The sequence below is a fragment of the Hyperolius riggenbachi genome, chromosome 7 (assembly GCF_040937935.1).
Source record: "Hyperolius riggenbachi isolate aHypRig1 chromosome 7, aHypRig1.pri, whole genome shotgun sequence".
In the NCBI taxonomy this organism is placed as follows: domain Eukaryota; kingdom Metazoa; phylum Chordata; class Amphibia; order Anura; family Hyperoliidae; genus Hyperolius; species Hyperolius riggenbachi.
Window position 1 is genome coordinate 165,082,844 of NC_090652.1, and position 144,179 is coordinate 165,227,022.

A 144,179-nucleotide genomic window follows, 5' to 3' on the forward strand; every position below is an offset into this window, starting at 1 on the left:
GCCCTAGCTCATATTTTGAGCATGCTTGAAATATAAGCCATCCCCCTAAAATAAGACCTAACAGCAGAGAGAAGAGGCGGGGACACAGCGGTGCAGTAGGAAGAGGCAGCTAGGAAGCAGTGATTGGATTCATTCCTGCTCAATGTCAACCTCGGATGCCTCCGTCTCTTCAATCCACCAGTACGGGTATGTCACTGATACGTTGCCAATTAACCTATTTTTCAACATTTTCAATTCTTTTGTTGTCTGTCTCTTTTAATTTTTCATACTTTTTTAATTTCAAATGTTTCAATTGTGCAAGGAAAATGTTTTTGTTTTTTTTTAAGTTGACTACCAAAAAGCTTATATTTACAAGCAGGGGACTTATATAAATACTGTATTAATTTTAGTGCAAAAAAAAGTAAAACAACAGCAACTATAGGTCTAACTGACAAATTATCATATTATAACTACTATGAAGAGATAGTTTCTTGCTCTATTACTTGAATGCTAATTAGGTTGTACTTTATGCTTAGGAACATGTCTTAAAGTGATCCTTAAGTCTAACAAAAAAAATGATATTCACTCACCTGGGGCTTCCCTCAGCCCCCTGCAGCCGATCAGTGCCCTCGCAGCCCCGCTCAGATGCTCCTGCACCCGCCGGCGAACACTTCCGGTTTGGCCGTCACCGGCCGACAGGCATGGGAACGCAAGTGATTCTCCGCGTTCCCAGCCATAATATCGCCCCCTATGCTGCTATTGCGGTACCCACATGAATGTTGCTACCCACAGAGATCAGGACATGATGTTGCTGTGGAAACGGTCACGCTGTTGCTATGGAGAGGGGAGGGTTGATGACAGTGCAGCACATGATGGAGCAGCTCACAATGGGAGTGGTAAAGAGCGAAACAATGCACTCAGCCAACATGATCTTGGCACACTGAATGTCTTGGTGACACATTGGGTCAGCTGTATGCATGCTAGAGTCTCAGCACAGGCTCCCAACTGCCCTTAAAGGGAACCCGAGGTGAGAATAATATTGATGCTGCCATATTTATCTCCTTTTAAGCAATACCAGTTGCCTGGCTGTCATGCTGGTCTTCTGCCTCTAATTCTTTCAACCATAGACCCTGAACAAGCATGCAGCAGGTCAGAGGTTTCTGACAATATTGTCAGAACTGACAAGATTAGCTGCATTCTTGTTTCTGGTGTAATTTAGTCACTACTGCAGCCAAATAGATCAGCAGGGCTGTCAGGCAACTAGTATTGTTTAAAAGGAAATAAATATGGCAGCCTCCATATCACTCTCACCTCGGGTAAGTGCATTGTTCTGCTCCTCCCATCACCTCCAATTAGTCTCTGTGTTGTTTCATCTATCCTCCCCCGTCAAATCAACAAATGAAATGCTATCCATGAGGCTGTACAGCACTTGGGCCCAAATTGTTGCATGAGCTATGCTATGGGTGACCGTGAGGGCTCGTTCACATCTAGGGCGTTTTCAGCATTTTTTCATGCACAGGTGATTTTCAAAATCGCCCTAAAAAAGCTTGTGCAATGACTCCCTATAAGAGAGTTCACATCTGAGCCGTTAGTTTCCAAACCGCTCAGATGTGACATTTTGCACTAGAGGACAGCAGATGGGGGTCCGATGCATTTGTCAGTAATCACGATATCAATAATGTGATTAAACACTCAAGTGTTTTTACCGCCGTACTTGCAATCAAGCACTTTTGACTAAGATCTTTCCAGCATGTCTGATTGACCTATCTGACCGATTTATCCTCGAAATTATCCATTGGGTATGCTTGTTGTGGAACCAATTTTCATATGATAGGGTGGTTGATGAGGCCTCAAAATCTTTAGATGTATGGGCACCTTTATTAAAATGTAGTGAGGGTTGATGAATAGTCAGTAAATTTGCACTTGCCATGATTTCATCTGCTATGCAAGTCTGCGGGGATTCTGGCAGTTCAGCAAGTCAGTGTGAGAGTTTTATTGCATCCCCGGCACCCCTGTAGAGTTAGAGTTTGACAATCTCTCCGAGCAAGCTCTGCAAGATGGAGGTTCCTGCAGACATGCGGGAATCTGTTAATGCGGTCCGCTCTAGGAGGCGGACACGTGTGATAACTCGTTCCTCCTATGCAATACGTCGCAGACGCTGATTGCATTAGCTCATTATTATGCATGAGTGATCTGCAGGGTGTGGTTTCTGATCATTGCTGGGAGGTGTGGTCTGTTGTTGTATATAAGCCTGCTCAGATGATTGTACCTTTGCCTGTGATAGCGTTAGCTGTAGCTAGCTGCTGTGTGCTCTTACCTGTTCATCTTGTGATTACCTGACCTTGCTTGTTACCGACCTCTGTTGTCTACTGCCTGAACTGACCTCTGCATTTTATTGGACCTTCCCTTGATTGCTGCCTGGACTGGCCGTTGGATTGCCATGTGACCTGAGTTTGCCTTGTCCCTTTGTACCTCGATATATCGGATTGCCTGTGTATGACCTGGACTGTCTCTGGACTGCTTCTGTCTGTTCTGTTTGGCTCTTGTAGGTTATTTGTCTGCTGTACGATCAGCTTCTATCTTGCACCTAAAAGGCCTGGGTGTAACCAAAGTCGGGCAGGTGTTGTTTCCTCACCTCCCGTTCAAGCAGGGCCGTGCCACAGAAGCTGAAGAAGGTGGTGATAGATTGGGACATAGGAGCTGATCAGTGGGTAAATAGCCTGTCAAGCCTTTCAGCACTTACATGACAGCAGTATCATACAGGTGACCTTAAGAAATCCAGGCTGTACTAGATATAGAAAAATATTGCTTACATACACTTATTTACCAAGAATAAGAAAACTTCCTGTTAAGATTGTAAACATCCATTGATCATTAGCCTATTGTAACAGAGAGTACCATTTGGTGTTGGTAGTGGAAACTGTTATTTCGGAAACGGCAGTAGATAAAATAATACACATTATCAAATATAATAATGCTTAAAATACTGGAGATATCTGGTTGCAGATGATGCTCATATTTTAAAAACATATTTTTTGGTCAATGTCTTAGTACAAAACATGATTATATAGCATAGAGATCTTACCAGCTTTTCAAACTTCTATTAAAATATTGCATTTTCTGTGACGGGCATCATTTCAGTGAGTGTGATAGCTTTTCAAATTACAATGTAAATAATTCAGCTTTTATTTTGTTTGTGTATAATTCTTTATTATGTCATTACTTTTTTCAAAGTATTCCATATGAGAAAAAAAGTTACAAAATAAAGTACAAAGAAAAAGGTTTTGTAGATGCAGATTCTTTAGAAAATAATATATCAAATAACATATATTATTTTTATATGATATAGCTTGTATAGAAAAATATCTGAGTACATATTATTAAGTGGTAAAGTGAAAGGTATCTGAGCAAAATACAGACTTGTATAAAATTAAACCACACAAAAATACTTTGGCAAAATGACAGAAATGGTATTGTGATAGTGTTAGATTGGATCAATTATCCAATGCAAGTTTTACACCAATCAAGCTTTATCAAAGATTTCAACACTTCTTAAGTAACAGCATTTGTGACAGCAAAAGATTTTATGATTGAAATAAATATTTTTTATTAATTAAACTCTAATAAATGTTTGCTTGAAATCATCAAATCTCAGGAGGCAAAGAGCTATTGAATGCCTCTGGATGTAAGCATATACTGTGAGAGGTACTTGATAAACTGTAAGCGAAATAAGCCACCGCTGACCCCAGCATTAGTCCAGTCATGTAAGAAACTGTCATTGTGTTTCCTGCAGAACATAAGAGAAAAGAATAAGTCACATCAATTGTGCATTTCTGCAGTACACTTAAAGGAAACCAGAGATGCTATAACATAAACGTTTTATACATACCTGGGGCTTCCTCCAGCCCCATGCGCACAGATCGTTCCCATGCCGTCGTCCTCCGCCTTCTCCTCAGAAGGCTGAGGACGTCAATGTGGGAGAGATCTGTGCACATAAGGCTGGAGGAAGCCCCAGGTATGTATTAAACATTTATGTTATATCGTCTCTAGTACACTTTAAATACTAAGCAAAGCTACAAGGCTCGATACACAAATTAAATTCAGTATACAGTTTGTGAAATGTTTCACTTGCTAAATCTTTAGTCTGTGTGCAGATTTCCTGTTTTTCCTACCTCTCTTGCCTTCTTCCCCCTCCCCACCTCTAGCTCAGTGTACCTCAGGATATTTGAGATAAGTTATGACCAAGATCTGGTGTTCCAGGTTTCTGTTTTCCTTTGAATTAGACCGTTAGTGTCCTTTAAGTGGAGGTAAGTCTACCGCTACCTTTTTTTAAAACTTGTTTTAGTATTGTAGGGGTCATCGGGGCTGGGTATTAGATGGGAGGTACATTTCCCTGGTATTTGGACTGTGGTCCCTTTAAAACCTTGTGTGGTCCTAGGAAAGGAGTCCGGATTTTGGTGGCAGCAAGCAGTTGCTGCTTGTGTTTTTTTCTTTTCAGGGCCGGACTCCTGGGATGGGAGGGAAGGAAGGGCGGGCCTTCCCATCCCACCTAGGTACACACCTGGTTGTCAGTGGGGCTGAGAGCCTCACTAATGTGGTGTTGATCAGATGCTAATTTATGCATAAAAAGTAGCCTCACAGGCAGTCTAGAGAGAGGTGTTGGAGCAGTAGCATGTCTGCTAAAGAATCTCCTGACAAGGAATATTGGAGATCATTTGATGGAAGTCAAACCATACGCTGGCCGGTTGTTAGTATGGAATTGGCTTAATGGAAAAATGAACTTTGTTTAAACATGCTGGACTTTATACTACAAAGCTGAAGTAAGCTGACTGTTTATTTTCCACTTTTTACTGCTGAACTGAAGCTGTTTATCTTCTGCTGCACAATAAACTGACTTTATTTTATACATCTGTGTACTGCGTGCTGGCTGCGACCCCTCTAAACGTCACAACTGGTGCTCGGATGCGGGCAGCGCAGCACTGCAGGAAAAAGTTCCGTTTAAAAAGTGATATTTAAAGGGCCATTCTCCTTGTTGGCATGATGGAGGAATTGGTGAAACAAATCGCCTTAGCAACTGTGCAGCTGCAGCAGAGCATGGTGTCTCAGCAGGCGAGTATGGTGACTCAACAGCAAGCCACGGAAGCCCTGCGAGAGGCCTCAGAAGCACAAGCCAAAATACTGCTTGAGGCGGGGCAGAAGCTGGCCCAGGGGAGAGAGACAGCAGGAGTTGCCCCTAGCAACCAGGCGATGGTGAGAGCCAGTCACTTTCTGCAGAAACTGACACCCACAGATGATGTGGAAGCCTTACTAAAAACGTTTGAAAGGACAGCAGAGCGGGAAGGATGGCCGAAAGACAAATGGGCTGGTATCCTTGCACCGTTCCTGACGGGAGAACCCCAGAAGGCCTACTACGATCTCAACCCTGCAGACGCCCTCAACTATCATCGGCTAAAGGCAGAGATCCTGGCCCGACTAGGTGTAACCACAGCGGTCCGGGCACAGAGGGTGTACAGCTGGCAATACCTGATGGATCGCCCAGCCAGATCGCAGATGCATGACCTCATCCAACTGGTGACAAAGTGGCTGCAACCAGAGGTACTCACCGGGCCCGAGATGGTGGAGCGATTCGTGCTGGCTCATTTTCTGCGTGCCCTGCCTGTGGGACTACAGCGGTGGGTCAGTCATGCAGACCCCAAAACAGCAGAGCAGCTGGTGGAGATGGTGGAGAGATATACCGCAGTGGAAGATCTACTCTCTCCAAAGTGCCAGGCGGGCCCCACCTTATCCCGTGTTGCAAGGTTCCCTTACTCTGGAAAGGGTGCTTCACGGAACCCCGCAACCAGCATCACCAGCAATAGGGAAGTATTCCCAACAGCCGCTCAGGGGTTGCCACCTGCTATTGCTACACCTCGGAAGGGAGGTGCTATACAGTGTTGGAGATGTTCTGCCTGGGGCCATACCAGAGCCCAGTGTCCACTGCAGGAGGAACCCATGCAGTGTGACGTGCTACGGAGGGTTTTCTTTTTTGCCCAGGAGGTATGCCTGCCAGAGTGCCAGGAGAGCTTTGTGTGCACCGTTAGTGTGAACCAGGTACCTGCTAAAGCCTTGCTGGACTCAGGCAGTATGGTAACCATGGTGCATGTTGATCTGATAGGAACAATTGACACTGTGCTAAAGCCGCTTAAGGTGGTGTGTATTCATGGAGACACAAAGACTTATCCTGTGGTGCCAGTGTCGATTACAACTGACTGTGGGACAATTACTCACGCCGTCGGAGTGGTAAGAAACCTAATGTGTCAAGTAATATTGGGTCGAGACTTTCCACTGTTTTGGGAACTATGGGAGAATGTAAAAGGGAAGTTATTTAAGGTTACTGATAATAGCTTAGCCCCTACTCCCTCTAGCAGAGAACTTGATGCACCAAGTCTGGACAAAGATGTCGCAGAAAATGTATTGCAAAATGATAATGTATTATTGCAAAATGATTATGTATTATCACAAAATGATGATGTATTGTTGCAAATGGATGAAAATGTGACTGACCATCCTTGTCGGGATCCTGAGCAGGTTACTTAGAGGGGGGATGATTTCCCATTACAGGTTATGTTGGGCAAGGATGATGAGGAATCTCCCCCCCCCCTCCCCCAATCTATGCTCCCTGACCTGGATGTGTCAAAAGGGACTTTCATCACTGCGCAGATGCGGGATCCAACGTTATCCCATGCTAGAGAACAGTTATCTATTGTAATGGAGTTTCCCATGAACCTGGGGCAGAGGAGAGATTCCCTCATTTTGAAGTTAATGGAGATCTGTTATATCGGATTGCAAAGGTCAGAGAGGAGGTGGTTGAGCAGCTGCTAGTGCCTCAAGAATTTCGGAAGATTGGTACTAGACTTGGCTCACAATGAAGCATTGGGAGGTCACCTGGGTGCCGAGAAAACGGAGGCGCGCATAACTGACAGGTTTTACTGGCCTGGGTTAAAGGCCGAAGTAAAGAATTATTGCGCTTCTTGCCCCACCTGTCAGTTAACCGCGGCAGTGTCCCATTTTCGAAACCCTTTGGTGCCCTTACCAATAATCGAGGTGCCATTTGAGCGCATTGCCATGGATATAGTGGGACCATTGGTAAAGTCTGCCAGGGGGCACCAATATATCCTTGTCATACTCGACTATGCTACTGGCTACCCGGAAGCTTTTCCTTTAAGAAAACCTACGTCCAAAGCTATCGCCCGAGAATTATTTAATATGTTCACTCGGACGGATTTTCCCAAGGAAATCCTTACGGACCAAAGAACCCCGTTTATGTCTAAAGTTATGGCTGATGTGTGTAAACTGTTCCAGATTAAGCAGATGAGAACCTCTGTTTATCACCCTCAGACAGATGGGCTGGTTGAACGGTTTAATAAGACCTTAAAAATGATGTTAAAAAGAGTTGTTCAAAGGGACGGAAAGGATTGGGATTGTTTATTGCCTGCAGTGATGTTTGTTGTTCGGGAGGTACCTCAAGCCTCCACAGGTTTTTCACCATTTGAACTGGTATATGGGCGCAGACCTCGAGGGTTGCTTGACTTGGTAAAAGAAACCTGGGAAAGTGAGTCCAGTCCCCACAAAAGTGTGGTGGAACATGTTTCCCAGTTGCTAGAACGCATTGCCAAGGTGATGCCCCTTGTCAAGGAGCACTTACTGGCAGCCCAAGAAGCGCAGAGTCGAGTATATAACCGCTCCGCCAAAATCAGGCAGTTTCAGGTGGGGGATAGAGTGGCAGTATTGATCCCAACTGTGGAGAGTAAATTTTATACTGTTTGGGGGCTCTGTATTATCAATTGTTCCTTCAAAACCGAGAGACTTGGAGCAGTTGGCAAAGGAAGAGTGGTCATAAATTCCAGTAGAGAGATATAAAAGACTCAATGAGCCTAATCCAATTCACACACAAAAATAAGACATCCTAGATTTGAATCAATGAAATATTCTTATTAAATACTTTGTTCTTTACATAGTTGAATGTGCTGACAACAAAATCACACAAAAATGATTAATGGAAATCAAATTTATCAACCCATGGAGGTCTGGATTTGGAGTCGCACTTAAAATTAAAGTTGAAAAAAAACACTACAGGCTGATCCAACTTTGATGTAATGTCTTTAAATCTGAAGCGAGTATAAAACTCGCTTCTTCTCTTATATTCAGCAGGGGCATGTGTACCCCTGCTAAACCGCCGCTATCGCGACGCACAACGGGGGTCCCTTACCCCCCAAATCCCCTCCGTCCTCGCCGGGGATCTCTTCCGCATTGAGGCAGGGCTAACCGCTATAGCCCTGCCTCACGCGCGTCTGTCAGCGCGTATCTCCGCCTCTCCCCCGCCCCTCTGTCTTCCTTCACTGAGAGGGGCGGGGGAGAGGCGGCGATGCGCCGCTGATAGACGCGCTGTGAGGCAGGGCTGCAGCCATTAGCCCTGCCTCTAGGAGCAGCAAAATCTACGACCAATTTGGTCATTGATTTTGCAGGGGGGGAATTGGTGGGTAAGGGACCCCCGTTGTGCGGCGGTTTAGCAGGGGCACACATGCCCCTGCTGAATATAAGAGAAGAAGAGAGTTTTTTACTCGCTTCAGTGTCTCTTTAAAGCGAACCTGAACTCAGAATTTCCTCTCTGCTCTAAAAGATAAGCAACAGCATAATAGCATTTAAAGAAAAACATTTCTTTGTTACAGCTGATACAAATCCTACATTAATCTGCAGTGTTTCTACTTCCTGCTTTCATGGAAGATGACATATTGTAAACATCATGTGCTTTCAAATTAGCATAACTGGCATGGCAGTCAGCTGACACAAGGGAGAGATCAAATTAAAACTTGTGATTAGACACAGATGAGGGGGATTAGACAGGCTGAATTCTCTAAATACATATAGGGTACATGTGTCTATGTTTTCCTTCTGTCCTGTGCAAGAGCTCAGGTCCGATTTAAAACAAGACAACATAAGACTCAGTAGGGTGTGTGGCCTCCATAGCCGGCCTTTGACCTGAGCGACCGGAGCGCTCGCTCAGAGCGCCGGCTTTCAAGGGGGCGCCTATAGCTGGTTGCCTTTACTGAGGGGACCTACACCTGATTTCCTATTATGGAGGCACCAACACCTGGATACCTATACTGGAGGCACCTACACCTGGCTACCTATACTGGAGGCATCTACGCCTGCCTACCTATGGGGGGAGGGATGGAGACCTTTAACTGACTTCCTATACTGGGGGCACCTATGCTTGGCAACCTATATTGAGGGCACCTACACATGTTATCCTATACTGAGGCACCTATACCTGGCTACCTACCTATACTGAGTCTGGGGGCGCTTTTTTTTGGGGGGGGGATGCTTTTTGGGGGTGCACTGCAGCTATAACACGTGGTGCAAATTGTCAGTGCTGTGCTATCATTCTAAATGGGGGGGGGGGGGTAACTGTCCCACTGATTGTTTTTATTAATATTCCTGAAAGGTTCTAGCCTTCATTTTTAAGTGTATTCAGGATAATGCACTCTTTCCATCCATTCGTGGTTATTAATAGTATTTTTTCTATTATACATATGTGACGGGTCACGGAGATCTGAGCATTTGTGTCACAACGTCAAAAAGGTTGGGAACCACTGTCCAAGGTGATATCTCAGGAGAAAAGGTGAATTGCATATGGGCCTGTGTGTGTGTGTGTGTATGTGTGTGTATATATGTGCGTGCAAGCGGGAAGAGGATGAAGGGGGGGGGGGGCACAAAAATCAGATTTCGCTCAGGGCGCTGTGAAACCTAAGGCTGGCCCTATCGGCCTCCACGTGTCTGTATGATGTGCTCAATTGGATTCAGGTATAGGGAACAGGCAGGTCAGTCCATAGCATCAATGCCTTTGTCTTGCAGGAACTGCTGACACACTCCAGCCACATGAGGTCTAGCATTACCTTGCATTGGGAGGAACCCAGGGCCTACCACATCAGTATATGGTTTTACAGAGGGTTTGAGGATCTCATCTCTGTACCTGATGGCCGTCAGACTACCTCTGGTAAGCGCATGGAGGGCTTTGCGACCCCTAAAGATATGCTGCCTAACACCATTACTGACCAATTGCCAAACCGGTCATACTGGAGGTTGTTGCAGTCAGCAGAACATTCTCCATGGTGTCTCCAGACTCTGTCACATCTGTCACGTGCTCAGTGTGAACCTGCTTTCATCTGTGAAGAGCACAGAGCACTATAGTACTGTCACTATGCCTAACACCAGCCTCATTTCGGCTACACGTAACACCAACCTCACTGTCACTATGCCTATCACTAACCTAAACTGGATGCTATCCCTAACACCAGCCTCGCTGCTTTTACATGTAAAGGTGGCTATTACCAATACAATTCTCTGGACGATCGATCATCTGATTTGATCGTAATAGCTGCAATGCAATTGAATCAGATTAATGGAATCAGTCAATTTTTCCGATCAATTACATTAATCTGATTGAATTCCATAGCAGCTTTCTTTCCATTAGTGGGCCTGAACAATTGTTTCTGATTGATATTACGTTCAAATCGGATGGCCCATTGTCCAAAGAATTGTATAGTTAATGGCCAACTTATCACTAACTGCCGCTACGTGAAAAGTAACCTCACTGCTGCTACACTAAACAGTAACCTCACTGCCACTATGTCTAACACTAACTTCACTGCTGCTACACCTAAAACTAGCCTCACTGCTACTACAACTTTACTGCCATTGTGCTATCACTGACCTCACTGCTACTATGCCTAAGGGCCGGTTCACACGGCCGCTCGGCGGCGTCTACCGTCAAGCGTTCGGGACCCATCGGCTAAACTCTCCCATTCAAGTGAATAGGAGCGTTTAGCATTGCGCGGTTACCGTCGATTACCGTCGATTGCATAAACGCGGCGTTCTGATCCCGATTTAACGCATCCTTTCGGCCGTCCCTAGAAGCCGCATGCAACGTCCAGGGACGGCTAGCCGGCGCGGCTTCATGTCCCCCTGCGGGGACGAGAAACGCAGATCGCGACGATCTCTGTACCGCCGCCACCGAACAGGACGTCACAGGACGACGCGACTTCCTGGCCGCCCCAACGCCGCCTGCCGTCCGTGTGAACCGGCCCTAACACTAACCTCACTGCAGTTAAGCCTTCCACTAACCTCATTGCTCCTACGCTAACTATCCTAAACTAACTGCCACTATGCCTTACAGTAACCTCACTGCCCCTACACTACCACTAACCCCACTGTCTAAGTTACACCACTGCTAAGTTAATGTACATTTGGCCCCACTCCCTCCCTTGCTGCATGGCCACTCCCATCTTTTGCAAGTTTGCTTGTGCCTAGTGCCCAGGGGCGCCCCAAATCTCAGAAGATCCTAGCAATGCCCCTGGGAAGACCATGTATGTATGAATTATTTTTTTTAATTGTGTCTCTGGTACACTTTAAGCCACCAGCAAGCAAGAAAATACTGTTTTAATAATTCCGTCAGTACTTTTTTAACCTACTTTTTAGTACTTTTTTTCAACTGCAGAGTGCAAAAATTACTTTAAACAAAAGATGGGAAATTATCTTAACTCAGTATAAAAAGGTGAAATGGATCGGGCCAATTGATTGTTGAAGTTGAGGGTGCTAATCATTGAGCCCATGCAATATTTGTTGATGTTTGTGAAATGCTTCAGATTTGATGCTTTTTGTGTTCCTACTGTGCCAACAAAAATAAATGAACACTACAAAAGTATTTGTAATTACAACAATTTTCTAGAAGGGGTGGATTTTCCTGACATAAATGAAAGGGTGCCAACATTTTTGATCAAGGCTGTAAATAAACTTTCTAAATGTTTTAGTGTTAATCAGTAACATTAATGTAAGTTAATTACCATCTTTATAACACATGCAAGCTTGAAGATTTCAGAGTTTGGAAATGCATATTGCAGTTTTTCTATTAGGATTTTTGCATGTAGTCTTTGCACAGTTACTTTGAGATGTATAGTTTCACTACAATGTTGATATTCAAGTTATAATTGCTGGGAGGATTACTTTTATTGGTAAAGATTTTTTTATTTCTTAAAAAAAAAAAAAAAAAACTTTTTAAAACTCATGACAGTGTAAGGCTAGGTTCACAGTGGTGTGTTACATTGAGGAATATTGGCCACTTTGTAATGCGATTTGCCGCGCTGCAATGCACCATTTAGGTGACGTTAACACTGCAGCAGGTGCATTGTGGTATAACAGCATGCGGCATCGCCGGCATCCCAACGCACTGCAAGCAGGGCAATCACACAAAATGAGCGGATTCACCGTAACAGTGAAGCATACTTTTCATTGACTGCATGACACACAACGAGTGGTTAACGTGTGGCGCCTATTTCCCGGTCCAATGCATTGCGTTCCTGCTGTTACAGGGAATGTAATGACCACTGTGAACCTAACCTTACTATAAACTTGGTAAACTTGTCAAACTTGAACAATATTTTTTTTTATGTAGTGGTAATGAGTATATTTGTTGTTGTTACTCTTTTTCTAATAAAACTACTGAAACAGAGTAAAGCCCCTCTGTCAGCATCTGTTTGTATTGTACATGTTGGCAGCTCTCCCCTACTACTAGCAAGATTTCATTGTTCAGCTGACAGTACTGTGCAATGTAGGTTTCCCAGGGTGAGAAGTGAATTGCAGGAAGCTGTTATGTAGACATAAATGGGTTCTTAACATGTTGCATTAAAGTGGCTCTAATTATATCTTTTTTTTTAAAATATTTCTTTTAGCTTTAAATATATATATATTTATTATTTGTAGAATATATGTTTGCTGAGCAGTGGGGGGAGAGGAAAATGTAAACACTGGCCAGTGGCCACAGTACACCTTTGGATGGGAAGATACACTCTCAGACCTGTAGTGGTGATCTAGTATACCCCAGTATAACCCAAAACGTTGTTTTGGAGGGCATTCTGGGAGCAAACAAATCTCGGTTTGGACTAGTGTACAGTATATACAGTATGCCAAATGCCTCATAGAGCCATTTTATCCAATCTCAATAACAGGCGAAGCTGTCCGCTGTGTTAAATTTTCTTGGCCAATGGCTACAGTATTCCCCTGTGGCAATAAAACCCTATGCTCCCCTCTCCCTTTGTAGTATGTTACTTGAAAGAGAGGAGTACATGTCTGTACTGGAATTGCTGTGCAAACCAGGGTGGTAGTTGTGCAGTAGAGTTTCGGTTATCCAGCACCAACAGCAATCGGCTGATGCTGGGTAAGTGTGCTTTCTATTTGCTTGAGGCTCAATGTTATTAATAGGCCAAGCTAATACAGTTCTATGCCCAACTCTATACACATACCATGTACTCTGTATTAAGTGTTAAAATACTGTAATTGATTAAAGGTTATCAAAAAAGGTTATTATAATTCATTTCTCTGATCTGGAATGCTACACACTAGCAAATACTTACCTTTCTTTTTGCAAATATGTGTTATCTCTCTGCATATTACTTGTTGAGTATTACAAATATGCAACTTACTACCAGTTTAATAGGTCTGTTGTACTGTTAAACATGAATGCTGTACCCATGCTTTCAAACAATGTGTATTTTATTACAAGTTGTATACCTCTTTTTCTGAAAATTTCAATAAAAATTATTGAAAACAAAATGTTGTAATTGAAAGTATATTAACCTTGAGGAAGCCATGAAACCCAGTCTTTAACCACAGTAGAGCCCATAAACAGCATAAGAACAGCCTAAGAAATTAACCTTCACCACTGTGAATACTGCCGGTGATTTGTGCTGGTTGGTTAAGACTGCTGATTAGTTTGGATAAACGGGGCTCTACTGTATTGTGCTTTGCACAACCTGATTATTATTTTAATTTTGTACACAATGCACATAATAAGAGTCAACAGTACATATATCAAGAGTCAACTGCAGAAAACATTATAAGGTACTATAGCCAAACAGCAGGACTCCGTGAAGCTGCCTCCCCTACAATCAGCACAAATAAAAATTCCACCATGCTTGGTTAGTGCTATGTTTGTGCCCATTTGTGCTGAAAAAATTTAGATTTGTGCTGTTTTCATTTTCAAGAACAGCACTTATTATTTCCAAAACAATACCATCACGCAGCTCCTGCACAACAACCTACATACATGAAACTGGTATGGGTGGGTAGTGCTGTGCATGTGACCACTTTGTGCTGCAATAAAATCATCTTTCTATCTTTTATAGTTTTTGAGATAGTCACGTTTTTTAAAAAGGTCAAAAGTTCACTCGTTTAGCCTTTGTGATGTTGTAGGGGGGCTGAGTGAACTTTTGACCTTTATAAAAATGTGGATATCTCATAAACTATAAAAGATAGAAATGATTTTTGCAGCACAAATGATTACATGCACAGCACTACCGCCTACACCAGTTTCATGTCTGTAGGTTGTTGTACGGGGGCTGGGTGATAGAATTGTTTTGGAAATAATAAGTGCAATTATCTTCAAAATGAAAGCAGCACACATATTATTTTTTGCAGCACAAATAGGCACAAATATAGCCAAGGGCGTAGGGCCCGTGGTCGCAGCGGTCGCCTTGGCGACCGGGCCCGGCTCCTGAGGAGGCGGGGGAGGGGCCCGGGGGGCCCATCTCCGTTTGGAGGGCCATGCGCCCGTTCGCGCTGGTAGGAGGGAGCCGCAGCCGCGGGGAGGGCAGCCCGACCTCTTCCTCCCTTCCTCTCCCCGGGGCCCCCCCTCAGATGCAGAGTAAGCGGCTAACGGAAGCGCTATAGGCAGAACTCACCTCCCTGCGTTCCACTCGCCGCTGATCTCCTCTCTGGCTGGCTCTGCATAGATGTTGTTACACACGCAGCTTCCGGCTAAACAGGAAGCTGCGTGTGTAAGCATCTATGCAGAGCCAGCCAGAGAGGAGATCAGCGGCGATTGGAACCAGGGACGGAGGTGAGTTCTGCCTATAGCGCTTCCGTTAGCCGCTTACTCTGCATCTGAGGGGGGGCCCCGGGGAGAGGAAGGGAGGGAGAGGTCGGGCTGCCCTCCCCGCGGCTGCGCCCCCCCCCCTCCATTATGGGGACGGGCAGCTACCTAATCTATCCTGGGGGGCAGCTACCTAATCTATCCTGGGGGGCACCTACCTAATCTAACCTATACTGGGGGGCAGCTACCTAATCTATCCTGGGGGCAGCTACCTAATCTATCCTGGGGGGCACCTACCTAATCTAACCTAATCCTGGGGGGCAGCTACCTAATCTAACCTATACTGGGGGGCACCTACCTAATCTATCCTGGGGGCAGCTACCTAATCTATCCTGGGGGGCACCTACCTAATCTAACCTAATCCTGGGGGGCAGCTACCTAATCTAACCTATACTGGGGGGCACCTACCTAATCTATCCTGGGGGGCAGCTACCTAATCTATTCTGGGGGGCAGCTACCTAATCTAACCTATACTGGGGGGCAGCTACCTAATCTAACCTATACTAGGGGGCACCGACCTAATCTAATTTATACTGGGGGCACCTACCTATCTAACCTATACTGGGGGCACTTACTTATCTAACCTGTATTGGGGGCACCTAGCTAGCCTATACAGGTGGCAACTATACTGGCTACCTATATTGGAGGCACCTACCTAACTAACCTGTACTGGGGGCACCTACCTATCTAACCTACGCTGGGGGCAACTATTCTGGCTACCTATATTAGAGGCACCCACCTAGCTAACCTGTACTGGGGGCACCTATCTATCTAACTTATACCGGCGGCGCCTGCCTATCTCACCTATACCGGGGGCAACTATACTGGCTTACCTATGCCTGACTACCTATACTGGGGGTACCTATAGCTGGCTATAGGGATTTTGATATGTGTGTGCATCCGTCGGGTGTTGTCGGGGGAGGGGGGGCTGTTGTTGCCGGGGGGGGGCCACATCCAGATTCCGCATCGGGGCCCAGAGGTTTGTAGCTACGCCACTGAATATAGCACTAACCAAGCATGATGGATTTTTTTTTTTGTATATTCAAACGCTTTATTCAAATCCAAAACATTACATTGCCAATAATAATAGTCAGTTACAAACATTCAAAGTAGAATAAAAAATTCAGCAATTGAGAGAACATAGGGGTTGCATAGCAACAATAAGGAGATAAACATCAAATCGAGTACATTCAGCAATCCTAAAATATATATCTCAAGGGGCAGTCAGAGAAACAGAAGATGATGAGGCTAGCTGTAAACCATCACGATAGGTAGTCCAGGGATCCCAAATAGCATTAAATCTGTCCAAGTTATCAATAGAAGCATAAAATAATCTATCAGAGAGCCTAATATTATTCATCCTATCAGTAATCATAGAGATAAAGGGACTGGTCAATTTCCATTTTGAAGCAATTTCCATTTTGATAGCAAAAGATATCTATACAATTTATGAAACTTGCCCGGAATTATAGGGTTAGGAGAAAACAACAGAGCTTGCTTCTTAGTGATATGAATGGGGTGAAAAAAAATCAGCGAGGCTAGATTATCCCAATTGGGCCAAAAATCTTGGGCTATAGGGCAATCCTCAAAAATATGGGACAATGTACCCTCGCTGTTACAATTGCGAAAACAGAGAGAGGAAACTGAAGGAAACATTCTGTACAATTTCACCGGGGTATACTACCACCTACGCATACGTTTAATAGCAGTGCCCTTCAGGACATTAGGAGAAGAAGTTGAAGCAGCTTTAGCCCAAATCTTGGACCAAATAGTAAGATCAAGCTTCTCACCAATATCCTGTTCTCATTGTAACATATAAGGTAATTTATCATCGGTGCCCGCACCGACCAGCAGCTGATATATCCTTGAAATAGAACCTCTACTTCGACCTTGGGTATAATACATGATCTCAAAGGGCCGAAGAGGGGTTTGTGGGACAGGATTATGCTATGGCGTCAATTCACCAGAGAGGATTTACTAAGAGAAAAAAGGTAGGTAGTTTATCTCATGAGGTATTTTAACACTCTGGAGTCAATTCACCAGTGTGAGAGGACAGAGAGAAAAGTGTTCGATAGCAGGGGATAATGGAGAGATATGCACGAGGAAAGTGTGAGAAAGCAGAGAGTTAGGTAATCGGTATTAATGATTTACATGGGATACTTTTCCTCTCTGTAAGCTTGAAAGTGAAGCATTGTGGGTAGGAGGCGGAGTTTTACCACTACGTGACCAGAGTATTCCCGCCTTTTACTGCCGAATCATATCATAAATCATATCACGAGTGAGTCTGAACTTCTTCACCACCTCTGTCTCAGTAAAATTATCAAGAACTGTTCTCTCACGAAAAATACGAGGGGCGATTAAACAGACCCTCCTCCTGCGCCTTCGTCTCCTCATAATAGAAGCAAGCTCTAAGGCCTAGTGCACACCAGAGCGGTTTGGCTGCGTTTTGCGATCCGCTTGCGGCTGCGGATACGCTTGGGTAATATATTTCAATGGGCTGGTGCATACCAGAGCGGGAGGCGTTTTGCAGAAACGCATACTCCCGGGCTGCTGCAGATTTTGGATTGCGGAGGCTTTTCTGCCTCGATGTTAAGTATAGGAAAAACGCAAACCGCTCTGAAAAACGGCACTTCAGAGCGGTTTGCCAGGCGGTTTTTGTAACAGTAGCTGTTCAGTAACAGCTTTACTGTAACAATACATGAAATCTACTACACCAAAAACGCTTCACAAAACCGCAAAATGCTAGCTGAAACGCTACAGAAAAATAAGAAAAAGCGTTTCAAAATCTGCTAGCATTTTGCAGATCTGCTAGCGGTTTTTGGCGTGCACCAGGCCTAACAGAGTAAGCTCAAAAGGCTCCATCTTCCACAGCAGCAGCTGCTGTGTGAAAACCACGATATCTCCAGGTTCATTAAGGGGATAAAGAGATAAAAAAATAACGAATGGCCACACCCCCTTTCTTCCCTGGTGAATTGTGATTTGGAGAAAAACTAACTACTAACTATCACTTATTTATCTCATACTTATCTCACATTTATCTCTTGCATTTCTCTCTGTCGATATTTTCCCCTATACTTCTGGAGAATTGCTATTTGGAGATATCACAGGAGGTAAATTACCTCCCAAGAGATAAATGGGTTGGTAGCCTCTGGTGAATTGACGCCAATATGATAATACATGATTGAAAATAATGTTTAATCTGACAATCAGGGCCGGATTTGTAGTTCTTACCGCCCAAGGCCGACTATTACCAGCCGCCCCAACCGACCAAACCGAAACCGTATCCTACCACCTCTCTCCACACACACAGACACCCAAAAAATGTTGGGCCGATGGTGTCCACTATTGCGGCTAGTGCTGAGGTCTTCATGGCAACGTGAAGTGAATCAATCACGTCACACGGGGGAACTGGTCAATCAAGCGATCTACAGGTGATGGGCGTGGTGGGAGCCATCCACCACACACACATAGTCAAAAGTGGCTCACAATTGGACAATGGGTGGGGTCAGAAACACGTAAAAGTGAGGCCTGTACCCACTGCTGTCTCCAGGGTAACAGCGCTGGCCAATCAATAATTAAGAAATGGGTACTGTGAGAGGCTGCCTTCTGTATTCTGTAATATTTGCTGGTGCGGCCCCTGGTCCTTTCATCCCCCACATCAAGTACGTGAGAACCGGCCTACTGTAACTGCCTGCAGCTGCTGCTATGTCATTGGACAAGGTCTGGCTTTTTGCTAGTCACACACTGTTCACAAACGTTTGGTTAACGGACTGCAGCTGCCTGTAGCACAGCACAGGCAGATACCAGCTGGTACTAATAGTGCAGTTATCCTGACCACTTTCATTTGTTTGGACACTTGTAAATAATGCCCACTGTCTGCAGGCCGCCCCTTGTTTATCTGGTGCCCTAGGCCATGGCCTATGTGGCCTTCCCAGAAATCCGGCCATGCTGACAATAGCGAAACATTTCTTCATAAAGGATCGATCTAGTAATCGAATCGAAAATGAAAAAAGGAGGAAAACTTATTAGAAATCCATAAATTTGTTGGCAGTGATAAGTCCCTGATTTATCCACCAAGTAAATGATTGAGGGTTATCTAGGGCAGGAGGAAAATTAGGGTTCCCTAAAAAGGAAACCCGAGTAGAAGGGATAGGAGCTAAATGAAAACAAGATTGAGTAGAGAACCACAATTTAAGAGAATGAGCAACAATCTTATTAAGAGGGAGATGTTTGGAAATTATTATTTTATTAGGGGAGGAGATTAAGGTGGGCAAATTGAAAGGTTCAATCGAGTCAGACTCAAACTGACACCAAAGAGACGAGTCCGAGACCTGACTTCAATCCAAGAGCTGAGAGGTGCGGGCAGCCAAATAATAAAGCCATAAGTTAGCCATACCAATACCACCAAAAGATCTATATTAATATAAAATCTTAGAGTGAATTCTAGGTGGCTTATTATCCCAAATGAATTTATTAAATTGGGTTTGAAGCTGGACTGTAACGATTGCGGAATCGTCTCCGTGGTCAGCGCACCAGACGTGCGCTGACGCGGCGGATTTCCTCCACAAGCGTATAATTGAGGACACCCAGGCTAGGTGCTATGCACCCGCAGAGGGCAATTCCCACCGGCAGATGGCGCTGTGGAGTGCAGGCGAACACAGCCGCTGCACAGCCACAGATGCCAAATGGGAATTGTACAGATACAGGACAAGGTACAATCAGGCAGGGCTGGATAGCCCACAGGGAACAGAGCAAAGGGACAGAACCAATGTGTGCCCACCAAACTAGTCGCCACCCAGCAACGGCGAACACACAACGGAGTAGGAAACGCAATCGCAAGAATGGCGATTGCCAATAGCGACACAAGACTGAGCAGGACACAGCACAAGGGTAGCAAAGGCACAGCAAATCATACAAAGAGAAAGATAAGGAAAATAACAAACGCTAGCTGAACGAGAACACCGCACTCATTCGCAACAGTGCACGCGTTCGTGCGCGGTCTCCGCGTGTTACGCACAACAGAGACAAGCACACCTAACAACCAAAGACAGACACACACGAAACAGAGAACGCGAGCGCTTGCTTAACGGTTACCTAACCGAGCCTACAGCAAGCGTTCGTATCAGACAAGACAGACAAACGTGAAACAGGAACTAGGCAGGAAGGATCCACCACTCTTCCGTCAGAGCAAGTGTGATCCAAGCAGAAACACAGATCAGAAAGATCCACAGCCGCTACCGCTAGCGGTTAGTGTGATCCAGGAAGACAGATCAGAAGGATCCACAGCACTAGCGCTAGGCGAGTGCGATCCAGGCAGACAGAGTAGCAGAACAGAAGGATCCACAGCACTAGCGAAAGTGACCAGCGCCATCCAGGTACAGAGTAGCAGAACAGAAGGATCCACAGCACTAGCGGAAAGTGGCTAGCGCGATCCAAGGAGACAGATCAGAAGAGATAGCTGGTAGCAACCGCTGCACCAGCTATACTCCAAGAACAGAGATCAGAACCATTTCCTGTCGACCACCGCTGGGACAGGACAATCGCAACAGAACAAACAAACAGATAAGCAATCCTAACTGCACTAAGGAAACCTGCCTAGTGCAGTTTTCCAGGAATTACTCTAAGATAACTTCAACAAGAAGAAGCATGGCTGACACTCTCTAGGAGTGTTTACTACAAACCCTGAAGGAATGACCAGCAAAGGACTGTGGGTAATCCCAACCTTTATACTGCCAGTCATCACAGGAGGCAGGTAGGGGATTCGCATAACGAATGTATGCAAATTCCTCAGCAGCAAGCTGCAATACTGACAGAAAGTCTCTCTTAAAGAGACCTGCAGAATGCAGACCTGAACAGTGGTCAAAAAGCTGCCTGTCTGCACAGGCAGCTGAGCAGATTCTCACATGGACAAGCTGACATTTATGTAAGAGGATGGGCAGTGTTCTAAAATAATATAACAACTTAGGTAAAAGGATCATCTTACAAGCTAAATTTCTGCCCAACCAACCAATCTTGTAATCTGACCAGTCTTTAAGATATTTAGAGAACGTCGAAAACAAAGGGGGGTAATTTGCTTCAAAAAGGGAAGAAAAGCTGGGAGTCAAAAAGGACTCTAAATATTTAAATTTCTGATGTTGCCATTTAAAATCGAAATTAGCTTCCAAGAGTTTAACAGCAGGCCTAGGAAGATTGATTGGCATGGCAGAAGATTTGGCAGTATTCACTGCTAACCCTGAAAATGATGCAAATTTATCTAGAAGGGGAAGCAACACTGGGAGAGAAGTAATTGGTTGTGACAAAAACAACAGCACATTGTCTGCGTAAAAGCAACAATTTATACTTATCATTGTAACCATGAATGTCAGGTTGCTGGCATATGGCTTCTGCCAGGGGCTCCACCACCAGAGCAAAAAGCAAAGGAGAAAGTGGACACCCCTGACGCGAGCCTCTACGCAGCATAATGGGATTGGAACAGGCTCCAGGGGTATGGATATACGTGGCAGGATCAGCATTTAAGGCCTTAAAGGCTAATAGAAAGGATCTGTGTATACCAAAGTGAGGCAAAACCAAACGCAAGTACTCCCAGCCCACCAAGTCAAAGGCTTTATTAAAATCCAAACTTAGCATAAGAAACCGAGAGTCGGTGAGCTGGGAGTCCTGAATGAGGTTAAGAGCCAAAAGGATGTTATCATACCCATGATGACCTGGTATAAAACCAGATTGTTCCTTTTGAATCAGGGAGTGAACCATCGAAGCCAGTCTTACTGAAAGAATTTTAGAAAATAATATGATGGAATTTTCATTTGCGCTGATTGTAGGAGGGCTAGATTGATGGAGCCAGCAGTATGTATTAATAAGATAGTAATTGTTATCATACCTGCCAGCTCTCGTTGTTCCGGCACTACCTGTCCTGAAGCCAGAATCATAGGTACACTGCCAAAATAGCCATTGGTGATGCCCATCAGCAGAGAGAAGATGCATGGCCAGGCAGGGTGAGCAAAAGCTGGCTTTCCACTTGGGTACACACACATTATAAAAAGAGGGATAAATATTGCACGTGTGCTGGAACAGATAAGGAGGTTGACACCGCTCCAATTGTAAGGCACAGCTGCCAGTATCTAGAAAGAGAATGTATGAAATCTTTAGTGTTTAGGACTAATAGTGACCATATATCATACAGCCTATTTGTACAGATTTTGCAACAAATAATAATTCTATAATAAAAAGCCAAAGAATCCATATTTCCAATGATATCTAAAATGATGCACCGCACTACAAAGTTGTTGGCATCGTTTTGAAAAGTAAGGACCCATTTTCACTAAGTACAAATTTCACACTAAAAATGAAATCAATGAATGTCAATGGATTCATAATTGAATGTGAATGTTCGCACACAGGTGTGATACAGAAAAATATGGATTGCAATCTGCAGATTTCTGCACCACCATCCGTTTCCCATGTAATAATTGTTATATGCATCCAAACATTTGCATTAAAATTCACACAAAAACGGGAAAATCTGCATTCAGGAAAAACGTATGCGACATTGAATATGCTAGTGGAAATAGACCTTTAGTGTTAGATTATATTCTGTTTGTCATTCCAGATAATTGTGTCCTAACATACTCTATTTAAACTTAAAAAATTAACCACTTCCCGACCGCCCACTACACAGGGGCGGCGGGGAAGTGGAGCCCTGCAGGACGGCCTCACCCACAGAGGCGGCGGTCCATTTAAGGGCATGGGCGGAGCGATCGCGTCATCCGTGACGCGATCCTCCGCCGGCGCCTGTCACCGCTCGCTCGCCGCAACATCCCGCCGGCTATACGGAAGCGCCGGCGGGATGTTAACCCCGCGATCGCCGCATACAAAGTGTATAATACACTTTGTAATGTTTACAAAGTGTATTATACAGGCTGCCTCCTGCCCTGGTGGTCCCAGTGTCCGAGGGACCACCAGGGCAGGCTGCAGCCACCCTAGTCTGCACCAAGCACACTGATTTTCTCCCCCCCCCGCCCCAGATCGCCCACAGCACCCATCAGACCCCCCCCCTGCCCACCCCCCAGACCCCTGTTTGCACCCAATCACCCCCCTAATCACCCATCAATCACTCCCTGTCACTATCTGTCAACGCTATTTTTTTTTTTATCCCCCCCCCTGCTCCCTGCCCCCTCCTGATCACCCCCCACCCCTCAGATTCTCCCCAGACCCCCCCCCCCCAGACCACTCCCCCCTGTTTACTGTATGCATCTATCCCCCTGATCACCTGTCAATCACCTGTCAATCACCCGTCAATCACCCATCAATCACCCGTCAATCACCCCCTGTCACTGCCACCCATCAATCAGCCCCTAACCTGCCCCTTGCGGGCAATCTGATCACCCCCCCACACCAATAGATCGCCCACAGATCCGACATCAGATCACCTCCCAAATCCATTGTTTACATCTATTCTCTCCTCTAAACACCCACTAATTACCCATCAATCACCCATCAATCACCCCCTATCACCACTTGTCACTTTTACCTATCAGATCAGACCCTAATCTGCCCCTTGCGGGCACCCAATCACCCGCCCACACGCTCAGATTGCCCTCTGACCCCCCCTTATCAATTCACCAGTGCATTAATTACATCTGTTCTTCCCTGTAATAACCCACTGATCACCTGTCAATCACCTGCCAATCACCTATCACCCATCAATCACCCCCTGTCACTGCCACCCATCAATCAGCCCCTAACCTGCCCCTTGCGGGCAATCTGATCACCCACCCACACCATTAGATCGCCCGCAAACCCGCCGTCAGATTACCTCCCAAATGTATCGTTTACATCTGTTATCTTCTCTAAACACCCACTAATTACCCATCAATCACCCCCTATCACCACCTGTCACTGTTACCTATCAGATCAGACCCTAATCTGCCCCTTGCGGGCACCCAATCACCCGCCCACACGCTCAGATTGCCCTCAGACCCCCCCCCCCCCCTTATCAATTCGCCAGTGCATTAATTACATCTGTCCTTCCCTGTAATAACCCACTGATCACCTGTCAATCACCTGCCAATCACCTATCACCCATCAATCACCCCCTGTCACTGTCACCCAACAATCAGCCCCTAACCTGCCCCTTGCGGGCAATCTGATCACCCACCCACACCAATAGATCACCCGCAGATCCGACATCAGATCACCACCCAAGCGCAGTGTTTCCATCTATTCTCTCCTCTAAACACCCACTAATTACCCATCAATCACCCATCAATCACTCCCTATCACCACCTGTCACTGTTACCTATCAGATCAGACCCTAATCTGCCCCTTGCGGGCACCCAATCGACCGCCTACACGCTCAGATTGCCCTCAGACCCCCCCTTATCAATTCGCCAGTGCAATATTTACATCTGTTCTCCCCTGTAATAACCCACTGATTACCTGTCAATCACCTATCAATCACCCATCAATCACCCCCTGTCACTGCCACCCATCAATCACCCCCTGTCACTGCCACCCATCAATCACCCGCTGTCACTGCCACCCATCAATCAGCCCCTAACCTGCCCCTTGCGGGCAAACTGATCACCCACCCACACCAATAGATCGCCCGCAGATCCGACATCAGATCACCACCCAAGCGCAGTGTTTCCATCTATTCTCTACCCTAAACACCCACTAATTACCCATCAATCACCCCCTGTCACTGCTACCTATCAGATTAGACCCCTATCTGCCCCTAGGGCACTCAATCACCCGCCCACACCCTCAGAATGCCCTCAGACCCCAGCCCTGATCACCTCGCCAGTGCATTGCTTGCATCCATTCCCCCCTCTAATCACACCTTGAGACACCCATCAATCACCTCCTGTCACCCCCTAGCACACCTACCCATCAGATCAGGCCCCAATTTGCCCCGTGTGGGCTCCTGATCACTCGGCCAAACCCTCAGACCCCCTTCCGATCACCTCCCCAGTGCATGGATTGCATCTATTTTCCCCTCTAACCACCCCCTGAGACACCCATCAATCACCTCCTGTCACCCCCCTAGCACTCCTATCCATCAGATCAGGCCCAATACAACCTGTCATCTAAAAGGCCACCCTGCTTATGACCGGTTCCACAAAATTCGCCCCCTCATAGACCACCTGTCATCAAAATTTGCAGATGCTTATACCCCTGAACAGTCATTTTGAGACATTTGGTTTCCAGACTACTCACGGTTTTGGGCCTGTAAAATGCCAGGGCGGTATAGGAACCCCACAAGTGACCCCATTTTAGAAAAAAAAGACACCCCAAGGTATTATGTTAGGTGTATGACGAGTTCATAGAAGATTTAATTTTTTGTCAAAAGTTAGCGGAAATTAATTTTTATTGGGTTTTTTTCACAAAGTGTCATTTTTCACTAACTTGTGACAAAAAATAAAATCTTCTATGAACTCGCCATACACCTAACGGAATACCTTGGGGTGTCTTCTTTCTAAAATGGGGTCACTTGTGGGGTTCCTATACTGCCCTGGCATTTTAGGGGCCCTAAACCGCGAGGAGTAGTCTAGAAAACAAATGCTTCAAAATGACCTGTGAATAGGACGTTGGGCCCCTTAGCGCACCTAGGCTGCAAAAAAGTGTCACACATGTGGTACCGCCGTACTCAGGAAAAGTAGTATAATGTGTTTTGGGGTGTATTTTTACACATACCCATGCTGGGTGGGAGAAATTTCTATGTAAATGGACAATTGTGTGTAAAAAAATCAAACAATTGTCATTTACAGAGATATTTCTCCCACTTAGCATGGGTATGTGTAAAAATACACCCCAAAACGCATTATACTACTTCTCCTGAGTACAGCGGTACCACATGTGTGGCACTTTTTTACACCCTAAGTACGCTAAGGGGCCCAAAGTCCAATGAGTACCTTTAGGATTTCACAGGTCATTTTGCGACATTTGGTTTCAAGACTACTCCTCACGGTTTAGGGCCCCTAAAATGCCAGGGCAGTATAGGAACCCCACAAATGACCCCATTCTAGAAAGAAGACACCCAAAGGTATTCCGTACGGAATATGGTGAGTTCATAGAAGATTTTATTTTTTGTCACAAGTTAGCGGAAAATGACACTTTGTGAAAAAAAACTATTAAAATCAATTTCCGCTAACTTGTGACAAAAAAATAAAAACTTCTATGAACTCACCATACTCCTAACGGAATACCTTGGGGTGTCTTCTTTCTAAAATGGGGTCATTAGTGGGGTTCCTATACTGCCCTGGCATTTTAGGGGCCCTAAACCGTGAGGAGTAGTCTTGAAACAAAAATGACCTGTGAAATCCTAAAGGTACTCATTGGACTTTGGGCCCCTTAGCGTACTTAGGGTGTAAAAAAGTGCCACACATGTGGTACCGCCGTACTCAGGAGAAGTAGTATAATGCGTTTTGGGGTGTATTTTTACACATACCCATGCTAAGTGGGAGAAATATCTCTGTAAATGACAATTGTTTGATTTTTTTACACACAATTGTCCATTTACATAGAAATTTCTCCCACCCAGCATGGGTATGTGTAAAAATACACCCCAAAACACATTGTACTACTTCTCCCGAGTATGGCGATACCACATGTGTGGCACTTTTTTGCACCCTAAGTGCGCTAAAGGGCCCAAAGTCCAATGAGTACCTTTAGGATTTCACAGGTCATTTTGAGAAATTTCGTTTCAAGACTACTCCTCACGGTTTAGGGCCCCTAAAATGCCAGGGCAGTATAGGAACCCCACAAATGACCCCATTTTAGAAAGAAGACACCCCAAGGTATTCCGTTAGGAGTATGGTGAGTTCATAGAAGATTTTATTTTTTGTCAAAAGTTAGCGGAAATTGATTTTAATTGTGTTTTTTCACAAAGTGTCATTTTCCGCTAACTTGTGACAAAAAATAAAATCTTCTATGAACTCGCCATACTACTAACGGAATACCTTGGGGTGTCTTCTTTCTAAAATGGGGTCATTTGTGGGGTTCCTATACTGCCCTGGCATTTTAGGGGCCCTAAACCGTGAGGAGTAGTCTTGAAACGAAATTTCTCAAAATGACCTGTGAAATCCTAAAGGTACTCATTGGACTTTGGGCCCTTTAGCGCAGTTAGGGTGCAAAAAAGTGCCACACATGTGGTATCGCCGTACTCAGGAGAAGTAGTATAATGTGTTTTGTGGTGTATTTTTACACATACCCATGCTGAGTGGGAGAAATATCTCTGTAAATGGACAATTGTGTGTAAAAAAAATTAACAAATTGTCATTTACAGAGATATTTCTCCCACCCAGCATGGGTATGTGTAAAAATACACCTCAAAACACATTATACTACTTCTCCTGAGTACGGCAATACCACATGTGTGGCACTTTTTTGCAGCCTAACTGCGCTAAGGGGTCCAAAGTCCAATGAGCACCTTTAGGCTTTACAGGGGTGCTTACAATTTAGCACCCCCCAAAATGTCAGGACAGTAAACACACCCCACAAATGATCCCATTTTGGAAAGTAGACCCTTCAAGGTATTCAGAGAGGGGCATGGTGAGTCCGTGGCAGATTTCATTTTTTTTTGTCGCAAGTTAGAAGAAATGGAAACTTTTTTTTTTTTTTTTTTCCTCACAAAGTGTCATTTTCCGCTTACTTGTGACAAAAAATAATATCTTCTATGAACTCACTATGCCTCTCAGTGAATACTTTGGGATGTCTTCTTTCCAAAATGGGGTCATTTGGGGGGTATTTATACTATCCTGGAATTCTAGCCCCTCATGAAACATGACAGGGGGTCAGAAAAGTCAGAGATGCTTGAAAATGGGAAAATTCACTTTTGGCACCATAGTTTGTAAACGCTATAACTTTTACCCAAACCAATAAATATACACTGAATGGGTTTTTTTTTATCAAAAACATGTTTGTCCACATTTTTCGCGCTGCATGTATACAGAAATTTTACTTTATTTGAAAAATGTCAGCACAGAAAGTTAAAAAAATCATTTTTTTGCCAAAATTCATGTCTTTTTTGATGAATATAATAAAAAGTAAAAATCGCAGGAGCAATCAAATAGCATCAAAAGAAAGCTTTATTAGTGACAAGAAAAGGAGCCAAAATTCATTTAGGTGGTAGGTTGTATGAGCGAGCAATAAACCGTGAAAGCTGCAGTGGTCTGAATGGAAAAAAAGTGGCCGGTCCTCAAGGGGTAGAAAGCCCTAGGTCCTCAAGTGGTTAAACTTGAATTCCCTGGCCTAGACATTGAGACATATAACACATATTGAAATCTCTTCTAGCTAACCTACTCTTTTAGACTCATCTTTCCTTTTCTATTTTCCTCTGCTCTTCTCTTTCACCCCTTCTCTCTTTTCTCTTCCTCTTTTCCCCTGCTCCCTTCAAGGGTCAGTGGTGGGCACATTGAGAGGATGGGAAGATCCTCCCTACCCTCTCACCTATAGCCCTTTTCAGGACTGCAGGCTCTAGGTGCCGCTTAACACTGAGCCAAATTATCTTACTGTTCTTGTTTATGTTTATAATCTTTTTTGTACAAGTTTGTATGTATGATTTAAAGGAATACTGTAGTGGGGTCAGGGGACATTAGCGGGAGCGAGGACACGGCAAAGCAGGCTCAGTGGTTTTTAGGCTTTAAAGTATGAAATTCCAGAAGTGAACCGGAGGCGGAGCCGGAGCATCGGTGAGTGGCTGCGCGGGCACAGGATGTCCGCGGGGGACCATTAGAAACCCCTGGTAAGTTCAACTCATTTTCCCCCAACCCCCTACAGTATTCCTTTAAGCTCCTTCAGTACAAGAGGCTAATTAGCTGCTGGATTTGGTCTTGTTAATTGACAATATTATTGCTAACCTGTAAGGGTTACATTATAATGTCCCTTTTTAAGTGCATACACTTGTACCATTGTATATGCTTGTTATTCTTAAAATGTATTATAAACACAATAATTGATCCTCTTGGAAGTACATAAGAAAACATAACTTTTAATTATAGTCTATTAACATTTTTCATAATGGATATTATAACAGATTGAGGCAGGATTCATCTATATTGTAGATCATGTCATTCTGCCATTCAGGCAGATTTTTAATTATCTAAATCACTGTATCCTTGACTAAATTGCTTTTAATCTTTTACATATAAAGTAGTAAATCCAACATGTTTCAACCCCTTAATTGGAGCCGACATCAGGGAAAAAGTGCTCAGTGCTAGGGTGCAAAGTGCATCAGAGAAACAAAGGCATTGTAATCACATCACATATGAAAAATAATAAATGAGAGCAATGTGCTCTCCTGCTCAGTCAGCAATGACTGTCCTAATATCTGTCCTATTGGCAGATCTGGTCATTTCTTTTAAAGGGTCTGAATATGTGTTACAAGTATACAATCAGCTCAGTGGCGTAACAATAGCCCCTGCTGCTGCAGCGGAACCTGATAGTTAACTTGCTCTCCAGCTGCAGGACAGGTCCTTATGCCTCTCTTTAGTGTAGTCGTTCACCATATAGGTTATCTCCTTGTTGCTTCCGTTGCCCGCCACATGACATGCACAGACAGAAACAGCAAGGAGATAGGATGCACGTTGTGGAGTTGCACTAAAGAAAGGAATGAGGACTTGTCTTGCCCTAGAAGCAGGTAAAGTATCGTGTTTAAATGGTGTTCCTGTATTTCAAAAGCTGAAATTCTGCATGAGTGAAGAATTTTATGTGATGGGCACAGACCAAATTCTCTGTTTGTTCCCCTGTTTTCCTACCTTCATGCTTAAGGTAATCTTTAATTTTCACAGTTGACCACCTGTGATCCACAAGAGATACTTTCAATTATGGTTCCAGGAAAAAATGGGTATTTTTTGCATTTACGCCTAGTTTTCCCCCATAAAATGATGATAAAATAAAAGTTTTGGTAAAAAAATTACCCAAGGAAAGCCTAGATTGTACTGAAAAACAACTAAATATATATCACCAAGATGGTAGAAGTAATTTAAAAGTAATGCTGTATCAAAGGGATATTTTAAAATTAATGCTGTATCAAAGGGATACAGCTAAAGTGTAAAAAATGGCAGGAACCTTAAAGGAGTCATCAGGGAAAATGTAATAAAATAAGTGCTACTTACCGGGGGCTTCCTCCAGCCCCAAGCTCCCAGCATGTCCCTCGCCGCAGCTCTCCCCACAGCTGTTCGGCCCAGCTCCGACCCGGTCCCCGGCGATGACATCAGGGCGACCTCCAGGTCAGCCTGTACTGCGCGAGCGGCGCTGTCAATCACCGCCACGTGGGCTGGAGCGGACTGCTCAGGCGCAGTAGTTCTGCGCCTGCGCACTCCGCTCCGGCTCACGTGGCGGCGATTGACAGCACCGCTCGCGCAGGCGCAGTACAGGCCGACATGGAGGTCTGCCTGATGTCATCGCCGGGGACCGGGTCGGAGCTGCGCCGAACGGCTGCGGGGAGAGCTGCGGCGAGGGACATGCTGGGAGCTTGGGGCTGGAGGAAGCCCCTAGTAAGTATAAGAAACTATACATTTTTTGTGAATGTTTTTACTGCACACTTAAAAGTAATTGCAATTAAATGCAATTATAAAAAGAAAATGTATTAAACAATAGCATTCCCACCTGCCAGTACTCTGCCGGATGTTATGGGCATCCTCGCAGTGCTGGGCTCCATTGCAGTTGCATTGTCTGGTACTGCTCTAGTTACTACAAGTTTACTATTAATTCACTGGTAGATTGTTAAGTCAACTGCACATTCAGAGTGAGAACCACCTAATACAATATCTGTTCATAAACACAGTTTACCTTATAGTAACTTACCTTGCCCACAAAGTCTGACAGGTTGAATACTGCCATAATGAGGATAGGAAGCCACTCTCCCATTGTGCAATCTCTGATCTCGGATTCCAAGCCAGGAAAAAGGCACAGTGTAATGAAGTATGTCACAGAGATAGACAACATATACGCCCAAATTACTTGTAACACCTGGTAACGATGGTACATCATATCTGCAAGACAAGTAGGAAAAAGCAGTTTTATCTCATTTAGAAAGCACCAAACCGTGAACCACACAAACTTTCCTCTGGCATTCAAGTAAATGTAAAGGAAGAAAAAGCCAAAGGATTGATAATACATTAAAAAAGGATAACATCCTGTTATATTTGATAACACTACTGCCAGTAATTCTCTACCACTTTTATGACTTTTTCTGTCAGAGTTATGGTTGATTTTAGTATTTAGTGTGAGCAAACTAAATTCAGAGTTAGTGATGAGCAAAACTGCTAAATTCTGGTTCGATAATAGAGTTTTGAGAAACTTTGCATTTCATTTTCCTGAAATCAAAGCACTGAAAAGTCTACGGAGTGGGCTTAAATATTACTGTTGCAAGGGGCATCAAAAGGGGTTTTAAGACCCCTTTGACATTGCACAAAAGTCCTTCAATACGGTTAATTTGAAAGACCCATATGCTGGTGTTTAGGGTCAATTTAAGGACAGTTACCTAAGAAAATAAAAAGTTTAGGGGTTTTAAAAGTAACTCTAATGGGGTTCCTGAAACTGTAAAATGACAAGGGCAACTGAAAAGTTGTGTAGGAATCATTTTTTTGACAATAAAAGTTTGTTAGTCACATAGAAAAGGAGTGTACAAGCATGGAACAAACTGATGTACAATTCAATAATTGGAGACAAGATGCATGAATATAAATAGCTGAATCAACACAGAGCATAATAAAATAGAAAACAAGTAGCAATAACTACAGGAATCGGAGGAGAAGACTTCCACAGGATATAGACCGGCCTAACATAGGCCGCTGAACCAGCACATGTTGACCGAGAGCCAACTTAAAAACTCAAAAATAGAGAGCCAAAAGGGAAAGGAATGAAGAGGAAAAGGAAAGGTAGAAATAGAAAACAATGAAGAGGAAAAGGAAAAGTAGAAATAGAATAAAGAAGAAAAGAGTGTAAGAGAAAAGGGAAAAGAAGGAGGGTGGGGGGGCATCTGACAGTACCACAGGGAATGAACATACAGCCACAAGACTGCTAAGAGGTTCAATCTGCTAGCTCAGGGGCATGTATCTTAATCCACTCATCCCAGATTCTGTTAAATTTGGTTGGACAGTTTCTATTTACATATGTAATCTTACAGGGGCGTAACTAGACATCACTTGGCCCCCCTGCAAAACTTTGGATGGGGCCCCCCCACGCGAAACTTTGGATTGGGCCCCCCACCCCCCTCGCTTTCTGCACAGGAAAACTGAGGACCAATGTGTTTTCCCCATGCAGATAAAAACACTTAGACTTAAAGGAAATGTCAGGCAATCTATGTTACCCCCAGATCTACTTACCCGGGGCTTCCCCCAGCCCCTTGCAGCCAACAAGTCCCTCGTTGCAGCTCTGTTCCCAGTACATACAGTACATGTACACACAGCCGTATTATTTTACTAAAGGTGGGTACACACGTCAGATAAAAGTCTTTGGAAAATGAAAGATCACAGACCAATTTTACCCCCTTCCATGTAGTATAAGAGCCATACTCTACCCAGTCTATTCTATGGAGCTGAGCTCCTCATCAGATAAAAATCTTTGCAAGATGCTGCACACAAAGATGCTGTACACATGCAACAGATCTGTTCCTGCAAAAGATCTGTTCCTGCAAAATGCATTCATAGTCTATGATATCTGCAGATCCTCATACACACCTTGTTTAATGGACAATTATCTGCAGATCAGATCCACCAGGAAGGATCTTCAGATCGGCAGATAATTGTCTGATCTGCAGATGAATGTCCGTTAAACAAGGTGTGTATGAGATCTGCAGATATCATAGACTATCAATGCATTTTGCAGGAACGGATCTTTTGCAGATACTGATCTGTTGCATGTGTACAGCATCTTTGTGTGCAGCATCTTGCAAAGATGTCTGTCTGATGGAGAGTTCAGCTACATAGAATAGACTGTGTAGAGTATGGCTCTTATACTACATGGAAGGGGGTACAATTGGTCTGTGATCTTTCATTTTCCAAAGACTTTTATCTGATGTGTGCGACCTTTAACCACTTGAGGACCCACCCTTTACCCCCCCTTAAGGACCAGCGCTGTTTGTTTGGATCTGTGCTGGGTGGGCTCTGCAGCCCCCAGCACAGATCCGCGGCCACACAGAGCGATCAGATCGCCCCCCTTTTTTCCCCACTAGGGGGATGATGTGCAGGGGGGGTCTGATCGCTCCTACCTGCAGGCATGTTGCGGGGGGGGGCACCTCAAAGCCCCCCTCCGCGGCGACATTCTCCCCCCTCCCTCTCCTACCTGCTCCCCCGGGAGATCTGGGCTGCACAGGACGCTATCCGTCCTGTGCAGCCAGTGACGGGACGTCCCCTGTCACATGGCGGCGATCCCCGGCCGCTGATTGGCCGGGGATCGCCGATCTGCCTTACGGCGCTGCTGCGCAGCAGCGCCGTACAATGTAAACAAAGCGGATTATTTCCGCTTGTGTTTACATTTAGCCTGCGAGCCGCCATCGGCGGCCCGCAGGCTATTCACGGAGCCCCCCGCCGTGAATTGACAGGAAGCAGCCGCTCGCACGAGCGGCTGCTTCCTGATTAATCAGCCTGCAGCTGGCGACGCAGTACTGCGTCGCTGGTCCTGCAGCTGCCACTTTGCCGACGCACGGTATAAGCGTGCGGTCGGCAAGTGGTTAATGAGAGCACATGCTATATGGAGGAACAACAATGACATGCTTAACATAACATATAGTATTCACTGAAACTTTGGCAAAACATCCAGAATGTCACTGATTGATTCACTCTTATTACGGGATCTTTTAACTCAGTACGAGACAAGCTCTCAATGAAGCAGCAACAGTAAGACATCAATCTCCACTCTGCTGTGTTGTAAAAGTAATTAGAGGCCATAAGGTCAAGCCTGTGTGATAAGATCTAGGAATCCTTTCAGAGTGAACAAGGGAAAGTCTAAAGGGTTTTTTCAAAATGTGACTTATTCTTTGTTAGGTTGTACATGCAGTCATCAGATCTTTGCAGCAGTGAGAGACAGATGTTTTTTACGAACCCATAGGGAGCAGGGACAGTGTATAAATTCAAGAGTGTTTATGAGTCCTTATCAGTGTTTTGGACACATGCAGTCAATATAGCAATGGTGTGAGAGCAGAATAGGTTTTTTTCTCTCGTTCCCTTAGCTGTCAGTCTCTCAAACGTTTCCCCCCACAGGCCCCCTGTGGCTTCTGGGCCCCCCTGCGGAGGCATCCCTTGCAGGGTCTATTGTTACGCCCCTGTAATCTTATACAATTTACAAGAGGAAGCTTGAGATTAGTTCCAGTGGCAGGAAATTACTTTGATCAGTATTTTTTGACATCCATGGAGATGCTCCAGTCCAGTCAAGCCAAACAACACGACTCTGGGAGTTAGTGGGCCTGGGAAATCCGAAACCAATTGAATACATTCACCAAGCTTACGCCAAAACGTAGATAAGGCAGGGCTTGTCCAGAACATGTGACCAAAAGTACCTGGGGCAGAGCCACATCTAGTGCAATCAGGAGGTAACACAGGATTTACCTTACGGAGGAGTAATGGGGTGTAATATGGGGTGCACTACACAATACATCCATAGACATATGACTATGGTAGAGACTAGATTGTGAGTCCCTCTGAGGGATGGTTTAGTGACAATATATACTCTGTACAGTGCTGCGTAATATGTTGGCTCTATATAAATACTTCAATAAATAAATATACCCGATGCAGGATTTTGAGGGAAATCTATCTGTCTTTTACAGACAGATTGTCTCAAGATCTTCTGCATCTAAATCAGGGACTTCAGCGCACTACCTGGCTATACATCTGTCTATTCTCCTGCCCCTATCCCAGAGTAGGCAGTTATACCTAGCAGATAAAGGTTTATCAACTTTTTCCAGAACATAGAGCGCTTCCAGATCACTCGAGCCAATGGACACAGGATCACTGGGAAAAACTGAGCCTGCATCGCATGTCTCAACTGCAAAAAATGAAAGAACATCCTGTTGTTCAAATTGTATGCAGCCTTAAGTTTATTAAATTGTAGCAGAGTGCCCTGAGGGGCAATATGTTGCAGGTGCTTAATGCCATAACTTGACCATAGCGAAGGATCAAGAATGGTCAGGAAATGCTCCATGTGTGGATTGCCCCAAAGGGGTGTGTAGGGCGAAAACATAACTGTTTCTTTAGTCAGTTTAGTAGTGCAGTCCCATGCTTTCAAAGTAGGAGCATCTGAGACCCCAGAACGGCAAGTACGTAAGGGCCTCATATGAGCCAAGTATTGCTGCCTCCAGAGTGACAGCAGGGGATTGTCCGTCCAAACCACCACCTTACTGCAACACCGATAGCCACCAGGAAATATAAGAAAAAGCTGGGCAGAGCCAACCCCCCCCCGATCCAGGGAGTTTGTTTGCCCAAATAAAGGATGTGACCATTTTGACTATTAGGCCAAAGTATCTTTTAGGGATCCAACAAGAAGAATTACGGAAAATATAGTTAAGCTTGGGCAGGATTATCATCTTAATTAAATTGGATCTACCTATGAGAGACAGAGGGAGAGAATTCCATGCCTTGCATTTAGATTCTAATTGACGGAGGATAGGTAACAAATTTAGTTGGATAAACTGGGATAGATCTAGAGTAACATCAATTCCAAGATACCTCACCTGTCCGATCCACTGCACTGGTACATCAGGGGGGCCAAGCTATGGCTGGAATTTAATGGCAGGACCAAAGATTTGTCCCAATTGATTTTAAGATCTGAGACTGAGCCAAAGTCCTCAATTAGGTGTAGACTTGCCCTCAAGGATGTGGATGTATTATTCACAAATAGCAAAGTATCATCGACATAAAGAGCTAGCTTATCCTCCAGCTGACCCACCTGGAGACTGGCTATATCTTTTGACAACTAGACCCGGATGGCCATAGGCTCAAGTGCCACAACAAAAAGTAATGGTGATAGGGGACACCCCTGCCTGGTGCCTCGGGACAGAGGGAAAGGTGGGGAGACATCATATTAGATCTAACCTTTGCAACCAGTGAGCCATAAAGAAGCTGGACTATTTGTATGAAATGGGGGACAAACTGAAAGCACCTTATGACCTCCCACAGATAGTCCCATTCAACCGAATTGAATGCTTTTTCAGCATCCAGGGATACAATTGCCCAATCTTGGGGTTCCTGGTGGGGTTCAGCGGCTCGCAGGCTATTCACGGAGACCCGCTCCGAGATCTAACAGGAAACGGCCGCTCGCGCGAGCGGCCTTCTTAATTAATTAGGGAGGCACCTGGCGACGCAGATCTGCGTCGCTGGTCCTCCAGCTACCACTTTGCCGCCGCACGGTATGAGTGTGTGGTCGGCAAGTGGTTAAAAAGGCGTCTGATGTTAATATCCGTGCATGAAACCACTTTGGTTTGAATGTATAATGTCACCAATCACCCTGACCAAGCAATTATCCAAAACCTTAGCAAAAGTCTTGGCGTCAGCATTGATCAAGGAAATCGGCCGATATGACGCGCAAGATACGGGAGTCTTCCAAGGCTTCAATATAAGTACACTTACTGCCTCCACCCAAGACGCAGGGACCTGTTGGGATTCACAAGCCTTGGTGAGGACCTCTGTCAAACAAGGGACCAGGAGGGAGTTATTGTGGACATAAAACTCTATTGGAAGGCCATCCGGGCCTTACCTGATTGCAAGTCCGACATTGCATCTAAGACTTCCTCAGAGGAAATAGTGGCATCTAACTGTTGCCTCTGAGAATCTGAGAACTGCAGGAAAGGAATATCAGTTAAGTAAGACTGAATTTCAGCCACTGACAGCTGCAACCTAGAGGTATAAAAGAGACTCATAAAAGATGGCAAAATGTCGGTTTATATGCTTAGGATCTGTGTGGACAACCCCCACTGCATCTAAAATTCTAGAGATAGCTGTGACGCTGTTTTTCTCTTTAGCCAACCAAGCCAAAAGTTTCCCTGCCTTCTCACCTTGCTCAAAAATCCTTTGGGTTTGATGAAGAAGGGACATCCTTGTGGCCCTGACTCTGCACACACGGAGCCTCCTCAAGCTCTGCTGCCAATTATCATAATCCAGGTCAGATTTAGAAGAAAGATACTGGTATTCCAGAGTCGCTAATGAAAGCTCAGCAGAACTCTCCCTCTTAGAGGCAGCTATAGCGGAGGTATATGAACCCCGAGCCACCACCTTATGGGCATCCCAGACCCTACATAATGTAGCAGTGCCACTGTTCCAATCCCAGTACTCCTTTAAGTCAGTGTCAACCTTTTCACTAACACCTGAGTTCTCGATCCAGAACTGGGAAACTCGTTTAATCACAGCTCCCTTCTGCCTGCCGAAATCCAAAGTCACCAAGAGTGGATAATAATCAGAGACTCCCCGTGGAAGGATCTAGAACTCACGGACCAAAGGAAGCACATCTTGGTTGCCAAAAGCCAGACCAATACGGGACAAAGGGCGGTGAGAAGCAAAGTGGCAAGCGTATTGACGCAAATTGGGATTCTTCCACCACCATATATCTGTAAGAAGGAGAGTCTCCGAGTCCGACCATGCCCCAATTTCCCCATCTCTACTTTGGGGGCTAAGCACCCCAATTTACCCATCTCTACTTTGGGGGTTAAGCCTGTCAATGTCTGGGTTGGGGGACATGTCACAATTTCCACAAATCAATAGTTTGGCTGGATAGTGCAGAGAAACTTTACTCATGACCACGTCCATCAGAGAGATGTAACCAGGTGGAAGGATATAAACACCCACTATAATATATTTGATCCTATTTGCGGTCTGTAGTTTTTAATTTTTTTTTATTGTGATTTTCCTTAATAAGCATTAATTATTGTATCTGGGGCTGGATTTATTGGCATTTTGTTGTGTCATGGACGCTTTTGTTGTGTAATATTGGTATGTTCGCCCATAGACATGGATCTTGGTTTGAATATTGTATTGCCCTTTTTTTTTTGTTTTACTTTCTCTTTCTTTCTTCTTTCACACCCCTCCCCTCTTCATGCACCTGTAAAGCGTGGTCTGGTTTATACATTTATATCCAAGTATATCTGTATTTTACAAGAGATGCATCTCACTGGGCAGAGGGTACTGGCACTGCAAAGGCGTTGGGTAGCTCATTCATACCATTCTACTTATTTCTCATATTCCCGTGGTGTCAGTGTCCTGGTCCATAGAGCGCTCCCTTATCAGTCATTGGACCTCTATCTAGATCAATTGGGGAGATTTATTGTGTTGGCTTGTCTTATACATGGGTATAGGTTGACACAGCTGAGAGATCAAATTATACTTATGATTAGTCACAGATGAGGGGGAATTAGACAGGCTAAACTCTCTAAATACATACAGAGTGCATTACTCTATGTTTTCTTTCTATCCTGTGCAAAAGCTCAGGTCCACTTTAAAGGATAGGATATGGTGGCATTCTGTCTAATTAAATCTGAATTGCAAAATGTTAAGTGCACCAAATGGTTGACTGATAAAATAAGTATATACTTTCTCCTAATGCTCTATGGACTATTAGCATCGATATTATAGCAAATCATATGAGCAAAAGTTTATTTGGTATATGCAGGAGCGTTAATAGGGTGGATTGCCCCCTCCCCACCCCCGTCTGCAAAAATGTATTCCTTGGCAATGCTGTGTTGTTTGGCTTCATTAACACTCAATGTTTTCTAAAAAAAAAAAGAGTACGGGCTCTTTCACACTTTTTGCTGGCGTTTTGCAGGAGTGATTTTTTCCACAATTTCACATGGAAAAATCACTGAACACTGCGGCGATTTTGCCACGATCGCATTTAGCACTTCTATAGCACTGAAACGCGATTGCTGGGAAATTGCCAGAAAATAGTGCAGGCGACGCGTTTGCATTTTGCGTTTTTGGGTGATTTGCATTATTTTGGGCGATTTGCGGCGATTAACGCAAATCGCCCAAGTAAGAACGGGCCCATAGGGTTTCATTACACTAGTGCCAAGAAGCTGTCAGCAGCTGAATGGATAGCAGTATCCCTTAAATACTTCTTCAGAGCAGAGAAGAGGGACGGACCACTTGAAACGTCAGCGTTCCAGAACAAGCTAGAGTGATGTCACTCCAAGTAGCCAGGACTGTTCAGCCTATCATTGCTGCGCTTCTGGATATCAGGCTGCCTAACGCTGAATACGGCTGCAGATCTGTGAGTCTCTCCCCACTGTGTGTTCCGGGTGGCTCGAGCGGTGGCTAGAGAATCATCTCTTCTTGTACGGCATTAACCACCTCATCACATGTATGGAGCGGGTAATGTACGCAGGGCTGCACGTGAAGTAGCATAGATCGTTATTTGTGATGATTCATGATGGTATAAGTGTGCAATTTTTTCTATCTATACATCCTATTCTGAACACAAGGGGCTTGATTCACAAAAGAGTGCTAACTGTTAGCACGGCCGTTTTCGCGCGAATTTTCGCATCGCGCGCGCTCGCGAATTTTCACGCGAAACGATAACAGATTAGGCTGTAAGGCCTTCTACATGCTCTATATGGATACATTTTGCTTTTTGTGCTTGCAAGCATATTTTAACATTTTTTAATTGTGAATTAGGTGGAGTAAAACTTCTTTGCTGGACCCCTGTTTGAACCATTTTTTTCAGACAACCCATTACAATGAGAGTATTGGTGAGGGTAATGCATGTGTGTGGTACCATTACTATGTGCATATGCATTGTACTGATGTTTCTGTGTATGGTTTAAATAGGCAGGTGCCCAATTAGGTTTTGTGGAGAAGATACTTCATGCTATTTTATGAAATAAAGAGTGTAATCAATTTTAGTAGCGCTGTGGATTTTTACTATATAATTTAACTCATGTTTTATGTCAGTCCTGTATACTGTTGGATCTGCTGAGGAAACATGGTTAACATGGTTAATAATAAGTTCAAGATGGTGTTCTTTAAGGCCACAATGGAGTCCCTTATTCTTCTTATTTGGAGATTCAAACATCTAGTTCTGTTCTTCTAATTTTCCAACAAGGATAATCTGTCTTCATGGAGTTAAATGTGTAGTCTTTCCTCATCCATTGTTTGGGCTTGTTGACACAGTAACCTATGTCAGATGTCGTTGTGCTGGTAACTGTCTGCAGCTGACAATGCTTCTTTGAAGAGGTGCTGGAAATTACAGAATATTTCAGTATAAACAAACTTGGTCCTGTGAGTCTCTGGTGAGTTACCAGGCATGTCATCAAACATATCCATGGGAAGGAGTGTGCAGAGAGTATACACGTTCCCATTAATTCATCTCCCTGCTAACGGGCAGCAACGGTAGCGCGCACGGGGCACTGGCGGGAGCAAGCGGAGGCCGCCCGCCTCTAAAGACAAATATTCATGGCCCTGGGACTTCAAGTGAAGTTTTCACAGGCCGTGATTATACTGCACCTGGTGCAGTAAGTGGTTAAGCACCACTCATGCACACAATTTCTAAACTTCTGTTATGGAACGTCTCATCTTTGCTGACAGCATTATACACAGTTGAGGTTTAGGGAAGATATTGAGAGACTTGGGCAGAGAAGATTCACTGCACTAAAAAGCTGATTGTCAGTAACTTTTCAAACAGGTGTCTCATGTAGTCATTATTTCAGAGTACTAGTGGGCTTCTGGATCTCAGCACCTGACAAATTGGGCTGCAATACATCATGGACTATTATGCCAGCAAATATGCCTCTGTTGGTTATTTGTAAAAACTTTCCTTTAATTAATACAAAATATGGTGTCATTCGACATAATGGTTCCTGAGTTGAAGCTCATTGTTATTACCGTACTTTTCGGACTATAAGACGTACTTTTTCTCCCTCAAAAGTGGGGGTAAATAATGTGTGCATCTTATAGTCCGAATGTACGATATTCAGGTCAGTGTAAAGGTGGCCACACACGATACAATAAAATGATCCGATTTTACGGCAATTCGATAAAAACGATCGGATCTCCTGAAAAAATCGAAAGCTTTCTTTTCATTCGACTGAAAAATCCAATCGGATTTCCCGTTTTCTTTGATTTTTATTGATCCGGAATGCCAGATATTTTTCTTCAATCTTTCTAAAGATTGTATGGTGTGTGTGTTAGATTGTCAATTTATTAATATACAAACCCTAACAATTTTGTCAGAGTTTCCAATCATTTTTATCATAATTGGGGAAAAATTGAGCGCAGGTGTGTGGTACATTGGTCATATTTTTGAAATGTTACAATCAGTCAGAAAAATTGATAGTAATTCTTAAATTGAACAGATATTCAAAAAATTGTATGGTGGGTGGCCACCTTAAAGAGACTGTAACAAATTTTTCAGCCTTAGTTCTTCTATTCTATAAGTTCCTATGCCTGTTCTAATGTGCTCTGGCTTACTGCAGCCTTTCCTAATTGCACTGTCTCTGTAATAAATCTTATCTCCTTTCCTCTGTCGTGTCTGTCGGGCTAAGGCTTGAATGTGTGGAATGTGCAGGGCTGCTTGTGATTGGATAGAAGCGATACACACCCTCTGCAGGCCCTCTGCACACTCTGTATGACTCACACACTCTGTTTATGTGAGCCTATCACAAGCTGGTTAGTTTGTTTGTAAACACTGCCTAAAACTGTTAATTACAAGCCAGGATTGCAGCAGAGAGTGGCAGAAACAGCACAGAGGGGCACAGGAGAAAATAAGGAATAGAATGGTATGCTTTTTAGTGTAAGAATATTAGAGTACAGATTCTCTTTAAGTCTTCCCCCATTTAATCTAATGATTGCTGCTGAAACTGCAAGTGCAGTGGAAGCCCTTACCATTCCAGTCAGCCCACGCCTCCTCTGTCAGGAATCCTCTCTGAGCTTCTATCGTCACTCCCTCTGCATGAGTGCCAGTGTGGTGTCTGAAAAGGCTACTTCGTCTGATTTAGCTACCAGTAGCTAAATCATACAGCATAGTGAGTTAGGAAAAGCTACCATGTCTGAATTGGCTACCATGGCAAAAAAAAAAGTCTTGTGTATAAGTTGTATAATATATTGTTTGACCTTGAGTGATAGTTTACAGATTTTATTTATTTAATGGTAATTATTTATTTAATGGTTTTCCTTTAACATGTTAATACCATGTTTGCTTTTTATCTCTTGGTTTTTAGTGACCTGTTTTTTAACCTAATTTTTGGAGTAGAAAAATCTGGCATGCATGTTTTGCATTTGGATTGTGTTACCTTAGTTATTAAGGCACTTTTCAGGCATAGTAGAGAATCCGTCATATTTGACATGTTAACTCTCGATGGATTGTGCTACCTGTGTTTTTAAGGCGCTTTGTGGCCAAAGGAGCAAAATCCGACAGTCATATATTTGCATCTTAACTCTCTGTGGATTGTGATATGACAGGACACCTGGTCACAAGAGCAGAGAGCATGAGGAGTTCCAGCGTGTAGGAGTAAACACTCAGCCATGCTTGCTTCTGAACTTGTCTGATCTCTGGCGTCCTCAAGCAAAGAACCCCACATTTGCCGGCATCAGACAGGAGACATGACTGTAGTGCATGACTCACCAGATCCTCAGGTGTGAGAGAGGCCACAGGCCAGGTCATGGCGTGAGGGGACTGGAGGAATTCCAGTGTGTAAGAGTGAACAAGCTCCTGAACTAGATGTCTGATCTCTGGCGTCCTCGTGCAGAGATCCCTGTTTGAAGTTAACAGGTGAAGTGACAGGATTGTAGTGCAGGAAGTCTTAAATAGCTAACCATCCCTTTTCTGAGCAGTCAGCAGTGAATAAAGTGTGTTTAAAACACTTTCTGTCATGCTGTCATTCTTCAGGGACCACTCTGTTTAATAGATGCTATCTGTTCTTTTTTGAATAGATAAGGGTCTTTACATTAACTGGTAGTAAAATGGTACATTTGCAGGCTGTAAATTAGAGGTCACCTCTCTTTGGCTGTGACTTTGATGAACAGAGGCGCCAGCAGAATAAAAACAATAATTAAAACTTTTAAAATATGCTGGGGAGGCAGTGGTGGACCTACCTCTGAAAGCAGACTAGACTACTTGTCTGACATAAATAAACACTTTATTAGTACCCCAATAGATGCAACGCGTTTCGCAGGACCAAGCCCGCCTCACCAGGCAATAAAACAGGGGACAAAACAGTAGCTCTCAGGTAGCACGTATAGCGCCTCTGGCTGTGTGAATCAGCAGATGTCTTTGGCTGTGGGTGAAATGGAATAGAGAAGGAATACTAGCTCTGGTCATCACAGGGTTAATGTTTTCCTGTCACTACTCCCCATGAAGCTGACTGTTACATGCAAGTAGACAGAGAAAGGGCCAAAAGGTACAACAAGCAAGGTGTGACTATTATTTACAGTTTGCCTATGTGAACTTCAGTTTAGCTTGGTACAATGTCAACAATAATAATGTTAACATTAGTATGGCACTTTTCTCCTGTCATGATCCAAAAGGTACACGTAGAAACACAGGGGGACACAAGAGGTAAAAGGGGAACACAAGAGATACAAGGAGACACAAAAGGGACATAACAGTGTACAAGGGGGACATCATTGGGGGAAGAAGATCCGCAAGAAGCCCCTGCACCATGGACGCACCAGGTTTAGTATATTTTTTTTCCTGGATTTTGTCCTCTAAATCTAGGTGTGTCTATGGTCCAGAGCATATTAGTCCAAAAAACACAGTATATATATTTTAAATGGAAAATGGTTATTTTTTTTATATACATTAATTTATGATTCTAGTCCAGAAATAGAACATAATGGAGTTGCTTACCTTTGAACCTAGGCCAGCTGCTTTTGACTTTGGCCACTGGAACATCAAATCTGACGTAAGTTCCTCTAGCAGTTACATCTGACTGCAACTCTATGCTGTTCTCATTTGTTGTCCCTCTACTTATCTAAAAAGAAGTGTAACATGTCATTACAATTATATCACACTGTAACATTCTATTTTTGTAAAATTAACATATGTATAGGAAAGCTTTCTTCGGCAAAGTGCATAGGTTAATACAAAGTCATACAGTATTTCTGTTTATGTACTTTGTAAACTTTCTGAAAAAGTGCACACCATTTTTTTTTTATATTTTCCAGTTGTAACTAAACCAAATATCAATATAATAGCAATAAAAAACACTATAGCTTCCTGTAAGTTAAAACTTTACTGTTTATACATGTCTTTTATAGGCAAATATATTTGTATGCAAAAAAATTGAAAACACGAAAAATTGTTGAATTCCTGCATATACTGTATGACTGGTAAACTGTGTCAGAGCATCCTGATGAGTGAGAACCAATGGCGAAACATGTAGGGTGGTCATAATGCTGCTAATTTAAAAACAGTTATGAAAATTCACACATGTGAGGAGGAGGTGAGCCAAGCTGTGGGACTTTATGAATGGTAATCAGGCACAGGCCTACATGCAAGAGAGAGCCCGTAGTCTTTTAATCCTGAGGATGTGTAAGTGCTATATATGTTTTTTTTAAGGATTTTAAATTATATGCTAATACTATCTTCATTGAGCTGTATGGCTGCTAAGGAAGTATCAGGAACTTTGTTTTGAAGCCAACACACAAAATTCCACAGTATCATATACTAATCGCTTAAAACAACAACAATGCTAGGCAAAAAATATGTAGCTCTAGGATAAGGACACTTGAAAAGTAGAGAATGGCCCCGTATTCCATTTTCACTTTTTCTCCTAGGTTTTCTCCTAGGCTATATTTTCACAACTTATGAAAAAATGCATTTACGCCACCAGCAAGCAAAAAGATAATTGACAGTACCTTTCCACCTACTTTTTGGTACTTTTTCAATTGTAAAACTCTGAAAAGTTATTTTAAAAAGAAGATGAAAATTATCTCCTAGGAAATAATACACCTTGCCAATAAAATGCCTTTTAAACATCCAGCAAGTAAGAAAATCATTTTGATAGCACTTTTTTTTTACTACTTGTAATACTTTTTTTTTTAATTGCAAAATTCTAAAAATGTATTTTAAAGAGAAGTTGAAAAATTATCATGTAGGAGAAAACTTAGGAGAAAAAGTGAATTGCATATGGGTCCAGGGACCATATGCAATTCATTTTTTCTCCTGCCCTTTCTCCTTTTCTGGTTCCAGCTGGGGGGGGGGGAGGGGGGGGGCGTTGTTGCAGCTCTCCGCTTGGAAATAGGCGGAAATAGCCGATCTCAGTCAGGTAGAGCGGACCCGAACGCGATTGGGTATTTCCGCCTATTTCAGAGCCGAATGCCGCTACTGCGCCTGCGGTGGAGTCGGGAAGGTAAATATTTACATTCCCACCATTTGGGGAGCTCGATCGCTGCCACCGTGGGATGGAGGAGGATGGGAGAAGCCTCGATAGGATCCAGAGGCTTCCCCCTACTGAGGTAAGTACCCCTCAGGGAAACTTTTTATGTTATAGATTCTCTTTAAAAGAACACTATCAAACCAAGTGTTCTAAAATGACAATGTACAAATAATGTCTAAGTAGCTGTGTAAACATTTTCCTACTTTTCATGGTAAATATCAGAGGCAAAAGCTTTAATTCATTGTGTGATGTATTTAGCTCTATTGGGACAAATCAATTGCAGAAGGGGTGTCTGCTTCAATGCACAGTCAGTGTTGCATGTCAGTCAGTATGTTTCTCTGAAAGCAAAAAACGTATTAAAAGCTGTGGTGTCACAGACAATTACAAATGTTTATAACAAGTTACATTTCCTCTGCTCTCATCAGACATTTCAGTCAGAGACACAGAACACAGCAGTTGCAGCTGTTGGGAGCTTTCTCTCTCACACACACAGTTTCACACAGGGTTAACAAATGAAGTGTGAGAAGAATTCCCCCTCCCCATATGGTTCATTCTGTCAGTTTTGGCATCAGTAAAGTATGAAAGTATATTGATAACAGTAAACAAAGAGGTTGTCAGTGAAATGTATACACCAGTACTTAGCAGCACTTCCCAAAAATGTCCTATCTCAATTGAAAAAAATATGTTAATATCTGGAAGTTTTTTTTTAAGGGACATTGTTTAAACATAGGATAATATCAGTGTTCATGAATGTGTCATTCGATTTAAAACACATGTATTAAATATTGAACATGTAGTACTTTTTGAAAAAAACTGATCTAGTTCTAGGTTTAGTAAAGACCACCTGGGTGTTGCATCACACTACTGGGTGAACTACTATGAATAGATACGCTGAAAGATGGTTGTTTTTTAATCTAAAATTTTGCCTCTCAATAAAAATAAAAACACTGTAAATGTATGCATAAACCTTATCCAAACTGTGAACCTGGAAGAAGGGAATCAATGGATTGCTGCTTAACTTTCTAAATGACTTGCCATCACTAATGAACAATGAATTCCCAGCTGTCTCGTGAAATGCATAAAAATGGAGCATCTGTATGTGACCTACAACTCAAAAAAAAGCTGGGTCATATAATGTTTCAAAACAATAGGTAAAATGTCTCAATTTGCATTTACCAAACTAGTAGGGACAGAAATTGTTTTTTCTTAAAAATTAGATTGGATCCAGTATTTGCTAAAAGAACAGACGCGCCAGCAGGATAAAATGCAATCTAAATGAAAAGCGCATAAGATGGGGGCAAGGGTGGTCTTACCTCCCCAGGAGAAGACAACTATTGTATATAGTCAACAAGAGAAAAACTTTTAGTCTAAAGAATTAAAAAGTGTTTCTCTTGTTGGCTATATACAATAGTTGTGTCTTCTCTTGGGGAAGTAAGAGCCCACCCTTGCCCCCCATCTTATGCTACTTTTAACTTAGATTGCATTTTATCCTGCTGGCACCTTTGTTCTTTTACAAAATACTGTTATCCACCTGGTGGATGGATGTGGTCCCTTTCTTTCTTTTTATTCCTACGGAGAGCGACTTCTTAACCTGAGTGGGGACAGGTCTAAATTCCCCGCAGGCACATACAGTGCTTGCCTACCTTGTCAACCTACACTTGTGAGTATATATCTATACTGATACTACTACACTCATCATCATCATCAGTAATCCACTATTGGGGGCTCTCGGTTGTGTTTTCTCTTTGTTTTCGCTTTCTTTTACAGTATTTGCTAAGGTTTAGATCACATACATTTTTCCACTAGTGACCTCAATTTGATCAGTACAGGTATTACAGTGAAAATGCTAAGCACATTTGTTGAATAAAACTGTTTTATTAAAATTTCAGAAGCCCTACATAGAAGATTATAAAATGGGTATATGAAACTTCTTATAATGCACCTCTCAGCTTTTCTTTTGCAAGCCACAATTTGTAATTTGTATTTTAAGTGTTCCAGCCAAGATCTGAATATTAGTAGTACAGTAATGTGCATGCTGAGCACACACAATGCATACAACAAATATGGGCTGGATTCATACCTTTGGGAAACTTTCAAGTGCTCACAACTATCCTGAAAATAAAGTTTTTCCCATAAATACTTAAAGGGACTCCGAGCAGTGCAAAAACTATAGAAAGATGCATATCATTTTAAAGCTCTCTTTCTCCTCTTTCCAATGATATATAAACCACCACCCTACCTCATTTAGTTTTCGCTATTTTCGCGATTGAAATTGCCGCGGCCGCGATTTCGATCGCGAAAATAGAGAAAACTAAAAGGTGTAGGGAAACGATTTAGGTGTCATCAGAAAGAGGAGAAAGAGAGCTTTAAAATGATATCCATCAAGCCATAGTTATATTGTATTACACAGGACGACACTTTCCCCAGTGTCAGCAGCTCCATTCTGCTGAATGCAGCTGCTGACTTTGACAAAAAGTCGCCCTGTGTAATACAATATAACTATGGCTTGATGGATATCATTTTAAAGCTCTCTTTCTCCTCTTTCTGACGACACCTAAATCGTTGACCTACGCCTTTTAGTTTTCTCTATTTTCGCGATCGAAATCGCGGCCGCTGCAATTTCAATCGCGAAAATAGCGAAAACTAAAAGGCGTAGGGTGGCGGTTTATATATCATTGGAAAGAGGAGAAAGAGAGCTTTAAAATGATGTGCATCTTTCCATAGTTTCTGCACTGCTCGGAGTCCCTTTAATTAGTGCTTATAATAAACATCACTTACATCTTCTGAAGAAGCATTCTGATGCACCTGGTAATGAAAACTTGGTTCTGCTGTGATCTTCACAAAGTTTTTTGCTAAGCTTTTATTTGTATAGTACTGGACAAAACGAGTTCTTCTCACTAGCATGTGTAAAATGAAGCATATAAGCTCCAGTGAGATGGAAATTAAGAAAAAGATAATGGTGCTCTCTTTCTCATCCGGCAACAGAAGCTTTGTGAATATTCGGCTGAGTGAGATAATAACTCCTGCAGTACCTGTAATGGGAAATCAAAAATCTGTTAACTGTTTTCAGTAGAAATGATATAAATGAGTTAATTTGCCGTGTTAAGAACACAAACTTAATTTTGTGTTTCAGGTATTCTGAAATGACTTTGGGCTGTTTCCCCTAGAGCCCAACCATCCCACAACCAGCACTGGCTACAGTGAAACTCTGGGTATGGGTACTAAAAGTACACTGGAGGTAGAAAGCCAGATACCTCTGTGCTAAGGTTTCTGATGGTCCCTGATGCTTTTTATTTTAATTTGTCACTAGATGTGAAGATCCCCACACATGTTTACCAGGATCGCTCAGGCACCGCGGGGAGGTAAATGGAGCAGCATTGATTGACAGAATTGCTAACTATTAAACTTTCCAGTGATTGGACAGCCATCATAGGACTGGTACGCTTGCTGTATACTCACAATTCTTTGTATGAACGATTGGAAATGATCGTTTGGGACCACTAAAGGAAAAAAATCTCCTAACCAATCCGATTCCGATTAATGAAGTTAATCTGATTAGACTGGTTAGAAGATTCTTGTCCATTAGTGGTCTCAAACGATATTTCTGATCATTCATACAAAGAATCATTCGTAAATGATCGTTTGGCAAATTGTTTGGTTAGTGGCCACCATTAATGTCCATCAAAGGGATCTACTGTCTAATGTAACTGCTATACAAGAAACAGTCACTGATCTGTGTCTAACTGCCTGATTGACAAAAGAGCTATTTATAATGTCTAATTTGCTGATAACAGAATGATAAAATAGGCATCATTTTAATAGCTTGTTCATAGGTGAGGAAAGATCTGGAGGTGTGGTCAATAATGTGTTTCAATTGGAAAATACCCCCAGTAGTTCAAGCTTTCACAATGGGATACATTAAGCTGTTGGGTATATTAGGGATGAAGAGTATATTAATACTAAGGGATATTTTTGCCACAATTCTAAATCTAGAGTTGCAGTAATTTCAGATGTGTTTTGAAAACGGAATAGTCTTGAGTAAGGGGGGAACAGTAGAAGGGTTCTGGGTTGTCCATAGAAAGGTGCAAGGGTGGATCAGAGCCAGCCACTGTTTTTCCATTTTCATCCATTTAGAACATTTATTTATTGTATTTATAAAGTGCCAACATATTAGGCAGCACTGGACATTAGTTAAGGTTACAGACAATATTTAGGGGTGACATACAGCAATAAGACAATACAGGAATACATGCAAACCAGATCACACAGCACGGTATGAGTACAAGGTAATGATTGGTCAGTCACTGGATGGGAACATGGAGGCAAGTCAAAGTTCACTCAAGAGATTACTCAGCTCCATATGGTGGGTGTACAGTAATGGAGGTGCATGAACAGGTAGGAGACATAATAAGGAGGACCCTTCCTGAAGGCTTACAATCTAGAGGGAGAGGGAGAGACACGAAAGGTAGGGGACCAGAGTTCAGCTGTGGGTTTAGAACTCCAGAGAGAGGGGGGTGTAGGACAGAGTAAAAAGGTGAGTTTTGAGGACCTTCTTGAAGATGTTAAAGGAGGGGGAATCCCTAATGGGGGAGGTAGGGAGTTCCATAGTGTTGGAGCAGCTCTTGAGAAGTCCTGGAGGTGTGCATGGGATTGGGCGATGCGGGGGGCAGTCAGGCGAAGTTCATTGGAGGAGTGGAGTGAGCGGCTAGGTGTGTACCTCGGAGTAAGATCGGAAATGTAGGTTGGGCAGGTTTTGTGGACAGATTTGTAGGCCAGACACATTATCTTGAATCTGATTCAGGACTGGATAGGAAGGCAGTGGAGGGATTCACAGAGGGGAGCTGCCATGATGGAGAGATGAGAGAAGTGGATAATTCTGGCTGCCGCATTCATTACGGACTGCAGCGGGGCATACATGTAGAATAGTACATACATATAGAATATACATGTAAATGAGTCCAGGGCACACCATGTGTAAGCGAGCTGCAAAGTTTTGTTCGGTAACATCTGGAATTCCTAGTCACCTGTGCTCTCTCCTCAAAATATCTACAGTAGCAATTATGCAGAACTGGGACACTCATAGTAGTTTTGAGCCAAGCAGGGCATTTTGGCGCATGCTTCACACAGAGAAGCCCCGAAGCTTGGTGCAGCTATAGCAATAATGCTATAGTCCGTGCTCCTTGCAAGGGTAATTCGGGGATCCGGCAAATGTACTTCTCCCTCTGAGTTTAGTATTTAACACCCCCCCCCCCCAAATTTGTGCGGCAGCGGGGTGAGCCGTCATTCTGCTCACGCTGCGCCCAGAAGCCTCTGCGCCAAACAGCCATTTTGCGCGTTTTGGGAGCATTGTCATTAAAACATAGTGTATCCTACTGGAAAAGATAGCGGATAGCTTTTAAATGGGAGTAGAATGCATATCTGAGTGAACATTGTATCTAGCAAGTCTAGAAAAAAACAAAAAGGCAACATGAAATAAGTAACATACTGGGTGGCATTTACTGTATGTAGTGTCCAGACTTCAGTACTTAATGCATTAGGGCTACAGGGGAAGAAAGAAATATGCAAGGCTTTGTAAAAAAAAACAACACATTGGAGCAAAGAAAAAACAGGGGTTTTGTGGGACCAATAGAATATGAGAACAACATTTAATCAGATATAAATACATATATAATTTGTATAGGCGAGGTAAAGAAACAGGTCACAACAAACAGCCTTTAAGTGAAGGACCTGTATTGATTATATTTATTATACTGTTATATGTGTAATCTTCCATATGATCTACTTCTGTTTTTTATTTACTTTTACAGTGCGGTCCATAAATATTTGTACAGTGACAACTTTTTTTTTTCTAATTTTGGTTCTGTACATTACCATAATGAATTTTAAATGAAACAACTCAAATGCAGTCGATGTGCAGACTTTCAGCCTTAAATCAGTGGGGTGAAATGATTGCATAGAAATGAGAGGCAATTAAAGCATTTTGTAATACAATCCCTTCATTTTAGAGGCTCAAAAGTAAAATGACAATTAAAAACTCAAAGGCTATTTAATGGGCAGGTGTCCGCAAATCCATTGTTATGTCGTTGTCAATTAAAGCAGAAAGAAGAAAAGCGGGACACCACTTCCTCGTAAAATCCCTTTATTTTATTCTGCCTCTGAAGAAGCTGGTGTAACCAGTGAAACAGCTGTCAGGCACTTAATACCCCAACTCCTCTGTACCTGTTATACCCAACTGCAAATAAAGGGATTTTATGAGAAAGTGAATCCCTGCTTTTCTTCTTTTTGCTGGATTTTACAAGTGTTTTGGATGAGTACGCTCCTTGTCCCAGTTCCAGTTGATCCACCCTGCTGCATTTGGTGCCAGGTACTGTTCCTCTTTTTTATACACGAGTCATTATCAATTAAGAAGATGAAAGGCCTAGAGTTACTTTGAGGCATGGTACTTGCTTACATGTGGAAGATTTTGGCGTAAGCATAGAACGTGGTCAAAGGAGCTCTCCATGCAGGTGATAGAAGCCATCCTTAAGCTGCGAAAAAAGAAAAAAACCCATCCGAGAAATGTCTACAATATTATGAGTGGCAAAATCTACAGTTTGGTACATCCATGGAAAGAAAGCAAGCACTAGTGAACACTGCAATGCAAAAAGACCCGGACGTCCACCAAAGACAACAATGGTTAATGATCACAAAATCATTTCCGTGGTGAAGAGAAACCCCTTCACAACAGCCAGCTATGTGAACAACACTCTCCAGGGGGTAGGCGTATTGATATCCAAGTTTACCATAAAGAGAAGACTACATGAAAGTAAATACAGAGGGTGCACTGCAAGGTGCAAGGTATTCATAAGCCTTAGGAATAGAAAAACTAGATTGGACTTTGCTAAAGAACATCTTAAGAAGTCAGCACATTCTTTGGACAGATGACCAAGATCAACCCTTTACCAGAATGATGGCAAGAAAAGCATACCACATCATCTGTAAAACACGGTGGAGGCAGTGTGATGGCTTGGGAGTGCATGGCTGCCAGTGACACTGGGACACTAGTGTTTATTTATGATGTGAGACTGGACAGAAGCAGCTGAATGAAGGAGGTGTTCACACATACTGTCTGCAGTGGAAAATTCATGAATGGCCTATTCGGTCAACTGATCTTAAGCCCCATCTACACGATACAATTCTTTGTGCGATTCGATTACGGTTCTATTTACGATCCGATTAAATCCAACATGTCCGATCGGGATTCGATTCCATTCAATTCAATTTGCCATTGTTTTGCAATGGCAAATCGAATTGAATCGAATCCCGATCGGACATGCCGGAATTAATCGGATCCTAAATAGAATCGTAATCGAATTGCACAAAGAATCGTATTATGTACATTGGGCTTTAACCCAACTGAGCATGCATTTCACTTGTTGGAAGAATAAACTTTGGACAGAAAGGCCCACCCACAAATAGCAATTGAAAGCCGCTGCGGTAAGGCCTGGCAGAGCATTAAAAAAGAGGAATCCCGCATCTGGTCATGTCCATGAGTTCAAACTATAGGCTGTCATTGCCAGCAAAGGGTTTTTCAACCAAGTATTACAAATGAACATTTTATTTCCAGTTAGTTATTGTGTTAAAATGCTTTAGTTGCCCCTATTTGCATCTGAGTTGTTTCATTTAAAATTCATAGTGGTAATGTACTGAACCACAATTAGAAAAAAGTTGTCTGTCTAAATATTTACAGACCTAACTGTATATTTCTGTGATGGTGTCACAACTGTATACTAATGCTCTTAAGTGCTGCAGTTTAACCACTTCAGGATTCTGCGTACGCATAAGTACGCCCCTGAATCCTGAAGTGGATTCTATACGAGCGGCCGTTCCATGTCAGTTCACGGAGGGTGCCGATCGCGGCTCGCAGGGTAAATGTAAACACACGGGGAAGATCGGCGATCCCCAGCCTCTGATTGGCCGGGGATCGCCGACATCTGATAGGCAGAAGCCTATCCTATCAGGCGCAGGACGGAATTCCATCCTGCGCTGCTCACAGGGGGAGGGAGAGGGAGGGAAGGGGAAGGAGGCCAGGAAGCGCTGCGGAGGGGGGCTTTGAAGAGCCTCCCCCTGCAAGCGCAAGCAGCCGGCGGCGAACAGACCCCCCCAGCAGGACATCCCCCTAGTGGGGAAAAAAGGGGGGAAGTCTGATCGCCCTGGCTGCTATCTGATCGGTGCTGCGGGCTGGAGAGCTTACGCAGCACCGATCAGCAAAACCACCCCCTGGTACAGAAGTGGTTAAAATATTTTTTTTTACCTTTTTTAATTTTCATATTAGCTAATTTAAGTAACACATTTGTGTGGATGTGTTTATTTTTCTAGGTGTACAGATAATTCCCTGTTTAATGGCAGGGTTGCTCTACTGAGTGCAAATGTAGAACTATACCCAACCTCCTTTGAGATCAAAACCTTCAGCCCACTTTTATACTTGAATTGTGAAACAATTGTGAAAGGTGCTTTTGCAGTTTCTGGGGGGGCTCAGCGCACCTCTGATTGGAGGCCATTCGGAGGCGGCCTGGTGATGCGCTGATCCACCTTTTGCGCAATTTTCAATTTTACGTGGTGGCGCACCCAGGCTATGCATAGGTTAGGATTTAGTTAGTGTTAGGTCCCCTCCCATCGAGGATGACTTCTCTGCAGTGGGAGGGACGAGTACTTAACAAGTTGCATGCAAGCTGTTACAGGAAACCAACATCCTCCAGTGGTAGACAGGTCATGTGTATAACACGTTACAGATAAAACTCAATGGTACAGTTCCACCCCTAATTAAATATCAAATTACAGACACAACAAATGGGGCTTTAAATGAACAAATATTCGTCTTTTAATTCTTCATATCAAAAAAGTCTTCACAGTTGCGGACACACAGGTAAGCAACTCCAAATTACAACCAAACCGACTGCCTTGGCAGTCGGTTTGGTTGTAATTTGGAGTTCTGGATATTGTGCTTACCTGTGTGTCCGCAACTGTGAAGACTTTTTTGATATGAGGTCATGTGTATGCTAGGTGTGTATTTTACCCCACAAGTGGGGCTTGCACTCTCTTGCAGGTAGGCACTTATCTGTTTTTAAGTAGCGCTGCTCATTTCCTTGCCATGTACTAAGTTAAAATATAATAGAGATCCCAAAACAACATGGATGCAACTGTTTGCATTAGAAATGCTATATTATATTAGTATAAATACCCCATGGTTTCTGATGCAGCTTTGCAGTTATTAAAATATTTGAAGCAGTTTTTATCTCCATTTAGGTTTGATGATGTATGCTTATACTTTTAAATAACTAAGTTTCAAACAGACCTCTCAAGCTAAAACAATAACATCCTTAGGGCTAGTGCACACCAAGATCACAATAGCAATCGCTAGTGCTTAGCGATTTGCGATTGGTGATTTTGTGACGTGATTTTCAGAGCAATTTTTGAATGAATGAGCGTTTTTGCTCATTCATTCATTCAAACTGAATTTCTCTAAAAAATGCTACATGCAGCACATTTGCGATTTTGTAAAAAATCACAACGCTGCTGTGGGAACACTCTCATAGGGTAACATTAGCCAAGTGGTTTTCAAATCACAAGCGCTCGTGGTGAGTCCTAAATACCTAATTTGTAAGGATGAAGAGTGGCACAGTGTATTAACTCTTCATAAAAAGTAAATAATGTACTTACTTTCGCCTGTCATTACACCCTGTGTGTAGCGTTTAGGTAACATTCCAGTGTAGCCATAAAAGCTGGATTGCTGCACTTATAAAAACAGAAAATAATAATTTTAAATAATCAACAGTTTTTTTGCAGATTAAAACTTTAAAGAAAACATGTAGAGAAAGGAATATGGAAGTTGTCACATTTATTCTATTTTAAATAGTGCCAATTTCCTAGTGCCGATTTGTTTTTCGCCATTTTTGTTCTACAAATTTAAATTTCATGATGTGAGAATCACTGTATCTGAACCCAGTGGAAAGATAAGCCTCAAGGTCTAAAGGGGGCCACACACCATATAATTTTTAAAATAGCTGTTCAATCAATTTTTCTGACTGATTGTAACATTTCAAAAATACGACCAATGTACCACACATGTTACATTTTTCCCCAATTATGATAAAAAAAATGATTGAAAAACTCTGAGAAAATTGCAAGGGTGTGTATATTAATAAATTGACAATCTAACACACACCATACAATCTTTAGAAAAATTTAAGAAAAATTTCCAGCATTCCGGATCGATAAAAATCGAAAAAAAAAACAAAAAACGAAAATCCGTTTGGATTTTTCAGTCGAATGAAAAGAAAAGCTTTTGATTTTTCAGGAGAGCCAATCATATTTATCGAATTGCCATAAAATCGGATAATTTTATTGTATCGTGTGTGGCAACTTTTAAACTATTTCCCTGACAGGATCAAAGTATCACTTGCAATGCAATTGTTTGTGGTAGTAACCTGGAGCTAGCTTATGATTTAATGAATTAATATGATTAATATAATTTTCAAGCAATCACCCTTAACAGATGGCCAGTGGGATTTTTGCGTATGTTTTGGCTATCTACTACCTCAGCACTTTATGGTCAGCACCCTATACTTATGTACATTTGATAGAAACATTGTTTACAACATAACATTTGTTAGTAGGTTATGAACAGTGTTAGTAGTTTGGTTGAAAAAGACATCCGTCCATCAAGTCCAACCAGAATATATAAACTGTATATAAACACATACAGTGGCTTGCAAAAGTATTCGGCCCCCTTGAAGTTTTCCACATTTTGTCACATTACTGCCACAAACATGAATCAATTTTATTGGAATTCCATGTGAAAGACCAATACAAAGTGGTGTACATGTGAGAAGTGAAACGAAAATCATACATGATTCCAAACATTTGTTTACAAATCAATAACTGCAAAGTGGGGTGTGCATAATTATTCAGCCCCCTTTGGTCTGAGTGCAGTCAGTTGCCCATGGACATTGCCTGATGAGTGCTAATGACTGAATAGAGTGCACATGTGTGTAATCTAATGTCAGTACAAATACAGCTGCTCTGTGACGGCCTCAGAGGTTGTCTAAGAGAATATTAGGAGCAACAACACCATGAAGTCCAAAGAACACACCAGATAGGTCAGGAATAATGTTATTGAGAAATTTAAAGCAGGCTTAGGCTACAAAAAGATTTCCAAAGCCTTCAACATCCCACGGAGCACTGTTCAAGCGATCATTCAGTAATGGAAGGAGTATGGCACAACTGTAAACCTACCAAGACAAGGCCGTGTACCTAAACTCACAGGCCGAACAAGGAGAGCGCTGATCAGAAATGCAGTCAAGAGGCCCATGGTGACTCTGGACGAGCTGCAGAGAGCTACAGCTCAGGTGGGGGAATCTGTGCATAGGACAACTATTAGTCGTACACTGCACAAAGTTGGCTCTTATGGAAGAGTGGAAAGAAGAAAGCCATTGTTAACAGAAACGCATAAGAAGTCCTGTTTGCAGTTTGCCACATGCCATGTGGGGGACACAGCAAACATGTGGAAGAAGGTGTTCTGGTCGGATGAGACCAAAGTGGAACTTTTTGGCCAAAATGCAAAACGCTATTTGTGGCAGAAAACTAACACTGCACATCACTCAGAACACACCATCCCCACTGTCAAATATGGTGGAAGCAGTATCATGCTCTGGGGTTGCTTCTCTTCAGCAGGGACAGGGAAGCTGGTCAAAGTTGATGGGAAGATAGATGGAGCCAAATACAGGGCAATCTTGGAAGAAAACCTCTTGGAGTCTGTAAAAGACTTGAGACTGGGGCGGAGGTTCACCTTCCAGCAGGACAACGACCCTAAACATAAAGCCAGGGCAACAATGGAATGGTTTAAAACAAAACATATCCATGTGTTAGAATGGCCCAGTCAAAGTCCAGATCTAAATCCAATTGAGAATCTGTGGAAAGATCTGAAAACTGCTGTTCACAAAAGCTGTCCATCTAATCTGACTGAGCTGGAGCTGTTTTGCAAAGAAGAATGGGCAAGGATTTCAGTCTCTAGATGTGCAAAGCTGGTAGAGACATACCCTAAAAGACTGGCAGCTGTAATTGCAGCAAAAGGTGGTTCTACAAAGTATTGACTCAGGGGGATGAATAATTGCGCACACCCCACTTTGCAGTTATTGATTTGTAAAAAATGTTTGGAATAATGTATGATTTTCGTTCCACTTCTCACGTGTACACCACTTTGTATTGGTCTTTCACGTGGCATTCCAATAAAATGTATTCATGTTTGTGGCAGTAATGTGACAAAATGTGGAAAACTTCAAGGGGGCCGAATACTTTTGCAAGCCACTGTATATCAAGCTATATTCAAAATAGTCTTCCGTACTCAAAATTATATAGATGTGATTATTTGATTCCAATAAAATTCCATCAGAGAACAGAGTATAAACTCATTTAAAGGAAGAGTCCGGTCTCTCATTATCCTGCTACCACGCGGCTTTCTACTATGGCATTCTAAAAGGGGGTGTAACCTGGCTTTGTGATTGTCCAGAATCAGATGATATTTACCTCTTGCTTATTGAGTTACATTTTATACTGTTCAGATGTATATTATGTGTGTAAAGGTCCTTGTGACCAAAAACGAGTCGATGTTGTCGCCTTAAAAATTGGTTACCACATCTATTGCACCATACAATTCTTAATAGGCCTATCTTTATGAATGGAATCATTGATGAAGAATTTTGTACCTGTTGTACTTTATGCACTTTTTGGAATATTAAAAGACAAAGCTCATCTTCAGTACTAGTTTTCTGATATATATTTTTTTCTACTATAAATTTGCAAAACCATATGCATACAAAACTAACTCAAAAATTCTGCATATGACAGTGTTGCCACTTTTAATAGGGAAATTTGGTCGTGATCTTTAGCACCATAATGCTGTATTTTTAATTAGCACACAGAGGCTGGGTCTGCATATAATGCCCAGCCTCTGCTGTTATACTGTTTCCCCCCAGGCCCCCCCAGTGCTCTTCTGTCCCCCATAAATCAAATGCCGCACCGGCATCGCTAGCAGGCTGTTTACATCTGCACTGTCACTCTCGCCGATCCCCCGCCTTCTCTATGTCGCAGCTCCACACCTGCGTCCCTTCCCTCCCTGCTGTTTGGAGGGAAGGGACGCATGTGGGGAGCAGAGATATAGAGGAGGCAGGGGAGCAGCGAGGGTGACAGTGCAGAGGTAAACAGTCCGCCAATGACACGCTGAGTGTCGCTAGCATGGCGTTTAATTTATGGGGGCACAGCAAAGCGCAGGGGGGGGGGGGACTAGGGGGAAACAGTATAGTAACAAAGGCTGGGCATTATATGCAGACCCAGCCTTTGTGTGCTAATAGGATTCTTAGAACCCACCTCGGGTTCTCTTTAAAAAATAAATTAACTTTGAAACTGTGAATTTATTTCCATAGGCCATTAACTTTCTTTTCTTTTTTTTCTTTTTTGTGGTGTATGCTGGTTTGCAAATATAAGGGTTATCAAGCCACTACACTTTTTTTTATAAAATACAATAATAATTGGGAGTAATCAAGTGATGATCAGTACATTTTGCCTGGGCATCAATCTCTCTTTTCCCTATTTTTCTAGATTTGTATTTTCTTTCTTTAAGTAGTACCACTAATAGGGAAATATATATGAAACTCATGGCCAATAATTGTTTCAACCAATAGGAAATACTACAGACACAGTTGCAACAGTACTGGGGGTGACCAAAGCAATATAGACTTTGAAATTATTGTTACTTTAATTTTTATGTGCGCTCCCTTCTTGACCTAATTTTCCTTTTAAAATAATGGTGCATTATTGTTATTTTGGTGTATCTCACATTAGTCATGTGAGTAACTAGGTTATCAAATGCATTTACCAATACAATTTTATTGTGCTCTATCTCAGTTTATTATCACAAGTCTATATCATAAATAAAAAAAAAATGCTTAACTTGTCTGACTATTTATTGCAATAGTTGCTCTACTCACAGATCAGTACATTGAGATCACTAGTGTCATACTGGTTTTTGTTTGCTCAGGTTAAGATGAGTCGATTGTTAATTCTTTATGCTGTTTCTGTTCACTGATGTTGAAACATGTTCTTGTTGAAAATTGATCTGTATTACTTACAAAACTTTTCAATAAAAAAACAATTTAAATAAAAAAAAAATGCTTAAAAAAAACTGCAGCCTAATTAAGAAGAAAAATTGTGTTTCCCACATCTGAGTGTATTTAACTTTAATGGTGTAAAGCAGGGGTCCCCATCCACCGGGCCATGACCCACTGCCGGTCCATGGGCAGTTTTCAGCTGGGCCGCGGCGGGTCTGGCCTCTCGCCCCCTCTCCCCCCTGCGGCCGACGCTCCTGTTACCTTATGAGCTGGCGGAGCAGTCCTGCAGCTGCTGTAAGGAGAGAAGGAAGCAGGGCAGCGGTTCCCATGGTAACGACGATGCATATCGCCGCTATAGGAAGCCGCTGTCCTGCTTCCTTCCCTCCTTACAGCAGTCGGAAGACGCGCTGCTGTAATAGGAGATGCTGCAAAAAGCAGAGGGGCTACGGGAAATTGTGAAAGAGGCAGCAGCCGCCAGCTCATAAGGTAACAGGAGCGGCGGCCGCGGGGGGAGGGGCTATACGGGGGAACTATACTAGCTATACAGGGGCAAATATACTAGCAATACAGGGGCAACTATACTAGCTATACAGGGGCAACTATACTAGCTATACAGGGGCAACTATATAAGCAATACAGGGGCAAATATACTAGCTATACAGGGGCAACTATACTAGCTATACAGGGGCAACTATACTAGCTATACAGGGGAACTATACTAGCTATACGGGGCAACTATACTAGATATATACAGGGGCAACTACATTAGTTATACAGGGGCAACTATACTAGCTATACTGGGGTAACTATACTAGCTATATGGGGCAACTATACTAGCTATACGGGGCAACTATACTAGCAATACAGGGGCAACTATACTAGCTATACAGGGGCAACTACATTAGGTATATAGGGGCAACTATACTAGCAATACAGGGGCAACTATACTAGCTATACAGGGGCAACTACATTAGCTATACAGGGGCAACTATACTAGCTATACAGGGGAAACTATACTAGCTATACAGGGGCAACTATACTAGCTATACGGGGCAACTATTCTAGCTATACGGGGCAACTATACTAGCAATACAGGGGCAACTATATTAGCTATACAGGGGCAACTACATTAGTTATACAGGGGCAACTATGCTAGCTATACTGGGGTAACTATACTGGGATACTGGGGCAACTATACCTAGATACCCTATACAGGGAGCACTTATACTTGGTGGCTACCTACCTATCTATACACTCCAAATGGGATCCGGGGGCGCTACTAACCCCAACACCATCCCCCCCCCCCCCCCCGCCCCCGCTAACCCTGACTCCACCACGCGAAACGCAACCCCACCACCAAAACAACCCCCACCGGGCCCCAGAGAGAAGTTTGGTCTGGATAGTGGTCTCCGGACTGAAAAAGGTTGGGGACCCCTGGTGTAGAGGACTAAGCAAAGGACTGTATGACACACCATTTACATTTTAGGGCATTTACAGCTGTCACTAACTGAAGCACATCATCAATGCTGCTTGTAATGACTGTTAATTAGCATAACCCCAGAGCCTCCAGCATGACTCTCTGCAGTAGGTACATATCAGTTTGATTTTCAATTTTCCACTCTCTTCCTGATTAAAATCACTTGACATTTAATCAAACCAATAACTAAAGCTTATTGACTAAGCTCTTTCATGAAAAAAGATGAGAGCCATTTAAGCATATAGTATCCTGTGTCTACTGTAATATGTTATATTAAAGGATATAGAGATTTGCATTTTTTTTAATCTTCATCGGTTTTATCATTTACCTGTACATCCAAAGGCTACTACTCCAACCGCACAAAGGTTTACTGCATAAGACTGTTTGAATGTAAAGAGTTCCAGCCAGATATCACAGATGACAATAAAGATTAATGGCCCCACAGCAAAAATGTACCCTGTAAATAAAACACAAGAATATAATTAAGAAAAACTATGCAGTCAGTACTGATATATAAACATCCATATTCAAAGCTCTAGTTCAGCCTCCTCTTTTATGAACTCAACTACTACCAGTTAACCAGTTCAGGACCAGAAGACTGTAGCCCTTTAAAGGGACTCCGAGCACCTCTCATTTATAAGCTACCCACGAATAATTGATTATGTCAGGACACTTACCAGCCACTTGTTTTTCCTGAAGTAAGTCCCCCTGGTTTCATAGGTATAAAATACATGGGGCCAGATGGGGCCATACGACGTCACCCAAAGTCGTGCTATGTACTTGGACAGCATGTGTGTCACTTCCTCTTCCTGCTTCATTCAGTGCTAACAGAGAGAAAATGCTGTGGACAGCACTGACCCGGAAGTAGTAACAGAGCCAAGATGGTGGCCACGATTTTTAAATTGAACCAAAGTATTTGGTGTAGAACGGTGATTCAGGTATCATATGGAAGAGGGGAGCAGCGGCTACAGAATGGTATGCATCTTTACATACTTTGCAGTACTACTCGGAGTCTCTTTAAGGACCAGAGACTTCTTGGTAAAAAAAAACAGGGCTCACGAAAGTCACCCCACATGGACCCGCCACTGTCTCGTTGCTGAAGCACACTCGTTGTGCTGTCGGTATGACAGCAGAGCTTCCTGAGTCAGTCAGGAGCCAATTTCATTGGTTCCTCACCCTGTCACCTCTGGGAGCTGGTCAGAAACTGATTTCATTGGCTCCTGACCCAATGATCCCAAGTCAATGAAATTGGCTCCTGAAGATCTGCTGTCACACCAACAGTAGAGCAAAAAGGCTGCAGCGGCGGGAGAACGGCGCAATCAGAGGGGCGTGCGGAACGGTAACTGAAATCTAAGGGATAACAGGTCCCAAACAGGGTGTAGATTTTAATTAGCCCGGTCCGAAAGTGGTTCATTTTGTTCCATGTTGTCTCCTAATAGATAACTTTTCTTCTTATCTACAAAACAACTTTTCAGCACCTAAACATGTAAAAAACACTAAACAGTAGATAAAGAATTAATAAATAAGTATCTTCAGGAGAAAGGGTAATTGAATAAAGGCCTTTGTGAATTAGAAATGGTATCCTCAATGAGGTGCACCGAGCCTGAAACCCAGCACTATATTGGCCCTGAATTGACCTGAGGAAGCTAGAGTTTGATACACGTGGAATATGTAGTCTTTTGCAGCTGAATAAACCATTTTAACCTCCTTGCCGGTTATCCCGAGCTCAGCTCGGGGTAACCTGCGCAGGAGGATATCTCAGGCCCCGCTGGGCCGATTTGCATAATTTTTTTTTCCCTACACGCAGCTAGCACTTTGCTAGCTGCGTGTAGGTCGCGCTCGCCGCCGCTCGCCGCTGATTCGCCGCTACCCGCCGCACCGAGCCGCCCCCCCCCCCCCCGCCCCAGACCCCTGCGCAGCCTGGCCAATCAGTGCCAGGCAGCGCTAAGGGGCGGATCGGAGTTCCCTCTGACGTCACGACGTCTATGACGTCGGTGACGTCATCCCGCCCGGTCGCCATGGCGACCGGGGAAGCCCTGCAGGAAATCCCGTTCTCAACGGGATTCCCTGCATACTCTGATCGCCGAAGGCAATCGGAGTGGGTGGGGGGATGCCGCCGCTTAGCGGCTATCATGTAGCGAGCCCTGGGCTCGCTACATGATTTAAAAAAAAAAATTTTTTTAAAAAGTGCGGCGCTGCCTCCTTGCCGAATTTTTTAGACCGGCAAGGAGGTTAAAAATCTGCCAATTGGTCAAATTTGTCAAGCCTAAAGGTAAGCCAGTACTTAAGCCCCATTTACACTTAATCAGTTGGTACGCATTTTTTTCTTCTGCTCCATAGCAGTGCATTATGAAAAATATTTCAGTTAAAATGTGTATAGTGTGAACTGAGCCATTGGGAAACATGGGCATTACTTTAAAGATCAGTTGTCCTTTCAGTTATAACTGAGAGCAACTGATTAAGTGTAAATGAGGCCCAACCTTCATATTTAACCTGTTTTAAATGATTTACTAGTAGACCTAAGCCCGTTACAATAATGGGTTCCCCTCCCGCCCCTGTCACCGTCGCCATCCACTGCATCTCACTGCGCATGCGCGCGCAGGTGCACCGCGTGCGCACATGCCCGCCCCCCTAGCCCCGTCCTCCTCCTGTCCCAATGGCCGCCCACTTGCCGCGCATGTGTGGTAGTAAAAAAGCACGTACACAGGGACACAGAGGAGGATGCAGGGACACGGGGTTTATTATATAGGATTCTTTGCATCTCCTAACAATTTCCATTGACCAGATGTAAGTCATAAGTTAATCTCATCTCCACCTCTTACATGTCTGTTAGTCTTTAGAAGGAGTGGTTTCTTTAAGGAGCTCAATTTTCAAGGTCAATTACACACACACACACACACACACACACACACACACACACACACACACTATACTATAGGTCAGCACATAAAATACAATGGTTATCAAATAATTTAATGCCTAGGACTTCAAAGCAGAATTCTGCTTAAAGGGGCACTATGGTGAAAAATTGTAAAATTGCAAACATAAACAAATTAGAAGTACGTCTTTTTCCAGAGTAAAATGAGCCATAAATTACTTTTCTCCTATGTTGCTGTCACTGCAGTAGTAGAAATCTGATAGAAGTGACAGGTTTTGGATTAGTACATCTCTTCATAGGGGATTCTCAGCAAGGCTTTTATTCCTAATAAAGATATTCCCTAAAAAGGATTTGAACAATGATGCTGGCCAGCTTCCCTACTCGCTACAAAGTTTTTTGGCAGTTGGACAGAGCAACTGCCATTCACTAAGTGCTTTGAATATAAATAAATACCTGAGAATACCCTATGAAGAGATGGACTAGTCCAAAACTTGTCGCTTCTGTCAGATTTCTACTATCTACTGTAAGTGACAGCAACATAGGAGAAAAGTAATTTATGGCTCATTTTACTCTGGAAAAAATGTACTTCTTATTTGTATATGTTTGCACATACTGTATTTTAAATTTGAAATTTTTTCGCCATAGTACCCCTTTAACTTTCCTGCATTAAATGAGCAGATAGTCTGTGTCAGTTTTCAGTAAAACTGCTATGGTCCTTATTTGTAGAGTTTCTTATTTACCATAACCCTGTGTTGCTATGGATAAAATGGGCTTGATTCACAAAGCTGTGATAAATGATATAACGGCGTAATATGCTTAGCGCACGGGTTAGCGCGCGTACAGGTTTGCTCGCATAATAGTAAAGTTTTGCGCTCATTAACTTCCACGTTCGCGCACTAAAATATGGGTTAGTGTATGAATAGGGAAAGTTAATGCGCCGCTCGCTCCCATCACCTCCCATTAGCGGGGAGATGAATGAATGGGAACGCAGTTCCCATTCATTAAGCTAAGTTCCCGTGTCAATGAAAGCTGGCATCTATTAGATGCCTGCGTCATTGTATCTTCCTGGAGTTACAGTGCCATGCATTACTTCCGAATTACGTACTAATGTATGTGAATCGGAAATAAAGAGTGAGGACATCTTGTGGCCAAATACTAAAACTACATCTAAATTCATTTTATTTAATAAAAATACCAACACTTCCCATTTAAAATTAACTATTTCCCTCCCTCACTCTCCCATAGTACCCAAACATTTCTTTTTTTGCATAGAAAAGAAAAAAAATTTACATTAAAAAATACATAAATAGTTATGTTAGGGACTTTTTTTAATAGGTATGTCAAGAGTGTATATTATTGTTATTTTTTAATTTACGGGCTTGTAATTAGTGAGGGACGCAAAACTGAAAAAATGCACCTTTATATCCAAATAAAATATTGGCGCCATATGTTGTACTAGGGAAATATTTTAAATGTTGCAATAAAAGGGACAAATGGGCAAATAAAATGTGTGGGTTTTATCCACAGTAGAATGTTTTATTTTAATACTATAATGGCCAAAAACTGAGAAATAATGATTTTTTTTTTCAATTTTTTTCTTATTATTCCAATTAAAATGTTATTAGAATAAAATAATTCTTAGCGTAATGTACCTCCCAAGGAAAGCCTAATTGGTGGCAAAAAAACAAGATATAGATTATTTTGTTGTGATTAGTAGTGATTAAGTTATTGGCAAAAGAATGGGAGGAGCGCTGACAGGTTAAAATTGCTCTGGTCCTAAAGGGGTAGGAAACCCTCAGTGGTCAAGTGGTTAATATCCAAAATGAGTTCAGGGTTTTTCACCTACTTTACACAGAAGACGTATTGCTTGGTTAAGTGAGTTTAATGTAGAAATTCTCAAGGACAAAAGTCCAATCCGCTCAGAATCAGGCCCGGATTTCTGGGAAGGTCACAGAGGCCATGGCCTAGGGCGATAAAAATTTGCAGGGCGCAGGACTTGGAGAGATAAGAGGTCACATGTCAAAGTAAATCACCTCTCCTGCTTTGCTCTGGTCTGCCTGAATTCCAGAGATCCCTGCATCTCTCTTACTTGTGCAAAGTGTGTGTTATGGCAGTCAGCATCTGCTGTCACCTGTATGATGAGAGGGGACAAACAATCTGCTGTGAGAAGAAAAATATATGGTCTCAAGTAGCAGAACTCTTGAGTTCCGATTAGTTTTTCTCATGCAGCACGCATTCACAGGCAGGAATTAGCAGCTCTCCCCCTCCCTGACTGATGATAGTTTATTACTAGTAGGTCAGTGCTGTTAAAGACCTCAGATCTGTTGAATTTATGGCTTTTTTTTCCTCCTAGAGAATGATAACAACATTCTTTCTGCTACAGTTTAACTCTTTCCTGGCTTGTTTTTGCCAGCAAAGTATTGTGTTGACCATCAGTGAAAGCAGAATGTTTTGAAACAGAATGACAACTGTGTTACATTTATTTATATTTACAAAACAATCAATGCATCTCCTGCTGACTGTATATATAGCTGTGTGCCTAACATCTTGTATACAGTAACACAGTCTGAAGACGGCTCATTAACCAAAGGCTCACTGTTTTTCTTTGGATTAGCCAATAAAAAGTGTTATTTTGTTACAAAACTTCCTGCTGACTGATTTTAAAATCTGTCTTAAGTGCTAAATTGTCACTGTGTAAAGTACACCTGAGCTCATGCTGGGTACACATAATGCAATTTTCTGACAGCTTTAATGTCAGATCGACTATTTCCAACATGTCTGATCTGCTTTCCAATCAATTTTCTGAATGATTTTTCATAGAAGTGAACAGCAAATTGATCGAAAAATTGAAATTAGATCAGGCATGATGGAAATAATCGACCTGACAGTAAATCTGTCAGAAAATTGCATCATGTGTACCTAGCATTACACTACATCTATGCCAGTGTGTGTAGTGTCGGATGGATCTTTCTACTTACCTGCTCTCTGTTTTGGATGGGCTTCTCTGCATTGTGCTGCACTGTCCCCTATTTGTGGCTCAGCCTCTGACTGCAGCAAGTCGCACAGAGGACAAAGAAGTAGCGCAGTCCACTGGGCTCCTTGTGATTTTGCACTCCTGTATGCATGTGCACAGGAGCTGAGGGAGTGTTATGGGTATGTGTACTTGACAAGTGCTGCTGAGTGCTCATACATGAGCGTCATTTCTCAAGTATGCAAGCCCAGAACACTATCGCCTGCAGTGCATGCAGACAGGAGCGCAAAATTACATGTAGTGGACAGAGCATGCACTGCTTCTTTGTTGAATGGGGCAAAGCAGCAAAACAGAGGGGGGCCCGTTCACACTAGTCAGAGTTGGACAGAATGGGGGGGGGGGAGGGGGGTGGTTGGTGACAGCCGGCCTAGGGCGCTGGAAAGTACAAATCTGGCCCTGCTCAGAATGGGGTAGGTCTCAGGAGCAATTTATGATGGAATATCTTTCACCCTTTACAGTATTCCAAGTCTAAGAACTGTCCCAAACATTGTAATTCTCTGAGGTATTCTTAAAATGTTGATAGAAGACCTCTCAACAAATATCCACTCTGACACATTACTGCTGCTATACTGACTGAAGAAATCTGTCACTGAGGGGGACATTTATCAAGAGTGTCTGAGACAAAATATTAGTAGGTTTTTAGAAATCCGTGCAGAATTGTGTCAGACATCCTCAGAAATCACTAGATTCCTTTTTAAACTGTTAGGAAATTGCTGTTGCTGAGATAACCAATACATCTGCTGTCAGCAGGCTCTTAGTGAGGGGGAGGAGCCCTTCACATATCACATCTAGCCTGCACTGCACTATCTGGAGAACTGCTATGAATCACTTCTTAATCTGCAGCAGTTTAGGGATGGATTTGCACTTTTCTTAACTGTAGTGCAGCTCTAGAAATCTGTGCTAAACTGCCGCTATTACATAGGATTTGAGAAGTTTCTTATTATTATGCAGAACAGTTTCTCTGCTGGTTAGATAGTCGGTAATGCTTTGATAAATCTGGCCCTCTGGGTATACCTGCCACCATCACATTTGGGTTCCTCCACTGCTCCTGGCAATGCCACTTGGTCCACTAGTATACAGATTGGACTCCCAGCAGAAACACTGATGCTTTGTAATTAAAACTGTACATTGGGAACAAAGACTAGAATAAACCTAAAACTGCTTTGCTACAAGGTATAATCTGTCTCTATTACTCTTTTGCTGCTTATGCATCTAAAAAAATTTTTTTTTGCAGATAAAAATCTTAAAGGCAATGCACCTAATTTTATGTTGAGTTAATATATCCTGATTTGGATGCTCCATGCTCTCAGGCAAGTTGCCAGATGTTAATACACTTACATTGCCCTTTGGCGGTCACTTTGGCAGTTATAGTGCTACTAGTAAAAAGGCCCGCCCGTTAAAAAACGGGCGCTAGGTCACAGTCGCTACCCCCCGCAATGCGTGCACATACGCGTCCCGCTTGCTCGTTCCCCACCACTGTCTGAAGTATATGCTCAGAGGGAGCTGCTTTCTTGGCTGTTGGAAAAAGCTGTTATTTCCCACAATGCAATGGGAACCTCTGTGAACCACACACAGCAAACTGTCAGATCCGGCCCTGTGTTCTAACTGCCCTGGCTGTGCACATGCTCAGTACAAAAAAGCCAGGGACACACAACCATTCAGTTGATGATACAGGGACACTTGCATTTTATTGTATGGGATTCCTTTTAATCCCAGCCCTCCATGACTGGCAATATGTTTCTGTCCTTGAACTATGCAGTGTATAGCTAGGTAAATGTAATCGGGCCACATAGAGCAGAGGCCAAGGGAAACTTTAATGGCCCACTAGATCAACGTTCTGAATATGTTGATGTGCCCAGAGGGTACTTGGTTTGCTGCAAGGTAACAATACCAAACATGGGTGCACATCTACTCATTCTTACTACTACACTTTTCCTTGAAGGAAATATACCTTACACCTAGAATCACAAAGTGACTAAATGACTATTTTTAAAAACGACTATGGTGTGTTGCAGTTGTTGCGTTTGGGGGAAAAAAACACCACACCCAGGAGCTTCTGCATACTTTCCAGGAGCAGCACCACCCACAATGATCAAGAGGGGAATGTTGGAGGCATACCCTTACCCTGGTAGCTGTCCTATACCTAAGGAGGCTGACACATAGACAATACTTAATGCATGTATTTAAACAACCAATATTATGAAAATACAACCATTCTGATACTCTCTATATTCAATCACAGTAGCAAAAAAAATTCCTCATATATCTTGTATTACATTTCGGAGAATAGTAATTTCTCACTATGTCTCCGCTCCATCTTAGCTCCACTGCACTGAGCAGGGATGCTGCATTCCCCAGACTCTTCCATTACTGAACCCTCCCAGTCTGAATCTTTCAGGACTCTTCCAGATTACTGATTAATGGATTAATGGATAATTGTAATTTACTAGCAGCAGCTGAGGGAGGTGTGTTAGATGTGTGCTGCATGTTAATGTCCTTTCAGTAAGGCATCAAATTCCTCAACAAGGACAAGCTTTAAAGTGGACCCAAATTAAAAATACAAGATTTCAGAAATAAAATCTATTTTCTAAATTATAATAATAAATAGCAGCCTTTTTTCAGCTGCATGATAATAATAATAGCAGTATTTGTATAGCGCCTTTCTCCTGTCGGACTCAAAGCGCTTGCGAGGCAGCCACTAGAGCGCACTCAGTAGGCAGTAGCAGTGTTAGGGAGTCTTGCCCAATGAACTCCTTACTGAATTACTGGCTTACTGAACAGGCAGAGCCAAGATTCGAACCCAGATCTCCCATGTCAGAGGCAGAGCCCTTAACCAGTACACCATCCAGCCACTGCTGGATGGTTTACATTTATTGGAGGAATCCCTCTCCTTCCTTCCATATTGCCGGGAGAAAATCCGGCAAACTGATAGAGTAGGTGGTGTCCGGCAATGGAGGAATTGCTAATGGCTGCCACCTGTATAACCCTAGTTATGAAAAGTGAAGGGTGAAAAGCATGCACTGAAATGCTCATAGGCTTGAAGGAGTGTTTATTTATCTTTGTATGTGTCAGAGTAGTGCAACTAAATATTTTAAAATAAAAAAATGTTTGGTTTGGGTCCGCTTTAACTCAGTCCACCAGAAGCCAAATTAGCATCATTTCATTTTTCATAAAAAAAAATACAAATATATATTTTAGGTGAATTTTATAGACCAATCATCATACCTCAGTTTTATATAACCTTTCTATACAACTGATCATTGTATAAGACAGACCTAAAAGTTTAATTCTTGTATTTAATCATGTCTGACTGGCTGCCTTAAACTGGACAAACACATGCAGCCACTCCAAGAAGCCCCCAGCTGTCTGCAACAATCCCTTTTATGCGACTATTACCTGTGCTTTGAATGGGCATTAGAGACAGAGATTGTTGCAGCCAGTTGGATGCCTCCTGGAGGGTCTATTGGGTTGATTCTAGTTCCTGATCTGGTTGTGACCCTTAAGGTAGCCATACACTGGTCGATTTGCCATCAGATTCGACCAACAGATAGATCCCTCTCTGATTGAATCTGATCAGAGAGGGATCGTATGGCAGCCTTTATTGCAAACAGATTGTGAATCGATTTCAGCATGAAACCGATCACAATCTGTGGAGCTGCCGCTGCCTGCCCGCCAGCTATACATTATCTGATTTGGCCGGCGCGACTCCCCGGTCTCCGCTGTCTTCTTCTCCGCGCTGGTCTCCGGTCCGTCTGGCTTGCTTCACTGAACTTCCTGCGGGGGGAAGTTTAAACAGTAGAGAAGCTGCAGCCCTGGAGCCCGGAGCGGAGAAGAAGACAGCGGATACCGGGGGAGTCGCGCCGGCCAGAACAGGTAATGTATCTCTGCTGTATTGCGTCGGTCGTCGGGCATTCGAACGCCGCTATCGACGCACTCCCGACCCACCGGCGATTGAGAAAAATCTTCGCATGGACGGATGGATGGAAACGATTGATTTCGGACGGAAATCGATCGTTCTGTCAGCGTTTGCGCAATGATTTCACAGCAGATTCGATCACAGTGATCGAATCTGCTGTATATCGGCGGGAAAATCGTTAGGTGTATGGGCCCCTTTAGTGTGGTTAATAAACATGTCCTGTTATTAGCATTATATGTAGTACTCCTTAAAACTGGTGCAACAACATACCATCAAACCTTGCCATTCGCCAAACCAAAAGTTGAAACAAACCTGCGTTACATAGGGCCCATTGCCTGCAAAAGATCTGAAAGCATCCTATGCAGCCTTACTACCTTCTCTACTGCACTTATTTTGAATCCTAAATTGCACAGAACTCCGACAGAGTCTTCTACACCTGGGTTTCTAGCTATGAAAACTTGCCAATAGAGACTGTAGCAATGTACTTTCTGTCTGCATTAGTGCAGAGACTGACTTATAGTCAAGGGGAAGATGATTGTGTAACAATGTCCTCACCTGCACACCAAGTACAAGCAAGCTCCTGCTCCAGTGCCATTAATCCAGCCTGTCCGCCAAGTAATACGATTTGTTTAAAGCACACCTGAAGTGAGATGAATATGGAGGTTGACATATTTATTACCTTTTAAACAATGCACATTGCCTGGCTATCCTGCTGATCCTCTGTGTCTAATATTTTTAGCCATAGACCCTGAGCAAGCAAGCAGATCAGATGTTGCTGACTGACGTCTGACTGGATTTGCATTATGCTTGTTTCAGGGGTGTGGTTCAGACACTACTGCAGCCAAAGAGATCAGCAGGATGCTAGGCAACTGGTATTGTTTAAAATGAAATAATAAATATGGCAACCCCCATATCCCTCATAGTTCAGGTGTCCTTTAACCTCTTGTGAGCCCTCAGACAGACCCGATAATTCAGCTCCATGTGATCTACAATTTGCCAATGTCTCCCCAAATCAATAAGGCTAAAATAAAATTCCAGATCAGGAGGTTGCAAATCAGCAAAGACTTATGAGGACAGCTGTAGCGGAGAAGGGCAAAGCACAAGGGTCCTAAAAAGATTTTGTCTGGAAAACACTGGGGTTCACTGAAGCACAGTTTTGGCGAAATAATAAATTGGACACTATTTGTAAGTCTAGCTAGTTTGTTATTACAGTCACCAAGGGTACTTAATAGGGATGGTCAACGAGGTGCAAATAATTCTAAGTTGATGCAGGATTATGAAAATTTTGTATGCAAATGTACAGTATAGCTTGAACATGTACCGATCCAATACAGCCTAGGTTCAACTGGTCCATTTTAAAGCTAAATACATTTGCATTCAAAACTTAAAGGAGTTATCAGGCTAAAAAACAAAAATTAGGTTTACTCACCTGGGGCTTTTTCCAGCCCCTTGCAGCCGACTGTCCCATGCCGACTGCTCTGCGTGGGACAGTCGGTTGCGTGGGACAGTCGGCTGCAAGGGGCTGGAGAAAGCCCCATGTGAGTAAACCTCATTTTTGTTATTTAGGCTGATAACTCCTTTAAGGAGGAGCTGTCAGCCATACTATCGCAGAAAAAAAAACACATATATAAGTAGATAAATACTTGCTCTACTTACATAACATATGTATTGCACTGTCCACGTTTTGATTTTAGTGATTTTTCTTTAGTAAAAAAAGAGAAAATCCTTCTTAGGAGTCTCCATTTTAACTGTGTATATCTTGAAGCCAATATTGATGTGATTTCCTCCCTTACTCTCCCCTGCCTAATTGTGTATGCTTTGCCCGCCCTCCTACCAGTCTTTAGGCACTCCCACCAGCTCTGCAATAGAAAGTGCATTGTCTCAGCATGAGAAATATTGGCCAATCAGAGAGGAACAGAGGTGTGGGCAGGGGAAAACAGGGGGGAAAGAGGCTTCAGCCAATCAGGCTGAATTAGTTAAGTGTGAGAGCAAAGTAGAGAAGCAAAAAAAGACAACCTAGCATGCCCTGCAACTTCCTTTGTGCGGCAATGTACCAAACAAGAGTCAAGTAAACAGGAAAATGATCATTTATCAACAATAAAAGTACCGTAATAGTGATTTTAACTTTTGGATTGCCTGGTTTGCATCCTCATTACTTGTTTACCAGATAAAAATAAAGAATTGATTTTTGATTTTATGCCCGACAGTTACACTTTAATCCCACGTTAGCTCAGAATTATTTACATCTTTTTCTCCATCCTTAGTACTTAAAGTGAACCTGAAGTTCGAGAAATAAGGGTGCTTCCATATTCAATTCCTTATAAGGGGGCTGCCATATTCAATTCCTTATAAACAATACTAGTTGCCTGGCTGTCATGCTGACCTCTGGGCTGTAGTTGTTTTTGAGTAACACACCTGCACCAAGCATGCAGCCAGTGGAGTCAGTCCAGAGACAAAGCATTTGATCTGCATGCTCATTATGTGCCTGTGACTTCAAGCATTAGAGGCAGGGGCATTGTTTATTAGTGAATGAAGATGGCAGCCTCTGTATTACTGCACCTAATTTTCCCAACAGCAAAAAGTGTGTTGTGTTGTTCTATAAGCAATGAACGGATTGATAGCATTTACATGCATATTGTCTTGGGAGTAAACAATAAGGCCATGTCTATGCTACGTACTACGCTTGCAGCATGCTCCCCTACCTCTGTTGAATCACCTCTTTCTCAGAGGTCAGCCAAGTTATGTGATGTATAAAACCTCATTTGTCCTAAAGAAGCTAACAAAGAGTCTGCAAAATTGGAAAGAAGATGCTGGCATAGTGGATAGAACTTAAGCGCTGGGTGCCCAGTGTTTGTTCATGTTTATGTGCACCCTGTGTTTGTGTGGGCTTCCTCTGGGCACTCTAGTTTCCTCCCACATCCCAAAAAAATGCAGATAAGTTAATTGACGTTGCCCTAAAATTGGCCCTAGACTAAAATGGACCTATTACAATGGTAGGGACAGTTAGTGACAAGACTATATACTCAGTATATGTACAGTCATGTTAAGAAAAATGTCATCCCAATCAAGTTCCTGGTCAGGGTCAATAGGGAAATACGTTGCTCACTTCAGGTGAGATAGAGGAAGGAAGTGAGCCATACAACATTGTCTGATATAATCGAGAAATAAGGCCGGGGCTGTTGGTTCCTGGAATAAATTCCCATTGTATAGGGGACAAACCCTAGACTGGGGAATCTTTAATAATGGAGGTAAGGCAGATAACAAAAAAAAACCTGTTAACAGGTAGTTTATAGGCAGTTTTAAGAGCCTCCAAAGAGAACACTTTGTGATCTACAACTAACTGACTAAGATTATGAATATTGGAGCTCCTCCAGGTATCCCAGCCCATCCCATGAGTTGCAAAGGGAAGCACAGGGTTGCCAAAAAATGGCTTGAACAGGGCATGTGGGAAGCAGTACTGAGCCCTCTTGTCCCAACTTTGCTAAGAAATTATTGGTTTATCAATGAAGGGGAGGCAGTAATTTTAACTGAGAGTTTATTGGGGGGGGGGGGGGGGGGGTGATTGTTAAGCCACAGCAAATCTGTGGTGTGAAAGGGAGCTATTATCTGTGCTCCCAAAGACACCCACCCAGGACAGGGCTTATCTCAATTTCTAAAGAAGTGGGGTATGATTTAATTTGCCTGATACAAATCATCTTCTTGTCTTGGAACGGTCATGCCCAAGTATTTTTATCCTCTTGGCTTCCAGCTGAACCCAAAAGCACCACGAAGGGCCTGTTATTGTGGCTCAGAAAGATAAACAGGAAAAGTTTCCGGTTTTAGAGGAATTCATTTTAAACCCTGAGACGGCCCAAAACTAAGTAAGTGCCCAGACTAGATTGGGAAGAGCGGCCTCGGGACTGTAGCATAGTATCATCTGCAAAAAAAAAATAAAAAATGGAAAATTCTTTCTCTCCTACTCGAATGCCACGGATATCCAGAGAATCCTGCTCTCTAGTGGCCTGGGGTTCCAGGCACATGGCAAGAAGTAGTGGTAAAGAGGACACTCCTGTCTTATGCCATTCTTAATTGATATTTCACCTGAAAGAATCCCCATATTGTAGATTATAGCAGAAGAAGAGGTCAGGGGTGCAGCTAAGGTTTTTGTGGCCCCAAGCGGACTGTAGGAAGTGGCCCTATCCTGCCGCGGCGAAAAATGGGTGTGGCTATCCCGCATAAATGGGCGTGGTCATGACATGTGAGTGGAGCTGGAGGGCGGATTGGGACGGGGCTGTTTGCGGGGAAAATGGATGTGGGGGTGATTGAGGCGCACGCAGCGAAGATGGATTTGGCCATGACATTGTATGGGCGGAGCTTAACCGTAGCACAGCAAATATAGCCAACTATGACCATTAAATAATAAATGCAGCAACAGTTACCCCAGACACCAGAAAATAAAAACGCAATTTGTGCAACATTTCAGCAGAAAACAAATGCAATTTGTGCAACATTTCAACAGAAAACAAACAGAATTTGGGCCACATTTCAGCAGAAATGAAACGCAATTTGGGCCACATTTCAGCAGAAATCAAATGCAATTTGAGCACATTTTCAGCAGAAATCAAACGCAATTAGGGCCACATTTCAGCAGAAATCAAATGCAATTTGGGCACATTTTCAGCAGAAATCAAACGAAATTAGGGCACATTTTCAGCAGAAATCAAACGCAATTTGGGCACATTTTCAGCAGAAATCAAACGCAATTTGGGCCACATTTCAGCAGAAATCAAACGCAATTTGGGCCACATTTCAGCAGAAATCAAACGCAATTTGGGCACATTTTCAGCAGAAATCAAACGCAATTATGGCACATTTTCAGCAGAAATCAAACGCAATTTGGGCACAGTTCAGCAGAAATCAAACGTAATTAGGGCACATTTTCAGCAGATATCAAACGCAATTAGGGCACATTTTCAGCAGAAATCAAACACAATTAGGCAACAGTTCAGCAGAAATCAAACACAATTAGGGCACAGTTCAGCAGAAATCAAACACAATTAGGGCACAGTTCAGCAGAAATCAAACACAATTAGGGCACAGTTCAGCAGAAATCAAACACAATTAGGGCACAGTTCAGCAGAAATCAAACACAATTAGGGCACAGTTCAGCAGAAATCAAACACAATTAGGGAACAGTTCAGCAGATATCAAACGCAATTAGGGCACATTTTCAGAGCTGCAAAAATAAAAGAATTTACTCACCTGGCACTGGCAGAAGTCTTCTCTCCCCGTCTCCTCTCCTGGCCGGCTCCTCAGGCGCGCAGTTCCCACGGAGCTCCCTCCCTCCTCCAATCTCCCGCGCTGATTGAATCAGGGCTACGGGAAGATGGCCACCCGAAGCCCTGTACTGGAGGCATAGTCTCCAGAGCAGGGCTTCGGCGGCGGCCATCTTCCCGTAGCCCTGCCCTACTCTGCTCTGCCAGCCCCGCGCGGCTGCGGGAAAACAGTGACGTCACGCCGACGTCACTGAGCCGCCGAGGCCCCTACGATCTTGAGGCCCCAAGCGACCGCTTGGTTCGCTTTATGCCTCGCGGCGCCCCTGGAAGAGGTATAGCGGCTACGGACCGCATTTGCAGAAATCTCCAGTCTATCCTATTGAACACCTTCTCTGCATCCACAGAAAGGAGCAGAGAAGACGTCCAACAGGAATTGCCCAATGATGGAGGCCCAGATTTCAACGTATATTAGGTAAACTGGCATTTTTAAATACAAAGTAGTTACAACCAAGAGCTATTATATTGTGTTTCCCGCTGGTTTCTTTGGCCCAGGGTGAGACGAATGACAGCTCACCCTGCTGCCAGTGAAATTCCAGGAGGGGTTAATTACTATTCCCCCTTCGAATCATAGCAACTTGGAGGGAGATCTAATTCCGGGTCAGGCAATCGCCGGAACCTCGAATTACAGCTATGCGGGCTGCACACTACAGGATTGTGGCTAAAGCAGCACCCAATTCAGGCACTACACAGTGAACGCTGTGTGCCAAGAAGCCCTGCCTCAATTATATTAGCCAACAGATCAGTTGAGAGTATTTCACAGCTGGCCGCCATGTCTGCAAATGATAACGCACAGTATGCACTCTCTTTTTGTCTTAAACACAATTAAAGATCTCATAAGCTTATTTTCAGTGCAAATTTGCTTTAACATAGATTAAATGCAATACCTGATTTTTGTACATACTTTTAATAGGACCACAATTGGCATGTTTGTTCTCTAGTATTTTACAAGGAAAATGTGTAGAAAGTCTACAAGACACAGTAAATAATACTGCAACCTTTTAATATATATAGGTAACATGGCAAATTAGTTAGCACTATAGCCTAGGTCAGGTTTGAGGACCAGTCTGGATATTATCTATATTCTGCCTTTTTTCAAGTACCGGTATCTATTTTTTTTCTGTAAGTGCTCCAGTTTACTTCGACATCTCAAAAATATACCAGTAAGTATTTTTTTTCTAGTAAAGTTTGTCCCAATACTGTGCCCATAGACATCAGGCTGTACACTCTATGGAGGGACATGAACTGTTCAATTTTCTCTGTAAAGACCTGTATAAGTTGTAAAATGTATATAAAGAATATAGACAAATATATGCATTCAGGTATTTCCTTTGTTTTCATCTTGACAACTATTTCACACTTAAAGTGGAATAAAACTCTAACATACATTCAATAAGGAGTTTTGAATCAGGATGATACCATTTATTGGCTAACTTAGAGATGGATAAACAGTTAGCCAATAAATGGTATCATCCTGATTCAAAACTCCTTGCTTTTACTCATGGCTAACACGGTACAACACTCTACTGCTTCTACTATACATTCAATAAAAATTTGTTTTCCTAATTTTAAGTAATTTTGCCTGTTTACAAATTACAAGGCCCCAAAGTACAGTTTATCTGCTCTGAAAGCTGCCATCACATTTTATTAATACACTTTAATATATAAATACAGCAGATATGTATTGAAAATTTCTCATCTGTCTCTGCTAGCCATCTCAGTACAGTGACTGGCTATAACATTATATAACATTATCACCTCTTCAGATGCCTAGTACAAGCTTAAAGGACTTCCGAGGCCAAAATCCGGCCCCCAAATGTAAAAAAAGTTATCTACCTGTATGACTTTTTAAGGCACGGAGGACGCCGTCCGCGCCCTCCGTGCCGTTCCGCCGGGTCCCCGCCTATCAATACGACCCCGAATGGCTCCCGACCCCACGGCCAGGGTCGGGCTCTGCTGCCTGTATAAAGATGGCCGCCGACCCTGGCCGCGGCTGCGCACTCCGCATGGCCGCTACTGCGGCTGCGCAGCACTAGGGCCAACCCCCCGATCCACGCTACAGGAAACAGCCTGTTGCGTGGATCGGGGGGTTGGCCCTAGTGCTGCGCAGCCGCAGTAGCGGCCATGCGGAGTGCGCAGCCGCGGCCAGGGTCGGCGGCCATCTTTATACAGGCAGCAGAGCCCGACCCTGGCCGTGGGGTCGGGAGCCATTCGGGGTCGTATTGAGAGGCGGGGACCCGGCGGAACGGCACGGAGGGCGCGGACGGCGTCCTCCGTGCCTTAGAAAGTCATACAGGTAGATAACTTTTTTTACATTTGGGGGCCGGATTTTGGCCTCGCAAGTCCTTTAAGGAGCTTTCCACTGCAGAGTTTGTGCTGTCTTTAACTGTTTGAGTGCTGTTCTGGAACAATTTTTTGTGATAGTGGGTTTAAAAGACCTCTGTCACGAAAATCTTAAAATTTTAAATACGTGTAAACATATAAAAATAAGACGTACATTTCTTCCACAGTAAAATGAGCCATAAATTACTCTTCTCCTATGTTGCTGTCACTTACAGTAAGTAGTAGAAAACTGACATTACCGACAGATTTTGGACTAGCCCATCTTCACAGGGTTTTCTTTATTTTTAAAAGCACTTAGTGAATGGCAGTTGCTCTGTCCAACTGCCAAAAAGTGCAGTGAGCAGGGAGGCTGGGCCAGCATCTTTGTATAAATCTTTTTCAGGGAATATAAAGAATAAAGGCCATGCTGAGAATCCCCTATGGAGAGATGGGCTAGCCCAAAATCTGTCGGTTATGTCAGATTTCTACTACCTACTGTAAGTGACAGCAACATAGGAGAATAGTAATTTATGGCTCTTTTTACTCTGGAGGAAATGCACTTCTTATTTGTATGTGTTTTACATTTTAAGATTTTCACGACAGTTCCTCTTTAAGGTTGTAAATAATCTTTTAGAACCAAGAAGAAATGCTGAGTTTCAGACCACTTTAAAAGTTAAAAAGTTTGTTCTGTCACTTACCAGCTGTGATCCTCTTGTGAGTAGTAAGAAGCTCCACCATTGCATTGTTAAGGACTACAGCTGCTAAAGCCACAAGGATGTAAGTCAGACTCATGTCAAAAATAATAGATGTACCTAAAAGCAGACAACAAATGTTTGATGTAAATACAGAAACAATAAAAAAAAAGTTAAAATAATGTGCATGTACAGGGGCGTAACAATAGACCCCGCAACGGATGCAGCCGAAGGGTGGCTCAGAAACTGCCGGGAGGCCCCGTGGAGGGAGAAGTTTCTTTTCCCTGTCCTGAGAGACTGATAACTAAGGGCACTGAAAGAAAAAAAACTTTATGCTCTCTGCACAATTCTTCTAATGACTGCATGTGATCAGCCACTGATAAGGAATCATGCAAAGTTTTGCAGGCAAAGGTTTGTAGACACTCCCTTTTCAGTGTTCATCAGAGTCTTGTGTACAGGGCTGTTCTACCCCAGCCTCTCTACTCCTCCCCAAGTGCTGTGTACTGTAGTGATGCTTGAGGAGTCTGGGCACGGAGAGAAAAGGTGACTGCATCTGCTCAGCCAATAATAACGAATCATACAAAGATTTGTACACAGTCCCAATTCAGTGTGCAGCAGGCTCTTGTGTACAGCACCCAGCCCCCAACCTCACAGCTGTTAGTTTTGATGTGCATGGGAAAAAACACAATCAAGTGTGAACTAGTCAATTGAATAACATTGGTTCTCAGCTTACCTGTGCAGTAAGAAAGGGTGCCCCATAAAAAGTTTTGCAGGGGGGGCCAGTGATTTCTAGTTACGCTCCTGTATATGTATATCTAATTCAATATGGAATTTCTTCTTTCAGACTACTAATTTAATCTTTCATAAGAAGACCAGCTAGTATATACTATATTACAATGAATACATTACTGCACAGGAACTGGTTCATAAATCAAATATAGCTGTCTGCGTTAAAGAAATTATATAAAGAAAAATTAGCTAACATTCCTCAGACGTGATATATAAAATTTCCAAGTTATAGTAAAAGGTTGCTTGTCATTACTGCTGCTAAAGGTGTTTAAAGGACAGCTGAAGTGAGAAGGATATGAAGGCTGCCATATACTGTATATATTCTCTTTTAAACCAGGGCTGCGGAGTCAGAGTCGAGAAGTCGGGGCAATTTTTGGGTCCCTGGAGTCGAAGGAAAATGCACTGACTCCGACTCTTAATAAATGTAAACTGTAATGAAAATAGAAAATATGATAAAGTGTTCTACTGAATTTCTTAGATAATAGTCATCATAAATAATTTAAATATTCAGTAATAGCTGTGCTTAGTCCACAAAAATGAAATTAAATTAAATAAACCAAACAAAAAATAGTTATTTGTGCTGCTTCAATAAAGCAGCCCCATATTTTTAAAGTAAGATATACATATCTGATTGTTACTGCACAGTATATATGGTGTGTACACAGGAATATTTTATATATATATATATATATATATATATATATATATATATATATATATATATATATATATATATATTCTAAATAACTACTAAATAACATCTATGCTGTAAGAATAAAGTCTGATATGTAGTTGTGTCGCTAATAAAGATGGTCAATGAGATGGAAATATTTCTGCGTTGATGCTGGTTTATGCAAATGTATGCACTCCCTTTGTTCATGAAATCAAATATTTTGATCTGTTGCTAAAATTTGGTTTGGTGACTACAAATTAAGGGGTACCTGAGACAGATGAGAGGAAAAGTTTTATACATACCTGGGGCTTCCTCCAGCGACCTTCAGGCTAATCCTGTTGCTGCCCTCCTCTGTCACCTGGATATGAGTCCTGGTAATTCAGCCAGTCAGCGTAGTGCGTCCGCGTGCCGCTCCCACAGCCAGGAACATTCTGCACCTGCGCAATAGTGCTGCGCGGGTGTAGTACGCACGACTGGCTCAAGTACCTGGTCCCATAGCAGAAGATCCAGGTGGTGGAGGAGGACAGCGAGGGACTGATTAGCCTGAAGGGGGCTGGAGGAAGCCCCATGTATGTATAAAACTTGAATTTCATCTGTCTCAGGTTTACTTTGTTACACAGTAGTACTATACTCTACATATGCACTCCCCACAGAGCTGCAGGGAATCCACTGAGAACGTTGTGCACATTGAACACAGAGATGTTGTCTATCACCCATAAACCTGGTTCAGATTGTACATGAAGAATGTGTAATAGAGGAAGAATAGCCTCATTTTCCTGCAGAGTACCTGCACATCACTGTTACATGTACCCACAGTTATATTGACTAGGGCCTGATCCATGTTCAGATTGTGCATGAAGAATGTGTAATAGAGGAGGAATCCCCTTATTCCCCTGCAGAGTAGCTGCACATCACTCTTACATGTACCCACAGTCACATTGCCTAGGGCCTGATAGATGTTCTTTGTTCCTGTCTTCTACAAGTACTCTTACCAAGGACTAGATTTAGTCTATGACTAAAAGTATTAGAGGCAGAAGATCAGCCAGCTAGCCAGGTAACTGGTATTGTTTAAAAGGGAATAAATATGGCAGCCTCCATATCGCTCTCATATCAGTTGTATTTTAAAATCCCTAAGCGTTGGCAGTTAAGAGATGCATTTCATGTTACATACTTTCAATCAACAACATTGTAATATGCAAATTAGAGGAGTCGGAGTCGGTGGAATCCTAACCTGAAGAGTCGGAGTCGGTGGATTTTTGTACAGACTCCACAGCCCTGTTCTAAACAATACAAATTGCCTGGCTGTCCTGCTGATCCTCTGGCTCTTATATTTTTTGTCCTAGACCCTGAACATGCAGATCAGATATATGACTTAAGTTTGTCTGCCTTTGCCGCACGGTGTGTGATTGAGTCATTACTGATGCATGAAAGATTAACAGGATGCCAGCCAATGGTATTGTTTAAAAAGAATATGGCAGCCTCTCACTTCAGTTGTCTTCTAAGGAAGCATTTACTATAGCACTGATAAAGGTGCTGGATCATTTTTTTTTTTTTTAAGTTAAAATTGTGATTGTGGTTACTTTAGTTTCCTATGTCTTGTGCTACATGATTTACTTTAAAAAAAAAAAAAAAAGAAAAAAGAAGCACACAATCTGTGATAATAAAAAATAAAAAATCCCAGTCATGGATTTACAGAAACTGGCTGCACAGACTTTGCTTTAGCGATCCAGATTAGAGCTATTTCGATACCAGCACTACGCAAAAATATATAACTTTGACTTGTTTTAAATTAAGTGCTGTTCCGACACTGAGACTGTTGATCCAGAGGAAAGCAAAGTTTACCCCAAAAGTTGGTAACTATACAATTTCATCAGCGATAGATGAATTGAAAGTAATTATGGTCTAATAATCTATACAATGAAGATTCCATTTCTATGCCAGAGATAAAGCAAATGTATTCAAATTTGTTTTTCTCTTGTCACATGGGGACAAAAACTTGGTAGACAGTTACCGGTATATTAGACTGACTTCAATTATAACTAAACATATGCATAAATAACCCTTTGAGTACCAGTTAAAGAGGAACTCCAGTGAAAATAGCGAACGGATAACATAATGAAAAAAAGTGCTTGATTTTTACAATAATTATTTCTTCTTTCCTCTCCCTGATTTACATTCAGATATTTATTATATGGCAACATCTTTACTGCCGGCAAGTGATGTCTGTGGAAAGAGCTGATGCATTTTTGGCAGTTAGAAACAGATGTTATGTCTCACAATGCAATAAGGCTCCCACAGTATGATGTCAGCACCATGGTCCTGACATCACACTGTGGGAGGGGCTTTCACCACAATATCAGCCATATAGAGCCCCCTGATGATCCGTTTGAGAAAAGTAAAATATTTCTCATGGGAAAGGGGGTATCAGCTACTAATTGGGATGAAGTTTCTCTTTAAGAGGTATACCTGTCAGGGCAATTTGTGGGCTGAAAATGGACATGGATGTGATGTCAGCCTTAAGCTTGTTTTTATCTTGTGTTCTCTTCCCTGTCTATAGGAATTATTCAGGTGTTTTTTTAAAGAGGAGCTGTCAGTCATACTATCTCAGAAAAAAACAAAAAACACATATATAAGTAAATACTTGCTCTACTTACATAACATATGTATTGCACTATCTACATTTTGATTTTACAGATTTTTCTATAGTCAAAAAAGAAAAATCCTTCTTAGGATTTTCCATTTTGACTCTGTCTATCTTGAAGCCAATCCTTACATCATTTCTTCCCTTACTCTGTCCGTGCCTTGCCCATCCTCCTCCCAGTCTTCAGACACTCCCACCCAGCTCTACAATAGAAGGTAGATTGTCTTTGTGAGACTGCAGAGCTGGTTTAAGCTTCTCAGCATGAGAAATATTGGCCAATCACAGAGCAACAGCGGTGTGGGAGGGGAAAACGGGAGGGGAAGAGGCTTCAGCCAATCAGGCTGCATTAGTAATGTGTGAGGGAAAGTAAAGAAGAAAAAGAAACCGGCATGCCCTGCAACTTCCTTTGTGCAGCAGATGTACCAAATAAGAGCCAGGTAAACTGGGGAATGATCCTTTATGACGAAGAAAAGCAAGAGATTTTTAACTTTTGGATTGCCTGGTTAGCCTACTTATTACTTGTTTACCAGCTAAAAATAAAGGATTGATTTTTGATTTTATGACTGACAGATACGCTTTAGACCACTTGATTGCTCCTACCATGTTGGTAAACAGCACCCCCCCTCCCCCCTCATTGAGATTCTGCATCTTTTCTACAGGCACTCTTATGGCTGCAGAGTTGATCTGTTTTTTGTGTTGTTGTCAGTGCCTCTAGTGCCTCCTCTAGCACCTTAAGTGATGATAGAGATCACTACACGATCTGAAAAAAAAACAAAAACATTCTGCTGTTCTCAAAGAAGAAATCCAGGCATCTCTATTTGAAAACAGCCCCAGGTAATGTTACAATGATTTATTAAATATATTAAAGCATGCTATGGCATTTTGGCAACAATGTGCAAACATACTTTTTTCTTTAAGACAATCCTCAGTTTGTGTCCTGTTAGTTGACAGTTACTGCATTATGCGGAGTACTACCTGCAGGCTACTGTTCTGTCTTGACTGACATCTTGGGCAGAGCTATGGGTAGAGAAACCTCAACTCAGTTCCAACCACCTAACACTTACAGCTCTTTGAATAGCATTTAAATAATATGCCAAGGCAGTAAAGGGCATATAAATAATGCAAAGCAGCTTATCTCCATCTGCAAAGGCTTCTGTGTTTTCTGGCAGCTCTTTCCAGGGCACATCACATAGATGGTGATGTAGCGAACATTACATTTTCAGTTGGCGAAAGCTAATTTTCCGGAAAAAGTTTGTGAACGGGCGAACCGCCATAGACTTTAATTGGCAGGTGAATTTTAAAACCTATAGGGACTGTTTCTGGCTACAAAAGAAATGGAAATGTTGTTTAAAGGGGCCTAATACTTGGACAGTGGCATGCCGGAAAGGGGATCAATGGCAAAAGTCCCACCAAAAAAAAGGAAGGTGACACATAGTCGTGTTTTAAACTCTAAAGGGCGGAAATCACAGTACATTCCTAAATTTGTGGAATTAAGTGCTTTAAAACTTCTGGTGTGCATGCGGCGATAAGGTAGTGTAAGAGTTAGGCCTGGTTCACACTGACAGATGAAACGCTGTGTTTAACGCACCACAAACAACCACAAAGAGCTTTAGTGATTACGTCAGCTGAGCAAATCATTGTTTTTGTTAGTTGACACCTCCAGGACATAAATTTTAGTCCTCCTGGTGGCAATCTTTGTGTAGTGGTGTGTAATGGCCACCATGCTTGTGCGGGCGAGGGAGTGCAGGCCTTATGCGGGGCAGTAGTGGATACTAGATGCCAGTAGTGGTGGTGAAGGATTATTGGGTTATGGTCTGTGCACTACTATGACCAACAGGCCTGTCTCCAACAGCTAACATGTCCACTGGACACACAGAACTGCAATATAACAATAGCAAGAAAAACAGCCCTTACAAGGACGATTGATTTATCAAGTCAGTGCACTACTAGGACTAGCAGACCTGTTTCCAACAGCTAATGGGTGCACTGGACACACAGAACTGCAATATAACAATAGCAAGAAATAGATAAACAGCTTTTAGAAGGGTGAACTACAGTAGCACTAAGCACTGACTGGACCTGTCTGCAACCGCTAAAGTGCACTGTGTGGACACACTGAACAGCAATATCACAAGATAGGGCTATTGGAGTTATGTAGATGGTGAATTGGTACTATAGCAGCAAGAAACTCCACTGGGTACACAGAACACAGGCCTGGGAGGGATAGTGAAGGGTAAATTTTTGGCTCTATTATAATGTATAGGGGGCGAATTGAACATGCTATATGTTCGCCAATAGACACGAACATGCACACGCCTTGTTCACCGTGAACTATTTAGTTCGGGTCATCTCTACAAATAGTGAGAGCAGGCTTTCTTCTATCTCATTCGCTTTGCTACTCTTCCTCCTTCTCTTTGCCTGAACAGTGGCTGGAAGACTTTTCTCTGGGTGTAGACAGCTATGAATCATTCTACAAAGCTCTACGCATGTGCAGTTTAAGTCTTTACAAATTGTATATGCAAAGAACGCTCCTGGCCACAGGACGGTGATCAAGGAGGGCGGTACATGCATGACTTAGCATGACTTGCAGATCTTTCAGAGGGGCAACAGCACACTGGAGTGGTTCGGAACCGCAACGTGGGACCTGATAGACTGTGGGGTGCTGGAAGAAGATCAAGGTAAGTTAAACTGCACTTCTGTCCCTCACCTCAGGTATTCTTTAAAGCTTCAGTAGGCTTGGCTCATAATTCATTAGAAAATGTAATATCATGCATTAAATATTTCACAGTTACATTCATGTAAAAGTGGCAAGGACACATTCATGATCCATTTTATTACCTGGTGCTGCATTTTAATGAAGGTGTGTATAATAGGCGGCTGAAGACTAGAAATGCTATATTATGAAAAGAAAATATATTTGTACTGAGAGCATATACTAATCTGCATTCAACATACCTGGAAACTTCTTATGAAGATAGTCCACATCTGTAATGAAGCTGTTATATGGAAGTAGGAAGCCAACGCCAGCAAGCAACATAGCAAAATATATTCCATGATATCGGTCTGTAGGTTCTGGATTTGAATCTTAATGAAAAAAGTAAAAGTAAAACAATACATTTTACAAGAACCGTTTTTACATGTAGTAGTCAATCCCACATATTATCATGAAAGCTGTTAATATGCACTATCTTTATATGATTTGCCAATTTGCTTGTGTGTCTGCATAGGTGTTGACATGCTTTATTTTCTTTCCACACAACCACATATTAGCTAAAAGTTAAAGCCCAACGTCAAGCCTAGTTTTTCAAAAGCATTAAAGTGGGATGAAACTCAAATTTCATCTATGGGCTAAATCATTAATAGCTTTGACATGGGAGACCAGGGTTCGAATCCTGGCTAGGGTCAGTACCTATTCAGTAAGAAGTCCTTGGGCAAGACTTCCTAACACTGCAGGGTGGCCCCTTGAGCGTGCCCTTAGTTGCTGCAGCTCTTGAGCGCTTTGAGTCCATCATGAGAAAATGTTAGGTTTATTATAATTATTATTATTAAATCATTAATAACTAATAGCTAAAACCATATTATTGGTTTCCACATTATTAAAAGCGTTATTACTCAAACATTTTACTTCACTTAGAAGCTAATTGATATGATTGCCATTGCCCTACCAGAATTATCAGATTAACTTGAGAGAACACCTGAAAGGTGAATATTACTGAGTTTTTGTATTGTTAGTGTTGGCTTTACTCTGTACTGTTTCCACTTATAGGCTCTATGGTGTGTGTGTGTGTGTGTGTGTGTGTGTGTGTGTGTGTGTGCGTGCGTGCGTGCGTGCGTGCGTGCGTGCGTGTGTGTGTGTGTGTGTGTGTGTGTATGCGCGCGCGTGTGTGTTCAAAGATGGCTTGGGAAACTATTTGAGATTATGAGATTTATCACTGATGATAAAAATACCACAGTAGAATAGCTTAGAATATTTTAAACAAAAAAGTTTATAGATGAAGAGGTTAGAAAAGAAGAGGCACATGTTCAAGAATACACCAAAATTAGATGAATCTCATCACGGGACAAACAGCTCCAGTGATTTTGTATGCAGGAGTAGTGACACAGAAAAAGAGAAGAGGGTGTCATAGGCAGATGAGGAATAGATAGACCTTTTCTAAAGGATCCCAAGTGGAATCCCTAAAACAGTGCCTTTATTTCAAGGATCTAACTATGAAAAAAGGAAATGTTATACCAATCAACGAGAAAATTAAAGTGCTCTGTCCATAAACATGTCCTGTCTTAAGCCTTCCACTGCCCTGGTAGTAAAATATTCTTTGAGAGAGTGAGCAAAAAAAAATACTTATTGTCACACCCCAGAGGGATAATAGCCTAAATGCAAAGGCAAGCGATACAATTAGATCACCAAAGGTGGATAAACTGCTTGTTATAAAGGAAGACACAGGCAGTAATGTCATCATCCGGCCACACAACTTGTATAGTAGGGAGGCTCTGAAGCAGTTAACAGCATTAAATATTTCGTAGAATTACCCTCAAATTTTGTAGAATTACCATAAGATTTTATTGTAAATATATATATATATATATATATATATATATATATATATATATACATACATATATATATATATATATATAAATATATATATATATATATATATATATATATATATATATATATATATATTCTCTTTTACCACCTTTTACATGTAGTGCAATTCCCTTGAAGGAGTTCCCATACCTAATGGGCACTTGTCCAGTAATCTACTTTTTATTCTCTACTTAGAGTTCATGAGAGTGCCATGAATGCACTATGAAGGTCAGTCATCACTGGTATTGGTAGCTTGATGGAAATCTACTGCACTTCAACTTAACCACTTCCGGATCTTTGCTATGCATATCTATGCCCCTCACACACTTTTTTATATAGAACTACATACATTATTATTAATTTTGAACCCCTTACACCCCTACGCAATAGTTACCAAAATAAAACACTTGTAAAACGAAAAATATAAAAATGACACCATTAAAAAAAACAATAATAATTATACATAAATCGTTAACTTATGGACTTTTTTAATTATGTAATTTAAGTATGTCATGAGGGTTTATTACTGTTATTTTTATAAATAAATGCTTCTAATTATTGTTATAGTATAAAATATTATCACCATACATTGTACTAGGGACACAATTTAAACATTGTAATAACTGGGACCAATGGGCAAATACAATTTTTGAGTTTTATCTATAATAGCACATTTTATGTTTAAACTATAATGGCTGAAACCCTGTAAGATGCATATAAAATAAAATAATTATTAGAAAAAAATACTGCCCAAAGAAAACCTAGTTTGCCCCGCAAAAATGCATAGATCATTTCAGTGTGATAAGTAGTGATAAAGTTATTGGCGAATGAATGGGAGGGACGTGATGTGAAAATTGCTCTGGCTTTGAAGGGAAAAACACCTGTGGTTTGGAAGTGGTTAAAACTGAGCTACAGGCAAATTATTATATTAACTGCAAAATATGGTTGTTATCTGAATTGCAGGATGTTGAATAATCTCAGTGACAAGAGCAATGTGTTTTGCATAACAGGGTGCCGAATGTAATTCTTGGACAGCAATGTTCAAGTCCGTTTTTTTTTTCTACAGTATTGTTATTGTATGTGCCTTATGGCAGGTCTTAGATGAACTACTTACATACACTGAAAATGGTATAGTAAAAGAAAGCCAAGCAACAACTGTTGGGCTCTGCAGTACAAAAGCCCCAGGAAAATCTATCTGCATATTGATTTACGAAGGTATCAAAGCTATTTGCCATGGAGATAGAAACTAAAGGCCCATACACACGTCTGATTTATCGGAACGACGAGTCGTTTGAACGTCCTGTCGTTCAGACGCCCGCCCGCTAAATCGGGCGTGTGTACAGACTATCGTTCGCGTGATAAGACTGAGTTTGAGCGATCCGCCCGGCACTCCAACCATAAATGATAATACTATTAATTCTGTTATTAATCAATCTCACCAGGAGACACTTCTTGTTTGCGAATCTGGATCGCTAAATACCAAAAGGAGCTTTGTGCGGCTCCCCAACCGCACCATGTGACACGAGGTGAGTATAAAGAGTGTCTCCAGCCTGCTAGTGGTCATGCCCCTGATGAGGCTCACGACGAAACTAGTTGGGAGGAGCCTAAGCAGTGGTGGAGACGCAGAGTGGCCATGTGGATATTGATATGCGCATTTTAACTACAAGCATTGTGAGTGCACTGGATTTTTAATTTTTTTTTACAATAAAAGACAGAGTTACGCTATGTCAGCGCTTTTTAGTTTTTTAGAACCACACCATCTGGGGATAGGCTGTTGAAAGCCCCATGCTGAGCGAGTTTGCTGGTCTGTGCCGGGTCAGCCAGTGCATATGGTAAAAGACGCTTGAAATACCTGCATGTGAACGCACTGGGTGTAATGTGGTTACCTGTTTGGTTCACACTGGTGAAGTGGAGGATATAAGCAATATCAAACAGTATTACGCTATCTGTTTTTTTCCTTTTGTCCATATTTTTTCATTTTGTATGCATGAGCTGTGGAGAGCACATATTGAAGAGTGAAGAGACTTGCTGGCTGGGCCAGAGGTGTACATGCTGATTGGACTGGGTCAGCTGCTTTTTCCGGTGAGCGTATATGTTTTAAAGATACTAAAGTGGATCTGAGGAGGTATACCATCTGAGTGAAACTTATGCGATAAGAAAATATTATGGGACTGTTCCTGCAACTATGAAATGGACATATGTTTAGTTTTAATTTTATTTTATTTTAGTATTATTACTTCCAGGACTATATATGTGATTATATCTGTTGAGCGCTATACTAATATACATACTATAATAATAATCAGAGTAGTCTATGATAATTTTGCTAGGAACCCAGTCATAATTAGATATTTTCACATGGGAGGCTGAATTGCGAGCTTATCAGGCAATGTAGGCATTGCTTGCATAACACAACTTATGCTATTTATGCAACTTGCTAAATAGCTTGTGTAGAGCCCTGAAAACTTTATGCATGCTATCTGTACACATTTAGTTTACTGATCTTTTGTGAATATACCCCAAAAGTTCCTGCACATCCTTATGCATCAGCATGTAAGTGGTCTCTGAGGAAACCGGGCTTCTCCGGCGACACAGGTGTTAGGCCTAGAGGGTGGTGGCAGCGGCCTGCTGGAGCAGGGGTGCATACAGGTAATATGGCGGTTGTTCACTTCAGTTCTGTAGTGCTCAGATCTTTATAGGATGACTCTGACAGGGAGCGCTGTAGTATGCCATATTGCATGTATGTCACAGGAGCTTATACTGTATATTGGCAATTTTTTTTATCCAGATTGCACTTTGCACTTTTTTATGGATTTATTTACAGATTGCATTCAGTTACTTATTCTATATGATTGGATCACAGTGGATTATGACTTGGATGGATTGATTTTTATGTATGTATATCATGGAATTTTTTGCACTCAGCACTTTGAAACTTGATAGACATACATTTATATATATTTTTGATCTAAGCACTTTACTTGATCGCTATATATTCCCCACTGCCTGTATTGCTGTTTTACTCGCAGATATTGTATTTCTTCCCCCATTCATATTGTTTTGCTCCAGCCACCACTTATCATACCACCCTATTTTTGATTTTAATGGTGTTTGTATTTCCCCCATTGTGGGCTTGCAGTGCTCTAGATACGCACAATTGTACATTGCTTATATCTATGGACATTTTGACTGTGTTCTCTGAAATTTTACCTTTTCATTTAGCAAATGGAAGTGGAATTGTCACTAGTACAGCTAAAGGTGCCCATTGAATTATCAGTAAGCAGGGGAAAGTGGCGCCTTTATGGAATGCTGCAGGCACCCAAAGTTCCTCTGCTTACCATTAATTAAAGGGGCCCCTATGGAGGCTCCCAAAAAATATCATGTTTGCAGCGGTGGGTATGGTTAAAGTTAGATGTGGGGATTAAGGTTAGTAACAGGGTGGGAGGATTAAGGTTATCCGCGGGAGGTGGGTGGTTAAGGTTAGCTGTGGGAGGTGGGTGGTTAAGGTTAGGCATTGGTAGTCAGAAGGCTCAATATGAGAATCGGTGTAGGCTTAGCTGTAGTAACATATCTGTTTTTAATACCGATATGTTAATATTGTTTTTTCCACTTTAATAGGAGGATATCAGTAAATCTACCGATATTCAGTAACAACCGGTGGTGGTTGTTACTGTAACCCCAGCGGCGTACTTGTGCCAGCGTCACACAGGACGTGCGACGCAAATGCACTGCTGGGGTTACAGTATTGAGGAAGTACGGAAACAGGAAGTACGGCGGACCCGGAGCTGAACAGCAGCAGGTGGCTGCAGTGTCGAGAGATTGAGCTGGAGAGCCCTTGATAGTGTAGTATGCTAGATGTCCAAAACAGCGTTGAAATAAATGAGAAGTGATACTCACAAAGTTGGGTTACTGCAAAACTATGGGCGTAACCTCTGCGACCTTTGCCATCGCAGGGGGGCCCAGAGGCATTGGGGGCCCCTCCACCTCCCTCCCCCCAACCACAAGTGCAGCCAATTAGCGAAAAAAAACCCCATAAGCTTACAAAAACCATGTGCAGGAATGTGTGTAATTGTTTCCTGCTCGCAGACGCTGCTTCACAGCAGAACACTCTCTGCTGCCATTCACTGTCTCCCAATCACATGACCCCAGAGAGTGGGGTTCGGGGTTCAAGGAGGCCCCATGCTATCATTTTTGCAGAAGGGCCCTATTAAGTCTAGTTACGTCGTAATTTCAGGTGGGGAGATTAGGCCAGACCCCACTAAAAGTGTAGACAGGAAAAAGGAGATGGGGAATCACCCCTCCACCAAGGATGGTGGAGGGGTGATTTTACTCTATTTTTGGTGCCTGTTATACTATACTCTGGCTTCAATTCATCAAAGGCTGTTCGATCACAAAATCCAATTCATTAAAATACCGCGTTCAGTATTTTACACTTGCGTGTGCTAATTCATCAATATTTTCACATGTGCGGTAGATGTTCGTTAAGTTACAGAACTACTACGGCTTCAATTCATCAAAGGCTGTTCGATAGCAACAGAGCAGTGCAGAGCAGCTTGGAGTGTCTCTGTGTTGTTAGTTGTTACAAGCTGCCGTGAGGCATTTACAATAGAAGGCATCCTGACATTCCTTTAGATGTAAACATTTGTTATATTTTTATACTGCCTCTGCTGCTCTGAATCTGTCCATTATTCTTTCTTAACATTTTATTTAATTGCCACAACTTAGATGAACTTCCTGGAGACATTACAAATGCCCTGCTTGGTGATTTCACCACTAGCAACTTTGCATTTTCAAACAGGGACTCAAAGGGTTACACCACCGAAGGGTCCCTGGAAAATATCTTTTGTCCCGTTCTCTCTGCTCACTGCCTGGGGGGTCTAAAAGCTTGTTCCACTGGAGAAGCCTGTGCGACCTATCAGCGGCACTTGCAGGAGAACAGGGGCTGTTTCTATTGGCTGCCTGCTCCTGTCAATCATGGGGACATCCGCAGGAAGGCATTCAAAGCTAGTTACCGACAGGGGAGAGCTGGAGATAATCACCGAATGCGTTAGCGAATACTGTAACCTTGATGAATTGACATTCACTGACATTTGCTGACATGTGTTGAGCACAAGTTGGTAATTTATCTCATTGCTCTGTAATTTCAGCTTTTCATGCGGTAACAGCTTTGATGAATTAACATTTTCTGAAGTGCTCCGTAAAGTCAGCTATTTTCAGTATTACCGAGTGTGGTAATGCTTGATGAATTGAAGCCATTATCTATTAAGAGGCACTTGCTGGCACAGGCCCCTAGCGGCTCTTCAGGGGGGGCGCCAGTTTGCCTGTCGACATCTTAAGTTTTTTTTTTGTTTGTTAATTAGCTTCCATGGCTGGGTATGGGGGATCTGCCGTCTGCGTCTGGGGAGGGGGGCAGAGAATAGAGGCTTTTACTTTACTCAATGCAAAAGTTTTGACCCCCCCTTTAGTAAATGGTTTAGCCCTTGTGAGAGGGGTGTGCTGTGTGCCGCTGAGCTGTAGCATTTTGTTGCTAGGCTGCAGTTGGCAATATGTCCAGGAAGTCCATCCACTAACTACATAGAGCGCCCCTCCTCCCCTTAGCATCCTGGTTATGAGAAGGGGCTTGAGAGAAGTGCAGGCACGAGTCCCTTGATGAGATGGAAGACAGTATAGTGAAGGTAACTGTGATGTGCTGTCAGGCTGCTAGCTCTGCACATCGTGAAAGAGGGAACATAGCAGCAGGCGTTGCTGCTCAGCTGTAGAAACATGTACTCTGTAAGGGCTCGTTCAGACTATACGCGCTGCCATGCGCATTTTGGCAGCGCGTATAGTGTACGACATGCAAGAACGGTAGAAGGGCATAGACAGCCTTTCCACCGTTCCCATCAGCGATTGTGCTATCGCGTGCTGCACGCATTTTTGGGAATCGCAGTGCAGATCCCAGTCATTGTAATGAATGGGATCTGCAGCGCAGCGCATAGTAGCGCAGATGGCGTGCGATTGGACGTATTGCATTCCGATCGCACAGCCATCTGCGCTAAATGATGTGAACGAGGCCTTACAGATTTCAGGCTGCCTAGTACAGTATGAACACTGCATCTGTGTCAACAGTAAATCTCTGATTCAGCTTTGATTACTGAAGCACAGAAGTCTTTGCAGACAGTGTCTGCACTGCTGAGCTATAAGGCACTGTGACTGTTGTAAGAAGGACTTTGCAGACAGCGTCTGTCCTGCTGAGGGGTCAGGCACTGTGATTGTTGTGACAGGCTGCCCATCACTAGGATCCTGATCCTCCTCCCAGCATGATCTTTGAAGTGATAAATGGACACACTGGGGAATGCAAGTGGGGTTGTCTTTCATTGTATAGGCATTAGGTGGACATTGTAAAGCCTGGAAAGCTCAATTATAGTATGAATGTACAGTATAGGATTGATATGTTTAACGCATAACTGGAACATGTGGGTAATATGTGCAATGTGCATCAGTACTCTGTAAATAACTGTGGCCAGCATAACAGTGTATTACCACCATTAGGTACCGGTTGGGACCACAAGCACAAATGACACTAGAAGCTACACACAGCATCTCAATCAAAATTTGATTGACCATGGCACTTGCCGAATAAATGCTTTGAGATGAACGCTTCTATTCATCTCAATGCAAGACACAGTGGATTCCAGCCCTTGACGACGTGGAAAGATTATTATTTATATAGCACTCACATCTTCTGCAGAGCTGTACAGAGTACATAATCATGTCACTGACTGTCCTCTGAGGAGCTCACAATCTAATCCTACCATAGTCATAGTCTAATGTGCTACCATATAATTATTATGTATTTATATAGCATTATATAGCATTTATATAGCACGGACATCTTCTGCAGCACTTTACAAAGTACATAGTCATGTCACTGAATGTCCTCAGAGGAGTTTACAATCTAATCCTACCATAGTTATAGTCTAATGCCCTACCATATTAATACTGTGTATTTATATAGCACTGACATCTTCTGCAACACTTTACAGAGTACAAATTCATGTTACTGACTGTCCTCTGAGGAACTCACAATCAAATCCTGCCATAGTCATAGTATGAAGTCCTACCATATAATTATTATGTATTTATATAGCACTGCCATCTTCTGCAGCACTTTAAAAAGTACATAGTCATGTCACTGACTGTTCTCAAGAGAAGCTCATAATCTAATCCTACCATAGTTATAGTCTAATGTCCTACCATATTATTGTTATGTATTTATATAGCACTGACATCTTCTGCAGCACTTTACAGAGTACATAGTCATGTCACTGACTGTCCTCGGAGGAGTTTGCAAAGTAATCCTACCATAGTTATAGACTAAGGTCCTACCATATTATTGTTACAGTATGTATATTTATATAGCACTGACATCTTCTGCAGCACTTTACAGAGTACATAGTCATGCCACTGACTGTCCTCAGAGGAGCTCACAATCTAATACCTACCACCATTTTGTGGGAGAGAACACTGAATAATGTGTTTTTATGGTTTGAACATTTTTACTCAACTCAAATTCTACAGACTACTACTGCAGCCACATAGTTTATACAGGTAATATTACTGAAGTGTAATAATTGCATACACATAAGCAAAGTTTCAACATACCTGGTTCCATTAATGTAAGTACTCCCTGTGTTTGGCTGCTTCCTGTTATCTGCACTTCTTCTTCCTCAAGCTGATAACTGTCAAAGTTAAAACTCATAATCACATTACCCTCCGGAGTAAGGGCTGGGCTAAGCTCTTTATAACGATCTCTTTTGGCTGGCTGCATTATCTTCCTTGTAACCTGGAGTACACAAAAGTAACAAATGAACATCACACATTAGAAAACGGACTACATACAGTATGCAAGAAGATGATTTGCAACAGCTATCTGTACAACCAATAAAATCTCACTTCAGGTTAGTTTTAGGGCACACTAGCAGTAAAAGCAATGCTGGGCAGTGCACACTATTTGACAATACCATCAACTTGATGCCAGACAGACAGACTGGTCTTAAATTCTCTAAGGATCATTTATCAAGGAATAAGCAATAAAAATGAAGTAAAAGTAAATCAGAGCAACCAATCGGAATCCAAGTTTTATTTTACACCCTAAATCGAATTGGTTAGTATGTGATCTGCTTAATTTTTCCTCCGGCTTTTATTGTACCTGTCATAAAAAAAAAAAATCTGCCCTAAATGTCAGTTTGCAACGGTGAGGGACACTAAGAAAAATCCATCTCACAGCATTATAATATGCTGGGATGCATATTCCCAGTGTTCCCAATAACACACTACACAGCCATGCATTCCACTATAAAAAGGGCTGTGAAAGTTAGAGGAGGTGCCTCTTAGTCTCCCTTTTTATCTTAATTGGTCTCTGTACAAAAGCCCATATACTATTTACTGACACCCAGCTCTGCTGATTCAACTGGAAGTCAATGGAGTATGTCATGCTGAGTTAGTACAGATCCAGTTTTCAGTAAATGATATAGCAGCTTGATGCAGGCACTGATTACATTAAAAATGATGGCTGATAAAGTCACTGGTTTTAATTTCTACATCACTGTCATTAGATTAAGTACCAAATGGGTTGAAAGCCAACTATGAAGTGAAACTCCAGCTATATTTTGTTTGGTATTGCATGGAATGAAGAAGTGTTAGGAGTGCAGTCATATGTTGTATTGCTAACTACATCTCATTTCCATTCGCCATAGTTGTGCGAGGAGGTGACAGGATCTCTAAAGTGGGCACACATATCATATACTCTGTCACACTTGTTTCAACAAAAATGCTTTGTTTTATTTGCTGCTATATCTCTGTCACTGGTGGCACAATAGAAAAGGGAAAGTTCCCTGAAGAAGTTTGTTTTATTGTAGTCGATTATAAACTACAACATAGCCAATGCCAATACCAAGGGTGGTTTATAAGCTGCAACTATTTCTTCTGCAGTGAAGGGTTATGTTTACATCACTGTTTAACTAATATAAAGTTGATATGTATTCCTAAAGTAAGAAATTAAGCACCAGATGCAACAAAAGGTAAATATCGGATAGGGTCATTGATTAGGTTTAGTCATTGTTCAGGAGCATCAAGTTTTAAGTTAAAAGAGTTGGATGGGGTAAGGAAGTAAGGCTTAGGCATTAGGAAGGGGTATTATTATGAAGAGGTTAACATAAAGGTTTGAGTTAGGTGATAGGAAGCATGCAATGTTAAAAGGGAAAGATTAGGCATAGGTGTCAAGGAAGGGGTTAACATAAGGGGAGGTATTAGGTTTATGTGACAGAAATGGCTAACTTTAAGGGGCAGATTAGGGTCAGGTGTCACTATGGGGATTTTGTTACAGGTATGGGTTATGATTTGCTAAATAAAGGGGGGAAAACAACAAACAGGCCGTGAAAATGTTATCACATACCATATCTAGGCTGTTTGAAGTAAATTAAGGCTAGTTAAGGTCACTTGGAAGCAGCACGAATCATAATAATGGAATTTTGCAATTAATGTAATGCTTTGTTTTTGCTCTGCACATAAAAAAAATAATTAGCTCTGCATATATAGGAAAAAAACTAAACAAAACTTGACTAGCGATATGCAGTGGTATGCAAAGACAATCCTATTGCCTACCTTCTCCAATATGTCACCACTACTTAGTTACATAACATACAGTGGGGCTGCAGCACACAACAGGAAAACAGTGACAGGGGCTCTTGGTTACGCTTTAACGCGCTTAAGCTCACCAATTGCGCCAAAGTGTCCCCGATCTGGTGAGTCCTACTCTAAAGAGGCAATGCTAGTTTTTATTAGCAGTCTAGTGGGGACTAATCCAAAAACCCAAGAGTCAACTAAATGGGAGAAAAGGAAATTAAAAACACCTCACCTTCCACTAGCTACCAAATGAACTCTCTGAAAATGTGCAATCCACTCATTTATATGCTTAACTGTGCTAGAAGTGGGCGTGGTTTTGCAGGCTCACAAGGGAAAAATTATAATCAATTATCAAGGGGTGAGCAGCACAAACCAACTTTTAACCACTTGAGGACCACAGTCTTTTCGCCCCTTAAGGACCAGAGCCTTTTTTTCCATTCAGACCACTGCAGCTTTCACGGTTTATTGCTCGGTCATACAACCTACCACTTAAATGAATTTTACCTCCTTTTCTTGTCACTAATACAGCTTTCTTTTAGTGCTATTTGATTGCTGCTGCGAGTTTTAGTTTTTATTATATTCATCAAAAAAGACATGAATTTTGTCAAAAAAATGACTTTTTTAACTTTCTGTGCTGACATTTTTCAAATAAAGTAAAATTTCCTATACATTTGAGCGCGAAAGTTATTCTGCTACATGTCTTTGATAAAAAAAAAAAACATTCAGTGTATATTTATTGGATTGGGTAAAAGTTATAGCGTTTACAAACTATGGTGCCAAAATTGAATTTTCCTATTTTCAAGCATCTCTGACTATTCTGACCCCCTGTCATGTTTCATGAGGTGCTAAAATTCCAGGATAGTATAAATACCCCCCAAATGACCCCATTTTGGAAAGAAGACATCCCAAAGTATTCAGTGAGAGGCATGGTGAGTTCATAGAAGATTTTATTTTTTGTCACAAGTTAGCGGTAAATGACACTTTGTGACAAAACTAAAAAAAAGTTGCCATTTCTTCTAACTTGCGACAAAAAAAAATGAAATCTGCCACGGACTCACTATGCTCCTCACCACGGGGTGATTGATGGGTGGCAGTGACAGGGGGTGATTGATGGGTGATTGATAGGTGATTGACAGGTGATCAGTGGGTTATTACAGGGAAGAAGAGATGTAAATATTGCACTGGCGAATTGATAAGGGGGGGTCTGAGGGCAATCTGAGCGTGTGGGGCGAGTGATTGGGTGCCCGCAAGGGGCAGATTATGGTCTATTCTGATGGGTAACAGTGACAGGTGGTGATAGGGGGTGATTGATGGGTAATTAGTGGGTGTTTAGAGGAGAGAACAGATGTAAACACTGCACTTGGGAGGTGATCTGACATCAGATCTGCGGGCGATCTATTGGTGTGGGTGGGTGATCAGATTGCCCGCAAGGGGCAGGTTAGAGGCTGATTGATGGGTGGCAGTGACAGGGGGTGATTGATGGGTGGAAGTGACAGGGGGTGATTGATGGGTGATTGATAGGTGATTGACAGGTGATCAGTGGGTTATTACAGGGAAGAAGAGATGTAAATATTGCACTGGCGAATTGATAAGGGGGGGTCTGAGGGCAATCTGAGCGTGTGGGGCGAGTGATTGGGTGCCCGCAAAGGGAAGATTATGGTCTATTCTGATGGGTAACAGTAACAGGTGGTGATAGGGGGTGATTGATGGGTGATTGATGGGTAATTAGTGGGTGTTTAAAGGAGAGAACAGATGTAAACACTGCACTTGGGAGGTGATCTGACATCGGATCTGCGGGCGATCTATTGGTGTGGGTGGGTGATCAGATTGCCCACAAGGGGCAGGTTAGGGGCTGATTGATGGGTGGCAGTGACAGGGGGTGATTGATGGGTGGCAGTGACAGGGGGTGATTGATGGGTGATTGATAGGTGATTGACAGGTGATCAGTGGGTTATTACAGGGATGAAGAGATGTAAATATTGCACGGGCGAATTGATAAGGGGGGGTCTGAGGGCAATCTGAGCGTGTAGGCGGGTGATTGGGTGCCCGCAAGGGGCAGATTAGGGTCTGATCTGATGGGTAACAGTGACAGGTGGTGATAGGGGGTGATTGATGGGTGATTGATGGGTAATTAGTGGGTGTTTAGAGGAGAGAACAGATGTAAACACTGCACTTGGGAGGTGATCTGATGTCGGATCTGCGGGCGATCTATTGGTGTGGGTGGATGATAAGATTGCCCGCAAGGGGCAGGTTAGAGGCTGATTGATGGGTGGCAGTGACAGGGGGTGATTGATGGGTGGCAGTGACAGGGGGTGATTGATGGGTGATTGATAGGTGATTGACAGGTGATCAGTGGGTTATTACAGGGAAGAAGAGATGTAAATATTGCACTGGCGAATTGATAAGGGGGGGTCTTAGGGCAATCTGAGCGTGTAGGTGGGTGATTGGGTGCCCGCAAGGGGCAGATTAGGGTCTGATCTGATGGGTAACAGTGACAGGTGGTGATAGGGGGTGATTGATGGGTGATTGATGGGTAATTAGTGGGTGTTTAGAGGAGAGAACAGATGTAAACACTGCACTTGGGAGGTGATCTTATGTCGGATCTGCGGGCAATCTATTGGTGCGGGTGGGTGATCAGATTGCCCGCAAGGGGCAGGTTAGGGGCTGATTGATGGGTGGCAGTGACAGGGGGTGATTGATGGGTGATTGATGGGTGATTGACAGGTGATTGGCAGGTGATCAGGGGGGATAGATGCATACAGTACACAGGGAAGGGGGAGGGGGGTCTGGGGGGGGGGGGTCTGCGGAGAATCTGAGGGGTGGGGTGGGGTGATCAGGAGGGAGCAGGGGGCAGTTTAGGGTTAAAAAAAATAGCGTTTTTAGATAGTGACAGGGAATGATTGATGGGTGATTAGGGGGGTGATTGGGTGCAAACAGGGGTCTGAGGGGTGCTGTGGGCGATCAGAGGGAAGGGGGGGCAGGATCAGTGTGCTTGGTGCAGACTAGGGTGGCTGCAGCCTGCCCTGGTGGTCCCTCAGACACTGGGACCACCAGGGCAGGAGGCAGCCAGTATAATAGGCTTTGTATACATTACAAAGCCTATTATACACTATCCGTGCGGCGATCCGGGTGCTAGTAACCCGCCGGCGCTTCCGAACGGCGGGCGGGTTACAGCGCGGGGGCGGAGCCAGTTGCCGGCGGCTGATCGCGTCACGAATGACGCGATCGCCGCATAACCACGCCCGCCGCCGCCACCGCCAATGGGCGTATTGCGGTCGTTTGGGCCCAGCCCTTGCCGCCGCCCATCGGCTTAAGGCGGTCGGCAAGTGGTTAATGCATTTTTTTCCAAAGTATGCACGCATGCTAGTTTTTATCAGCACTCTAGTGGAAACTAATCTCTTGGGTTTTTGGATTAGTTCCCACTAGACTGCTGATAAAAACTAGCATTGCATGGTTAGAGTAGGACTCGCCAAATCAGGGACACTTTGGCTCAGTTGGTGAGCTTAAGCGCGTTAAAGCATAACCAAGAGCCCCTGTCACTGTTTTCCTGTTGTGTGCTGCAGCCCCTCTGTATGTTATATATATTTCTTGTGGGGATTGGGGTCTCCACTGCTGCGTGCATACTTTGCAAAAAAATTGCATTAAAAGTTGGTTTGTGCTGCTCACCCCTTGATAATTCACTACTTAGTTATAAAAATGTTTGACAAGCTCAAAAAGTATTTTTATAACACAATTTCCTGGGCCCCAGCGTTCCTTTGAGTTGTTCCGTGGCATAACATAAATTTAGGCAAAAGGATAACATAAAAGATGTTAACTTTGCAACTGATAATATTTGAAAAATGTACGATTTCCACTTCTTGAAGAAGCTCTTAGTTCTTATTTCCTTATGCAGCATAACATCCAGTGTTTCCATGCTCATCAATTGTGACATTTTGTCACAAGGCTAGAGGGAGTTGGGTAAATCCAACGATTGTAAATTGTTTTCCTATACAAACCCACGTCAGCATACAATGGGTTAACTCCGCCCCCTTAACCCCCTCAGGACATGTAACTATAAATTCTAAGATGGCTGCCGCTATCAGTGCTTTTTTTCATCTGTCTCAATTCCCTCAGGACAACATGAGTGACAGCTGCAGAATTTTTATTTTACTCCTACCAGGCCGTTTTCTTGTGGCCACCGCTCAGGTTCTATCCCTCTCCTGAGTGAGGCTCGCATGGCAATGACCTAAAGGTTGGTTATCCATGCGGGACCCCTTCTGCTGGTCTGTGGGGTATTGATCCATCCGCATGTCGGAGGTTGGAGGCGGAGCTTGGCTTGTTCCCCTTTCGCAGAGGTTCCGGAAGTGGGTGACTTCCGCAGTGTACGTCTCTCTAGCGCTGCGCTCCACTGACGGAGCAGCGTGTGACGTCACGCGCATGCGTGTTGCCACCCGGAAGACGCGGAGTCAGGCATATAGAGCCTGCAAGTCTCCCAGCATGTCGCTGATCGCCAGAACTCTGCCAGAATCGGAGGAGGTAGGAGGGAGCAACTGTGAGCCTCCCTACATCTATACCACTGTACTGTCTGCGACTATTTATATTTGGAATGTATTGTTTTCTTCCAGGTCCAGCTCTGCTTTCCTGTGCGCTCAGCCAAAGCAGTGTTATTGATTTTTAAGGTGTGCATTCTTAAGCCTTGTATCATGTGTAGATATTTTTTATTTGCCTTTCCTCCTATTTACATATCATTGTATGCTTTTTCATAGTGGGTTTTTCCCAATATGGAAGAGGATAGTCGGCCTGCCCGCATATCAGACCAGCCCCCCAATGATTGGTAAGAGTGGGTAGCATTGTAAGTATTAGGTAGGAAAAGAGGTGGATAGAATGAGATACTGACAGTCTTCTTCTATCTCTTTTATTGTCTTCTCAGCCCCCAAACTCCTGGTACTTCCAAGGAGACACCCAATGCCGCAGAGGCAAGAGGGTCATCTTCGGGGTCAAGCAGGAAGGCTACTGCAAAGAGAAAGTCCCAACAACCTAGTGAACATTTTTATGAGGAACAGGAGGGATGTTGGGCTTGTGGAGAGTATACAATGCCCGGGAAATTAGTATGCGCAGACTGTTTTTACTCATTACCGAGAGAAAAACAGCCCCCCATGCCTGACTTGCCAACACTAGTGAAAGATATAGTACAGCAAACTCTGCGGGAACATCATACAGCGTCAGGTTTAATACAGACCAATCGAGAGGATGACAGGTCAACAGAAATGGAGGAAGACATAGATAATGATGATTGTAAATTAGGCTTTGATTTCGCACTGGTCAACCCCCTCATTAAGTCCGTCAAGGAGGCCATTTTGTGGGAGGAACAATCAGAACCCCCCAGTAATTCCAGATCCTATTACCCCCATCTTAAGAAGTCTGCAGTCTCTTTCCCTATTATGGAGGAGGTGACGGAGTTAATCAAAGAAGAATGGTCCAGAATGGAGAAAAAAACACCATTAATTAACAGACTGCAGAAAATGTACCCTTTAGAAGCAGAACTAACCCAACAGTTGGATTCTCCACCAATCATTGATGCATCAATTGTACGCTTAGCTAGACACACTACATTACCGTCAGAGGACTCCACCCCTTTTAGGGATATAATGGAAAGGAAAATAGACGCTGACCTAAGGAAGGCATACACTAGTATGGGCGGAGCCTGTCGTCCAGCTGTGGCCTTAACCTCAATAGCAAAGGCATTAAGTGCTTGGACAGACAATCTTGAGGGGGCGATCCAGGCTAAACTCGACAGGGAATCCCTTATCCAGGCTTTAGACGATTTTCGTGTTGCGGCGGAATTTATCGGCGAGGCCGCTTTCGATATCATTCGGGCTTCGGCCCGGGCCATGTTATATTCGGTAACATCCAAAAGGGCCTTATGGCTAAAGTCATGGTCCGCTGACCCTAATTCTAAAAGCACATGGTGCAAGATCCCCTTCGACGGTAAGAACCTATTCGGACCAAAACTTGATGAGGCTATAAGCCAGGTAACCGGAGGCAAGTCTGGATTAATCCCTCAAGATCGTCGTCTAAAAAGACAACGAATGACGAACAGGGTTAGCTTTCAGTCCCGATATAGAGAGACTAACACCGGAAGAGGGGGCAGAAATTTTCGTCGCCAATGGCAGAGTGGACAATCTAACATCGCCAGGTTTAACAGACAGCGCACTGCAAGCTCAGCACCACAACCCTCAAAATCATTCTGAGATCACGCCCGCTCACACACCAAGAGTTGGGGGACGACTACAACGGTACAGCAAGGTGTGGGCGGAACATGTGCAAGACCCATGGGTGGTCAACACAATTCAAAACTGACACTCTTGGCGGTTCAAACAGGCCTTCCCCCAGGACCACTTCAAGGCGACAAAGACCCCAAGGACACCGCAACACAGAGACATACTATCCCAGTATTTATCCGAATTAATCGACAAGAACGCCATAATACAGGTACCACAGCTGCAGAAATTCACAGGTTTCTACTCCCCACTATTTTTCGTGACGAAAAAGAGTGGAAATTTACGACCGGTATTAGACCTCAGACTTTTGAACGTACAGATCGATTTAGAGTCATTCAAGATGGAATCTCTCCACACAATACTACCATCAATTCAGGTGGGCGACTGGTTAATTTCATTGGATCTCGCAGACGCGTACCTGCACGTCCCGATACAAGCCGAATATCAGAGATTCCTCAGGTTCGCTATAGGAACAGAACATTATCAATTCAGAGTATTGCCCTTCGGCATTTCTACAGCTCCCAGAACATTCACGAAAATATTAGTAACACTTATAGCTCTACTCAGGAAAAGAGGTCTTCGTATTCATGCCTATCTGGACGATATACTCTTAATAGCAGCCTCGCAGGAAGTAGCAATTCAGCACAGGGAGATACTGCTCGTAACACTAAGGGACTTCGGTTGGCTGATCAACTGGGAGAAAAGCAGCTTAGAACCCTCACAGAGCATCCTTTTTCTGGGGGCATACATAGACACTCTAAGGAATGCAGTACAACTCCCAAAGGACAAGATGTTATCGATCATATCGAAAGTTGCAGCAGTGGAACAAACTCAAACCATTCAAGCAAGAGAGTGTTTACGCCTACTGGGAACTATGACCGCAACCATTCCCATGGTGCGGTGGGCGAAATGGAATGTAAGGATATTCCAGACAAATTTCCTCGATCAGTGGGATGGAAGGTCCATGACACAGTTAATTCAAATCCAACCGCCAGCCAGACGGCAGCTAACATGGTGGAAGAATACACAGAACCTACTGAACCATCACAGTCTGCGAACACCAACACCACTGGTATTAACCACAGATGCGAGTCAGATAGGCTGGGGGGCACACCTCAACCAACAGTATGCCCAGAGCACATGGCCATACCCGACAGAGAATATATCAGCCAATATATTGGAACTGAGGGCAGCGAGCGAAGCAATTCGTCACTTTGCACAAATATTACGCAACAACAGTCTACTCTTAAGGATGGACAATACCTCCGCGGTAGCGTATGTGCAGAACCAGGGGGGGACACGCAGTCGCTCTTTACTCAGAGAGGTGTCCCCGATAATGGCATGGGCCCAAGACAATCTAATCAGCTTACAAGCAATTCATATACCAGGAGTGAAGAATCTGATAGCAGACAGTCTGAGCCGATATCGATACGACAACAACGAATGGTCGTTGAGCCAGAAGGTATTCGAAATGATCTGCCAGAGATGGGGCCATCCCCAGATAGACTTGATGGCTACGCCGTTCAATGCGAAATGCAGGATGTTTTTCTCCCGCTACAAGTTCAGGGAGGCGGTGAGTTGGGACGCGCTAACATCAGAATGGCCTCAGAATCTGGCTTACGCTTTCCCTCCAATACCAATAATTTATCATTTACTATTGAAGATACAACGAGAAAAGACCACAATTATAGCAGTAATTCCAGACTGGCCTCGCAGACCATGGTATCCATTACTTCAGAAGCTGTCCATAGCGACACCCATCCCGCTTCCATGTCCACAGGACTTACTGACTCAGGGAGAACTGGTCCATCCCAATCCGGGCATGCTATCTTTAACGGCTTGGAAGCTGAAAGGCAGAAGCTACTAACACTGGGCTGCACTGAGGCAGTAACAGACACCCTACTGCGCGCTAGGAAAAGAACAACGAATGCGACTTATCACCGTATATGGTACAGATTCACAGAATTTGCAACCAAGAATCAAACTAGCCCCTACAACCCACAGGTAACTGAGATCCTGCAATTTCTACAACAGGGACTAGAGCTAGGTCTAGGGGTAAATACCTTAAGAGTACAAATTTCTGCACTATCATCTCTCACGGATCAGAAGTGGGCAAATCATCCTTTAATCATTCAATTTATAAAAGCTGCAACAAAGATAAGACCTGCAAGGAAGAATTTGTATCCCCAGTGGGACCTACCACTAGTACTGCAGGGATTATCAGGGGCACCCTTTGAGCCAATATCACAATGCTCGCTAGGCAACCTTACAACTAAGTTAGTATTCCTAATTGCAGTCACGTCAGCACGCCGAAGCTCAGAGCTACAAGCTTTGGCCTACGAAAGTCCATACTTACAATTTTTTCCAGACAGAATCACTCTGAGACCCGTCGAGGAGTTCATCCCCAAGAGGGCAACCTCATACCATTTCAATCAGGAATGGGAGCTACCCAACTTCACAGACACATCTTTGGAGCATCCTAATTCATTGAACATACCCACGATACTGGCTACCTACTTAGACCGGACCAAGCCCATCCGGAAATCTAATAGGCTTTTTGTAATCCCATCAGGATATAGGAAGGGACATCCAGCCACATCAAGAACAATTGCCACATGGCTAGTGGGGGCAATCAGGGCAGCTTATAGGGCAATGGGCAGAGAGCCTCCGGAACAAGTGAGGGCACACTCCACAAGGGCGGTATCGGCCTCATGGGCCGCATATACGAGGGTATCGGCAGAAACCATCTGCAGAGCGGCAAACTGGTCGTCCATCAACACTTTTATAAAGCATTATAAGGTGGACCCAGCAGCGGGGTCTACAGCAGAGTTCGGGAGGAGAATTCTCTCAGCCTCACAAGTCAATTTAGTGTGATGTAACACTTTATACTGTATGTGCAAAATTAAAGCACTGTTAAAGCATTATTATCATTGCCCACCCGTGTCTTATTGTAATAGTTAAATCCCATTGTATGCTGACGTGGGTTTGTATAGGAAAACGGAAAATTGTATACTTACCTAACCAGTAATTTTCCTTTCCTGTACAAACTCCACGTCAGCATACGGATTTTTTCCCACCCATATGTGAGGGGAATATTACTACTAGCTACAAAAAAGCACTGATAGCGGCAGCCATCTTAGAATTTATAGTTACATGTCCTGAGGGGGTTAAGGGGGCGGAGTTAACCCATTGTATGCTGATGTGGAGTTTGTACAGGAAAGGAAAATTACTGGTTAGGTAAGTATACAATTTTCCGTTTTCCTTGCTGCTGCGATGCTTATATGAGCTTTGTCTGGAGCTTTGTGGTACTTCTTATTTATTATCAGACATAACTTCCACATTGATGAACAGTCTCAACAATGGATCTTTCCATTTTGGATATAAATCCCATAACCTTCTCCCAATACTTTATGACAACAGTGCAGTTTCAAATACAGTGGACCATTCCTGCTTTCAGCTCACTGCATTTCAGGCAAGCCTCTGTGTTGCCCTAGGATCTAACCCTAGTCTTTATATTGAAAGTGTATTTAGCATGCTATTTATTTAAAAGCTGTGATCCTTTCCCCAGTTCTTTGACAGTTAATATGTGTATTGTATTATTTCCATCTAGTATTTTCTTCTTTAGTTGTGAATATGAGACGTGTTTAGTCCATGTTCCCATATTGTGCAAGGCTAATTCTTGTGCTTTTAGCTGCATTCACTTTAAGACACTATGAAGTGGGTTAGTTCCCTATGACTGAGATAGTGTAGTGAATAACTTCTGTGAACAGTGAGCAGTGGAGCTTCAATGTGGTTAAAATCCACTGCAGTGGTCATTCAATCTGTAATGCAAGACAAAAAAAATAGAGCACACTCAGGAAGCAGTATACCACAGATCACGTAAGGCTGGAATAATAATAAGCTATGGAAAAAGCTCACAGGCAATTAGGAGTATGAGTGGATATTCTGTGTAGCATGCATGCAAGAAAGATAGGCGGCTGCCGTGTAATGATAAAGGGTTTTAATATGCTATGCGCGTTTCAGGAGGTCAGATCCTCCTTTCCTCAGGCAAAAAAAACCCCTCATACCTACGGTAATTGCCTGTGAGCTTTTTCCATAGCTTTGCAGAACAACCCAGGACTGGAGTTTCTTTATAGCACTCCACTCAAACAGCGCTGCCTGTCAGCCCTCACTGCCACAGTCTGTAGTGCAGCTGCCTTTAGCAGATCTAAAAACACAGACCAGGCGGATATTCACAGAGGAGTACCATTGGATCGTTGTTTTATCTACAACAGAGGAGGATCAGCTAAATCGCCAAGCCCAGTCTCCGGCTAGAGGGACAAAAGCCCTGCTGTTGGACAATCCTATATGGGCTTGCCAATGCCAGCTACTACACAAGGTGAGATTATTCCACACTTATTTGATCTGTGGTATACTGCTCCCTGAATGCGCTCTCTATTTTTTGTCTTGCATTCTAGTTCCCTATGATTGGCATACAGGGCTGTGGAGTCAGAATAAAAATTATCCAACTCTGACTCCGACTCCTCATTTTATTAAAACCACCTATTCCGACTCCGACTCCAGGTACCCAAAATTGCTCCGACTCTGACTCCTCGACTCCTGACTCCAAAGCCCTTGCAGAGCTCTGCAGTGGGTACAAAAATAATCCGTCTCTTCAGTTTATGTAACCAGCGACTACAACTCCAGGTATCCAAAATTTGTTCCTACTCCGACTTCTCAGCTCTGCTGGTGTAAAGCTGATGTTTTTCTCTTATTTAAGAAGGGGAAAAGATCAGAACTGGGAAACTACAGACCTGTAATCTCAACATCAGTTGTGTGTAAACTGTTTCAAGGTATTCTAAGGGCCCTTTTCCACTAGCAATCGCAATCACAAATCACAAATGCCAGTGATTGCGATTTTTCATTAATTTTGTTATGAGATTGCAATTTTCGATTTTCATTTGCATTGCATTATCCCTCTGAAAATCGCTCCAGAAAGCGATTGCGATTTCCAAATCGAATCACTATAGTGGAAAATATTTATCATGATTTCTATGATAAAGTAACAACCCTATCGATTTAAAAAATCACTAGCGATTTGCGATTTTGCGATTCAGCTGTGTAATGGGGAAGGGCCCTAAGAGACACTATACGAGATTTCATAGCACAGAATAATTTAATTTAATTTCAGCTTATCAGCATGGGTTTACTAAAGACAGATCTTGTCTCACCAACATGCTCAGGTTTTATAAAGTGGTAAATGCACACTTAGATTTTGGAAATGCTTTAAATGTAGTGTACTTGGACTCTGCAAAGGCTTTTGACACTGTTCCCCACAATAGCCTAGTGTAGAAGCTAAGGATACAGGGACTAGGAGTAAATATGTGTTTGTGGATACAGAACTGGTTAAAGAGAACCCGAGGTGGGGATCTTAGAATTAAATCTATACACAGAGGCTGGGTCTGGCTATAGTGCCCAGCCTCTGTTGCTATTTGAATCCCCCCTAAGTGCCCCCTGCGCTCCACTCTCCCCCATAAATTACGGCCGCGCTCTCTGGCATTGTTTACTTCCCTAATGTCACTCACGCCGCTCCCCCGCCTCCTGCAGAGCGCCGGTCCCCGCCCGCGTCCCTTCCCTCCAATCAGCGGGGAGGGAAGGGACGGGGCGGGGACAGGCGCTCTGCTGGAGGCAGGGGAGCTGCGTGAGTGACACTAGGGAGGAAACATAGCCCGCTGCGACACGCTGCGTGTCGACAGCACGGCTGTAATTTATGGGGGAGAGCGGAGCGCAGGGGGGACTTAGGGGGGATTCAAATAGCAACAGAGGCTGGGCACTATAGCCAGACCCAGCCTCTGTGTATAGATTTCATTCTAAGATCCCCACCTCGGGTTCTCTTTAAGGGACAGAAGGCAAAGAGTGGTGGTAAATGGGTCATATTTAAAATGGGAAACTGTTAGCAGTGGGGTCCCGCAAGGGTCAGTACTAGGTCCAATCCTTTTCAATCTATTTATTAATGATCTAGCGCATGGAATACAAAGTAATATTGCAATCTTTGCAGATGATAAAAAAAATATGCAGAATTATAAACACTGAGTAGGATAGTGACAATTTAAAACATGATCTCAACAGCATGACTATATGGGCAGACAGATGGCAGATTAAATTTAATGTGGATAAATGTAAGGTCATGCATCTTGGATGCACCAATGGTAGAGCAACACATAAGATAAATGGCTGGACATTTTGGATGGATGGACTGTTTGCTAGTCATCCTTAGCATTCCAGCCTGCCCGGCACCATATTGCCTTGTTTGAACATGCTGCTTTGTGGATATTCCACTTTGTTGCATATATAATTCTGAACAATTTTGATTGGGAGTTGGGACTGTATATCTGATGTGTGCACAGGAATATTATAAATAACATCTCTGCTATAATAAAACCTGATGTGTAGTTGTGTCACTAGTAGGGATGGCCAATGAGATGCAAATAATTCTGCTGGATTATGCACATTTTGTATGCATTCTCTTTGTTCATGTAAATAATTTGATATGCTATTAAATTTGGGGTTGGTGACTACAAATTAAGTTACACAGTAGTACAATACTCTGCATATGCATTCCCCAAAGAGCTGTTGTGAATCCACTGAGGATGTTATGCACATTGAATGCAGAGGTATTGTCTTTCACCCGTAAACCTGGTTCAGATAATGCATGAAAAATGTGTAACAGAAGAATGTAAAGGTAAACAGAGGTGCCAGTAGGGTAAAACAATTTAAAATGTTTAAAAATAGAGGAGGTGGAGGTGGACTTACATCCTCCAAGTAGACACAAATTTATTTATACACTCCAAGATTTGGTGCAACGCGTTTCGTAGGAATGACCCTGCTTCTTCAGGCAATAGGGATGGAGTATACAGCAATGCAGGTCTAGGACTAAGCCAAGCGCTTCTATTTTTCTTACATTTTTTTTATCCTACTGGCACACAGGTCTAAATGTTTGTGAGTATAATGATATTTACTTTTCATTATAACCTCCATAACCAGTACATACTACACTATATTGGGCTCTTGGTGTCCCCTTTCCTGTGTAATAGAGAAGGAATACCCTCATTGTCCTGTAGAGTGCATGCACATCACTCTTACATGTACCCACAGTTAGAATGTCAAGGGCCCAAACAATGTTCTTTGTTCCTATCTGAACCCTCTTCAAGTACTCTTACCGAGGACTAGGTTTGATTTTTATTTAACAACTACTCTACAGCTATATCCTAAGTTAAGCTAAATGCATCTCTGGTGGTACAGTACACAGAGGTACTGTACACTAATGCATAAAAGTTAGAATGTCGCAAGACATTGTCTGTTTGATAAGATTCACTGGAACCTCGTATCAGCTGGGTTCCAATGCATAGATCTGCCTCCTTGCAGAAAATAGGCCTGGCCTTTTCTATATTAGCTCTTCACCTATAGTCAAGTCCCCGCGTGAATGGGAGACGGAGTTATGCCTACCTGACTAAGGTTACCCTCAGGACTTCTGCACGCAAGGTATAGAGACTGAGGCCGGGCAGACAGGAGTACTATCAGATCCCACTAAGCAAGACAAAATGCGGCTGGGTAATATCAGGTAATAGAGCGGGATGCATTTGTGGAGGAGACTACACAGATCACAGCAGGCATAGTAGACTGGAGACAGGAAGCAAGATCGCTTAGAGCGACTACAGCTCTGAGCTCCCAATAACCACCACAATAAATGAAACACAACGGTTGCTCAGAGCGACCGCAGCTCTGAGCTTCTGTTGTCCACCACACTGAATATGACAAGGACAGACAAACAGACAGACATGAAGGAATGTTTACCAATCCAATCGCTATCACAGCGATGGCAAACTTCCACACAAACAAGACAGAACAAGAAGGCGCATAATTAATAGCAACCGCTGATATAGTCACGTCCACAGGATCAGAACCAGCAGGAGCGCTAGCCAATCACTGCTGCAGTGAAGGATGTGTCCAAGCTAGCAGGACTGGAAGGACATTGGTGTCCACAGAATCAGAACCAGCAGGAGCGCCAGCCAATCACTACCGCCACTGATCAGCCAGCATCCAAGCCGGCAAGACTGGAAGGACTCTGCTGTTAACCCACGCAGGAACAGCAACTGTCCACAAGGAAGTAAGACAAGACAAATCTCAACTGAGATATGAGACCCAGCAAACAGCTATAGCAGAGCTAAAAGCTATGATGGGAAAGATATCAGAGGAAGAGGAGGCTTTTCTATGAACATCACCCAATGAGCGCAGGCATGCAAATTCCAACACAACAGAATGGTAATCACTCATTCCTGTGTTACTCTGATTGAAGGCTGCAGGCTGATTTCAAATGGCTAGGAAACTGATTACAATTGTATGAAACATTTTGCAGTAACATACATGCAAATAATTCAGCACTGTCTGGCTGCAGTTCAGCTGTAGCAAGCCATAGGTGTATTCATGATAGCATCCTGAGCTGCTCTGAACAGCAGAGTAATTGCAGATGGCAATGACACTTATTGCAAATGCAAGCAAAACTATGCAACCGAATGCATGCAGAGAAAGTTGCAGTTTAGCTGCAACCAGCAGGACATGCTACAGGAGAGAACATGACAATCAGATATCCGGTGAATCTTATTATACAGGCTACATGCTGGGGCATTCATGTTGGCAATAGTAGGCTGGGATGGCCGAGAGGGTAGAGTGTCAGCTTCCTGGCCAGGAGTTTTTTGTTCCCAAAAGCAGTTGCCATTGTTATATAGCTTTAATTTTCCTCAGTGATGAAATGCCTTTTATGCTAACATACTTTCAATCAACAAGATAGTTCAATGCACATAGGAGGAGTCAGAGTCGAGGAGTCGGAGCCAGAGATGGTGGAGTCATAAACTGAGGAGTCAGCGTTAGAGTCGGAGGATTTTTGTACCGACTCCACAGCCCTGGCTATCAGTGTCGACTCATTCCTGTGTGTATGTTGGTGAATGCTTTTGGTGTGGCAGCTCTTGTGTGTGCGGGATGGCCATCCTGCATGTATTTATTTTTAACTGTATGTTATTGTTAGTGTTTTTATATTTTTTAATACAATTATGGTTTTTTATACTTAATCATGTTTGGTTTATTGTATTGACATGTGTACTCCACCAGCAATGACAGCAGGACAACATGGGATTATTAGTGTACAAGCCAGAGACAGATACACACCACATAAGGTCTGAGAAAGTAATATATTGTGGTTTTATACTTTATAGTCTCCTGGTTTCTTTTCTTATTAGCTGTATGCCAGTCATAGGGTACTGACCCGCTTGATAGAGAATTGTAAAACGTAAGACAAAGTAGCCTTTCGATAACTGAACTAAAATCCCTTAACCTCCCTGGCGGTCTATTAAGATCGCCAGGGCGGCTGCGGGAGGTTTTTTTTTTAATAAAAAAAAAACTGTTTCATGCAGCCAACTGAAAGTTGGCTGCATGAAAGCCCACTAGAGGGCGCTCCGGAGGCGTTCTTCCGATCGCCTCCGGCGCCCAGAATAAACAAGGAAGGCCGCAATGAGCAGCCTTCCTTGTTTTGCTTACTCGTCGCCATAGCGACGAGCGGAGTGACGTCATGGACGTCAGCCGACGTCCTGACGTTAGCCGACGTCCTGACGTCAGCCGCCTCGACGTCAGCCGACGTCCTGACGTCAGCCGCCTCCGATCCAGCCCTTAGCGCTGGCCGGAACTTTTGTTCCGGCTGCGCAGGGCTCGGGCGGCTGGGGGGACCCTCTTTCGCCGCTGCTCGCGGCGGATCGCCGCAGAGCGGCGGCGATCAGGCAGCACACGCGGCTGGCAAAGTGCCGGCTGCGTGTGCTACTTTTTATTTCGCTCAAATCGGCCCAGCAGGGCCTGAGCGGTGAACTCCGGCGGTGATGGACGTGTATAGTCGTCCATACCGCTGAGGAGGTTAATATTTGGGGGTGGATGCCATCTGTGCCAGGTGCTTTAACTATTTTGATTATATTTAAGTGTTCCTAGAGCTGTATTACGAGACAAGGGCATCACCTTGGTAAAGAGAGCAAACCATGCATTTTAATTTCAGCTTTAGCTTAGTCTCCCACAGTCAAATTCCCTAATTGATCTTTAAACCCAAGACCGCCAAACGGTGCGTGGGGAGGGTGGCAGCCCTACGACAGCCTAACCTCTGAAAGGCGTCAAGTCCTGGGGTGGGGTTTTGCAGGAGATCGCGTGCCCCAATGTGCGCGCATCTCCTCTTGAATGATGAAGCTCTGCTCTGTCATCAGTCTCCCAGCGGCAATTGCCATTAGGAGACTTAGACAGAGAATCCGCCGTCTATTTACATTGTACAGTGCTGCGATCTACGACAGCACTGTACTGGGGACAGCAGTGTCACACGGCTGTCCCCTGGGAAGGCACAAGAGCGATCGGATGTCATAGGCTAATTCCAATGACAGCTGATCACTGTCATTAGCTGGTGGGGGAAGGGAGGGGGTAAAAAAAATTATTAAAAAAACAGACTAATTTATTCAAAAAAAGCCAACAACAAATAAATAAATGAAAAAAACAAACAAACATTGCAGGAGCGATCAGAGCAGAGCAGAGCAGAGCAGAACAGAAAGCTCTGTTGATGGGCAGAAAGGGGGGAGGGGGAGAATCACTTGTATGCTGAGTTGTATGGCCCTGCAGTGAGCCCTTAAAGCTGCAGTGGCCTGAATTGTATAAAACTGCCTGTTCGCTAGGGGGTGTAAGCCTATGGTCCTGAAGTGGATAAAGAGTAAAGGGCTCTAAGTAACAGTTTTGTTGCAGTCAGTGGGTACATAATACCATTTTGGGTATGACTAAACATAGTAGTGCCTTTAGGGGCCGAAAGCATTAGGGAGCTGCATTTACATTATATAAATATTAAATATTGTGAAAAGGTAATCAGACTTGCAAAACTGGAAGCTGAAAAATAAGTGGCTAGTGACAAAGTTAAATCACAAAAAGTTTTACAAATACATAAATTCAAAAAGGAAGAAGACTGAGAATATAGGACTCTTAAAGGGACCCTGAGCAGTGCCATAAAAATGAAATCTGGACTTACCTGGGGCTTCCTCCAGCCCCCCTTAGTCTGCGTGGTCCCTGGAATCCTCTTTGTCCCTTCCGTGGTGCGCTGGTGGTTCTGGTAATCCGACTACTTTGGCTGAAGTTGTGTGTGCATCGGGCGCACCTGGCAAGTCATCATCCTGGTCACTGTAAGGGTCCTGCGCATGTGCGGTTCTCTAAAGACTGAACCAAGCATACGCAGGACGCTTACGCTTATTCTCAGCCTTCTTCCTTTTTGAATTTATGTATTTGTAAAACTTTTTGGGATTTAACTTTGTCACTAGCCACTTATTTTTCAGCTTCCAGTTTTGCAAGTCTGATTACCTTTTCACAATATTTGTTACATTCCTAATATTTATATAATGTAAATGCAGCCCACTAATGCTTTCGGCCCCTAAAGGCACTACTATGTTTAGTCATGCCCCAAAATGGTATTATTTACCCATACTGGCCTTTTTTTTAATCAGTAAAACTTATGCTAAAGGTTCACTTAGAGCCCTTTACTCTTTATCTTTACAGTGAGAAATAAGGAAAGCAACTCATTTTAAGTAGAATTGGGGCTGTACATACACATGTTTATCTGATGTCACATCAGGTACCCTTTGAGTGCCTAGTGGGCGTTGAGATGTGAGCACAGAATAAGAAAGCTGGTGGGTAGGTAATGAGAGAAAGAAAGAGGTGACAGATTCACACAGGTGCAACACAAAGAACTTTGCATCATGCTGATATCTGTTAAACATCTGTGCAGTGCTTTACCTGGATGCCCCTGTAACTATCTCAACCCCCAGTTACACAACAGAGTCAAAGCAATGGTGACTAAAAGTTCCTTATATCCACACTAACCTGGCCTATAAGGAACATTATTTTTTTTAGTTTGCATGGAATTGCCTGTAACTTTAGTTGGATCACCAACAGTAACAAAAGTAAGTAAAGAAAGAGTGAAGGTGGTAGCAAACACAGAGGGAGAGGAGATATGAAGACTACATTTGAAAAATGAGTGGGAGAGAACAAAGAAAGGTGGAGAAAGAGAGAGAAGGATGGGGATGGGATGGCAGCTAGAGAGGTGGCGAAGAAATTGTGGCGTTAAAGTGGCTATACAAAGACTCATGCATTGTGCTAATATCTCCATATATACAGTATGTAACAGGTTTTATATTTTAATATACATATCAAATAACAGACCACTAATATGTCATTAATAACTGACACACAGTAACGTAGCTAGAGATCGTAGGGCCACATAGCAAAACTTTCATTGGGCCCTCAGATGTAGGCACTCTTAAGAAATGTCTCCTGCCCCTACCCTACGGATATAAGTTAATTGGCGATTTACATTCTCATGTAATCAACACTACACATAGTTCATGGGCACTGAGACAAAGTCAGAGGGCAAAGAAACACAAGAAAGTTAATGGTGAATACATGAACCTCCTGGGCGATAATCCCGAGCTGAGCTTGGGGTAAGCCGACGCGGAGGATTACTCTGGCCCTGGTGGGCCGATTTGCATATTTTTTTTCTTAGGCAGCGCTAAGGGGTGGATTGGGACTCCATCCGACGCCGTGACGTGGATGACGTCATCCCGATCGTCGCCATGGCGATGAGGGAAGCCAAACAGGAAATCCTGTTCTGAACGGGATTTCCTGTTTGTTCTGATCGCCGGAGGCGATCGGAAGGGTTGGGGGGATGCAGCTGCACAGCGGCTATCATGTAGCTAGCGCTAGGCTAGCTACATAATTAAAAACATTTTTTAAAAAGTGCTGCGCCGCCTCCCTGGCGATTTTATTGTATCGCCCAGGAGGTTAAGTACCACCTGGGCCCCCTTTGCTCCAGGGCCCCATAGCAGCAGCTATGGCTATTGCTATGCCCTTGCTGACACAGTGGATTGTGCTCTTGCCTTGCAGCACTGGAACAAATTTGGACTAAGACACTATATGCATGGAGTGTGTATGTTCTCTCTGTGCTTGCATTGGTTTCTTCTTACATTCCAAAAACATACAGATAGGTTAATTGTTCCACCTACCTACAGTACATATTAGATTGTGAGCTCCTCTGAGGGAGGTGGTGCCATGCCTATATACACTATGTAAAGTACTGTGAAATATGTCATTGTTATTTAGATGTGCAATAATAATACTGTATATACAGTGGGTTGCAAAAGTATTCGGCCCCCTTGAATTGAAGTTTTCCACATTTTGTCATATTACTGCCACAAACATGAATCAGTTTTATTGGAATTCCACATGAAAGACCAACACAAAGTGGTGTACACATGAGAAGTGGAACGAAAATCATACATGATTCCAAACATTTTTTACAAATAAATAACTGCAAAGTGGGGTGTGCATAATTATTCGGCCCCCTTTGATCTGAGTGCAGTCAGTTGCCTATAGACATTGCCTGATGAGTGCTAATGACTAAATAGAGTGCACCTGTGTGTAATCTAATGTCAGTACAAATACGGCTGCCCTGTGAGGGCCTCAGAGGTTGTCTAAGAGAATATTGGGAGCAACAACACCGTGAAGTCCAAAGAACACACAAGACAGGTCAGGGATAAAGTTATTGAGAAATTTAAAGCAGGCTTAGGCTACAAAAAGATTTCCAAAGCCTTGAACATCCTATGGAGCACTGTTCAAGTGATCATTCAGAAATGGAAGGAGTATGGCACAACTGTAAACCTACCAAGACAAGGCCATCCACCTAAACTCACAGGCCGAACAAGGAGATCGCTGACCAGAAATGCAGTCAAGAGGCCCATGGTGACTCTGGACGAGCTGCAGAGATCTACAGCTCAGGTGGGAGACTCTGTCCATAGGACAACTATTAGTCATGCACTGTACAAAGTTGGCCTTTATGGAAGAGTGGCAAGAAGAAAGGCATTGTTAACAGAAAGCATAAGAAGTCCCATTTGCAGTTTGCCACAAGCCATGTGGGGGACACAGCAACCATGTGGAAGAAGGTGCTCTGGTCAGATGAGACCAAAATGGAACTTTTTGGCCGAAATGCAAAACGCTATGTGTGGCAGAAAACTAACACTGCACATTACTCTGAACACACCATCCCCACTGTCAAATATGGTGGTGGCAGCATCATGCTCAGGGGGTGCATCTCTTCAGCAGGGGCAGGGAAGCTGGTCAGAGTTGATGGGAAGATGGATGGAGCCAAATACAGGGCAAACTTGAAAGAAAACCTCTTAGAGCCTGCAAAAGACTTGAGACTGGGGCAGAGGTTCACCTTCCAGCAGGACAACGACCCTAAACATAAAGCCAGGGCAACAATGGAATGGTTTAAAACAAAACATATCTATGTGTTAGAATGGCCTAGTCAAAGTCCAGATCTAAATCCAATCGAGAATCTGTGGCAAGATCTGAAAACTGCTGTTCACAAACGCTGTCCATCTAATCTGACTGAGCTGGAGCTGTTTTGCAAAGAAGAATGGGCAAGGATTTCAGTCTCTAAATGTGCAAAGCTGGTAGAGAGACATACCCTAAAAGACTGGCAGCTGTAATTGCAGCAAAAGGTGGTTCTACAAAGTATTGACTCAGGGGGCTGAATAATTACGCACACCCCACTTTGCAGTTATTTATTTGTAAAAAAACGTTTGGAATGATATATGATTTTTGATCCACTTCTCACATGTACACCACTTTGTATTGGTCTTTCACGTGGAATTCCAATAAAATTGATGCATGTTTGTGGCAGTAATGTGACAAAATGTGGAACACTTCAAGGGGGCCGAATACTTTTGCAACGCACCGTATTATTTAAGACTACTCAGCTACTCCATAAATGCCTACACTTCCTGTAGGTTCAGCAGGGGGCACGGTCTAGCATACCGTATCTTGCACTGATGGAAGAGAAGCTAACTATAGAAGCACTTGAGCTAAAAGCAGTGTCACCAGTAACCTTGGAAATACATAATTTAAAAGGGCACTATGGAGAAAAATTGTAAAATGTGTGCAAACATATACAAATAAGAAGTACGTTTTTTCCAGAGTAAAATGAGACACAAATTAATTTTCTCCTATGTTGCTGTCACTTACAGTAGGTAGTAGAAATCTGACAGAAGCGAAAGGTTTTGCACTAGTCCACCTCTTCATGGGGGATTCTCAAGGATTTACTTATTTTCAAAACCACTAAGGGAATGGCAGTTGCTCTGTCCAACTGCCAAAAAACTGTGTAGCAAGCAGGGAAGCTGGCCAACATCATTATTTAAATCCTTTTTAGGGAATATCTTTATAAAGAATAAAAGCCTTGCTGAGAATCCACTATGAAGAGATGGACTAGTCCAAAACCTGTCGCTTCTGTCAGATTTCTACTACTTACTGTAAGTGACAGCAACATAGGAGAAAAGTAATTTATGGCTCATTTTACTCTGGAAAAAACATACTTCTTATTTGTCTATGTTTGCACATATTTTACATTTTACATTTTTTTGCTATAGTGCCCCTTTAAGTATCTAGAAATTATTTTAGATTTCACAGTGAACACCAAGGCTTAGAGTGGAGTGGGTAAGGAGTGGCATGGAGTTTGGTTTACAGAGCTTATCCTGTGATATTTTCAGGTCCCCATCCTTGTCTCTAACTAATGCAATTAGCATTTTACATCTTTATTCCCCTTCTTTGCTGCACTGCTTTTAACAGATGGCAAAAGCAGATGCCTGCTGCTCCCTCTAGGATTTACATGTATAGAGAATGTGTCTATGCCAATCTATGACTGGCATTCTCCATCTGCCTAGCATCTTCATCCTCAGGTGATCGCAAGATGAGTGTATCAAGTCCTCAAGGTGCATTGGGAAGCGAACCCCCAGACAATATAATACATGTAGAAATGAAATGGTCGCGCATCTAACCAAGATGCACCTGACAGACACTCACTGCATAGGTCTGAACCCCCAGACAATGATGTTAGCTGCAAGATTTATAACCAGGATGACCCTTGTGAGCAAAGCTTCAGTGATAATCAATTAACTTATAAATATAGATATAGAAGAGTTTCAAAACAACCATTATATTTTTAGCTGGCCTGGCTGAGGGCAAGAAAATAAATGTCCTGTAAATGTGAAGGTAGAATAATCACTAACAGAAAAAATGCCTTGTGCCCATCATTTCATATAGTCTTCTAAAACACTTTAAAAAATGATGTGACTATTTCTTAATACATTCTGTCATTGAATACCAGTCCAGCAAAATGGCAGAGAGATAAAGAACTACAAGTTCCAGAAAAAACAGTGATTGTTGTTTAACAGTCACAAGCTGTTTATGGCTAAATCACCACAAACCACAGGATGCAACTTGAAAGAGTAGGCCTTGATGTGGTTTCTATTTCACACAACATGCTGTACACTTCAGGTGGAATCCAGATGCAGCTCAGGTCTTTCATATAAATCTGCCTGCTCTGTCCTCCCACACAGTTTATAAGGTCTTCTTGAGGGAGGAGTGGTCATGAGAGGAGAGAGTGTAATCTTTTGCCAGATGCACAATCAGTCAGGATCATGGCCTTGTCTTCTGCAGAGCCCAGTGGAGCTGCAGTAACATGCCATATAGGTGTGTTGGGTGTCCTGTCAAAACGTTCCTTTACTATGTCTACAAAGGTGTATACCAACTTGTCATCAGTTAATAAGAGGGACCGTGCAACTGGATACGAGAGGCTGTTTACCGATTGTGATGTGACAATAAAATAAAAATGTAGGGGTGCTGGAGAAAGGATGGCTTGGACGCTACATTCTACAATTATGACCCAGATACTCATTTCACATTTTAGCAGCCATTCACTCAGAATTACAAGATAGAACCTATAAGGTTTGTATTTTCTTTTTCTCATGACATAATTTAAGAGAAATAAACAAAAATAATTATAGATGAAATTTACTAGTGACTACACAGAGAAAGACATTAAATAATTACTGGTAACACTAAAGAAAAACTTTAACTTGAAATATCAGGGCCTTAATAATTCTTGCAATTAAACATGCAAATACATTATTTCAAGTGCTTCATTTACTGCCGTTATGTTGCCATGGATTGATTTTAAAATAAACTTTTTAAAATACCAATCTGTAAAATAACTGTGACTGAATTGTGGACAAACCTGTGGAGCAATCATAAAAGCAACCGGAAATGGCAAAAAAACAAAAAAATAACCATTCTCTGCTAATTTTTTTTCTCCTTTCCTGATCTAATTTGTAATTAAATCTATGACAGACATGAATTGGGAATAACAGATATACAATAACTTTTGATCTTTATCTATCTGTGCGACACTTATGCTATTAGGATGTACATTACAAATACATTGCATTTTTGGAATATATTGTGCTGGAATTGTTATGCAAATATGAAAATGTATACAGTAAAAAGATGATCGAGTTTATATTAACAGATTTTAATATGGTATGAGTATAGCCTCTACTAATAGACATCTGTATAAGCAAAACATTAAATATGTGATAATCAATATGCAAGAGCAAATGCCGAGATTACAAAACACATATCATTCAAGCACAAGGCAGGGATTTCCCCACATTTCTTTCTGTATTCTATTTAAAACTAGTCAATGTTCACATGTATACAAAGCAGGCTTCCAGCCTGTAATCGGATATTGCTTAGATTTGAGGGAATAATGGTCAACAAGTGCATATTAGGATGCATGCAATCGCCATAACACGGGTGGCTAGAGTTTCCGGTTTGTGACACCCAACAGGTCTCATGCTGTAAGAATCACGACGTGTACATTCATTTCCCTCCGCAGCTAGTGATATGTGCATTGGCACACGGTGCCACACCAACCCCATTAACACCGAAATGGAATCAGAAGCGAGCCTTACCACCCAGGTTCAGGACAATGGACAGCTCCGACAAAGAACAGCAAGCAAAACAGGCTCAGACTCAGGCGGAAAAACAATGCACGTCTAGCTCCACCTATCGTTCACTTTATAATCACAAGCTTCTGCTCTAGATTTGTCTTCCTGCAGGGAGGGAGTCAAACACCTACTAGACCAGTGTAATAAAGTCAGTGTCTGTAGCTGCTAAGCAAGTATTTTCGCTGGCCACCAATCACAGCAAGATATATTGCAGGCAGCTGCGGTCCTGTTCACTGCATTACAGACTGTCATAACCCTGCCTGACTGACTACCCTCTTCTTCTGCTGTGTCTGTCTGCCTCCTCCCTTTTGCCGTGTGACTTGTGTGAAAGCTAGCTGACTGCAGCCAGTAGACCCAGAGGCAGACATTTATCAGTTCTGTCACATAGCAAGAAAAGCCAAACGGAAGCAAAGGACTACAGAAATATAGATATTCATTTATTACCACGCAGAACAGCCCTGCATTTAATCTGAAAACACTCCAGAACAAGTGTAGTACTTCTCTGTTATCAGGTTTGTTACCTGTTACAATGAATTAACCATATTAGCAAACTGTTCCTGTAATGTGACCTAACATTAACCCCTTGGAGCCAATTTCTGCTGTAATGTGACTTAACATTAACCCCCTAACAGTCAAATGCTGCTGTAATGTGACCAGACATTAACCTGCTCACAGTTAACTACTACTGTAATATGACCTCTCATCATTGTCTTACAAGGAGCTACTACTGAAGTGAGATGTATATAGAGGCTGTCAAATGTATTTCCTTTTAAGCAATACCAGTTGCCTGGCTGTCCTGCTGATTCTCTGCCTCTAATACTTTTAACCATAGACCCTGGACAATCATACAGCAGTTCAGGCGTTTCTGACATTATTGTGAGATCTGACAAGATTAGCTGCATGCTTGTTTCTGTTGTGATTCAGACACTATTGCAGCCAAATAGATTAGCAGGGCTGCCAGGCAAATGATACTGTTTAAAAGGAAATAAATAAGGCAGCCTCCATATTCTTCTCATTTTATCTGTCCTTTAACCCCCAATGTAAACAACTTGCAGCCACATCCTGTCATAATGTGGTCCTCTTTAAACTCCCGCCCAAAAGCCTTCTGCTGCTATGTGACTCTACAGTCCACACAAACCCTCTTGCAGCTATTCTGCCCCCACATTAACCTCCTTGCAGCCAACTGTTGTTTTAATGTGACCCTGCAATAACAATCTCTCAACCAACTGCTGTTGTAATCTAACCCCCTCCCCCTTAACCACTTGAGGACCACAGTCTTTTCGCCCCTTAAGGACCAGAGCCTTTTTCTCCATTCAGACCACTGCAGCTTTCACGGTTTATTGCTCGGTCATACAACCTACCACCTAAAGGAATTTTACCTCCTTTTCTTGTCACTAATACAGCTTTCTTTTGCTGCTATTTGATTGCTGCTGCGAGTTTTAGTTTTTATTATATTCATCAAAAAAGACATGAATTTTGGCAAAAAAATGATTTTTTTAACTTTCTGTGCTGACATTTTTCAAATAAAGTAAAATTTCTGTATACATGCAGCACGAAAAATGTGGACAAACATGTTTTTGATAAAAAAAAACCCCATTCAGTGTATATTTATTGGATTGGGTAAAAGTTATAGCGTTTACAAACTATGGTGCCAAAAGTGAATTTTCCCATTTTCCAGCATCTCTGACTTTTCCGCCCACCTGTCATGTTTCATGAGGTGCTAAAATTCCAGGATAGTATAAATACCCCCCAAATTACCCCATTTTGGAAAGAAGACATCCCAAAGTATTCACTGAGAGGCATGGTGAGTTCATAGAAGATTGTATTTTTTGTCACAAGTTAGCGGAAAATGACACTTTGAGACAAAAATAAAAATAAAAAATAAAAAATTCAATTTCTGCTAACTTGTGACAAAAAAAATGAAATCTGCCACGGACTCACCATAGCCCTCTCTGAATACCTTGAAGTGTCTACTTTCCAAAATGGGGTCATTTGTGGGGTGTATTTACTGTCCTGGCATTTTGGGGGGTGCTAAATTGTAAGCACCCCTGTAAAGCCTAAAGGTGCTCATTGGACGTTGGGCCCCTTAGTGCACCTAGGCTGCAAAAAGGGGTCACACATGTGGTATTGCCGTACTCAGGAGAAGTAGTATAATGTGTTTTGGAGTGTATTTTTACACATACCCATGCTGGGTGGGAGAAATATCTTTGTAAATGACAATCTTTTGATTTTTTTTACACACAATTGTCCATTTACAGAGAGCTTTCTCCCACTCAGCATGGGTATGTGTACAAATACACCCCAAAACACATTATACTACTTCTCCTGAGTACGGCAATACCACATGTGTGGCACTTTTTTGCACCCTAACTGCGCTAAGGGGCCCAAAGTCCAATGAGTACCTTTAGGATTTCACGGGTCATTTTGAGAAATTTCATTTCAAGAGTACTCCTCACGGTTTAGGGCCCCTAAAATGCCAGGACAGTATAGGAACCCCACAAATGACCCCATTTTAGAAAGAAGACACCCCAAGGTATTCTGTTAGGAGTACGGTGAGTTCATAGAAGATTTTATTTTTTGTCACAAGTTAGCGGAAATTGCTTTTTATTAGTTTTTTTTCACAAAGTGTCATTTTCCGCTAACTTGTGACAAAAAATAAAATCTTCTATGAACTCACCGTACTCCTAACGGAATACCTTGGGGTGTCTTCTTTCTAAAATGGGGTAATTTGTGGGGTTCCTATACTGTCCTGGCATTTTAGGGGCCCTAAACCGTGAGGAGTAGTCTTGAAATGAAATTTCTCAAAATGACCTGTGAAATCCTAAAGGTACTCATTGGACGTTGGGCCCCTTAGCGCAGTTAGGGTGCAAAAAAGTGCCACACATGTGGTATCGCCGTACTCAGGAGAAGTAGTATAATGTGTTTTGGGGTGTATTTTTACACATACCCATGCTGGGTGGGAGAAATATCTCTGTAAATGACAATCTTTTGATTTTTTTTACACACAATTGTCCATTTACAGAGATATTTCTCCCACCCAGCATGGGTATGTGTAAAAATACACCCCAAAACACATTAAACTACTTCTCCTGAGTACGGTGGTACCACATGTGTGGCACTTTTGTGCACCCTAACTGCACTAAGGGGCCCAAAGTCCAATGAGCACCTTCAGGCTTTACAGGGATGCTTACAATTTAGCACCCCCCCCCCCCCACTTGCCAGAACAGTTAACAAACCCCACAAATGACCCAATTTTGGAAAGAATACACGCTAAGGTATTCCATGAGGGCCATGGTGAGTTCATAGAAAATGTTATTTTTTTGTCACAAGTTAGCGGAAAATGACATTTTGTGGAAAAAAAAACAACACAATTTCTGCTAACTTGTGACAAAAAATAAAATATTCTATGAACTCACCATGCACCTAACGGAATACTTTGGGGTGTCCTCTTTCCAAAATGGCATCATTCGTGGGGTCTGTCCTGGCATTTTAGGGTCTCTGCAATCATTACATGTATGGCCAGTATTAGGAGTTTCTGCTATACGCCTTATATTGGGCATAAGGGTAATGCACTCTGGGCTGAAAGGAAAAATGAACGTCAAACAATCAATCAATCAATGTGGATGAAAAAATATCTGCCCAAAAAATTTGAAAAAAATAAAGAGGGGAAGGCGTCTGCCAGGACATAGGAGCTGCCGCCCCAAAAATCCAAACCCACCAGCTCGTATGCCCTGGCAAACCTGATTTATCCATTCACACCGATCGATGTGGATGAACAAATCATTGCCAGAGTTCTTTTTTGATACAAAGTGTTTGCCAAAGCATATGAAACCCCAACACCACTCCTCGGCCCATATGGTTCGGCAAACGTATCTTTTTGACTGCGGAGGAGAAATCTCGTCCTGCAGCGCTACATGCACCGACTTGTGTGTAAGCTGTCAGGCGCGCAATGTTCTGTCAGGATGCACCATCAGTGCTGCAGCTGATTGGTCGGTCTGGATAGAAAAGAGAGAGAAGAAAAAAGACAAAACAATACAAAAAGGAGGGGAAGGCGTCTGCCAGGACATAGGAGCTGCCACCCCAAAAATCCAAACCCACCAGCTCGTATGCCCTGGCAAACCTGATTTATCCATTCACACCGATCGATGTGAATGAACAAATCATTGCCAGAGTTCTTTTTTGATACAAAGTGTTTGCCAAAGCATATGAAACCCCAACACCACTCCTCGGCCCATATGGCTCGGCAAACGTATCTTTTTGACTGCGGAGGAGAAATCTCGTCCTGCAGCACTGCATGCACCGACTTGTGTGTAAGCTGACAGACGCGCAATGTTCTGTCAGGATGCACCATCAGTGCTGCAGCTGGTTAGTCGTTCGCTCGGTCCACCTGGAAGGTTATTGGATGGAAAAAGAGAAAAAAAAATACAAAAAATCCCCAAAAACAAGCAAGCGGCAAAGCAATTACTTCATTAACATTAATAAACTTTGAACTTTTTTAATAAAAAACTTAACATTGCAAACCAAACATTAACTTCTTTGCTTACCTGTTTTTTTGTTTTTGTTTTTTTTTAACTTACCTCCCGAGGACAAACCTCTCCTCCCCCATGGAACAATGTGCGAAGTGCAAATCGCACAGAGTTGTGGCGAAGTACATTACGCAATTTGTCCCAAGTGAAAGGAGAGGTTTCTGGCAGCCCTGTGTATTAGGGTCTCTGGAAACCCGATGTTTGGTTTCACACTGCATATTGACATATCCGGTGGGTCGAGCCCGCCGCACCGTATCGTCCAAAACAGACCTTCAGGCAATACCACAAGAGTAGCATTCGGCCTAGTAATGAACTGCGTCGCCATAGACCAACATGACTTCCGGGCCGATCGATATTGCCACAGAAGCCACGCAGTAACGTAGGCATGCACTAGCGTTAAGTCAAGCACTTCCGGCGTAGGGGGGGACCGCAAAGTGTGACTTTTGCTAGGCATTTTGCCCTAACGCATTGCAGCAGTGTGAAATAGCACTGAGAGACCCTTGTGTGGAGTTCCCTACTCTCTAATAGTGTACCTGCTCGTGGTACCTCTCAAAACACTCCCCTAGGCATAGGCCAGGCTGGTCAGGACAGGTGGGACAATAAACAGTGGTGTCACGCCTTATTCCAGCCCTGCTGCAGACACGACAGCCTTTTTTTGGGATTCGTTGACCTGGGGTACTCGGAATTGGATAGGCGTAATGCCTTCCATGCAGCCGGCTAGTTGCATCTTGGGGTTGGGCCACGGCACCTCCTGGATACAGGAGTTCCATCACGATCTGTTTATTAAATTGAATAAACGATCCAGTTCTCCCAGCCTTACTGTAGAGAACAAAGCTGTTGTAAATTGCCAATTGAATGAGGTAAAAAGACACTTTTTTATACCAGCGTCTTGTTTTTCGGGCAACTAAATAGGGCGCTAACCTCTGGTCATTGAAATCCACCCCTCCCATGTTAGTATTATACTCATGGACGACAAGGGGTTTTTCAATGACCTGAGTTCGTCGTTGAATTTCAACTGTCGTGTCTGCGTGAATGGTGGACAGGAAGTAAACCTCCCTCTTGTCCTTCCATTTCACCGCGAGCAGGTCGTCAGCACACAAGGCGGCCCTCTGCCCCCGTTCAAGTCTGGTGGTAATGAGCCGTTGGGGGAAGCCCCGGCGACTAGGCCGCACGGTGCCACAGCATCAGATTTTTTCGATTTTTAAGTGCTGAAAGAGGGCCACACTTGTGTAATAATTGTCCACAAAAAGATGGTACCCTTTCTGGAACAAGGGTGACACCAGGTCCCACACAACCTTTCCACTGCTCCCCAGGTAGTCAGGGCATCCGACCGGCTCCAATTTTGAGTCTTTTCCCTCATAGACCCTAAAATAAGATGTATAGCCTGTGGCCCTTTCACAGAGCTCATAAAGTTTCACCCCATACCGGGCGCGCTTGCTTGGGATGTACTGTTTGATGCGAAGGCGCCCGGTAAAGCGTATGAGGGACTCGTCTACGCATATGTCCTGGTCAGGGGTATAAGCATCTGCAAATCTGGATGACAGGTGGTCTATGAGGGGTCGAATTTTGTGGAGCCGGTCAAAAGCAGAGTGGTCACTTCGATGACAGGTTTCGTTGTTATTGAAGTGCAGGAAGCGCAGGATGTTCTCAAATCGTGTCCTGGACATGGCAGCAGAGTACAGGGGAACATGATATGCTGGGTCCGTAGACCAATAAGACCGCAACACATTCTGCTTCACTAGTCCCGTGTGAAGGAGAAGGCCCAAAAAAATTTTCATTTCGGAAACTTGGACTGGTTTCCACCGAAAAGGCTGGGCAAGGAACTTTTCCGGATTGGCGGTTATATATTGTGTGGCCTTACGGTTGGTCTCTGCCACAATTAAGTCTAAGAGATCCTGGGTGAAGAACAGATAGAAAAAGTCTAGGGCCGATCCTAGATTATCTGTCTCCACCTGGACTCCAGACTGGGCGGTGAAAGGGGGAAGTACGGGTGCGGCGGAATCAGGGGATTGCCAATTTGGGTTTGCCAGCACCTCTGGTAAACTAGGGGTAGTACGGGCCCGTCTTCTTGGTGGCTGCGACTGGGATCTTACTGCACGTGCCACCGAACCAGTTTCAACTTCCATGCTGGTGCTCGCCACTTCACCAGGGTCTACGGAAGTACTGGTGCTAGGTCCAGGAGATGTTGTGCTGCTGGTGCCTGCCCCACCATGAAATCTCAGACCAGCACGAACACCACTCTGCTGCCCTTGAGGCCGATCCTGCGCCACCTGCGGTCCAACAACATGGGGTGTGGTACGCCTGGCTTTAGCCGGGACCTCAACCTCGTCATCACTATCGGTCAGTGAGCCACTGCTCAATTCAGGTTCAAACTCTGACCCGGAAGATTCGTCGAATGAGGCGTCCCAATCGTCCTCATCCGACTGGGCCATGTACCTGAGAACCTCATCATCGGAATACCCCTTTCTTGCCATGGTGGTCTGCTAAATTTAGGGGGTATTCCTCTGAGACTACCCAGAAAAAAAGAGCACCTACCTAGCAAAAGGGAGTATTTGAGAGGTAGAAAGCTGTGGTCACTGAGTTTTGATAAAAAAATAAATCAAAACTGAGGTTTACAGTGCCACAGCTATTGTAGTGTTTTTTGCAGTGATACGAAAAAAAATTCTGTCACTGCGGGGGGGCGGGCTGAACGCAAGTGCAGGCGAACGATCAGGCCTGATCGGGCAAACACTGCGTTTTTTGTGTGGATCCTAGTGACCCTAATAGATCTGACTGCGATCAGTAATGATCACTTACAGATACTATATAGTACCAATGTTGATTAGCGACAGTGATGACGCTAATTAGTGACTGTGGTGCAGTGGGCTGAGCACTAACTGACACAAAGGGGCCTAGCTAACTGGCCTAACTGCTAACACTAGTGATACTAAAAAAGTGACAGTTTTCACTGATCACTGTTTTTAGATCACTAGGATAGTGACAGGGGGGTGGTGGCGAGTGAGGAATCAGAGGCAATCAGAAACAATCACAGGACAATCAAAGGCAATCACAGGGCAATCGCAGGCCAATCACAGGGCACTCAATTCACGGGACAATCGAAGCCAATCACGGGACAATCAAAGCCAATCACAGGGCAATCAAACCAATCACGGCACAATCAAAGCCAATCACAGGCCAATCAAAGCCAATCACAGGGCAATCAAACCAATCACTGCACAATCAAAGCCGATCACAGGCCAATCACAGCCAATCACAGGCCAATCAAACCAATCACGGCACATTCAAAGCCGATCACGGGACAATCAAAGCCAATCACAGGCCAATCACAGGGCAATCACGGGACAATCAAAGCCAATCACGGGACAATCAAATACAATTACAGCACAATCAAACTGAATGTCAGCACAATGAAATACAATTACAGCACAATCAACTACAATGCACTGGGAAGGTGATTGGGGGGGGGGGGGTTCTGAGGGCGATCTGAGGGTTATGGGGGGTTGATTAGGTGCCCGCACGGGGCAGATTGGGTCCTGATCTGATGGGTGGCAGACACAGGGGGTGACCGATGGGAGATCAGTGAGTGATTACAGGGGAGAATAGATGTTATCAATGCACTGGGGAGGTTATCAGGAGGGGGGTCTGAGGGCAATCTGAGGGTCTGGGTGGGTGATCAGGTGCCCCCAAGGGACAGTTTAGGGTCTGCGCTGATGGGTGGTGGTGACAAGGGGTGATAGACAGGTGATAGATGGGTGATAGACAGGTGATCAGTGGGTAAGGCAGCTATATAGCTGTATACAGCATACAGGGGGGTGGTCTGGGAGGGGGGTCTGGGGGGGATCTGAGGGTAGGGGGGGTGATCAGGGGACCCTAGGGGGCAGTTAGGGACCTAACCTAGGGGATAGCGTCCCTAGATAGTGACAGGGAGTGATTGATGGGTTCTTAGGTGGGTGGTGGGGTGCTAGCAGTGGTGTGCTGGGGTGGTCAGGGGGGGTTCTGAGGGCTGGGGTGGGCGATCGGGTGGTCTGTGTGGGTCAAAGTGTGTGTGTGTGCTTCACTTACTGGGCTGCCTGTCCTCTCTGATGGTCGCACGACGAGTGACCATCAGCGGAGGAGGCAGCCAGTATAATACACTTTGTTACAATAACAAAGTGTATTATACTCTCCTGATTGGCCGGATCGCCGCATTTGAAACCCGCCGGCGCTGCTAATTGGCCGGCGGGTTTCCGTGCAGGGTGGGCGGAGCCTATTGCCGGCGGCGATCGCGTCATTAATGACGCGATCGCCGCACAGCCACCGCTGATGCCGCCCCCGCCGATGGGCGTATTGCGGTCGTTTGGGCCCAGTCTTTGCCGCCGCCCATCGGCTGGGGGCGGTCGGCAAGTGGTTAAAGAGAACCCGAGGTGTGTTTAAAGAATGTTATCTGCATACAGAGGCTGGATCTGCCTATACAGCCCAGTCTCTGTTGCTATCCCAAACCCCCCTAAGGTCCCCCTGCACTCTGCAATCCCTCATAAATCACAGGCGTGCTGTGAGGCTGTGTTTACATCTGTAGTGTCAGTCTCAGCTGCTCCCCGCCTCCTGCATAGCTCCAGTCCCTGCCCCCGTCCCTTCCCTCCAATCAGCAGGGAGGGAAGGGATGCAGGCGGGGACTGGAGTTCTGCAGGAGGCGGGGAGAGCAGCAGACTGACACTATAGAGATAAACACAGCCAGCTCTGACAAGCTGTTTGTCAGCAGCGTGGCTGTGATTTATGAGGGATTGCAGAGTGCAGGGGGACCTTAGGGGGGTTTGGGATAGCAACAGAGGCTGGGCTGTATAGGCAGATCCAGCCTCTGTATGCAGATAATATTCTTCAAACCCACTTCGGGTTCTCTTTAAGAAACTCTGACCAAGAATTGAACTTTATCCCAATCAGTAGCTGATACCCCCATTTACATGAGAAATCTATTCCTTTTCACAAACAGACCATCAGGGGGCGCTGTATGACTGATATTGTGGTGAACCCCCCCCCCCCCCACAAGAAACCCCTCCCATAAGAAAAGTTCGAACTTTTGGCAGTTTCCTGTCTGTGAACCTTGTTGTATTGTGGGAAATAGCTGTTTACAGCTGTTTCCAACTGCCAAAAACCATGCAGCAGCTACATCACCTAATGTTCACTGGAGTTCCTCTTTAAACCCCTTATAGCTAACTGCTGCTATGTGACACCACATTAAACCCTGCACAGCCATCTTCTGCTGCTATGTAACACCACATTAATCTCCTTGTAGATGACTGCTATTGTAATGTGGCCCCTATTTAATCCCTTTGCAGTGCACTGCTGATATAATGTGGTCTGTAGCCAGTTTGCGAGTCAGTTTGTGTATGACAAATTTCTATGTGGCTGCTCCTGTGTGAAACACAATGATAGGGTAACTTTGATTGGTGAGTGAGATAGACAGGTTATTCTTATAATTGGTTGGTGTTGCTGCTGTCTTTCCTCCCTTGGACTCACCTAAGTAGATTGCTGTATTGTGATGGCTTATGCAATTTCTGATGACATCCACCTGGATATCGAAGCTACCTTTAAAGTTACCAGTATAGATGTAGTAGGGTGGGAGAGGAGGCGCCTGAAGTATGCATATCTATTATGACTAAATAGTATTGTATAGTATTAAGATTATTAAAAGTATATATACATATTGGATGGTCCTACCTTAAAAAAGTAGTCCCTTCATTCGGTTAAGAAATAAACGTTTTATTTGGCACTTTTAAATGACAACGCGTTTCACAGAAAACCACTTCCTCAGGTCGTATGGTGTGCCGTATGTCAAAATCCAGCAGTCCTGGGCGCCCAGGACTGCTGGATTTTGACATACAGCACACCATATGACCTGAGGAAGCAGTTTTCCGCGAAACGCGTTGTCATTTAAAAGTGCCAAATAAAACGTTTATTTCTTAACCGAGTGAAGGGACTACTTTTTTAATGTAGGACCATCCAATATGTATATATACTTTTAATAATCTTAATACTATACAATACTATTTAGTCATAATAGATACGCATACTTCGGGCGCCTCCTCTCCCACCCTACTGAGGAATTACCCCTTACCTGGGGTTACCACTTCCAGCAAGTGGACTTTTTCAAGGAGCAGCGACCACTGTTAGACAAGGCCGAGCGGGGACGGCACTTCCTCGCATGCACATTGAATGGTTGCCAGGCTTGTAACCTAATTTTGTGACTATAATAACCTAAAAAGTACTTGATTGAATTCCTACTCTAACTCACAATACTACACCAGATTGGGCTCCCGGTTCTTTTCCCGTCCTTTTCTGTACCTATCCTATCCAGTATAGATGTAACAACACCAAGTCCAGATCAAGACGTTAAGAAATTGTGCAGACAGCATAGAAAATTGACGCTCAAACATTTGAGGCGTAAATGTAATAATTCTACCTTAGAATCCTATCGTGAGGCAAAGGTGTTACCATGGGGAATTCAGGAGAGAATTATCCCCGCAGAGCATCTGCGTAACGATCGATTTCTTCCAAAGTGGAAGGCCGCAAGTATGTCACATGGTTTTGTGGTTTGGGGCCTTATCATTGAGGAAGAAAAATGACAGTTGCAAGAGATAAAAGAGGCTGTAGAAGCTAGCATAAAGAACTTCGAGCCATACAAAGAAAATCCTGTATTTTTAAAATTGAATGATTTGCTTAATGGTGAAGTAGAACGAACCCAAAAAAGAATTAAGAAAGAGAAACAGACTAAGTACTTGAAAGATTTGGAAGAGTGGAAGGAGGGCGAATATTTCTTGTACTTACCTGGTAAACCACGGTCAAGGACTGGGAGTAGACCTAGAACACCCAAGAAGGGGAAGAACATGAATGAGCATCTGGACTCTCCTGAGTCATCGACCTCCGGGAAATCAATCGTTTTTTTAGATGAAAGCGACGGAGGAAGCGACGACGAAACAAAAAAAGAAGCACGAAAAAGGAAAGAAGCGAGGCAGAAACAAAAAGAGAGGGCAGCCTTTGAAAGCTATATTGCGAGTTCAACAGCCGCGACAGAGCAAGAACAAATAAGAAATTCCATGGGAGGTCTTAGTCCAGATACATGTGGGTAATTGTCTAATGCCCCGAAACATGTACAGTCTGATGACCAACCAAGGGATGATGCACAAAATGTTATCAATTTGTCTGACTTTGCTCTAGGCCCGGATCACATTTCCCTCCTTGGGAAGGGTTTATCCTTTTCACCAATACAGGGGGGTGATCAATTCGTGGTCCAGAAGGATCTGCAATTGTTTGTACGTAAATTATGTCTAAAAGCCACTTATGGGAGGGAAGCGGAGGGTGAAGAGTTTACCCCCCATGGTGGCGGGCAAATTAGAGAAGAATCAGTGGAAAGGTCGGGGTGGAATCTCAGTGACAGGGAAACCTTGAGAAATTTAGAAATTCTCAAAGATCTTGATCATCATGGTGAATTTGAAGCAAAAACACAGGATCTAGATGAGAGGGATTTGATCGACCATGTCGATTGTCTATCTAAATCTAGCTATATGCCCTCGTTACAGCCATTTCCAGCACTGAGAATTTTCTCAGACCTGGTGTCACGTGACCTAAAAGGGTTGTCGTGGGAAAGAAAATGTAAAGGTAACCTCACAAGGAGAGAAAGGGTGACGCTTGATGAGCTAAAAAGGGCAACTGACATCATTATACACCCAAGTGACAAGGGGGGAAATGTGGTCCTTTGGTCCAGAGATCTGTATGTTGCTGCAGCAAATCGACAACTGTTGGATATCAACACGTACCAGCCGTTGCGGAGTAACCCATATGAGAGGATAGCCCATGGGGTAAATCAATGGGTCGATGATGCAGTAGAGGAAGGATTCTTGGACCCTCAAGAGGAACGTTTCCTGAGGGTTACCATATATAGGCTACCAGTCTTTTATTTAATTCCGAAGGTCCATAAGAACTGATATAGACCACCGGGGAGGCCCATTGTTAGTGCCATAAATGGCCCCACAGAGAATTTGTCTATTTGGATAGATAGGAAAATCAAGAGTTTAGTTGAGGCCCTCCCTTCCGATGTGCAGGACTCGAGAGACATTTTACGTCTGTTGGAAGATTTGACGTTTGAACCAGATGACATTCTCGTTGGGACAGACATGGAGAGTTTGTACCCGTCTATCCCACACGAGGTGGGCTTGGGGGCTTTGGAATTTTTTCTTGGGGACGTCTACCCTGACACTCTGGTCCTCAACGAGTTTGTTGTTAGAGCAATGAGATATGTGCTGGAGCACAACTGCTTCTTGTTCAGCGATACCCACTATAGGCAGGTGCGCGGTTTGTCGAAGGGGGCGTCGTGCGCACCGGCCTATGCCTGTTTACACCTAGGCATGTGGGAAAGAAAGAATGTCTACACACAATGTGATTTCGACGTACATGTCAAAATGTGGCTTCGTTTTATTGATGATGTGCTGGTGATGTGGAGGGGAGGTGAATCTGAGCTGGAAGAATTTTTGGATCGGCTCAATATAAACCAGCGGAATATCCATCTGACTTACATTCATAGCCTCACTGAGATCTCTTTCTTGGATTTGAGGGTTGTGAAGGATGGAAATAGGTTGCGGACAATGACATTCAGTTCTGGGCACCACATTACAAAAAAGATATTGCAGTTTTAGAGCAGGTGCAGAGACGAGCTACAAAATTGATACGTGGGATGGAAGGTCTCGCTTACCAAGAAAGGTTAGATAAACTGGGTTTATTTAGTCTAGAGAAAAGACGCCTTAGAGGAGATCTAATTAACATGTATAAATACATCAGAGGGCAATATAATAGCTTGGCGGATGAGCTTTTTGTCCCTAGGCCTTCTCAAAGGACTAGAGGACATGAGATGCGCATGGAGGAAAAACGTTTTAGCCATTTATTTAGGAAAGGGTTCTTTACAGTAAGAGTGATTAAGATGTGGAATGCATTGCCACAGGAAGTCAAAGGCAAATACCTGCATTTAAAGGGGGCTTAGATGCTTTCCTTGCGTTGAAAGACATCCATGGCTACAATTACTAGGTTATGCCTAATGATGTTGATCCAGGGATTTTATCTGATTGCCATCTGGAGTCAGGAAGGAATTTTTCCCTTTTGGGGCTAATTGGACCATGCCTTGTGGGGGTTTTTTCGCCTTCCTCTGGATCAACAGGGGTATGTGTGGGACGGGCTGGAGTTGTACTTTGTACTGGTTGAACTCGATGGACGTATGTCTTTTTTCAACCAAAATAACTATGTAACTATGTAACATACCGCAAACTGACAGCTGGCAATACCCTCCTCCACGCCACCAGCCATCCCCCTGCCCATCTGATTTGGGGGATACCCAGAGGGCAGTTCCTGTGGATACAAAGGAACTGCTCTAGCGGTGCTGATTTTGAGCGCGAGGCCAACCAGATGTACAGTCGGTTTCGGGACCGTGGATATGGACACAAGGTTTTATGCTCCGGAGCAGAAAGGGCACTCCAGACCCCACGCAGTGAACTATTGCAGAGGTGGAATAGGGGCCAAGAAAAAACAGAAGGGGGAGGATGAGGTGTCCACCCTGAGCTCGGACCAATTGTTGGAGACAAACCTACCCTGGTGGCCCGACGGGCACCCAATCTTCGGGACCAACTTGTCCACTCTGATTTACTACCTTAACCAACTTGGTTGAATTAACTCTCTGTGAAAGGGATGTATAGATGTGGTGGCTGTTCAGTGTGTGAGTTTGTAGATGTGGCAAAAACATTTCAGGCACCAAACAAAACCAAGGAATGGGAAATCCGGAGTTGCATAAATTGCAATTCAGAGTGGACTGTGTATATGATTCAGTGTCCTTGCCCCATGTTGTATGTGGGTATGACAACAAGGAAATTAAAAAAGAGGATTTTTGAACACCTGAGCAATATAAACTGTGGGAAGAAACTAAATGGTGAATACAGGAGCTGTGTTGCGGAACATTTTGGAGAGTGCCACCAGGGTAGGACAACTGGTTTTAGATTCAAAGGCATATACAAGCTTCAAGGCAACAGGATGGGTGGAGATAGGGAGAAGTGGTTGCTGCAAAAAGAGGCGAGGTGGATCTATTTGTTAGATTCACTGGCCCCCAATGGCATAAATCAAGAACTGAATTATGCCCCTTTTCTGTAAAATGAACAAAAGTCCCACTGAAAAAAATTCATTGGAGGAGAAATGATGAAAAAACGATGGGGGAAAAACATGAGGATGACATTGCCTTGGCAAGATGAAAGGGACCATACCAAGTACTTTTAATGTACCTATGTTGTTTGCACATATGAGGCTGAGCGGTAGGCTTTTCCTATATAAAATTATGCCTAGAAAACATCTCTGAATAATCTGGGGCAAGGTGCTCCGAATCCCTGTTGAAATGTATTGCAATTGAGCTGATTGACCGGTAACGGGAGATGAGTCATATGGTGGACACTGTAATCATGGCTACAAGTGACGTCAGAGACACTCCCCGGGTAAGCGTACGAAGTGACGTATAAATCACAGCCCGGCCCCCCACGCTACGCATCCTGACGAAGCTCGCAGTGCCGCAAAGAGGGAGTACGCAGAAAGGATAAGATGCAACCTGCGATCTAACGACACTCGAGCTGTCTGGAAGGGGCTTAAAGCTACCACAAACTACAAGCCTCCCCCACAACATGCAACTCCCAGTACTGAGCTAACCAAGGACCTCAGCAATTTTTACTGCAGGTTTGAGGATCAGGAGGCACTGGGGGAGCCAGCAACAGCACCGGCACACCCCACATCCAGTGCAGATTATCCCTCAGTCTCGAGCCCGCCACCTCCAGCTGTGAGTGAGGCTGATGTCCTCTTCCACCTGTCCTCGCTAAACCCCAGGAAAGCCTCTGGCCCTGACGGCATGTCACCAGCCTGTCTGAAAACCTGCTCACACCAGCTGGCACCCATCCTCGCTTCCATATTCTCCAAATCCCTCCAGGTCGGCAAAGTCCCTGCATGTTTCAAAAAGTCAACCATTATCCCTGTCCCCAAAAAGCAAGGAAACTCTGACCTCAATGACCAGTGGCCCTGACATCCAACATCATGAAAACCTTCTAGAGAGTCGTCTTGTCACACATCCATCTTGTTACCTCCCCCCAAATGGATCCGCACCAGTTTGCATACAGGGCGAACAGATCCACTGATGATGCTGTCAACATCTGCCTTGAGCCTTGAGCATACGATCACCTGGACAAACCTCACACATACGCCAGGATTCTTCTTCTGGACTTCAGCTCAGCCTTCAACACCATCTGCCCCCGCATACTGCTGGACAATCTCACAGAGCTGAATGTCCATCCCACACTCCACGGGTGGATCACAGGCTTCCTGACTAACAGAACTCAAGTCGTTAAACTTGGGGAGGTCACCTCTCAACCAAGGACAACGAACACGGGGGCCACACAAGGCTGCGTCCTGTCGCCAATCCTGTTTTCCCTCTACACGAACAACTGCAGATCCAAGGAGAACTCTGTCAAGGTCATCAAATTTGCAGATGACACCACCATCGTTGGTCTAGTAACAAGCAATGATGAGCAGGCCTACCGCCAGGAGGTCGACAGAGTTTCCCAGTGGTGTAGGGAGAACAGGCTGGTCCTAAACTCATCCAAAACCGTAGAGCTGATTGTGCATTTCAGGAAGCATGCCCCCTCCCCCTCGGCACTAAGTTCGAAAGAGCAACCAGCGTTCGCCTTCTGGGCACCACGATCTCCAAAGACCTGAGCTGGAAGGCATTTCACAGAGACAAAAAAGACGAGCAAGCATCACTAGGCAACTAATGTTACTCTAATTGCCATAATAGGCTATGCAGGGGGATAAAGGGTCACCGACCCAAAACAATAAGTAATCAAAGGGAACAAGAGAACTAGGGAACCCCCCCCTGAATTTAATACCAATAACAAAATGAGCAATAATGCTGGATGTATAAGAATTTGAAAAAATCTTTATTAATGTGCCAACTGCAGATTAAAAACAATTAAAAACAAGGTAGCCAGACCTGGGCCAGAACCCCTAATAATACAATAATGTGGGCGAGACCCTGCATACAAATATAAAATGGAATGTAGCCCGACCTGGACTCTCTGCAAAAAAGTATTGGAAAAAGTATGAAAGATACATATATATATAAACATATACATATGTCTCGATATAGTGCCACTAAAGCAGTTTTGTCAAAATCAGATATAATAGTGTGGCACTATATCACAGAGATAGTCCAAGGAAGGCCACACACCCATGGTAAACAGCATATAATCTCAATCTCTAGCTGCCACTACATATAATATAATAAAGTGCTGGTGCATATACAACTGCTAAATAACAATCAAAAAAAACATAATACAACGAGATATAAAGTGAATATAGAGCAAAAAATGAGTGTAGGAGATGAGATATGAAGTGGAGGAGGGAATGTTCCCATAAGGTGCAGAAGTGAAACAAGAGAGTAGCAGCAGGAGAGTGAGAAATGAGCAGGGCTCACCTAATAAGAAAGATGAGAGGCCTCAGGAATGGCTGTGTGGGCGCTGCCTGCGCCGTCCGACTAGTTCCGCCGAAGCTGCGAGGGGACAGTGATTTGGGAAGCTGGCGCGGTTTAAATGGAGCCCAAAGGACGCGGCCGCGTCACTGGCTTGACCCCACGTGCCGTCTTACGTCAGCGCGAAGGGTCAGCCATGCGTATTTAATAAATATATAAAAGAACAAATTACGTTTCGGGGTCTTCGTAATTTAGTTACCCCTCATAAGCACACTGATGACAGTGAATTTATGATTGGTTGGAATGCTCTAAAAACCAAACAAACTTTGGAACTAATGACCTTTCTGAAAGATTATGAAGTAAAATGTTTGGAAAAAATTAATGTTAAATTAGCAGCAGAACATAAAAAGGTTGTTGGTTATAAGGATCATCCTGATTATAAAAAATTGGAAGAAAAATTACAGAATAAAGTTTCAAGTCATAAAGAGAGCATTAAAACGAGGAAACATAAGAAATTTGTCAGAGATTGGCACGATTTTAAAAACGGTAAAGTGTACAATTGGAAAAAGACACAGATAAAAAATCAAACACCCCCCCCCCCCCCCCCCCGTGACCCTGTGTCATCTGGGGACGAGACCACCACTGACACTGAATCAGAAACTGAAAAATCTGGGGAGAGACCAGTAAAACCAAAAAATCCACGGGGCAGGGGACGACCCAAAAAGCAAAATCCCACATCCCCAGGAATACCAAGACAACTGAGGAACAGGGACAGATGGGGTTACAAGGCCCATCAATGGAGGAGAAAGGAGGAGGAGTGGTAGATGTAGATGAGGAACTTACTAATACAATGCGTATCATAAATCTAACAAACTATGCTCTAAGTGATAATGAATGTTCAGTCCTCTCCAAGGGCCTTACTTTTGTACCCACACCTGAATTTGATCTCTTTGAAATGGTAAAAGACGTTAATCTGTTCGCCAGAAAATTGGCAGTTTATAAGTATATGAACTCCCCAACTATGCAGGCTAAAAGAAATGAGGAGAGAGATGCTAATGCACTCAGTATCTTAAACGATCTCATGGAGGAGAGTAATACGGGAGAAATACGGCTGGGGACACCTAAAAGTGAACTTACTATGAAAAGTAAATTTTGCCCGAGCATTAGTGGCTACCCTACAATACAAACATTTGTTGATACTGTGGTGAGAGACCTGGAGGATTTGGCGAAGACGAGGGGTTTTTCGAACCATAACCTTAGTAAGGGTGAACAACTGGCTTTGGATGGTTTGGTGTCAAATGAGGAACTTGTCATCAAAAAATCAGATAAGGGTGGAAATGTTGTCTTGATGTCACGGGAGGCATATATTATAATGTGCCAGAATATTCTAACAGATGAAAAACAATATAAGAAACTAGAGGGTAATCCTACAGTAACCTTCTATAAAGAACTAGAAGGTATGCTAAAAGCTGCAAAAAGCAGGAATATCCTTGATGATCAAGATTATGGCTGTATTTTAACTAAGTCCCCAACTGTTGCTACTTTTTACGCACTCCCCAAAGTACATAAAAATCTCCACACACCACCTGGACGCCCTATTGTGTCGGGGAATAACTGCCTTACTGAACAGATTAGTAGATATGTGGACTCCTTCTTAAGACCTTTCGTGGAAAGTCTTCCATCTTACCTTAGAGACACGATGGATCTCCTTAATAAAATAAATGATATACATGTTGGCGAGAACACTCTATTAGCCAGTCTGGATGTAGAGTCATTATATAATAACATTGACCACAGACTAGGTCTCAATGCAACTAACTTTTTTCTTAGATCAAGGAGTATCCATCTAAAAGAACATTCCTCCTTTATCTTGGAACTACTGGAGTTTATATTAACTCACAATTACTTTCTATTCCAGAACAGGTACTACCTACAAAGGAGGGGTTGTGCGATGGGGACGGCGTGTGCCCCCTCATACGCCAACCTCTTTTTGGGGTGGTGGGAGGATCAGATTGTCTTTGGGGAGGACTTGGCAATTTACACCTCGCATGTCCTTTACTGGGGCCGTTTCATAGATGATATCTTCATCTTGTGGGACGGCCCCAGTACCCTCTTTGTGGATTTTGTTGAGCAGCTTAATACCAACGACATTGGTATGTTCTTCACACATGAGTTACATGCAGAAGCAATAAATTTCTTAGATGTTCGGATTTCTAAAAATTCAAATGGAGGCCTTGACACTAAGATTTTTCGAAAACCCACGGCTACCAATTCATTATTGGAATGGAATAGTTTCCATCCAGAACCCCTTAAGAAGGGGATCCCAAAAGGACAGTTCCTGCGGGCTCGCAGGAACTGCAGCAGTGTAGCTGACTTTGGAGAGGAATGTAGAGTACTGGAGAAACGTTTCCTAAACCGGGGTTATCCTAAGGAAGTGATCACTAGTGCATATGAGAGAGCTCGATCAACTGAGAGAAAGGATCTACTGATCCCTAAAAGAAAAGAAAATAAAGGAGATGGGTCCAAGGCCAGACTAATAAGTACATTTACCAATCAATCGAATATTGTTAAGAGAATTTTGGGAAGACACTGGTCTATCCTAAAATTGGATCCACAATTAAAAGAATTCCTCCCACAATCACCACTGATAACATACAGAAGGGGGAGGAATCTGGGGGATAGTTTAACACACTCCTTTCTACCAGTAAAAAGCGATCAGGGTGGTAAACCTAAAAAGACATGGCTTGGTGGCCCCTTACGAGGTATGTACAAATGCGGTAGATGTAAGGCATGTGCTAATGTATTGAAATGCAATAACTTCAAGGCCCCTAAAGATGGTAGAAACTTTGACCTACTGGATTTTTTTAATTGTAACACAGAGGGTGTTGTCTATGCCTTACAATGCCCATGTCAGCTCCTGTACATTGGTGAATCCACAAGACCAGTTAAAGAAAGGATCTTGGAACATTTGGGAGACATCTCTCACAAACGTAATACCTCAGTCTCGAGACACTGGCAAGAAAGACATAAAAGTGATCCCACATGTCTTCAATTCTGGGTGATACAGAAATGGAGAATGGGCCCCAGAGGGGGGAATCTCGATCAGAAACTGAGACAACAGGAGGCAAGGTGGATATACAGACTAGGAACCTTGAGTCCTGGTGGTCTGAATGAGGGGTTTACTTTTGCCCCCTTTATTTAGGTTTCACAGGTAGTACACTTTGCCTCCTCCTCCACACATTGTTGTCTATATATTGTGTTGGGGGTTCTCCCCCTCCCCCCCCTTCATAAATACTGATTTATGTACCCTCTTTACCTCTGCCTTGTCTCCATATGAATAAAATTATCCGATATATCTGTAGGACCTATGGCTACAATGTGGCCTTATGCTATTGTTCCTTGTATTTTATAAAGTACTAATATGTTGGCTGACAGGGTGGTCTCCTCCATCTTAGAGGTCTATTGTGACTTATGCTAACATTGTCTCTTATATGTCACTTTATATCTATTTATTCCTGTGACTATAGCGGATATGGCTATCTTTGCGCATAAGGATCTGTATTTATACCAGTATTTTCAACCAGTATGCGGCCATGAGTACGCATGAGATTGTTTATATACATCTCCGGGGTAACGGTGATGTAATGGCACTCTAACCAATGGCAATCTGCCCTCTAATTTAATCACTGCATGCTGCGTATAGTATATACGTCGCCATGGCAACCACGCAGTAGCCTGGGTGGTGTTTCATACGCGCTGACGTCTTCTATCTAAACCATCTAGCGGCATAATGGTACGCCTAGGAGGAGGCGTGGCTGGTGTGCTCATTGGCTTATCTCCCTGTCCGTCTTCCTCCTCATAGGGACGCGTATTCCCGCCCCCTATAGCCGCGCATCCACCAATCAAATTGTGTAAAATACGGAGATAAAGTTTTTTACTGCTTTCCGGGCAGTGGAGAGAATGCGCTTCTCAGGTGATGATTGGGGGCTTTCTGGGTACACAGTATCGGTTTTTTAACCTTATACAAGTACTGGGTAATAACGTTTTTAGTTTTATGGCAATTGATAGTCCATCCTTACTATTGGTCTAAACATTTAATGGACACTGGCAGGATCCAATGGGAATCTACTTAAGCACTGGGAGGAGTTCTGTGGTCGTTTCCACCCCCCCCAGCATCCCTTGAGGTCCTACTACTGGTATAAAAGGAGAGACCTAGCGCTCACTTCTTAGCAGGCTGCTGTTGCGGCCAGTACTCTGTTAGTTGCTAATCAGTTCTTAATATGTGATTTATACTATGTATTTAATATGTTGAGCACTTTACCACTCTATCACTAGGGTACGCACTTTTCCTGACGAAGTTTCCAATTAAGGAAATGAAACATGTTGAATTTGGTGTAGGGTTTTAGTAATACTACAGTGAACTAGGAGGATGGTCTTGCTGACCCCCAACCTTTCCTCCAGTCAATTCAATCGCAATTAATACATGATCAGCAATTTGATTACTTTTTAATGAATTTATAATAAAAGTTAATTTTTAACTACTTTTCTAATAGGGTATATCATATGTTTTGTAGTTTAATTCAGGTGTGTTTTTGGTAATTAATAGTGGTTGGCGACCTGACGCCTATATACCCTTCCAGTGAGAGGAAAAGTACAATATTGACTGTAAAGAGCAATGTCAGGTTTTTTGGACAGTATACCTGACATATCCGACTTAATAGCAGAGGCAAAAGAAGTTTTTTCTTGTGATGATGCATCCACCCCTCAGCCAGATAACCTACCCTCCCCTACCTCAGAAGTAGATGAAGCCTTTAAATCAATTTTCAATCTGTATAAAGAACATAATCGCAGCTGGTGGGAAATATCAAGTTTTAATAAATATATAAAATAACAAATTACGTTTCGGGGTCTTCGTAATTTAGTTACCCCTCATAAGCACACTGATGACAGTGAATTTATGATTGGTTGGAATGCTCTAAAAACCAAACAAACTTTGGAACTAATGACCTTTCTGAAAGATTATGAAGTAAAATGTTTGGAAAAAATTAATGTTAAATTAGCAGCAGAACATAAAAAGGTTGTTGGTTATAAGGATCATCCTGATTATAAAAAATTGTAAGAAAAATTACAGAATAAAGTTTCAAGTCATAAAGAGAGCATTAAAACGAGGAAACATAAGAAATTTGTCAGAGATTGGCACGATTTTAAAAACGGTAAAGTGTACAATTGGAAAAAGACACCGATAAAAAATCAACCCCCCCCCCCCCCCCCGTGACCCAGTGTCATCTGGGGACGAGACCACCACTGACACTGAATCAGAAACTGAAAAATCTGGGGAGAGATTGGGTATCATATTATGAGGCGTCCTAATTTGTGAATCCAACGCAATTCCCACTGCAACAAACAGAGGTGGAAATCATGTCACTAAGATGTTGCAGTGGGAATTGCGTTGGATTCACAAATTAGGACGCCTCATAATATGATACCCGAGTGTCTGGATTAAGTCTCATGCCTCTATTGGACCATCTTCTGATTCGAAGTTGACTGCTTACAAGTCCTTCTGCTTGGATTTTTT

General features: G+C 43.2%; 1 protein-coding gene across 2 annotated transcripts; it reads right to left on the reverse strand.

The window, feature by feature from the left end:
• Positions 1 to 3,561: 3,561 nt before the first annotated feature.
• Positions 3,562 to 121,606, reverse strand: LOC137525719 (equilibrative nucleoside transporter 4-like). 2 transcript variants are annotated; one of them, XM_068246896.1, is made up of 11 exons: positions 121,532 to 121,606; positions 95,350 to 95,530; positions 86,073 to 86,201; positions 79,021 to 79,134; positions 61,192 to 61,320; positions 54,942 to 55,016; positions 48,021 to 48,274; positions 43,712 to 43,835; positions 30,749 to 30,936; positions 21,822 to 22,062; positions 3,562 to 3,766 (listed from the first exon to the last, which is right to left on the reverse strand). In XM_068246896.1, exons 2-11 carry the CDS (start codon positions 95,513 to 95,515, stop codon positions 3,624 to 3,626), a joined length of 1,563 nt encoding a protein of 520 aa, XP_068102997.1. In that variant the 5' UTR covers positions 95,516 to 95,530; positions 121,532 to 121,606; the 3' UTR covers positions 3,562 to 3,623. The 2 variants fall into 2 exon arrangements, with proteins under 2 accessions (XP_068102997.1, XP_068102996.1); XM_068246895.1 differs by lacking the exon at positions 121,532 to 121,606 and adding an exon at positions 118,749 to 118,826.
• Between the last annotated feature and the right edge of the window lie 22,573 nt (positions 121,607 to 144,179).

Coding starts and splice junctions, on each gene's coding strand:
- LOC137525719 (XM_068246895.1), bottom strand. CDS start 118,805: ATGAAGAGGTGGACTAGTGCAAAACCTTTCGCTTCTGTCAGATTTCTA. Junction 61,321..79,020: donor TCACAAGAGGATCACAGCTG/GTAAGTGACAGA, acceptor TTTTATTTACAG/GGTACATTTTTGCTGTGGGG. Junction 48,275..54,941: donor GGGTGTAATGACAGGCGAAA/GTAAGTACATTA, acceptor TTCCCATTACAG/GTACTGCAGGAGTTATTATC.